The sequence below is a fragment of the Gnatocerus cornutus genome, chromosome 4 (assembly GCF_029298725.1).
Source record: "Gnatocerus cornutus isolate USDA-ARS CGAHR chromosome 4, icGnaCorn1.1, whole genome shotgun sequence".
Lineage (NCBI taxonomy): Eukaryota > Metazoa > Arthropoda > Insecta > Coleoptera > Tenebrionidae > Gnatocerus > Gnatocerus cornutus.
In genome coordinates, this window is record NC_142236.1 from 20,172,516 (window position 1) to 20,277,025 (window position 104,510).

The following is a 104,510-nucleotide window of genomic DNA, read 5'->3' on the forward strand; positions in this document are numbered from 1 at the left end:
TTCAAAATTTTGAACTTTATATCTGATGAATTAGGATTTTAAATTGTTTTAGAATAGTTTTAGGTGATAAATATTTGTCTTTATCTTTATTTTTTAAGGGGATCTCGAACAAACTTGAATATAAGGCAAATTCAATTTTTCCAAACACGATTACTCGAAAACTATTTGAGTAAATTGCTTTCTGTTTTTTGCATATTAATCTGTTCAACGTGCATTATGTTAAATGCTATATACAATTTTTGTAAAGTGAATATTTAATGACTTTTTGATTAATTAAATACGAAAACTTGGCTGAAAGCGAAATAATTTTTAGCATTCCACATGCGTAAACTTTTCAAAATTCACACATACGTATTTTGAGAACAACCAGACAGTAATATAACGTCTTGTTGTCAAAATTATGACTTTGGGGTGGTGAAAAGACTGAAAAAATTTTCGTAATTTAAAGGTTTTAAAAGATAGATCAATCACTGAAGCAACAGAATATAATTATTATATATAATTTAATTAATTATAATTATGTTCACTATTTTTTGTTACATTCACAAAAATCTTGGACAAAATTCGAAGATCCCAGTGCATCCATTAATTCTTCAATTTTTGCAATTACACAAATCCCACCTTTTCGGGAAAAATTTAATTTATTTATGAAGATAAACATTAAATAATAATAATGAGATATTGTAATTATTAAGTTTCACGGGTGTAATTTGTAAAATATCGGACTCTACTATCAAAGTATTTAAGATTTACTGGCCATGGGCAATAATAATTTGGCCATCAATGCAGTCAAAACTATTAGCTATTGTCCTGACCACAAGATGATGGTAATAATAATCTAAACCACTCGGGCTGGGGTTTTAAAGGGCCCCACAAACCTCGTTCTTGAACGACGTTTCTGAACGACGGTTTCGACGGTTGGAACGAAACGGTCGGAAAAACCGAGGTCTGTGGGCAAAAACCGTCGTGTTGAACCGACAGTTTTACCTACAGACCTCGGTTTTTCCGACCGTTTCGTTCCAACCGTCGAAACCATCGTTCAAAACCTTCGTGCAAGATCGAGGTTTGAGGGGCCCTTTAGAGCGGTCGCTACCCAGCCTGCTCTTCAGATTTTGGTTTTGGCAGTGAGCTGTCACAAAAATGACCAGGCCAGAGCTTGGGTCTAATAACCGCCATAAAACAATCAGCTTAACATAATAAATTTTTCAAAGCAAATTGTAGAATCTAGAGATGCACTTTCTTATTTGTTTCTTTACCATTTAAAAATACCGGAATTTTTTATAAAGTAAGGTGCGTCATATATTCGAGGTATATTATATTTATATTTATTAATGAAAGAAGTGATCAAAACCGCGACTAACTGATTGAAGTAACATGAGAGCACAAAATTGCCTAATTTATGTTTTTTAAATTTAAAAAAAAAATCAAAATTAGTTGGAAAACAAATATGCTCCTTTTGTTCAAATGCTTACGGCTTATGGTTGATTAAGTTCCACGCTTTTTTAGCACTGTCAGTTTGGTGTCGCGACGTCCAAGAAGCGAAATTTCGAGTTTTAGTGAAAACACTCGCTAACTCTTTTGTTAACATAACTGTGATAAAAAAGTCTCTGTTTTAATTTTAAATTTTATGCAAATTGTGTTTTAAATTTGAGAAAAAACGCTAGTTTTCAATATCATGACGAAACACTTGCAAACTACATTTATTCCAAATTTCACAAATCACATAGTGAGAAACTTAACTTAACTTAACTTAATCAATTAGTCACGCATTCTAAAATAATCGGAATTAACAAAAAAAAATTACTAAATATCATAGACTAATGTATCGCAAATGATTTTTAAGGTACTTTTTTTGATTACAATAAAAAATATGCCATGTGAGCATTATTTTGAAAAATGGGATTGGGTGTTTGGTTCTATATGCCTCAAAAATCGCTAAAACTTACAAACTACATTTTTAAAGCGTCGCGACGACAAAATTATTGGTGATAAAAAACAAGTTTTTGCTTCCGGTTCTGTATAACAAATGCATAGGAACGTGAAATAGGTGGTTGTTCCTAGTACAGAAATCCTTATTAATATAAGAGGTTTTTTTTAAACATTTTTCCTGTGGTCCAATTAATTGCAGTGCAAAAATAAAAATTCAGTTCTATTATTTTCCTATTGTCATTTCCAAGAAAGAGCTATTATTTCACAAACAGCTGGACCTCTTGGTTTCGTCAAACTACCTGACCCCATCATAAATTTTGTGCTTGTGAAGAAGTACTAATTTCTGTGGTTTGCCGGCAATTGCTGGTTGTAAATTACAAAATTTCAACTTCGATTTAAAATCTAAAATTTTACGCTGCAAATACTCAATTAATTATTGGAATATTTTTGAAAACTTAGGACCGTTGCATTCAGAACGACTTGCTTTACAATCCGATTGGATTCATTTTTGATACAACAACGCAAACCGAAGTTACAGTCTTCAGCCAAAGTTGATGCAGTGTAATTACCGTTCCAGAGGTGATATCAATAAAAAAAATTATGCAGTATGTAGATAACTACAAGGACAGTATATATTCTAAATTTCAGTTTTCTAGTCCAAACCGTTTTTGAGTTATGAAGGCTCCAGTTTACACTGCATTGCCCATAAGGATTTTAGGTAGCGGCCGCTCTTAAAAGTTTGTTGACCATAACTATGTTGTAAATCAACAAATCGCCACACAAATGAAAATAATTACGTAGAAATAACCTTCATTGAGTTTATTGGTTTTACACTGAGGGTCGTCTTTACCTGAGGCGAAAGAAAAAAACAGACAGCATTCCGAAATCACTAAAAATTAAAAGTTTAAACAAAACTACAGACGCCCTCATTAATAAATTGACTTTTTCTTGCGCCAATCGGTTCGTTTCGAAAATATGTAGCGTTGTTACTAAGTCAAATTTTAATAAAGTAAAATATAACTTGCTAAAATCGAAAAATAGTATATTATGAAACGAGTTTCATAATGGAGTTTCATAATGAACGTTTTGCCGCACGAACGCTTTTAAAGTAGTAAGTGCGGCAAAATGCATTATGAACAAGTATCATACGCTATTTTTTCTATTTCGCCTTATTTTAAACGAAAAAACTTGATTTCCAAATCTAGGGAATTTTAGGGTAGTTGGCATTTGCAAAATGTTCGGGAAAAAAATTCGAAGTAGCCAAATCCAATTTTAGTCAGTTTGACAAGTGTGACGTTTTGAGGTTACCGGAGCGCAAGGAAGCCAAGAGAGCGAAGATGTTGATCATGATATAATGGTTCTTTTGCATCCAAAGAGTTTTTCTCCGATGAATTATTAAGCCAAGTGTACAACAAGAAATAATAGTTTATTGATCGATTTATCATGGTTTTTTTCAAAACCAAAATCTAAATTGTCAACGTTGACGGCAGGTTGACGGTTCGTCTGCTGCAAACCTAAGAAAAATATAAGTTCCTGGAAATATTGGCACGGGATTGGTCCATTACGATACCGAAATACGCTCAAACGCGTATCGAAATATCTTCATTATGAACGCGAAATAGAAAAAAATATTTATAAAACCAAGATATAAATCTCATAGGGTAAGGTCACTACAATTTTTTGTGCTTTTTCAAACACAAAAAACCCCATCTAAATAGCTCTCTTCGTTTTCGTGTAATTTTGTACGAACTTTTACATTAAAACGCCCTATCTTCAAATTTGGATAGTTCAACCTTAAGCCTCATTTCAACGGTCCGTTCTAGAGAGAAACAAATTCGATTTACGATGGAATTTGAGTTATTGCACCATATTTTGCGGTCGGAAAATTTGCAAATCCTATTGCACCCTTGGTTTACAATCCTCTGCTCCAATTTGGGCGGACAAGCTGGTTGAAACGCCGAACCACCAGACGGACTGCTACATTTGATAATAACCAGCAGGTTTAATTACTCCAATTCTTTCAGTTTGAACACTAAATAACACATATAAATGTGGTTTAATTTTAATAAAGTAGTCGATAAATGTAGATGAACCTATCATTGTATGAAAACAGACGTGAATGAATGCAGTTAGGTACGTTTCTTATCTCTGTGAGTAGATTTAAACTTTTGAAGTATATTTGAATTATATTATAAAATATATTTTTGTGGATTTGGGCAGATTTATTACCTGAAGATTTGAATTTTTAATTTCGTTCTATGAATTGAATTTTCTGGATTTTAATGAAAGTTGAATGAAAATGCCTATTCCAAATTCTGGAACCATTTTACTTTGCTCTAATTGTGAAAAAAGAAACAATTTTTAAAGTTTATATTGAAATTTTTAAAATAAGAACGGTATGTCATTGAAGGTCCTACGGCGACCAATGAGAGACAGCGGAGAAGTTAAAGTAGTGTCACGTCTTGACGGGGTCTTTCAATCATGACACAGTTTTAGGAGTGTTTATCGTTTTATTCCTAACTTTTCCTACTAACTACATTGATAAACACTAGAATATAATAAACTCAAAAATAATTACAATATATCGGTAGGGGTTGGCATTGTCCCACTGGATCACAACTCACTCGCTACCTTAATAACCACTACTACTACTGGCTAACTACTCTTTGTACGTCGCCCATGTCACCTCGTTTCCGCAAGATTACTTTGCTAGTCCTTCGTTTTAGAGTGCTAGCTAAGCCACTTGCGAAAACCCGGTGCAACGAACAAAGGTAGTTAGTTAACCTGTTGGTCGTCGCATTTATTATTAACTGCTGATCCTTTAAAAATTGTTGTTCTGACAATTAACTTATTGCCTAAACCTTAACTATATTATCCTAACCATTTACATCTCTATCTTATGCCTAATCTCCTCTTCTGTCCCGCATTTCCCTCATGTCCGGAAACATTGACTCTTTACATCCTGCCACTAGCTTCGACTAGAAGAACAAAGCAGCACTTCCCCACACCTCGGAGTGGAACCCTTCCAACTGCACTGACGGGTCCTTCTAGGTGTGAAAACTTGTACTGCTCTGGAGTAAGGCTTCACCTTGGTTTCTCTTGGGTTATACGTTTTCCTTGACCATTTAGGAGCTCTTACTCAAAAGGATCTTGCTTAGGTTTTCAGGAAAGTTGCGTGGTTACAGGATTCTCAATAAGGGTGAGGTTAAGTAAACAGGGAAAAAGAATGGTCGATCTCGTTGTTCTCGCCGCTCCTTCGGCACCATGTATCAACTCAAGTAGCATTGACCTGAAGCTGTCCCTTTCAAATCCGCAGTTTCTTCTCGGTTCCGTTGAGGTCACTCTGCCTCCACTTCGCCTTCCGGTTCTTTGATGACACTCCTGGAAGTGTGATGTTTCTTCTAGCCTACCACTAGGACAGTCGGTCTTGTCGTGACATCTCAGACGGTCCATCGGTGATGGGGACAAACAAAAGACAACAATTACAAACTAATAGATTTAACTCATAATCCAACCTTACAAGCTAATTACAAATTACTCTGACGTTTACATGGATTATCTTACTCTAAAACTGCTGACAACAAGAATGCGACCATGATATTGTTGTTGTCTGGCCGACCTTCACTTTTCGATCAGCTGTTTCATTAAGCGCGTTACTCATATTTTTCAACCCAAATAAAATTTAAAGCTCCCCTCTTTTATTTTTTGTCAAAAAAAGTTTCCCGTTTTTCCCTCTTTTCTTTGTGCCTGTCTGCTTACCTTAATTTAATCTCTTTCTTCTTCGCTCAAATTCCTAGGTGAGTAGAATGTAATATTGGCACTCTGCCCCTTTGCTAATCCGAGTAGGGTCTCCTTCCCTATCTCCACATGGCACGTGCTCTACGTTACCCTACTGTCCTCCTCTGGCAGTCTCTGACTTACCCCAGGGAGGGTAACTGTTTTCTTCATACTTCTTCCTACAAATCTTGATTCCTTTGATTCATGCTTCCTCCTACAAATGAGTTTAATAATTGAATAACCAAAAATTTTGAAAAAATCAAAATTTAGACATCTAATTAGAAAATCTAAATTTGACCCATAGATGACGCCACTTTCAAAACTAAAATAAGGTCACTAGATCAAATTGTCTGTTTTATAAAACAGACACTTTGATCTAGTGACCTTAAACTAAAAATTTGTGGGATATTGAAATACAACGTAGTTTTCACGTAATTCTGAAATTTTTAATAACAAAAACTTTAAATTTGACTTAAAGATAGTGCCAGTTTTAAAAATCAAGCGGCACAAACTGATTTTGTTCTACAATTCTGTACTTTTTGAATTTTATTTTGAAGTCTATAATTTGTCCCCGAGATAACGTCACTTTGAAAGTCAAGAGGTGAATTTGGAACAAAAATTAAAATTTCAACATAATTTTACAAGTTTTGATTTTTAAGGTTCTAAATCTGACCCAGAGAACGCTATTTTATATTCAAAATTTTGGATATTTAAAATCTCAAATTTGATTCAGAGAAGACGCCACTTTCAAAAATCAAATTTGATCTAAATTTTTCAAAAAGTTTTTGGTAGAATTACTTATTTTAAAATTCCAAATTTGCCAGCGAGATGGCAATGCTTTTTAAATTTAAGCGGGAAATTTACAATTCTGCAAGTTATGATATCCAAAGTTTCAAATTTGACTCAGTGCGTCATTCTAGTGTTACCAACGGTACTCACTTATTTATGACGAAGATTTCGATGCAGAGTTTGTCATCAACAAGAACTAAAAAAAGAAAAACGCGGAGACGATCTTCTTCATTTTATCGTAGCTGAAATGTGTCGGACTTTGACCACGTCTTCAGTTTTCGTTAAGAAGCGTCTTCATGAGCACTACTATTAGTCTTTTTCAGGAGAACAAACTAAATTTCCATCTCCCCACACAGCAGGAGAAACGTTTCTTTGATGTACTTGATCTTTCGGAAAATCGCTCAATTTGGAGGATGACAACTCATATGCGGTAAATCTAGAATTTTTACAAAAACGGGCGTCAAGTAAAAGTACCTCAACATCAACAAGCTAATTGAGCTCAAACTCTTGACGATCAAGTTTTTGGTGGATAATTTTCGTCAAAAACTCCAGAAAAAGCGTCGGTCGTTGAAAAAAACACAACGTGCTTCAAAATGGCAAGTTTTCGGCCGAAGCGTGACGAGGGACTTGAAAATGTCGTAATGCATTCGACATTTTACTCAAAAATTACAAACGATAAAAAATTGGAATTACAAGAACAAAAAATATTTTCATTTTTATAACTCTTCCGGTTATATCGGAGGCAGTAGAGAACTTGCGCATTTTAAATTGAAACATTCTTGGATTCTATTAGTATGTACAACATATTCATAAAACCTAGTGATATTTGTCTTTCTTTAAGATGAAGTTTGGGTGTGCATTGTAAATAAAGAAGGAAACCAAAAACACCTACCGTCAGAATAATTTCAGCTTGGGCCACTATTTAAGGCTTAAATTGGCGTTGAAAAGAAAAGTAATCATAACCAATTCTACTTTGAGGAATAATGTGAGCATTTTATTGGTTATAAATTTTATTCCGGGGAATGTTCTGGTTTAAAAAGCATTATTTCTTCCTTGATTTCGTTGGGGCTATTTATGTTGTGTGGATATGTTGTGGAATGTAGAGTGTTTTCTGCGAAGATGAAAACATTGACCAATTTTCTTGGTTGGTGGTATCTCAGCCTGCCTAAAGAGATGTTACCAAGATTCCTAAAACCAATTTGTCTGTTTATGCTGCATATTTAAGATATTTTACACATACCTCGGAAGATAGTTCATCAGACCAACAACTACTAGTGTCTACTTTAAATTCAGAGTCCGTTTCTTTTAAGTATATTAATAGTGCCTCTTTGTCATAGGAATTGTCCCAGTTCTGTACGTAATCGAATATGTCTTTTTGGTCCTCATCTCTGACTGTTAAATCAGCGCCTCTGCCATACAAATACCTCACGTTTCTTAAACAACCGTTTTTACCAGCGACAAGTAGAGACGTTTGTCCGTTCTTATTGCAAGCATTGAGATCAAAATTTCGCTTTAGTAAAAAGTCTATCATCTGGAAGTTTGCATCATTTGTTTGTGATGCACTGTGTAAAACAGTGTTCCCATCATTATCATCAACTGCCAAGTCAGCGTTTAGGCGATGGAGATGTGCAACGTTCTCAAAGCATCCAACTTCACAAGCTATGTTAATTGCAGTGCGACCTTGCTTAGTGCGAGCGTCGATATTTATACCCAGTTTTAGTAAGAAATTCATTATTTGAATGTTTTCACATTTAGAAGATGCTGCGAAGTGTAACGGTGTATAGCCGCGATCATCAACGATTGTGAAGTCAGCGTTGTAGCTGTGCAGAAATTGCACATTTGCATAGCAACTATTCCAGCAAGCATAGTGTAATGCGGTCTGACCATATGTGTTGAGAGCATTAAGGTGGAGACCTTTGTCCATTAAAGATTTCGCTATTTCAAGATTTTTGTTTTCTATTTGCATTAAGTAGTGAAAAACTGTACAATTTGTGATGTCTAAAATAGTCACATCTGCATGGTTTTCTATTAAGATTTTAGTGCTTTGAAAAAAACCACTTTTGCTTGCGAAATGAAGTGCGTTGACCTTGACTCCTTTTGTTATTAATAATTTTAACATTTCTGTGTTCTCTTTCCGACTGTGCATTTCATAGTAAAATAGACTTTTCGCATTAGATAGTGCAATCTAATGTGTTGCCCATCTCATCTTGAATATTAACATCCATTCCATTTTCGATCAAAATTTTAGCGCTTTCACAAAAATCTCTTTCGATTGCGAGATGAAGGGCAGTTTTCCCTTTTTTATCTTGAGCGTTGTTGTTGACTCCTTTCGTTATCAATAATTTTAACATTTCTGTGTTCTCGTACCAACTTTGCATTAGATAGTGCACTGACGTGTTGCCCATCTCATCTTGAATAGTAACATCCATTCCATTTTCGATCAAAATTTTAGCGGTTTCACAAAAACCTCTTTCGATTGCGAGATGAAGGGCAGTTTTCCCTTTTTTATCTTGAGCGTTGTTGTTGACTCCTTTCGTTATCAATAATTTTAACACTTCTGTGTTTTCTTTCCGACTTTGCATTAGATAGTGCAATGACGTGTTGCCCATCTCATCTTGAATAGTAACATCCATTCCATTTTCGCTCAAAATTTTAGCGCTTTCACAAAAATCTCTTTCGATTGCGAGATGAAGTGAGTTTTCTTTTCTTTATTTTGAACGTTGACGTTGACTCCTTTCATTATCAATAATTTTAACACTTCTGTGTTTTCTTTCCGACTTTGCATTAGATAGTGCAATGACGTGTTGCCCATCTTATCTTGAATAGTAACATCCATTCCATTTTCGATCAAAATTTTAGCGCTTTCACAAAAATCTCTTTCGATTGCGAGATGAAGTGCAGTTTTCTTTTCTTTATTTTGAACGTTGACGTTGACTCCTTTCATTATCAATAATTTTAACACTTCTGTGTTTTCTTTCCGACTTTGCATTAGATAGTGCAATGACGTGTTGCCCATCTCATCTTGAATAGTAACATCCATTCCATTTTCGCTCAAAATTTTAGCGCTTTCACAAAAATCTCTTTCGATTGCGAGATGAAGTGCAGTTTTCTTTTCTTTATTTTGAACGTTGACGTTGACTCCTTTCATTATCAATAATTTTAACACTTCTGTGTTTTCTTTCCGACTTTGCATTAGATAGTGCAATGACGTGTTGCCCATCTTATCTTGAATAGTAACATCCATTCCATTTTCGATCAAAATTTTAGCGCTTTCACAAAAATCTCTTTCGATTGCGAGATGAAGTGCAGTTTTCTTTTCTTTATTTTGAACGTTGACGTTGACTCCTTTCATTATCAATAATTTTAACACTTCTGTGTTTTCTTTCCGACTTTGCATTAGATAGTGCAATGACGTGTTGCCCATCTCATCTTGAATAGTAACATCCATTCCATTTTCGATCAAAATTTTAGCGCTTTCACAAAAACCTCTTTTGATTGCGAGATGAAGTGCAGTTTTCCCTTCTTCATTTTGAGCGTTGACGTTGACTCCTTTCGTTATCAATAATTTTAACATTTCTGTGTTCTCTTCCTCACTTTCCATTAGATAGTGCAATGACGTGTTGCCCATCTTATCTTGAATAGTAACATCCATTCCATTTTCGACCAAAATTTTAGCGCTTTCACGAAAACCTCTTTTGATTGCGAGATGAAGTGCAGTTTTCCCTTCTTCATTTTGAGCGTTGACGTTGACTCCTTTCGTTATCAATAATTTTAACATTCCTGTGTTCTCTTCCTCACTTTCCATTAGATAGTGCAATGACGTGTTGCCCATCTTATCTTGAATAGTAACATCCATTCCATTTTCGATCAAAATTTTAGCGCTTTCACAAAAATCTCTTTCGATTGCGAGATGAAGTGCAGTTTTCCCTTCTTTATTTTGAGCGTTGACGGTGACTCCTTTCGTTATCAATAATTTTAACATTTCTGTGTTCTCCTCCCAACTTTTCATAAGATAGTGCAATAGCGTGTTGCCCACCTTATTTTTAATAGTGACATCCATTCCATTTTCGATCAAAATTTTAGCGCTTTCACAAAAATCTCTTTTGATTGCGAGATGAAGTGCAGTTTTCCCTTCTTTATTTTGAGCGTTGACGTTGACTCCTTTCGTTATCAATAATTTTAACATTTCTGTGTTCTCTTTCCGACTTTGCATTAGATAGTGCAATGACGTGTTGCCCATCTCATCTTGAATAGTAACATCCATTCCATTTTCGATCAAAATTTTAGCGCTTTCACAAAAATCTCTTTCGATTGCGAGATGAAGTGCAGTTTTCCCTTTTTTATTTTGAGCGTTGACGTTGACTCCTTTCGTTATCAATAATTTTAACATTTCTGTGTTCTCTTTCCGACTTTGCATTAGATAGTGCAATGACGTGTTGCCCATCTCATCTTGACTAGTAATATCCATTCCATTTTCGATCAAAATTTTGGCATTACTAGAACGATTTTTGAGTGCCAGATGAAGTGCAGTTTGACCTTTAGCATTTTGAGCTTTGATATCGACGCCATACTTTTGTACCATTTTCATGACTTCTTCATTAAGATTTTGATTTTTCACCAAATGATGCAGAATTGTGTTTCCACCACTGCACTCTGCTCCCTTTTGTATCAACGTGTCAAACATGTCGTAGTATCCGTAGTAAGAAGCAAAATCTAGAGGATTGTAGTCGCCATTCCCATATTTCATAAACATGTTGTTTATATTTCTGTCATTTATATTGTCTAATATGATTTCAACTGTTTCGATATTTTGTTTTCTTTCTTTGGTGCAATCATCATTTGTGCAACCTTTAATGGCCACATGCAACAAATAGATATTATCAAAAATATTAGATAACGATTCACAAGCCAATCTTGGGATTTCTTGTAACATTTTCTTAAACAAATTGGTGTAACCTAAAGCCGATACATAAATTGCAAAACTTTCAATTTTAAAGCTACGTAAATGAAAGCTTTTGGATATTTCTTTATATGTCAAAATGTCTATCTCAATGGATCTCACTATCGGATATAAACTCCCTCGATAAAGTGAATATTCCAAGCAATCAAACTGAAATAAATTGTCTCGTTGATGCACATCTTTCAATTCTTTAGCCAACACATCAACCATATTCATATAGAGACTTGTTGAACGTTCCACTTTTTCTAGTTCGTAATTGTTTGGCAAATGCGAAAAATTAGAGAAATTGCCGTAAGTGCAAGCTAAATGAAAAGCTAGTCTACCGCCTTCATCTTTGTCGTCACACTTTGTGGGGGCGAGTTTTTCAATTTCGTCTAGATTTTGATAAATAACAGCCAAATGCAGAGGATTATTTTCAGCCATCATCATGTCGAAAATCTTCCTTAAGTTATCGTATCTTGGTGTGAAAAACGAGTTTTTTAAAAGTACGACTTTCTCTCTGTTCTTCCTTAACCAAGTACACGCGAAATATTCGGCAAAAGTTTGATGCTGAAATATTACCACATCTCCAAAGAAAAATTTTCTTCTTCTTAAATATTCAGTTAAGTCGTGTTGAATAACATTTTTAACAATTCCGATTTTATCTCCTTGTTCTTTGATCGTACTTAAAAAATCTTTGGTTTTGGTTACGTCTATTTGTAGAGTCTTAAAATTGTCATAATCCAAACATGATACCAATGCTGGAATTTCGTACTGCTCCAAATCATGTTCAATATTCATCCCGAGTTGACTTTTAAGACTCCTGTCAATACCAAGTTTCTCATGTTTTATTTGGCTTTTGCTCTCGAAAAATAACTTATACATCTTCGTCAATACAAACATGCTTTGTCCTTCAACTTCAAACGCATTCGTGTTATGCAGAAATATTTCACTAAGAATGTGCAGCTGCAATGGAATTCCAAGCAACTGACGACTGTTGTTGACGTCCACACTTTTGAAAACGGCGCTGATGATCTTTTCTATTTGCTCTTTTTTGTATCGTTTCTGCAGTCTTTTTTCTAAATACTGTTCCTGCTGTTCTTCACTTAGTTCTTGAATTTCTAAGGGTTCGACTTTTAAAGTGTGACTCAGTTTATCGCGTAAGTATTCTCGCGATGAGATCCAGATGTTTAGACCTTCCTTGTGCATATGTTGTACGCATTTTAGAACAAGATCGACATGTTTACTGTCGACTTCATCTAAACCATCCAGGAATATGTGAACTTTGTTTTGCTTGATTAAAACTTGTCGAATTTGTTTGGTGAAGACGTCTTCTGACTGACCAAACATCAAAATTTCGTTTGAAATGCGGTCTAACTGATCATCTAATTTGATCTCTTCGTATTTTGCAAAAAGTCGATTGCAGTTAATTAAACTGACATAAAACGCCCATGAATCAGACGGACAATTGTTGTTTAAAACATTCATCATTCTCGATTTGCCCATTCCAGGTGCCGCACAGAATACATTCAATTTGTTGGCAAGATTATAAAAAATGTTTTCTTCCCGCACAATCTTTTTCGTTCGAGGGAAGTGAACACTTCTAGAAACGTGATATTCTGGAAGTTCTTCGTGTTTCTGCCCTATAAGGCAACACTTCTCCTGAGACATTTCAAACAGTTCCTTTGTTTTTATATGTTGAGCCATCTCTTGATCGATGTTGACGAGTTGCTGGAGAGACAGTTCGGATCTTCCTTGGAGCGAAATCATAAAATTCTCCATGATCTGAAGGCAAACATTTTCAGGGATCGATTTTCTAGTCAAGTCCTCTAAACTTTCGAAAATGTCCCATTCCTTAAAATCAGCTTTGGTCACATTTCCAATTAGAAGAATTTTCTTCCCATGCAATTGTGGTTTGAGAAACTTTAACACGGACTGGACAATTTTTTCGTTTTCTTCGTTCACTTCAACCACAAGTGGTGCCTTTTCGAGAAGCCATGACACTCTCGATGGTGTAGACGCATCTTTTTTCGACAAGGCAAACTTTTTCGTGCACTTAGTAAACTCATCATTTTTCTCTACGTGCCATGGAAGTTTAATAAATTTATTTTCAACGATAGTAAGTTCAAAGTGCATGATAGCCTTCTTAAGGTTTTCCGTCTTGTCGTTGGCATTTTCAGACGAAAGTTGTTGGATGTAAGGTGAAAATGCTAGTTCACTTAGTTTTGCAACAAAATCTCGTTTGGTCAAAACGTAATTTTGAGTCCACCATTCGTGTAGAAAGTGACTTAATTCGGCGTACAACTCGCGGATAACAAGACCATTCAATATTTCTTTCAACTTAGTTTCAGCTGTTTTTAAATTAAACTGTTGTGACAAAACATAAAACCGAAATTGTGTGTTCTTCATTTCTAGAACTGTGTTCTCTGATTGTTTTGACGTGTTTATTAAAATATTTTCGTCCTCTAGTTTGCAGGGTCGAACTTCAATTCCGCCTGACAAAGCGCCACTTTCTACATCCACTTTGTTGTTGGTATAAAGAATGAAGACATCTTCTTTATCTTTAACACGAATTTGAGAAATAGAATCCAGGTATTTTTGAGCTTGAAAATCTTTTTTTGTCTCAAAATGTTTCTTTTTCAAAACTTGAACATTGTCTTTATGTTTTAATTGAAGAAGAAATCTACGTTTTTCTTTATTTTTAAAGAAAATTTTCATTTCTAAATCATCAAAATCTCCGCATTCCTCGTTGTTTGAAGTCATCTCAAAGTCTTCGACGTCACTGTTGGTACTTAATTTTAGAGCGTAAAACCCACACATTAGTTTCTCGAACTCCTTCCCGGAATCGATTGTTCCAGTTCGCTTTTTAAACGTTTGAAACTAAAAGAAACACCTAAAGTTGTATTTATTTTGCTCAAATTTTTGGTTTGAAATATTATCAAAATATTACTGCACTAAAACTTACATTTTCTGTAACGGGAGCAGTATTCGTTTTTCCTGGGGCAACGTGCGTCTGCGGTGACTTTCGAATTTTGACAGTTTTGACGATCTAAAAACAAAAAATAGTTATTTAAAAAACAAGTTTCATAAAAAAAGCAATTAATAGTCGAGATGTTTTAACGCTCGGGGTTTAATATACGGTTAAAAACTTTAGAAGTCGTGTTTTATATATCTCTATGGGTCAAACCCAAGTCTACAGTATGTCCCCGGATTGAGTTCACAAGAGGAAAAAAAACGTTATTTTTCATTTTACATAAAAATGACAAAGGAATAATATTTTTTGCTTAATTTAAAATAAATAAATCTTTCATTAAAACTTTAATATTATCAAGCTGTGTTCTTAAAATCGAAAAAAAAACAAAAAATAACGAAGAACTTTTTTATTTTAATTTAGCAAAAAATGTCAAAGGAATGAAATTTGTTCCTTAACTCAAACCAATTTCTACTATTTGATTGACCCATTACCTGTTTTAGCACCTAGTTCAATTCTAACTCGTAATTCCTTCGACTGTTTCGAATTTTCTCAATTATTGTTAAGGATTCAATTGCATTTTTTTCTATTTTTTTAATACTTTCACATTATTAGGTAAATTATACTTTAATATTTAACGCACTATTTGATTTTGTGAAGCCACAGCCTGCTATTATTTGAATACGATTGCAAAATTTAATAAATAAAAACTAGGTGGCCCTCGAAAATCGGTAAATCTCGCTTTTTCGTGGATCTAGCTTTTCCGTGACTTTTCCGTGTTTCATAGTATAACAAATAAGAAATCAAAGGCCACGGAAAAGCGAGGTCGACGAAAAAGCGAGATTTACCGATTTCCGAGGGCCACCTAGTCGAAATAATGAAAAGATGTTTTAAAATCGTATATGGGCGTTTGACGAATTTATTTTCTAGGCTTCGAAATTGGTTTAAGGTCAGAAAACTTAATATAACATGACCATCTCATGTTTCGATCAAATGTTTCTTAAAAACGGGCTTTACATTTCGAACTAATTAAACGGGTTTCATATTTTTTGTACTATTTCTTGTTGTAAATGCTACGAACCACCTACGTACAGTTCCAGAAAACTGTAGCAGACTTTTCATTGAACGCATGATTTTCGCTTGCGAATTAATAAAAATGGGACTGCGTTTCTTGACGGAATGACTACAGCGGCGATGGGCACTTGCATTCGAATGGATGTGATGTGGTCAGTTGTATTTACTATGGGCGTTTATGACAGGAAGAAACCTTTTCCCTAAACGGATTATCTTAAGCTGAGTGCAAGTGACCAGCAGCCGCTTTCATCAAAGTTCAAACATTGCTTGTTTCTATTATAAAGCTTATCGTAAAATAGTCATAAAATACTTTGCCGAAAAAGAAATTCACATTCTTAATTCTTTGTTGTTTTATTGTCGCTTTTTTTTTTAATTTATTAGGCAGGCTTCGAAATTGTTTTATGGCCAAGTGTTTGGACGTATCTGTTTTTTTGCTAAACTGCAATAAAACGAAAAACGACCATCAGGGTGTTCGGTGCATATGTTACCTAAAAACAAAGATTTCGCATTCTTCATTCGTCGAGAATTTATTATTGTTCTCTTCAAGATCACATTTGTTTATTTTACATTCAAAATGAAAATAATTTTAAATCAGAAAAAAGATTTAAGAAGAAGATATGTTTTTTTTGTAATTTCTCCCCATACCAAAATCACACGCTTGCAATAAAATTTCTATCGGTAACTATTTGGAGAAATATCAGAATATGCAAAAAATGTATGAAAAATCGGATTTTCTCAACGAAGAAATAAAGTACCAACGAAAAAATTTACAAAAAAAAATGTGTTTGCACGTTCTATTCTTTGATTATATTTGAAGTAATTAACTCTTCGTCACCCGGACTGGGCGGTCACATTACTCGAGGTCCTCACGAAAAGAGGTAAAAAATAGTTCGAAATAAGGACCTAAAGAACTCATTTAGCACACTCAAAGCAAATACTTGTATCCGAAACATGCGTGAAAAATCGTATTTTCTTGTAAATTGAGAGTACGGTTCCGTAATTAATTTATGTCAGATGTTTTCTTCACAGCTAGGACTGATTTTAATTAATTATATTCGTACGTTTTGGGGTATTCAAGGGTTCTGATTTTTTTTGTTAAACTACTATAAAACGACCATCATGATGTCCGGTCCCATTCTTCAGAGATTTTGCATTCTTCATTTCTTCTAAATGTATTGTTCTCTTCGAATTCATATTTATTTATCAGTTCATGCGTAGCTTTTCCTTATCACCGCTTGAACAGTTGTCGGCTTAATTGGAGTACTCACTACACAATAGTAGTACTAAACTACCGAATAGCAGATTTTGGTAGTGATGACAAACATCGGTAAAGTTTGCCACCCTGTTTGATGGTCATTTTTTCCTGGTGAGAAAGGGTGTGAAGTGATATCGGTACTTGTCGGTCATAAACAGCAAAAACTAACTCATGTGCTGTAATGGTTTACTACTCCTTTTGTGTAATAAATACCCTAATTAAGTCATACACACTTACATTTTTAGTCTCTTGTAATATCTATTTACTGCTTAGAACGATTAAAAGTCGGCCGAGTCGTAAATGGTACTTATGTTTTGGGGTATTTATGATCAACGGTTCGGTTTTTTTTTTGTTACACTACAATAAAACGACCATCAGGACGTCCTGTCGCATTCTTTCGATAAAATCGTGTAAATCTGTTTTTTGATATTTAGTCGGAATTGACACTTTAAAAAAAACCTGTTACATAATATTGAAAGTGTACCAATATTGCGTACTAAACATTAAAAATAAACGCCGAACAGTCTTCATTCCTTGTGAATTTATTATTCTCTTCAAGTTGTTTATAAGTTCATTAATTATACAATGAAGAATATTTTATTTATATCATCAGAACAGAATAAGTTAAGATTTATTTTGTAGACATGTTTTTTGTAACTTCCAAAGTGCGCTTACGCACCTCCTACTCAACCACACCAGTTTACTTGGGAGGGTTGCTATTATTGTAAAGGGGTCGGTTCACAACCGGAGAAAGAAACCAAGAACCTGTATCAGTAGTCCAATAAACGGTAGAAAGAATTTCCGAATCAGCGCATTATTTCAACGCACGACGCTAACTACGTGGCCACGTGCACCAGTCGCGTAGCCCAAACATCACACGCTTGCAATAAAAAATCCATCGGTAACTGTTTCGAGAAATATTCCACTGTGCGAAAAATGAATGAAAAATGATACGCTACGGTTTCGAGAGATAATAAAGTACGACTTTGTTGCAAAAGGTCAAAATTTAGAAAAATAAAATTCATTACAGGTTCGGTTCTTTGATTATGCTTTAAGTAATAAAGTCTTCGTCACCCGGAAGAGACGGTTCAGTTTGTTTACATCCACTTCAGATCCCAAGAAAAGAGGAAAAAAATATTGGTCTTAACACTCGGGCAATATTTGAAGCTCCGCTGTCAAGTTACAGTTACAGCAGGTACCAAATAGTGATTTTATGGCTTACTCACTACACAAAAGCATTAAACCGGTAAATTAGCAGATTCGGTAAAATTCACCAGTCGTTTCTCTGCTGGTCGTTTTTTTTCGAGTGAGGATGGGTGTGGAGCGTGGAGATCTGCCTTGACTTTCGATAAAATCGCGCCAAACTATTTTCTGATAGTCAAAATTTCAAAAAAAGCCCGTCAGGTACTTGCTATCTATGCAAATTTTTTATACAGAATGTCAACAAATGTTTGTTCATCAAATGATGATCTGTGATAAACAATGAATTCGCGCTTGTACGCATACATACCAAGAAGACACCTTGACGGTCAAAGAGATACTCTATTAAAAATAAGCCGAACTCTATTAATAAATCAATCTCCGCTAATGTTTTCTTCGTTTCTCGGACCGATTTAAATAAGTGCCGAAAAAAAAGCAGCTACCGTACTTGTTATGTATACAAAAAATCAGACCCTTTTCTGAAATGGTGAGAGATCTTTATGACACTCTCGACATAATGGTTATGGTTTTGTCCCCGAGACAACCGGCGTACGGCGATATTTAAAAATTGATTTCGTGAAAACCAAACGGCCGAAGAGGACGAAATCCCGCCACTTTGTTATTTTAGAAACTCGTCGGCAAAAGGAGCGAGAATGGTACGGTTCGGTCGTGAAAACTGGCAAATTTTTGACGTTTGGAAAAAATAGTAGCTTTTATCAGACGGCAAAAAAGTGGTACTTTTTGTCGAGCAATTAAAATGTAGTAGCAAGGCGAAGCGTAGCGTATGCAAAATTGCGAACAGCAAAGTCACTTTCCGGAGAAATAACAAATACTACTTTTTGGCCTGTTATTTGATATTGAAAGTGAATCAATACAATTAAAAAAATAAGCCTAATAGTCTATAAACCCATGAAAAAAATTCAGTGCAATCTCCGATTATGTTTTCGTCGTCGCTGGGATCGATTTCAAGTGGCAAAAAAAATCACTACCGTAAATGTAAACCCGCTTCTCAGTCAAGAACCTTGTTTACATCTCAATCCCCCAAGAATTTTTCACTATGTCGACGAACATTTCTCTGTTTCAAAGCATTTTGAAACGTCTAGCACGTCAGCAAAGCCGGACGAACGAAAACGACTTTCAAAAGTCTCTTCTCACGCCAAAACCTAAAGTCCGAAAAGGACGAAACCTACCCTAAACCTTTTTCGGGAAACTGTACTTTTGGAAAAGCTCGATGAAAAGACGGAGAAAAAATCGGTCTAGGAGAAATCTGTTCCCAAAGTATTATCGGTAACCTCGTTTTATTAGAGGCGTTCCGCCTGTACACGTTTTATATATATAGTAATAATGAAAAAATTAATTTTAAGAGTACAAACTAATAAATTTGAAATTTTAATTGCAGATTTATCTGTTTTGAAATAAGCAAAAAATGTTATTCCTTTGTCATTTTTTTGTAAAATGGAAAATAAACTTGTTTTCCCTGTTGTGTTCCCTCAATCCGGGGACATACTGTATCTTTATGTGGTTTTCAGTAGTAGATACAAAAAAAAATCGTTCATCAATAAAAGTCGTTGAAATCGTGCAGTAATGAACGGTCGACGAAAATGGTAATAAACTAGCTTACATTTTTGGCATACTGTGTGTCGTTATGTGAGGCTGAAGTCGACGGCTGCGGTGATGGCTCATTTGGTTGCGTTGCTTGCGTTGTGGTTTCATTTTTGTCCTGCAATATTTATTAAAAATAAGTTATGTTTCTATTTTAAAAATAATAGTTGTAACTGAGACAACACTGTAGAGCCAACTTACTACTTTTTTAGATTTTGGGGTGATCGACTGGTTTTTTAATCGTGGAAGGTTTGACAGTTCTTCAAATTGTTTATTTCGTTCTTTCACTGTGCTAACTTTAACATTGTTGTTCTCCATTATTGCCAACTTAGGATGCTGTAAATAATTATAAAATTACAAAAATAATGTTTATATTTAGGTAAATTTAGTCTTCTAGTTTAAATTTGTTATGTTAAAATCGGAAATTTGTTTTTGAAATTTTGAAATAGCACACTTTAAGGGGATATCCAACAAAATGTAACGTTAAATTCTGCTTCAGAACTTTGCGTAAAGGAAAAATTATATGAAACATTTTAAACATACAAACATCAAATGTAGCATCTCCCTTCAACCCTCATTATTTGTAGACAGCACTCTTTTAGTGAGTAGCCATGGTCAGTCCGCTTAAAAAACTACGAAAATAAAACCAAAAATAAAATAGTAACGAGCGGCAAAGCCGCGAGTTTTATAATGGATGAGTGCCTAAATGGCCTTATGAACAAGGTTTTTATATTATTTTTTCTAATTTATTTTTGTAACAGAGCTATTTTCGTTATTTTCGCTATTTTCACTATTTTCGCTATTTTCACATTCGTTTTCAGTGCTAGAGTATCCATTTCGATACGGAATGTTAGAATAGCTTTGTTTCCATAGCAACTTGGGAATATTTAAAATACAAATTAGGAAATAGTATATTAAAACACCGAGTTTCATAAGGCAATTTTTTAGGCACGAATCCAAGTTTTATAATGGATGAGTGCCTAAATGGCCTTATGAACGAGGTTTTTATATTATTTTTCCTAATTTGTTCTTGTAACAGAGCTATTTTCGCTATTTTCACATTCGTTTTCAGTGCTAGAATATCCATTTCGATACGGAATGTTAGAATAGCTTTGTTTCCATAGCAACTTGGGAATATTTAAGATACAAATTAGGAAAACTACTTTTTAAAACCCCGAGTGGTTTAGATTATTATCATCTGTGTTGAACTGACGGTTTTTATCCACAGACCTCGGTTTTTCTGACCGTTCGTTCTAACCCTCGAAACCGTCGTTCAAAACCGTCGTGCAAGAACGAGGTTTGTGGGGCCCTTTAAACATTAATTTCACCCTTCAGAGAGGGTTGACTGTAAAAAATTACAATTACGTGTATTGTATGTTCCCCTCTCAAATAAAATTGACCTGTCTCAGCTAAAATTGACCTGTCTCAGCTTTCGTTGAAAATCTACGGGTAAGTACTTCAAAACGCCTCTGTTTTGTTTTCGTTGGCCCACCCTGTATAAACATTATACAAATACGGACAGAATTTCGAAAAAAATAGCGGTGAAATCAAATGTTATAATTATGTTCGGTCTGTATCTTATTTATTTCAAGAATGAAAACTGTATGTGTGCCTTGATTAAGTATTCTGCATAGTAAAATTTTTAAGACGATATGCCACTTTTAAGAATTAAAGGCTAGGTCTGAACTTACAGGTAGATTTGGGTTATAATTTTTTCACTTCCAAAGGCTATATAATAACTGTTTATGTAGTCTTACATGGATATTAAAAGAAATTTACATTTTCAACATTATCTTGTGATTTGTACACGGCATCCGCAATACCCAAAATTTATAACTCGAAATCAACTATTTCCGTACCTTAAAAAAATAGCGAAACAAGTATACATAATATACATATACAGTATGTCCCCGGATTGAGTTCACATGAGGAAAAAAAAGTTTATTTTTCATTTTACAAAAAAATGACACAGGAATAACATTTTTTGCTTATTTCAAAACAGGTAAATCTGCAATTAAAATTTCAAAATTATTAGTTTGTACTCTTAAAATTAATTTTTTCATTATTTTTATTTATAAAATTTTGTAATCGTATTCAAATAATAGCAGGCTGTGGATTCACAAAATCAAATAATGCGTTAAAGATTAAAGAAAAATTTTCCTAATAATGTGTAAGTATTAAAAAATTGGAAAAAAATGCAATTGCATCCTTAACAATAATTGAGAAAATTCGAAACAGTCGAAAAAATTACGAATTAGAATTGAACTATGTGCTAAAACAGGTAATGGGTCAATCAAATAGTAGAAATTGGTTTGAGTTAAGAAACAAATTTCATTCCTTTGACATTTTTTGCTAAATTAAAATAAAAAAGTTTTTCGTTATTTTTTGTTTTTTTTTCGATTTCCCGAACACAGCTTGATAATATTAAGGGTTTAATTAAAGATTTATTTATTTTAAATTAAGCAAAAAATATTATTCCTTTGTCATTTTTCTGTAAAATGAAAAATAACGTTTTTTTCCCTCTTGTGAACTCAATCCGGGGACATACTGTATATAAAGTTTTTGAGGTAAAGATAGTGTTCGGCACCTTGTTTAAATCACAAAACACCAACTTTCAAAAAAAGTACTCTAAATTAATTTTAATTTGTCGCGCAGTGTAATTAAGAAAATGTGTTTTGATTTTGATCGCTTAAGTGCATTTGTATTGCGTTGTCTAAATCTACTTTTTAACTTAGGTATACATATTCGTATTTCTTTTTGTTACTTGTCCGTCAAATTATATTATAATCGTTTGAAATGTCACTTTACTTTTGGTGAAAAATGGAACAAGACAGGTTTTGTGCCCCAACATTTTCTTCATTTTCATTTTTGACGTAGTTTTTTGCGTTTATTTCACATATGGTTAACACAAGAGTAAAACTGATCACATCAGTTTGTAGCGCTCCGTTTCCTCTTCATGTACAAAAAAAAAACTAATTTTATAGCTTCATAATTAATAGCGATTTTTGCCCGGGACACTAGTGTTAGCAGACCCTGTATAGAAATATTAAAAAATGATGACCAAGAATCTTTTAAAACTGAAATTAGTTCACATTTTCTTTCAACTTATTTATTTGATTTATGTTCAGAAGTAACAAAATACCTACTTGTTTGGTTATTCTTGATAAAAAATACAATTTTTTACTGAAATGGCAATTGTATTGAGCAAACGAGCGAACGCGAATCCAAACTGGCTCTGTGACGTTACCATAATTTGGACTTCTTTTATTCCCAAACTAGACACTTTAGATTAGGTTCGTCGCGGACTATTTTGTAGAGAATTTTGTAGTCTATAAGAATGTCTTAGGTGTTTTCCTGCATTTCTAGCCATATTTGCTACGCAAGCAAAACAAAGATACCTAGCAACGTTTAAAGTCTTTAGTTAAAAACATGTTTTTCAAAAGAATTTTTATTACGGTTTTTTTTTATTAAAAATTACTAGTCATTAATTTTGGTATTTTCATAATAGTCAATATAATAACATAACAATATCATAACATTTCAATCATTTAAGGGGTGTTGTCGAGCGCGTGGCTATGCGACAATGCTATAATGTAACTCCACTAATAATAGTAATAATAAGTTTGTTTGGCCCAATCATGCAAATAGACATTGATCAATATTAGCCGACTACAGAAGGGAAATATCGATCAAGCAATAGTTTCTTTTTTCGTTTTTTACACTTTTATATTATCAAAATTCAGAAGATTTGTTGGTGCTATTATGTTGTGAAAAGAATAAAGTTTACGGTTTAATCAAAATTTTGTTAAATTTTTTAAAAGTATTCTTTTTGTTTTATATTATCTGATCGATATGCGACCCCTTCTGCTAAACCAACTCACATTTTTGACGGAGTGTGTGTCGTTATTTGCGGCTGAAGTCGACGGCTGCGCTGATGGCTCATTCAGACTTTGTGGGGAAGTCGTTAGTTGTGTTATGGTTTCTTTTGTGTTCTGTTAAATTTTTCAAAATTAGTTATGTTTCTATTATAAAAGTAATAGTTGTAACTAAGACAACACTGCAAGACCAACTTACCACAATTTCAGGTTTTGAGGAGGTGCTCGACTGGTTTTGGGATTTTAAGAACTTAACTTCTTCTTGTAATTGTCTAATTTGCTCTTTCAGTTTGTTAACTTCATCTGTGTTGTTCTCCATAATTGCCAATTTAACAGTGCTAAAAATACAATAAAAATAATGTTAGTAATAGTAGGTAATAGCTATTTACAAATAGCTAAAATTACATTTTTAAGACGTCGCGACGCCAAAACTATCAGTAAGAAAAAACAGATTTTTGTTTCAACTTCTAGAGCTTTGTCAATTATTTAAGCGTGTGCAAATTTTTAAAATTTTATCTTTAAAAATTGAAGACGATTTTGGTGGTGGACGCAAGTGTTGCCGGACCCTGTATAAAAAAAATTGTAAACTGTTGTGAACAACTTTACCCCCGCTTTGAACAGCTTTTGAAATTTTGGAAGAAAAAACTTGTTAAAATTTCTTCAAAGAAATTAAATGGATCAATTCTTGGTGTTGTTGACAAATTATCAAAGTTACAATTTATTCCCCAAACACCAAATTTGACAAAAAATGCTGACGCGCGTTTCGATAGCAATGCTATCATCATCAGAGCGATGATTAAACTGATGATGATAGCATTGCTATCGAAACGCGCGTGAGCATTTTTTGTAAAATTTTGGTGTTTGGGGAATAAATTGTAATTTTGATAAAATTTGTTAAAATTTGCTAATGTATAGATTATTTAGCGACTTTTGTAAGATTTCACGTATATTTTGTGCTGACTGCTTGAATTCCAACCGCTAAATTTGCGTAAAAACTCAGTATAAATATTATTCTGTCAAGTCAATTTTAAAACAATAATTTGTGTCACTTGAAGTGTACGCAAAACTTTTGGAAGTAACACTTGTGATCACCTTTAAAATCGTCTTTAATTTAACAGATAATATTTTGAAAATTTGCACCAACTTCGAACTTTGCACTGCAATTTTAATGAAGGCACGAATTTATTTCAAGTAATAGTTATTTGTGTATCAAGTCAGTAAAATGATTTTTTATTGAACGAATTTGAATTGTGAACCGAGAGAGCATAGCGAGCGAAGTAAGTAACCGACGAATTCAATAAAGACATTTTACTGAAGTGGTGCATACAAAATTTTATCGCCAACTGTAAAAATAATAATTTTAAAAAATTAAGATATTATAACGTGTTGCATTTTATTATGAGAGTTACTTTTACCATGGAATAATTGGACCACATTGACGAAGAAGAATACGCCAGTAAAACGTTTTCACTTTATTTTGTGGTTTCATGTTTTCAAATCTACCCAACTTAATGTCAGCACATCAACAGAAGAAGTCTGGATAAAAGTTTTCTGTGATAATCGTGAGTTAATAATTGGTTGTGCCTATTTTCCTCCTGGCTGCGATATCTTAAAATATTCTAGTCATCTTAACTGTTTGGAAAGAATCTGTGATAAAAATTCTAACTGTGATATTGTTGTGGCGAATCGGGCCCTTATGGCGCCGATTTGGGTTGCGGGCGGTAAGGCCCTCGATGTTGGTAAAAGTTTTTCGCTGCCACCAGCACACCTTTAGGCGTGTGCAACCTTGAGGATGGAGGTCTTCGGACGCGGAGTACGAATTAATACAGAAATTGAATCATCAGCATCAGCAACAGCTGCATCCGTTCTGGATAGACACTAACGCTGCGCTTCTCGCCGGTGATTAAAACATATCTGTTGTTCGAAGAAGGCGAGACGCTCTGATCGCAATATTTGCGATAATGGGTTTATCACATTACACATTTATTTGTCCCCAAGTTAATCGTCATACAATGGAGTAATTGAAAATTAAAAACTGTTGCTTGCTTGTCATATTTCATACGAAACATCTGATTAATGGTCATCTCTATCATTTCAACTGTGGCACAAATTATAGTAAATGCCCACTACTTATTGACGTTGTAATGATCTGTAACCCAATTCCGCCAAAATTCAAATGAACCGCCAAACTCGAGAACCGCGAACTTTAAAATAAATAAAATGGCCGAAAGTCGTGATCGTCTGAAACGGCTAGGACCTACGTTGTGTTGTGAAGGCGGATGTTCATTGGATACAAAGCAGTGCATCGTCTTTTGGGAAGAGCGTACCAACACAAGGAAATAAAAATACACCAGACCAAATGAGGTTTAACTTGTTTTATTCAGACTTTAGAAGTTTGAATGGTTTTGATTGAAATTTTACAGTTACGTGTTCATTCTTAACATTTCAAGACATACAAGCAGTTGAACAGATGATTTGATCATGTTACAAAATTCTTAATAATTTTTAATGTCAAAGGAAAGGTCACTTTACAAAGAAACATTTCGGTACAGAAAATGCAATAAACAAATTAACGGAAAGTGAATTACATCAAAAGAACTACAAAAATCTCCCATTCTCTCTGTTGTGAGTGTGATCAAACTACAAAAATTATTGAAAACAAAATAACAATGAAAAACAACACACAATTTACCAAGTAGACATGTACCAACAATTTATCAATGCACATTAATAAAAGATGATTATTTTCAAAGGCGACACACAGAAACAGGACGAGATTAGATTTTCGGAAGACCCGAAAACAATCTTTCCTATTCCGCAAGCATAGTACAGGCGGTGTCTTATCGAGAGTACTAACAAATTATGGCCAGATTAAGAGTAACCAACATCTCACCCGCGGAAGACCCGCTAGTTAGGTGAACCCTGACTACCCCGCGAGTCCCACGTAACAAGCTTCCAGCACTGGAGGGTTTTCGAAAGTCAAAAATCAAAGTTTAATTTTGAATTGATCACACTCTAAAAAAAAAACATACTAGCATTAACGCGAGAGGCTGTTTGTTATGTTGAGTCTTTTGTGACGAAGAAAATCTAGAAAGGAGAATTGGGTTCGGACAAGTACACAGCAGCCATGGTATAATGAAATCTAAGGTATGATATTGCGCATCTACGGAGTGGGGAGTGACGTCACTCGGAGAGTAGACTGAGTTGTTAGGTCACATGTAAGGCACGAATTTGTCTTATTGGAATCTGTATTTATCCTGTTTCCAGCTTTTAACGTTTTTCAAATTTTCTGCATTATATCTTTAAGTTAATTTGTTAATAAAATAACATTAATAAATTAATACTAAAATGCGTTGTTCTATATTTAGTTGCAATAGTGGCAGTGTGACGAGATAATTGTGGGTGATTTCGTGTTGTCGGTCTGATTCTTTTAATGTACAAAATGCCAGAATATGTCCAAAACATTTCTGTGCAGAGGACTATGAAAAAAAACTTAAAATACGAACTGTTAAATTATTTACCAAAGGGAAGAAAATTAAAAGACGAAGCTGTTCTTTATTTACAGCACAGGGAAGAAAGAGCGTGCAAAAAAGATCAAGCCAAATTTGTGAAAAACATAATTGAAGCGGAGTACGTCGGTAACTCATCGCTAATAATTTTCTTACATTACTTTAATTTCTTTTCATTTATGCAAAATATGAGGCCCTTATTTGTCGTAATTAATCAAACAATTCTTCTATGGTTGTATTCTTTATTGTTTTTTCTGTTTACTTTAATCAAATTTTTATAGGGAACTTAAGATCGACCATAACACGACCGTAACGTTTGTTAACAATGTGCCTTTAACTTCAAAATTAACACTTTTACTTAATAAGGAAAATCTTTTTTTTTTAGAAATCATTTTTGTGTTTGCATGTTTTGGCGTGTTGTCAAATAATCAGATAAACTTTACTTTTTATTTCGATAGCGTGAACACAGACTTCGAAAATGACTTGACAGCAAACGTAGATTTACTTAAAAGCGAAAATGACAAACTTAAGAAAATATTTTAGAATTAAAAAACTAAATTCAGTTTTAAAAGAAAGAAGAGATAAGATAAAAAGGAAAAAGACATTTGTGAAAATTATTAATTAATTTTGAATTAAGTTTGTTTTGTAGCTTCTGATTCATTTTTTCTCTGACTTGATAAAACTTTTTTCAAATTTAATTTATTGATTTTTTATAATCTTTGAAATGAGGGTAAAGAAGTACAGCATGGCTTACCAATTTCTGCAGATTAAAAGGAGTATGACATGTTATGTTGACAATTTTAATTTGAAAATTTTTTCGCATTATGCTTTCGAGGAGATGCAAAAAATACCATAATTAATCCAAAACCAAAATATTTTTTTTCTACATACTGAAAAAAATCACACCCCTGATTAGTTCTTTTGAATGATTTTGATTCTGACGAATGCTTAATAAAGTATTACATACCTCATTTCAACAAAATATTCACAAGCGACAATTACTTGTTTAAACTGCCTTTATTCAGCCTTACAATGAAAAACGAATTTTGAATTGTTCTTTAATTAAATCGATGTTGCGTTAAACATTGTTTTTAATAATATTATTTAATCACACGAATATAACGCTTTTATTCCTGCTTTTAAGCACCGTACAATGGCAATTCTTCCAACTGCTACTCTCCGAGTGACGTCACTGCGCGAGCTGGACGCGTTCGGGTTGCCTGAGTATCATATCTTAGAAATCTTTATATCATGCAGAGCAGCTAAGAAAACAAGGGACATACATAAAATACATAAACATATAAATTTTCAGTTTCAGTTTCAATAAAATACAATGGCAGAGAAAGTCGTGGACTTTAGGAAAAATGTACTCGTTTTTGCTCACGAATGACACAGAGCGATTCAAAAAGACATTCCCAGTTAATTTGATGTATTTCACAATTTCTTTAAAATCCTATTCTATTTTTAATTCTTCGAACTCAACAGTATAATAAATTCCTTGAACAGAATCGAATAAAATTCAAGTTCCCAACACCATCGAGTTTCCACGAATCTAAACGTGTCTTATCGGACGGCGGGCGAACACTGATTGCATCCAGACGCTTACGTCACCGGAAAAACGCGTTACTTTAGAATTGTACAGAAAATAGCTACGTTACATGATTCCGGAGTGACTTCCTTATTAAGACAACAAATGACAAAAATTATTACATACCAAAAGGTGACAACACACAAGCGCTTCTACAAGGGGCCCTAAAATAACACTACACTCCCGTTAAAATTAATGGCACAGCACCTTGGTAGTCCCGAAGTCGTACCCAGAATGACTCGCCTCGGGCGTCTCACGCCTCCACCGCTGTGGCGGCGGTGAACTCCCAAGTCCACCAACTTCTTAACGCAAAAATTCCTGCGGTCGTTGTGGCGCGAAGAGTTTGAAATTTAAATTTGAAGTGGGACACTACAAGACAAATTAATCAAATTCCTCTTTCGTCACCTTTGTTTTCTTCCACGAAAAATTGGAAAACACTTTTAATTATCTCCTTCGCGTCGTTGCTTAGAAATTTGTGGCGTCTTTTTTCTTGAAAATTTCTTGTAGCATCTTCTTCTACCGACACATGTGCTGCGTTGGCGTTGTCTTCCTCACAGCTAACTGTTTCGACGTCGATGTCACTATTTTCTACTTGATCCTCGACTGGACGCCACATTTTTTTGAATATCACACAAAATCACTTTGCTAATCAGAAGCCAGTTGATATTCTCACGTTTAGAGTAAGACTAACTTAATGTGCAAAAAAAAGTAGGGAATGTTTTCTGTTTTCAAAAACAGAATCTTATTGGTTCCAATATTTGACTAATTACCTAAATCCTGAAAATGTACGGTCCGGGAATTACGCTTGGATTATAGCTAGGTATGACATTTAAGGGAGGGTTTCTAAAAAATTAGTCAGCACTAATTGTAAAGTAAATTAAAAACTTTTCATTATAGTCTAAATGTTTTTTTATGGAAACTTCATCAAAAAGCAACACACATTGCCTCTCTTTTGCACTCATTGATTTTATTTTTAATTTAAATGTTGTCAAAAATTTTGAGCCGAACCCCGGTTTTAAACCGATAATATTTATCCATCTTCGAATTGTTGAAAGCCCAGGCAAAACAAAGTTCAAACTATTTCTCAAAAATTTGTAACAGCTAAGCGATTTAAAAAATATACTTATCGCTAAACGTCAGTAGTGATACAAAGCCGGTTCTAGATCGGAAGTCGTAATCTCGAGCGCCCGTCCGGTGATGTATTGTCATCTACCAATCAGGCGCACAGATGGTGTCGGCGGCTCTTCCGGCGTATTGCTGGTCATCTGCCAATCAGGTGGCGGGTGATTTAAAAATTTGACAGATGGCGGTGGGAATTTGACAGCTGGTGGCGGAAAATTGAAATGTGTAGCCGGTTGGAGGCGCCGCGAGCCGATAAACAGTTCAATTTGCGCGTGCGCGGCTAAACGGCGGGAAATTTAAAAATTTGACAGATGGCGGTGGAAATTTGACAGCTGGCGGCGGGAAATTTGAATTGACAGATGGCTGTAAATTTGACATTTGATCGTTCAAGATGGCGTCTTTAATTGTGACAGCTGGTAGAGGATCAAGATGGCGGTGACGGTTTGGGTGACAATCATAGAGGGCGCTAGAGAGAGAAAAAATTTCAAAAAAATTTGAGTGCGGTTCTCGGAAAAAATTGCAATTTCTCGGAAAAAAATATTATAATTTCTCGGAAAAAACATGTAAAATAGTTCGTTATTTGGGTGTGGTCATTTGGTCTGATTTCCGCGTTTCTCGGAATAACCGCAAACATTGATAACAGACCAAACTAGATGTTTTCAAACAAGACAAAAATTTAAAATAGTTCGCAGGGTATAAGCAAGGTGTTTGAGATTTTCAGTCGCTGCTTGTATTTTTTATGAGACTTTTGGTGGGTCGTATGTACGATTTTCTGTAGCGGGATATTTAAAAATGGTGGAGTGCACGCCATCTATCCATCGTGGTGTGGTAGAAATCTGTATTATCGATTAAAAAATTTTCTGGAAATATGTAAAAAGTGTATGGGCAATGACACTATTATAGCGATCGAGTACCTATACAGGGTCCGGCAACACTTGTGTCCACCCCCAAAATCATCTTTAATTTTAAAGTTACAATTTTGAAAATTTGCATACACTCATAGTTGACAAAGCTCTAGAAACTGACGCAAAAATTTGTTTTTTAACCCGATTTGGTTGGCGTCGCGACGCCTAAGAAGTATCATTTTTAGCGATTTTTGAGTTTTATCGGAAATATTTGCGAATAAAATTTTTTTTTCAACATAACTGTGATACAAATATCTGAGTTTTTATTTTAAATCTAATGCAAATTGTGTTTAAAATTTGCGGAAAAAACGCTGTTTTATCAAGTTAGTTTTCAAAATTATGACGGCGCAGTGGCAAACTACGTTTACACCAAAATTTCACAAGCCACTTCATTCACTCTTATAAAGGTTAATTTTGATTAACACGGGCATGTTGCACTTTATGGACACCAGAAATCCTTAATTAACATCGACAAACCGACAATTTCACAAAGTAAGACTTTTGTTACAATCTAAAGCGAGCCAAAGGATAGATGTCATTTGTGACACAAGATGCTGACAGATGGGTGTAAACGTAGTTCACAACTTTGACGTAATGAAATTGGAAACTAACTTGATAAAACAGCATTTTTTTCTCAAATTTTGAAGACAATTTGCATTGAATCTAAAATAACAACTGAGATATTTTTAACATATTTATATCAAAAAAAAATAAATTAAGGGTCGATATCACAAACACTCACAATTAACTAAAAATTACATTTTTAAGGCGTCGCGACGCCAAAACTATCAGTGGTAAAAAACAAATTTTTGCGACAGTTTCTAGAGCTTTGTCAACTATGAGTGTATGCAAATTTTCAAAATTGTAATTTTAAAATTAAAGACGATTTTGGGGGTGGACACAAGTGTTGCCGGACCCTGTATAATAATAAATTAATGAAAAAAAAAATTCTGCAGGTCGTCTAATGTATGCAGGAATCTGCAAATCGATCAACATTAGTAGATGTCATATTTTTAGCGCAAATTTTGAATTCGATAAGAGGTGTGTGAGTGGGTGGTGCGTGCAAATATAAATCCAATTGAACTTCCGTAATTTACAAGTATTCAAAATGAATACGCAAACAAGAGAAGAAGTCAAATCAATTATTAGAAACCGATGGCCAAATCTTAAATTTGTAAGTTTATGATCTTTATATAATATATTTATGTTTTATTTTAACCTATCTTTATCAGTTTGTCTTGGTGTCTCTTGAAAAACTCCCTGAAGATGCTGAAATTCTCAATATATCAGGGTGTGAACTAGGCAGTGTAGGTTGTATAAACAATACATGGGGCCTACATATTTACCATAAGGTGAGTTCCTTTTTTCATATATTTTCAATTCAAGGAATTTATTTTTGAATATCTTCACAGTATCCTGAGACAATTCGAAGGCGTGGAAGACCACGGAAAAGGAAGCCTTCTTTTCAATTTATTGTAAGATCGATATAAAATTTATAGATGACACTTTTCTCGATGTTGGTGTTGATGGTGATGTTGTTGTTGTTGTTGTTGTTGTTGATGATGATGTTATCATTATTTTTTTGAAGAAAATCGGAAAACGAACAATACGCATCATTCTCAATGTTACTTATTGAAATTTTGATTGCATCTTCACAACAAAATTGATCCATTTTCAGAAACACTCTTCGACACTTTATTCATTCTATACGTAGAAACACTGACTGATTTTTGTCTTAATATGATCTTTCATATAGTTTCCTCTTTCGACAATGCTCTATCTTTTTTTCGCATACGTAATAAGACTGATCCAAAATTTATGATGAAAATAGTGTGACAGCTCATATATTTGAGAGTTGCAACCTTTGAAATAAGATCAAGATTTTTTTGTACCAAAATTTTTATTCAAATACATATTGTATAATATTTATTGTTATCAAAAATGGTAAAAATAATAATCTTTATATGAAAACTGATAGTAAAAAAGAGGGAGAAATGTTATATAAATGATCTTCCATAAATCAAATTAAATCAAATTATTTGTGTGTGTGTTGCTATGAACAATAACAGTAGTGATACTAGCAGTAGTAGCAATAACGGTAGCAGCAGCAGTAATCGTTGTAGTGAAGTGATTAGACAGAAAAAGTTATTACAAGAAATTTTGTATTTTGAAGAAACCAAAATTTATCTACTGGATAAAATTAAATTTCAATTGATTAATTTATCTTCGATTGATTTATTTCAAATTTACAACCAGTTACCAGCAATTTTTAAAGAAGATTCCGATATCAAAAATCATTTACCCTGTTTGGAACATTACTATTGTGACAACGACTACAACGAGAACGTCGATGTAATTGACGGACCACCACCCTCTTTAGAAAATTGCCCCAGGTGTATTGACAACAAACGAAACCATCATCATCATCATCATCATCATCATCAACAACAACATCATAAAACACAATAAGAAGATGATGAATGTATATGTATTATTTGTTGTATTAATTAACAACATTCTACATGTACAACGTACTTCGGATATAATTGAATGTTATATCTCCATTAGTGATAATTTTAACGATACATGGCCTGATAATTGGATGATGATGAAAAATATGGGGCGAGATTTTCAACTTTCAATTTTTCAAAATCGATCTTATTTCGATTCTGATTGGATTAAATTATCAAATTCGTTATTTATTCCACCAACACAATTATCACAGTCAGCGGAAGTACCAATAACTACGTCTTCAATTTCAATAATAAAACCATCAGAACCGTCAATGAATTTTTCATCTGTATGGAATAATGTTGTAAATAATATTTTTAGTGAGTTTGATGAAAAAGTAAAATTAGCAAAATGCAAACATTACAATGATTTCTTGTTAGTTATATCGATTATTGAAATGTCTCTAATCGTACTACTTTCAGGCTTACTTACATTTACATACAATAAATTAAATAGAAATCAAATTGTACAATATGAATTGTAGTAATACATAGGTGCCTACAGCTTCTGTTGTAATGATAAATATGTTTGTACTATGTAATTATATATACATATGTATTTGATTTCAATATAGATATATAAAGACGTAACTACGATTTTTTTCTTAGTTAAACACTTCATCTTTACGAATAAATAATGATGAAGACGACTTTGTTATTAGTTTTGTGGTTATAAAATGTTTGTGGAAAAAATAAGATCTGCTTTATTTGAATTTCAAGAATTCTACAGCTTAAATTCGACTGGAGAGATTGATAACGAAACATTAAAATTTATCGAACGTCCTCGTTGTGGTATACCGGATACCTTATCGGATTTTAATGTAAAGAAAGATAAAATATGGCATCACATGAACCTCACGTGGCGTGCATATATGAGAGATGAAAAAATTAAAAAAATTATTCGTGAAGCATTTCAAATTTGGGAACAAAATACCAATTTTAAGTTTATCGAAGAGAATTTCAGCACATTTCCAAATATTTTTATTACATTCGCCAACGGTGTGCATTCTTATTTCATACATCGAAGACCCTGCTCTAGTAAATTAGATGGAGAAGGAGGAGTTTTAGCACAAGCTGATTATCCTAATCATTCAAATGTATCGGAAGTGCATATTGATTCAGCGGAAAGATGGAATTTTTACGATAACCCAAACGAAAATGATTTAGATTTTTTGTCTGTTATTCTTCACGAAATCGGACATACATTAGGATTACAACATTCATATATAAATTCATCTATTATGTATGCTTATTATCAACATGGTAAAAAATCTTTAGATACTGATGATATACGAGCAATTGAAAATTTATATGGAACATATTTGCCTACTACCAAAAGCATTAACCAGAAGAATGAAAATACTTTTCCAACAACTGCTACAACAACAACCACAACTACTACTACTACAGCTACCACTAGTATCAGCTCATCTTCATCGAGTTCAGCACAAAATGAAACATATCCGGATTTGTGTAAATTAAATAAAAAAATCAGTACGTTTTTAATTGTAAAAAACCATTTTTATATTTTTTACAAAAAATGGGTATGGTTAATCGAGATTGGAAAAAAATCATATACGAAACCAATGTTAATTACTGATTGGTTGAAATTTCTTCCATTGGATTTTAAGGAAATTTCTGTAATATTTCAATTGCCTTCAAATAATGAAGAAAAAGTAATGATTATTGTAAAAAATCAAATTTATATCGTAAAATTACCTCAATTAACATTATCAAGTAAAAATAATAACCCGATAAATGTAGAAAAAATGTTTAACATTTCATCAATAATTCGTTCAGCATTAATGACTTATTCTGGTGATGTGATATTATTTCTGGATCATAATAAATTTGTAAACATTAATCCGTGTTCTAATAAAATAAATAGTGTCGGCTTGATATCGGAACGATTTCCAGGCGTTCCTGCACATAAATTATTAGGTGCAATACGATGTGTTAACGGAAAAATGTACTTTTTTAATAAAATGAATTTCTTTGAGTTCGATGAATTTTTAAATGCGGTCACACGATCCGCTATCAAAGATTTGTCGATATTCGGAATAAATTGCCCCAATGAAAACATTTTGATTCAAATTAAGAATTTACTATCTCGGCTTGTAACATTCGAAAATAAAGAAGAAGAAGGAGAAGAAATAGAAGATGATAATGAGTAAATTAAAAATTTTAATTATACTTTATTATATTTTTTATAAGTTTTATAAATAAAATGCTAATAAAACTACCGTTTTTTATCAAATTAGTTTAAAGGATTTTGTAAAAATACGAAGTTGTGGTAAAAGTGGTTTCCGTGTTTTATAAAAAACATTCTGTTAGTGGTAATGTTTCCGTCTTATCTGTAGAAAATATTACATCACCAACTCGATCAGTGTTAACGGTTTTTAATAATATGAACTAGGTGGCCCTCGGAAATCGGTAAATCTCGCTTTTTCCATGGACCTCGCTTTTCCGTAGCCTTTGATTTCTTATTTGTCATACTATGAAACAAAGATAGTCACGGAAAAGCTAAATCCACAAAAAAATCGAGATTCATCGATTACCGGGGGCATCTAATTAACTCTCATTTAACATTTAACAAACCAATATAACTTCGTTGTTTATTAACACTTACTAAATCTTGAGCAGGCTCTCTCGCTTCGATAGTTGAGAGGTCCGAGTTTTTCGCTTTGGGCGCTTCTCCTCCGAACGGGAAAGATCGAGGCGTTTTTTGGCTCGATTTTCGGATAGAAGACCCATTCCCCCAACTAATGCACGAGGTTTCGAGTCTTTGAGCGCTTCGGGGGCCGTTTTCTCGATTTTTAAAAAACCTTTTGTCTTTCGACGTTTGACATTTCAACTTCATGTTGGTGGCGCTACTGTCATATGTTTACGTTTTCACCGGTTTTCTGCTTGAAGGTGTTGTTATGTCATGTGCAACTGGTTTTGGGTATTCTCGACACTTTTCACGATCCGCCGCGCCTTTGGACACTTTGCTCGCGCACATTTTCGCTCTCCAAAGGGCACGATTTGCAAAAACTAAAAAACCGTTTTTTTCGTCCGACGATTGACATTGACATTTCGATGCAGGTCGTTGGTGGCGCTGGTGGCGTGCTTCGACCAATGAGCTTCCGCCACGTTCACTGGATCGAAAACCCATCGCATTAAAGAAAAAATTCGAACCAGTAACAGTTGGCATTGCTCAAATTTTATGTTTTATGTGCTGCCTATGCAATTTAAACTCGAAACGACGTTTTTGTGAGGTTAAAACACCTAACCGTGTAGATTCAAATAGTAGAAAAACTTGAAGATCTTTAAATATCACAACAAAATGAGAATTTGAACAGCCTTCATTGAAGTGAAGCAGACAGGTATTGAGAAGAGAAGGGCAAATGGAAATGGACGAATGAAACGAAAGGCAACAAACATGAAAATCCACGTTTTTGAGGTTAAGAGCCCCCTTTGCAGCAGAACAGACAGATGCGATTCCCCGATTGGCACCGATGAAACGACCAACTCACGCTCTAAGGTTGGCAACACTGAGTGTATTTCACGTGCTGCCCAAGCAAATCGAACTTGAAATGTCATTTTTTGTGATGTTATGAGGTTGCGTTTTTTTCTTTGCCATTAATTAGGCCATTATCTAATCCTTAACGATCTTTTCGCATCAAAATTTCCTTCCATTGTTTGCAATTCTGGGATTGGTGGAGGTACCGCAGATTGTGACGACCAAACGAAAAAGATCATCGGGTGGTTGATGAAAGAGCCTTGAAAGACAACGGAACAATCGTTGTAACAATCTGTTCTGAGTGAGGTATTTTCTTTCACATTATTTATGCTGTCATTCTGAAGTCAAACTTTTTTTCCATCAGTAACACCGCACTGCGTGGTTTCAATGACGAACATTTTTGAAGATATTTTATGCGTCACAAACTCTTATGGAAGGTAACAGAAAAACATGGAGATCTTTAAACATCAGCAACATAATGGGAGTTTGAACAACTTTAGGAATCACAACCTCTTTTGGAAAGTTGCAGAGAAACGTAGAGATCGTTTGTGTTGTAATGATCTGTTTTGAGGTATTTTCGTTTACATTGTCAAGGCTGTCATTCTGAAGTCAATCTTTCGGAAACTCCTCGCTGTGCGGTTTGATTGAAGAACTTTTGGATAATGCTTTATGATTCACAATCCTCTTCGGAAAGCAGAGAAACATGGAGATCTTTAGATATCAGCAACATAATGGGAGTTTGAACAACTTTTTGGAATAAGACTTAAACTTCACCACCCCTTTTGGAAAGTTGCAGAGAAGCACAGAGATCTCCTGTGTTGTGGTGCCCTTTTTGAGGTATTTTCTTTTGCATTATCAACGCTGTCATTCTGAAGTCAAATTTTCTTCTCTTCAGCAACACTTCCCTGTGGGTTTTTTTATTCAAGAACAAGATTAGGAAAGATTTTTGTGGAAAGCATCGATAGAGGTTTAATTGTGAATAACAAAACTTTCTACCGATCTTTGCTCTCGCTTTTGTTGCAATACTTTGAAGAACAGCACGATGGGACATCATCGCAATCGATCAGCATCGGTCATTGCAATTCTGGGACTGGTAGAGGCTTCGCAAATTGTGACGAACAAACGAAGATGATTGGGCGGGCTATAAAAGGACCTTAAAAAAGACAATGGAACAACACTTGCAATTGCAAGTGAACGATTTGTTTCATAAGTGGGACAATTTACTTCAGTTTTTGTGGAAAACATCATCAATGACGTGAAGTTGTGTCTTCTGTGTTGTAATATTCTGCTCTGAGGTATTTTCTTTTACAATATCGATGCTATCATTCTGAAGTCAAACTTTTTTTTATCAGGAACACCTCACTGTGTGGTTTAATTGACGGACAACATTTTGGAAGATGTTTGGAGCCACAATCTCTTATGGAATATAACAGAGAAACATGGAGATCTTCAGACATCAGCAACATAATGAGAGTTTGAACAACTTTTTGGAATAGGATTTTTGGTGTTCAACTTCATGATATTATAGAATGAAAAAGAAAACAATTTGTGCAGATTGTGACCAAACAAAGGTTGATGAACATTTTCTTTTAGAGGTTGGCCAATTCTTTTCAATTTGTGTGGAAAGCATGTTTTTACCTACCACATATTCTTTTGGAAGATACTTTATCCTTTCAATCTATTTTGGGAACTAACAGAAGCTAGGAGATTTTTTATTAACATCAGCAACGTAATGGGCGTTAATTTTGGCCAAAAAATTTCGAAAAAAAGGAACAATGTTGTCGATCTAAAGACAAAAAACCTACTAGATAGACCGCGCTGCGTGGTTTCATTGAAGAACCGCCTTTTTAAACATGCTTTATCCTTCACAATATTTATTGGAAAATGAACTGTCAACAAGAACCTACATCCTCTTACCTACATATGGATCAGTACGGTGACAAAGTAACAGAAGGGAAGACAGGCAAAGAAAATGAAGAGCCCAAATAAAGGGAGCGGAATTAAGACCGCCCAACAATGTATGTAATAAATGAAAAGTAAAAAACCAATAAAAAAAATCTAAAATATATTGCACTGCATTGAACACTTGATGAAACTAAAGGCAAGGACAGAATGGATGATAGAAAGATTGAATTTGACCGACGAAAAAGGAGAAGAGGAAGAGGGAGCGTAGTTTGCGACGAAAGATTCTACGGCGAGGTAATTGTTGAACAGGACGTTTAACGAAAACTCTAAAAAGCGAAGCAAAGGAAGACTACTCAAACAAAATCTTCATTTTGCGAAGCGTAATTATTTTTATCAGTTTCAAATATCGAAGAATACAAAAAATTAAGTTATCCTAGAACTTTCTTTGCTAAATGTTAAATGGCCAAATACAATTAACTAGGTGGACCCCGGAAATCTGTGGATCTTTTTTGTAGACCTAGCTTTTCCGTGGCCTTCTTTGTTTTATAGTATAACAAATAACCAATCACAAATTAATATCCAACGCCACGGAAAAGCGAGGTCTACGAAAAAGCGAGATCCACAGATTTCCGAGGTCCACCTAGTGTTCTTTAATTTTTGAAACTCTCATCGATATCATTGCGTTTGGCAATGTTTTTTAACTTTATATTAAAAATAAATAAATACTTAGAAGTACTAAAAATAAATAAATTAAAAACCAACGGGCTTCGCTATAAAAAATGAACAGGAAAATGGGTAAATCATACAGGCTGCATTTACTGCGATTGTAGTTAACTCTCATTTAACAATTAGCAAAGAAATATCACTCCGTTGTTTATGTCTTTCGATTTTTGAAACTGATAGAAATAATTGCGATTGGAATTTTTTTCTATTACATAAAAATAAATAATAAAATGTACCAAGAAAAATAATTTAAAAACCAACGGGCTTCGCTGTTTAAGAAATTGAACCGGAAAATGCATAAATCATAGAGGATTTATTTCGATTAAATACTTAATATTATGTTAAAGTTGTACAATGTAACCGTTTTTCTGTCAATCAAATGTTAGCAATTCTCAAATTAGTTGCCAGATTAACTTACATTCAATTAAATTATTGTCTAAACCGGCTCTTTATGTATCAGAACAGCAAATTGCGTCTTGCAAGTTTAATTTTGGTTGCCACCATTATTCCAGTTAATTCCAGAAATAAAAACTCAAAAAAGTTAAACGTTTTTATTTAGCACGTCCAACTTTGTTGTTGTAGGTCGGGAATAGATTAAAATTTAGAAAAACAATATTGTTTACACGTTCCGTTTTTCGATTATGTTTTAAGTAATAAAGTCTTTGTCACCCGGATGGAGCGGTCCAATCATTTGTTTTACAACCACTTCAGATCCCAAGATCAGAAGTAAAAAATGCTGGTCACAATCGGGCAACATTTGAAGCTTCGCTTCAAGTTTTACAATTGCAGGCACCAATTAATGATTGTACGGCCTAATTGGAGTATTCACAGAAGTAGTGATACAAAAGGACTAAGAAGCAGTGAATTAACAGATTCTTAAATTTTGTTTTTGATGACAGACATCTGCAAAATTTACCACCCCAGTATCGCTGTCTGATGGACGTTTTGTTTTGGTGAAGAGGGGTGTGGAGTGATGTCGGTACGTATGTAATAAATAACAAATCAAGTACTGTGATAGATTACTCTCCTTTTGTGTAGTGAGTACCGAATTAAGCCACACACACACACACTTGCATTTTTAGCCTCTCTAATATCTACTGCTTTCGAACGATTAAAAATAAAATTAGTCTATTTTACAAAAAAAAATATATTCAAGCAGACTCAGTTCAATTGACACATTTCTATTGTTACGATGGAGCCTGATCTGATCATATAAAGTGCTTTGTCTGTATAAGCACAAAAATTTAACTTTTACCGTGACAATTGGAATAAACAATCTGTCAGATTTTTAACGTTTAAAAAAATCTATTTTGTGAAAGACGTAGTTGACAGCTGAAAAATGTATTATTCTCTTCAAGTTGTTTATTATACAATGAAGAATATTTTATTTATATCATCAGAACAGAATAAGTTAAGATTTACTTGTAGACATGTTTTTTGTAACTTCTCCTCGTAACAAAATCACACGCTTGCAATAAAATTTCCATCGGTAACTGTTTCGAGAAATATCCCACTGTGCGAAAAATGATACGCTACGGTTTCGAGAGATAATAAAGTACAACTTTGTTGCAGAAGGTCAAAATTTAGAAAAATAAAATTCATTACAGGTTCGGTTCTATGATTATGCTTTAAGTAATAAAGTCTGCGTCGCCCGGAAGGGGCGGTCCAGTTTGTTTACCACTTCAGATCCCAAGAAAAGAGGTAAAAAATATTGGTCATAACACTCGGGCAATATTTGAAGCTCCGCTGTCAAGTTGCAGTTACAGCAGGTACCAAATAGTGATTTTATGGCTTACTCACTACACAAAAGCATTAAACCGGTAATGTAGCAGATTCGGTAAAATTCACCAGCCGCTTGTCTGATGGTCGTTTTTTTCGGGTGAGGATGGGTGTGGAGATCTGCCTTGACTTTCGATAAAATCGCGCCATATTATTTTTTGATAGTCAAAATTTCAAAAAAAGCGCGTCAGGTACTTGCTATCTATGCAAATTTTTTATACAGAATGTCAACAAATGTTTGTTCATCAAATGATGATCTGTGATAAACAATGAATTCGCGCTTGTACGCATACGTATTGTACCGAGAAGACACCTTGACGGTCAAAGAGATCCTCTATTAAAAATAAGCCCAACTTGATTAATAAATCAATCGCCGCTAATGTTTTCTTCGTTGCTTGGACCGATTTAAATACGTGCCGAAAAAAAAGCAGCTACCGTACTTGTTATGTATACAAAAAATCAGACCCTTTTCTGAAACGATGACAGAACTTTATGACACTCTCGACATAATGGTTATGGTTTTGTCCCCGCGACAACCGGCGTACGGCGATATTTAAAAATTGATTTCGCGAAAACCAAACGGCCGAAGAGGGCGAAAACCCACCACTTTGTTAGTTTGGAAACTCGTCGGCAAAAGGGCAAAAGAAGCGAGAATGGTACGGTTCGGTCGTGAAAACTGTCAAATTTTTGACGTTTGAAAAAAATAGTAGCTTTTATCAGACGGCAAAAAAGTGGTACTTTTTGTCGAGCAATTAAAATGTAGTAGCAAGGCGAAGCGTAGCGCATGCAAAATTGCGAACAGCAAAGCCACTTTTCGGAGAAATAACAAATACTACTTTTTGGCCTGTTATTTGATATCGAAAGTGAATCAATGCAATTAAAAAAATAAGCCTAATAGTCTATAAACCGATGAAAAAAAATTCAGTGCAATCTCCGATTATGTTTTTGTCGTCGCTGGGATCGATTTCAAGTGGCAAAAAAATCACTACCGTAAATGTAAACCCGCTTCTCAGTCAAGAACCTTGTTTACATCTCAATCCCCCAAGAATTTTTCACTATGTCGACGAACATTTCTCTGTTTCAAAGCATTTTGAAACGTCTAGCACGTCAGCAAAACCGGACGAACGAAAACGACTTTCAAAAGTCTCTTCTCACGCCAAAACCAAAAGTCCGAAAAAGACGAAACCTCCCCTAAACCTTTTTCGGGAAACTGTACTTTTGGAAAAGCTCGATGAAAAGACGGAGAAAAAATCGGTGTAGGAGAAATTTGTTCCCAAAGTATTATCGGTAATCTCGTTTTATTAGAGGGGTTCCGCCTCTACACGTTTTATATATATAGTAATTTAATTGTGTTCACCCGATCGAATATTAAAGATTTGTCGATATTCGAAATAAATTGTTCTAATGAAAAACAATTTGATTTAAATTATCCCAATTTGTCAGAATGATGAGTAAATCAGATTTTAACTTTATTACTGATTAATGAAATATTAAGGAAAACTACAGCTTTTTATCAAATTAGTTCATTGGTTAGGTTTTCCGTTCAATTACGTAATTTATGGTAATCGTGGTTTCCCAGATTTATTAAAAAACGTTCCCTCAGTGGTAAAGTTCCGTGTTTTATATTCTTATATTTCCAGTCGAATCAATTGCAATAAGTCGTGCTGTCGTTTGCTAATCAATCAATCAATTACAGTAAAAATGAGTGGTTCAGCTCCAAAATCGTTGCAAAACTTAACGTTTATACAAATAATAAAATCTTTTCCATTTGGAAATAGCATTGTTAATTTATACAATATTTTACCGACAATTTTATGGTACGATTTTCTCAAATTTTATTGGACTGAAAGACTTGAGAATGATATTATAATCTCCGTTGAAAATGCTGAAAGTGGTACCGAATTTGCTAATTGTCAATGTGAAAATTGTCTTAATCAAAATTATACGTGGGGTGAAAGAGTGAAGTGTGAAAACTTTATGAAACTACTGATATACCAAAACCCTTATTATAATGAATACGGACTACATATTCGAAATATTCAAAGATACAAGTACATTTGCATAAATTTCGATTTTTATGATGTTACGTTTTTTAAATGTGTGGACCACATAATTTCATTAAACGTTACATCTTATTCAGATTTTAGTATTAAACTAAAAAAAGTTGTTTTACATTATGTCATAAAATCTACTAAATTGTACCAATACGTAGGTGATTCTGGGTCTTGGTGTGGATGGTGCATCAACAAACCATTATTTTCAATACAGTCATTTAAAAGGTGTTGTATTAAATTACATTCGAAAAAATATACATTAGCAAGTACTGTACATATTTCATCGTCTTCTTCCTCTTCTTCGGTGGTTTCTACCGATGATGAAATATTTTAATTTTAGAACCAATCAAATTTACGCTTTTGCTTATCATTTTTGTGTGACGTAATAAATTATTTCATACAAGGAGATCTATTATTCATTTCAGTTTCAGACACTTCATTCTAGTTTTACTGTCCGCGTGCATTACTTAAATCATTAAAATGAATTCCAATCATCATAATACTCTTCAGCCATTAAATGACACCGCTTCATGCACATTGCCCAATCGTGTTCGGGCAAATGAAGACTTAGTAGTTGATCATTCGTATAAAATTATTAATATAAAGTGTATTAAAACAAAATTTGGAAATTCGGTTGTTTGTTCTGTTGATGGAAAAGGTGATCTCTTTTTACCCAAACGTTTGGCGCAAAACTTTTTGGATAATTCCGAGCTTCGAAATTATTTGTTGAGCGGTAAAGGATCAAGTATCATCTTCAGAGGGCAGAAAGACGTTGGTAAGGCAGAAAAGGCCAACGTTTTTGAATTTGAGAAACATGAATAAATCAACGAAACTATCATCATCGTCGTCGTCATCGTCATCATCAGCATCTTCATCAACATCATCTACTAGCATGGATGAACAAATCAAGAACATAGAAAACATGTTGAACAATATTTCTTTGGATTCGAAAGAAAATGTGACCGAAATCAATGAAGAAATTGCAAAGTCAACAAAAGAATGTAAAAACCTATTGTTGAGTTCATCAAAATCTGTCTGGGAAAAACGCAAAAATCAAACAAAATTTATTCAACTCCAATGTTTAAAACATTTACTAGACGAAAAACTACAAGCATTTTCCCATCATCATCATCAACCTCAAGGAAGTGGACTGCAGCAGCACCAGCACCAGCAATCAACATCATCATCAACATCAGCTCCACTACGAAGGTTATCTCTAATCAAAGTAAGTAGTCTTTATTTTAACTAAATTTTGGTATTAATTTCTCCTTTACAGCCATTATTGGCGTTCAAATCGCGCGTTGAGACCTACATTCTCTACAACCATAACCATGTGGAACTTTTCGAGTTGTTGGTTGATTCGATGAATATGATTAAAGATTTGTTACATAAAAAAATTAAACAATTGGGTGCTCTCAAATTTAATTTGGAATTATGTAGCAAATATGTGTTAAGGCTGGCGGATGATGATAAAGTCAACGGAGAAAATAAATACTTTACTACTGAAAATAAAATATTTTTGAAAACAACAACGAATGAGAAACTACACGATATTTTGACGCTTTTATTTCGAAATCTCATTGCCCAAGTAAGTACTTACATGTCTTATTATTATTAGTATTAATTTAATTTTTCATTCATTTGAATCGTCTGGAAGTGGATGGCAACTTGATTCAATTTTATTTCTAACAGCAGGATCAAATTCATTCATGCCACAGTCGAGGAAGTTGAAGCACAAAACTAGAGGTAATAATATCAATGTCTTGATTTTAACACTAACATCTATATTAACATCATTTACCGCATACAGATTAATTTAACACAATTTATTCGTTAGATTCGAATTTAAATTCAAATTATGAAATGTAGGTATTGTGAAAAATCGTATTCTGAACAGGCTATTTATTGCTTTATTGTTTATTTCAGCTTTAAAAATGGGTACGACAGAATACATTTAATTCAAATACATCACTTTGCACTTTTAAAATTAATAAAAGCTTTATCACCTTTTGACAATAAACGATTTATTAGTTTGAATAAAATTAATTCACTTTCGTGGGGATCATTATTCAATTTATTCTAATCATCACATTGATGATCATTCTTATGAAATATTGATAATATTTTTCTCACAGATCACTGCAACGATGAGGACGACGACGACGATGACTATAATAAGAAAAAATATAAGCTCCTTACCAAAAAACGCCAAACACGCTTTTCATATATGTAATTAGTTAAGTAATTCTTTATTGCTTATATTGCACGCCCTTTATTTTGAATAATAAATAAAACTTTATACTTTTATTTAATTTTATTTGTATATAATATATTTACAAAGCAATAAATTGAAAAGAAGGCTTCCTTTTCCGTGGTCTTCCACGCCTTCGAATTGTCTCAGGATACTGTGAAGATATTCAAAAATAAATTCCTTGAATTGAAAATATATGAAAAAAGGAACTCACCTTATGGTAAATATGTAGGCCCCATGTATTGTTTATACAACCTACACTGCCTAGTTCACACCCTGATATATTGATAAATATAAATATAAAGATCATAAACTTATAAATTTAAGATTAGGCCATCGGTTTCTAATAATTGATTTGACTTCTTCTCTTGTTTGCGTATTCATTTTGAATACTTGTAAATTACGGAAGTTCAATTGGATTTATATTTGCACGCACCACCCACTCACACACCTCTTATCGAATTCAAAATTTGCGCTAAAAATATGACATCTACTAATGTTGATCGATTTGCAGATTCCTGCATACATTAGACGACCTGCAGAATTTTTTTTTTCATTAATTTATTATTATATAGGTACTCGATCGCTATAATAGTGTCATTGCCCATACACTTTTTACATATTTCCAGAAAATTTTTTAATCGATAATACAGATTTCTACCACACCACGATGGATAGATGGCGTGCACTCCACCATTTTTAAATATCCCGCTACAGAAAATCGTACATACGACCCACCAAAAGTCTCATAAAAAATACAAGCAGCGACTGAAAATCTCAAACACCTTGCTTATACCCTGCGAACTATTTTAAATTTTTGTCTTGTTTGAAAACATCTAGTTTGGTCTGTTATCAATGTTTGCGGTTATTCCGAGAAACGCGGAAATCAGACCAAATAACCACACCCAAATAACGAACTATTTTACATGTTTTTTCCGAGAAATTATAATATTTTTTTCCGAGAAATTGCAATTTTTTCCGAGAACCGCACTCAAATTTTTTTGAAATTTTTGCTCTCTCTAGCGCCCTCTATGATTGTCACCCAAACCGTCACCGCCATCTTGATCCTCTACCAGCTGTCACAATTAAAGACGCCATCTTGAACGATCAAATGTCAAATTTACAGCCATCTGTCAATTCAAATTTCCCGCCGCCAGCTGTCAAATTTCCACCGCCATCTGTCAAATTTTTAAATTTCCCGCCGTTTAGCCGCGCACGCGCAAATTGAACTGTTTATCGGCTCGCGGCGCCTCCAACCGGCTACACATTTCAATTTCCCGCCACCAGCTGTCAAATTCCCACCGCCATCTGTCAAATTTTTAAATCACCCGCCACCTGATTGGCAGATGACCAGCAATACGCCGGAAGAGCCACCGACACCATCTGTGCGCCTGATTGGTAGATGACCAGCAATACACCACCGGACGGGCGCTCGAGATTACGACTTCCGCTGCAGAACCGGCTTTGTATCACTACTGTTTTAATTAAAGATTTATTTATCTTAAATTAAGCAAAAAATATTATTCCTTTGTCATTTTTCTGTAAAATAAAAAATAACGTTTTTTTTCTTCTTGTGAACTCAATCCGGGGACATACTGTATAAGATAGGGTTTTTCTAATTATTAATTCTATTGATTTGGGTGAACATGTCATTACTCATCCCCTCAACAGTTGCTCGTGTCAGAAAATTATACTCCTAATAATTACCGAATGAATTGAACTGTCTTGTCGTTTTTCGCAATATTTAAAGTTATTTTGTTCCCGTAAGAAGATTCAAATAAAAATTTTAAACAGAAGTTCCAATTTACAGTGACTTAAAGTTTGACGTTCTTATCAGGTGGTCTGGTGTTATTTTGAACACTCTGTATAAGCCATTTTGTTGCTACACTGTTGTGTGCTTCAACAACTTTTTATATAAATTAAAAAACAATCGTAGATAAAATGTTGTAAGATACACGTTTAAAATGCTTTAAAAGCTTAAATTTGAAATAACTATTAATTTTCGAATTAAAAATGTACTTTCTGTCATTACACAGTTTCAACAGGAATAATTTCTTTATTTATAATTGAGCCACTCCTCCTCTCCATTCTCCACACCTTCTTCCTCTTCCTCCTTCTCGTTCTTTTCTTTCTCCTCGTCCTCTACCTCCTCTTTCCCCTCTTCCTTCTTCACCTCTTTCTCCGTCTTTTTTATCTCCTCCCCCTCTTCCTACTCTTCTCCCTCCCCTTTCTCCTCCTCTTACTCCTCCCCTTCCTCCTCCTTCCCCTCCTCCTCTCCCTTCGCCACCCCTTCTTCCTCCTCCTCCTTCTCGTCCTTTTCTTTCTCCTCGTCCTCCACCTCCTCCTTCCCCTCTTCCTTCTTCACCTCCTCCTCTTCCTTCTCCCCCTCCTCCTCTCCCTTCTCCACCCCTTCCTCCTTCTCCTCCTTCTCGTCCTTTTCTTCCTCTTTGTCCTCCATCTCCTATTTCCCCTCTTCCTTCTTCACCTCTTTCTCCGTCTTTTCTACCTCCTACCCCTCTTCCTCCTCTTCCCCCTCTTCGCAATTCTCCTTCAACTCTTTCTTCGTCTTCTCAATTGTCTCTAGGATAATACATTTTGTCTTCTGTTCTGGTTTTTTTCAAATTACAAAATATCTGCCAACAACACACAATAGTAACAAAAAAAAGTAAAAGTAAGCGCATAAAATGGCATTCTATGACTTAACTGAATAAATTTCTTTGTTAAATGACAATGTAACAAATTCGGTCTTTACCAGTTTCAATAAAGTATTATTTTTTGAGGTGGCATTTATGTCATGTTAGCGTTAATTGATAGTAACAGCAACTCAAAAAACAGTGCTTAAAGAAGTCTATTAACGTATCATTAATTTTTACCATTATTTTACTCAACAAAAACTCACTAATTCTAATAAAACCCACAAAATGAATTCAGCAACGTTATCATTGCTTCAAGTAATGAATAAATCGTCAAAGCGACACAGTATATACAAACTTTTATCGGATAGATATACAATCATGTGTCGAACAAATAGATAACGATTTCATGTGAATATACTGTTTTTGTGGTCACACGGGTTCAAAAAAAAATGTTTTGCAGTATTTTTTTTTATTCATTAGCTCAGACAACCCAACACATCTGAATTTTTTCAGAATTTTTGAACTACGTTAACAGGGTTAGACCCAACAATAGGCGGCCGGTTTCGAGAGATTTATTTTCAAAGTCCACTCTTGGGGTTGAAACGAAGTTTAGAGAAAAAATACGAAATTTTAGTTGGTAAAAGCCAATACAACGTTCAATACAGTTTAAGCAACCTAGCACACCTGAATTTTTTCAGAATTTTCGAACGTTTTTATAGAGGTAAACTTGACACTTATTAAGCGGCGGCGACTTCCAGGATGCAATTTTACGAAACCCCCTATCCCGAATAAATTGTAAATTTTGAACAAAAAATACGAGATTTTCAGATTAGATGCTTTTTGCTGACATCGAAAACATGTGGTAATTACATGTTTGTTTTCCTAAAAATACAAGCCCTCACTCCATTGCACCCCCTTAATAAAGCGCAAAAATTATGACATTTTTTTTTCTAGTTTCGTTTGATCTCCAGTGTCCGTGAATTTTCTCAAATTTTTTTAACTAGTTTATCTTGTCCATATCAGGTCCTTATCCATAATTTTGACAGTTTCGTTAAATTGTAATGAATTTATTGTCCCATAATCCCCCTAAAAACGCCAAATTTGACAGAAGCTTTGGAGCTCTTGGGAAATAAAAAAAAATAAAAAGCCCAATTTTTTGTTGTTTTCAACCCCCAACCCCTAACATGCCACCCTTATATTTTGGAATTTGGGTTTGATTTTTTTTTGCGGTATATTGAGGCCATGGGAAACATGTGTGCAAATTTTCAACATTATGGAACAACTCTTTCTACCCTAGACTCGAGAGCCCATAGCTAACCATTACATTACAAAGAAAACGTGGACAAAATTAATGTATCCTGTTAAAGAAACCTAGCAACATTAATATTATTTGTGTTTGAGTTTTTCGGTTAGGCGTGAGTTCTGGGACACCTGTATAGATGCCAATAATCTAAATGGATGGGCTTTATCTCAGTGATTAGCAGAAAAAGTCTTTGAATGGTTGACTTGTGATAAAATTAAAAATGTTGACGGTATATTGTTATCAGATAGTGCTACGGATTAATGTTTTAGAAAATGATTTAGCATTCCCTGTAGATCTGGCTATTCATAACAAATTCAGTGACTTGCCTTTGGCTCCGGAAAATAGAATACCTCTAGCCTGAAAAGTAGAAAAAGTGCTTTGTAATTTCTTGTGAGTTCTGGGACACCTGTACAGGGTCCGGCAACACTTGTGTCCACCCCCAAAATCGTCTTTAATTTTAAAGAGAAAATTTTGAAAATTTGCATACGCTCACAGTTGACAAAGCTCTAGAAGCTGACGCAAAAATTTGTTTTTTATCGCTGATATTTTTGGCGTCGCGACGCCTTAAAAATGTAATTATTAGGTAATTGAAAGGGTTTGTGATATCAACCCCTAATTTAATTTTTTTTCAATATAACTATGTTAAAAATATCTCACTTGTTATTTTAGATTCAATGCAAATTGTCTTCAAAATTTGAGACAAAAATGCTGTTTTATCAAGTTAGATTCCAATTTCATTACGTCAAAATTGGGAACTACGTTTACACCCATCTGTCAACATCTTGTGTCACAAATGACATCTATCGTTTGGTTCGCTTTAGATTGTTACAAAAGTCTTACTTGGTGAAATTGTCGCTTTGTCGATGTTAATTAACGATTTCTGGTGTCCATAAAGTGCAACATGCCCGTGTTAATCAAAATTAACATTTATAAGAGTGAATGAAGTGAAATTTTGGTGTAAACGTAGTTTGCCGCTGCGCTGTCATAATTTTGAAAAATAACTTGATAAAACAGCGTTTTTTCGCAAACTTTAAACACAATTTGCATTAGATTTTAAATAAAATCTGATATTTGTATCATAGTTATTCTGAAAAAAAAAATTGAATTCGCGAATATTTCCGCAAAAACTCAAAAATCGCTAAAAATTATACTTTTAGGCGTTGCGACGCCAACCAAACCGTGATAAAAAAACAAATTTTTGCGTCAACTTCTAGAGCTTTGTCAACTATGAGCATTATGCAAATTTCTAAAATTTTATCTTAAAAATTAAAGACGATTTTAGGGGTCGACACAAGTGTTGCCGGACCCTGTAGAAATTTAATGTTGCAACATTGTAAAGCTTTTAATACTAGTTGCTTAGAAACGAAAAGTGCCGAATGTAAAATTTTATTAGAAAAGGTTCATTCAGCAGCATTGCCTAGTTTTTCCTTTGCATATTGTAGAATGGAAAAAAATTAGATTAATTTTGCTTTGATTTCTGAGATGGTTTAACTGAAAAGCACATGGTACTTCCACTCATGGGTGTTTTTTTTCATCACCCTGTATGTATTTTGAATATGCTTAATTATAAATACGATATGTTTAATAAACCTGTCAAAAGACTTCCATTTTTTATCTTTTTTAACTATTTTTTTAATGAGATACCAGTGATACCAATGCAGTCGTCAGCGCGTCAAAAAGACAAAATCTCAAATCTATTCAATGATGCATTGCAATAAATAATCAGTAGTGTAGTTATATCTCGAGTGCATCTCAAATACGCGTGCACTCGTAAAAATATTCAATTGCACGAAAAAAGTTAAAACCAAAAAATTACTTATTTTGAATGAATTTCGAACAGAATGGCCAAATTACTGCAAGAAAAGTTTCATAAGAGATTTGGGATAACTTTCGACCCATTGAACGATAATTAATTATAACTCTTAGTGTTAAAATACTAATTTAAAACAAAACGTCAAAAATATTCACTAAAAGCACTTGTGCAAATCCTCGAATAATCACATAATAAAGGGACCCTAATTAATTGAAACTGCAACACAAAATACACATTTTATAGGCATCGCTTTGTAAATTTTATTTTTACAAAACCTGCAAATTTGTCGTTCTTTTGATTATTTGAGTCACACTATATTTTCAACTCTTGATAATTTGAGCTTTTTGCCAGATCCTTTGAGTGTCAAATTATCGAGTGTCTACTGTATTATAAATTAGAAATGGAAAACAATCGTAGTTAAAATGTTGTAAAACACACGTTTAAGAAGTTTCTTTATGATATTTGTGGCATTTAAAACTTTTTAAAATTATACTTTTCAATAACAATTAATGTACCTATACTTTATTGTACACTTTATTGCACTTCAAATCGTCAATATAGTTTGTGATTTAGCCACTTGTGCACTTTTAAAATTACTCCAACAATTAATTACTTATCGATGACTCTAATTTCTGACGAAACAAATGACATTAAACTCTTATATTTTATGACACAGTTTCATTATTTATAATTAGTTTGAATCTCTGAGTTACAAGAAATTTTATAAAACATCTTTTATTTGAAATAGCTCTATTTTACAAAAGTTAGGAATTTTCATTTTCAGATTACTTACCAATTTTATTTCAAGAAGATAGAATTTAGATCCACACACTTATATTAAAATTAATTAATTACAAACTTCGAACTTTTCACTGCAACTTTAGTAAACGTACACCTTTTAAATGAAAATAATTTCGTCTTAAATATGATCTTAAACCAGTACTAATCCTAAATAAAAGCGACTATTTAGCACTAATCCCAATAAAACTTTATCTTAATCTCACAAAAGTTTTAAATCTTTTGTATCTTTAAAAATACAGTATTGATGGATTTGTTTATATTGTGTAATCCTTCAAATTTTTAATATAGAAACAAATAAATTTTACGTTGACATGGATTAGTACACTTTTCCAAAAAAAAAAATAAAAAATAGTCAATTTTTGGCACTGTAATTATTTCAAAAATACTAGCTTCTCAAATTACTCTAAATTTTGATGAAAAAAAAGACATTTAACTCTTATCCATATGACAAAGTCTATTTTTTATGATTGATTGAGTCTATAAAAGTCACTATTTAGCAATAATTCTAATAAAACTTTATCTTATTATCCATAAGTCTGTGGGTATTTCCAGCTGCCGCGATTAGTTTACCTCCGGAGGACGGCTAATTAATCCTCAAAAAGGTAACAAACCAATTACGCGCAACTAAGGGATTAAAAATTTAGCTACCTGTTGAAGAGGAAAAGAAGCCCTAAAAAATGATGTGATCAGTTTTACTCTTGTGTTAACCATATGTGAAATAAACGCAAAAACTACGTTTTTCAAAAATCAAAATGGGGAAAATGGTGGAAAACTCAACCTGTCTTGTTCCATTTTTCCTCAGATGGATGAAAATGATACTAAAATTTGATTTAAAATATCTGGTATCGAGATATTAAATAATTCTTAAAATCATTTTAACTCTTTAGACAAGTTTACGACATTTGATTCTTTACCGCAAACTAATCCCTACTATTTATGATGGGCAATATTTTGACCCACAATGAGATGGATCTTCTATCGGACGGACCGACTGTTTTTTATCAGGTCCCTGGTAATCTCCTAGGTACTTAGGGGTCAGTTTGCGACTTGGAAATAATAATAATAGATGGAAATAACTTTTATTCACAATCAGTCAACAATTGTTCATTTTCTAACTTTTCGTAAGGTGGAAAGTGAGCTGTTACTATGGTAATTCACTTCCCAACTCGCTGGGAAGTGACCATTTCCCGACCTCCAAATGCCAGATATCTAGATTTTTATAAATGAAGCAGGCCGCATTACTGAATTTGACATTTCTATCTTGTCATTTGGCGTCGAAGTTGATTTCAAAAAGTGTGTGAAATGGATGCTGAAGCTTCTAAACCGTTTAAAACTAGTACATTTTCCGGTGAATTTTACAAAAAATAAGAGGAATGTGAACATTTTAAGAGGAGAAACAACCGTGTCTCGTCTGACTGCAGGAGTTTTAACTTTTCAAGTGAACAACGTAAACAAGGTCTGACACTGTATGTTGCAGGTTATGATCACTCTTCGTTCACATTCAACATTAAGGGGATATCAAACAAATTTCAGTATAGGGCAAATTCAATGTATTTTTCCAAACACGATTACTCGAAAACTATTTGAGTAAATTGCTTTCTGTTTTTTGCATATGAATCTGTTCAACGTGCACTATGTTGAATGCTATATATAATTTTTGTAAAATGATTCTTTAATGACTTTTTGATTAATTAAATACGTAAACTTGGCTGAAAGCAAAATAATTTTTAGCATTCCACATGCGTAGACTAATTTTACATAATGTCGACTAAACAGATTTTTTTTAAAGTTAATAGTTTTTGAGAAATCGTGTTTCGAAAATTTCATATTCGAAACATGTTATCCTTGTCTAGCAGTAGCATCTCTTTTCTCTGTACCAGAGAGGTCTGGTAGGTAGAAATGCGGGTACCATAAATCAATTTTGTAGCCGAAGGGATAGTTTACAACTGAAGCTTTTCCATAAACACACAAAATCTTAAATTTTCCTGAAACAAGATTTTTCTCTTTTATTCAAACTGAACGTAGCTTTGAAGATAATCATTTCAAAATTTTGAACTTTATATCTGATGAATTAGGATTTTAAATTGTTTTAGAATAGTTTTAGGTGATAAATATTTGTCTTTATCTTTATTTTTTAAGGGAATCTCGAACAAATTTGAATATAAGGCAAATTCAATGTATTTTTCCAAACACGATTACTCGAAAACTAGTTGAGTAAATTGCTTTTTGTTTTTTGCATATGAATCTGTTCAAAGTGCATTATGTTAAACGCTATATACAATTTTTGTAAAGTGAATATTTAATGACTTTTTGATTAATTAAATACGAAAACTTGGCTGAAAGCGAAATAATTTTTAGCATTCCACATGCGTAAACTTTTCAAAATTCACACATACGTATTTTGAGAACAACCAGACAGTAGTATAACGTCTTGTTGTCAAAATTATGACTTTGGGGTGGTGAAAAGACTGAAAAAATTTTCGTAATTTAAAGGTTTTAAAAGATAAATCAATCACTAAAGCAACAGAATATAATTATTATATATAATTTAATTATTTATAATTATGTTCACTATTTTTTGTTATATTCACAAAAATCTTGGACAAAATTCGAAGATCCCAGTGCATCCATTAATTCTTCAATTTTTGCAATTACACAAATCCCACCTTTTCGGGAAAAATTTAATTTATTTATGAAGATAAACATTAAATAATAATAATGAGATATTGTAATTATTAAGTTTCACGGGTGTAATTTGTAAAATATTGGACTCTACTATCAAAGTATTTAAGATTTACTGGCCATGGGCAATTATAGTTTGGCCATCAATGCAGTCAAAACTATTAGCTATTGTCCTGACCACAAGATGATGGGAATAATAATCTAAACCACTCGAGCTGGGGTTTTAAGAAGTAGTTTTTATTTATGGTTTTATTACCGTAGTAAGCAGACTGACCGTGGGTTATTCATTAAAAGAGTGCCGTCTACAAATAATGAGGGTTGAAGAGAGATGCTGCATTTAACGTTTGGATGTTTAAAATGTTTCATATAATTCTTCCTTTACGCAGAATTTTGAAGCAGAATTTACCGTTACAGTTTGTTAGATATCCCCTTAAGCCTCATTTCCACGGTCCGTTCTAGAAAGAAACAAATTCGATTTACGATGGACTTTGAGTTATTGCACCATATTTTGCGGTCGGAAAATTTGCAAATCCTATTGCACCCTTGGTTTACAACCCTCTGCTCCAATTTGGGCGGACAAGCTGGTTGAAACGCCGAACCACCAGACGGACTGCTACATTTGATAATAACCAGCAGGTTTAATTACTCCAATTCTTTCAGTTTGAACACTAAATAACACATATAAATGTGGTTTAATTTTAATAAAGTAGTCGATAAATGTAGATGAACCTATCATTGTATGAAAACAGACGTGAATGAATGCAGTTAGGTACGTTTCTTATCTCTGTGAGTAGATTTAAACTTTTGAAGTATATTTGAATTATATTATAAAATATATTTTTGTGGATTTGGGCAGATTTATTACCTGAAGATTTGAATTTTTAATTTCGTTCTATGAATTGAATTTTCTGGATTTTAATGAAAGTTGAATGAAAATGCCTATTCCAAATTCTGGAACCATTTTACTTTGCTCTAATTGTGAAAAAAGAAACAATTTTTAAAGTTTATATTGAAATTTTTAAAATAAGAACGGTATGTCATTGAAGGTCCTACGGCGACCAATGAGAGACAGCGGAGAAGTTAAAGTAGTGTCACGTCTTGACGGGGTCTTTCAATCATGACACAGTTTTAGGAGTGTTTATCGTTTTATTCCTAACTTTTCCTACTAACTACATTGATAAACACTAGAATATAATAAACTCAAAAATAATTACAATATATCGGTAGGGGTTGGCATTGTCCCACTGGATCACAACTCACTCGCTACCTTAATAACCACTACTACTACTGGCTAACTACTCTTTGTACGTCGCCCATGTCACCTCGTTTCCGCAAGATTACTTTGCTAGTCCTTCGTTTTAGAGTGCTAGCTAAGCCACTTGCGAAAACCTGGTGCAACGTACAAAGGTAGTTAACCTGTTGGTCGTCGCATTTATTATTAACTGCTGATCCTTTAAAAATTGTTGTTCTGACAATTAACTTATTGCCTAAACCTTAACTATATTATCCTAACCATTTACATCTCTATCTTATGCCTAATCTCCTCTTCTGTGCCGCATTTCCCTCATGTCCGGAAACGTTGACTCTTTACATCCTGCCACTAGCTTCGACTAGAAGAACAAAGCAGAATTTCCCCACACCTCGGAGTGGGAACCCTTCCAACTGCACTGACGGGTCCTTCTAGGTGTGTAAACTTGTACTGCTTTGGAGTGAGGCTTTACCTTGGTTTCTCTTGGGTTATACGTTTTCCTTGACCATTTAGGAGCTCTTACTCAAAAGGATCTTGCTTAGGTTTTCAGGAAAGTTGCGTGGTTACAGGATTCTCAATAAGGGTGAGGTTAAGTAAACAGGGAAAAAGAATGGTCGATCTCGTTGTTCTCGCCGCTCCTTCGGCACCATGTATCAACTCAAGTAGCATTGACCTGAAGCTGTCCCTTTCAAATCCGCAGTTTCTTCTCGGTTCCGTTGAGGTCACTCTGCCTCCACTTCGCCTTCCGGTTCTTTGATGACACTCCTGGAAGTGTGATGTTTCTTCTAGCCTACCACTAGGACAGTCGGTCTTGTCGTGACATCTCAGAGGGTCCATCGGTGATGGGGACAAACAAAAGACAACAATTACAAACTAATAGATTTAACTCATAATCCAACCTTACAAGCTAATTACAAATTAGTCTGACGTTTACATGGATTATCTTACTCTAAAACTGCTGACAACAAGAATGCGACCATGATATTGTTGTTGTCTGGCCGACCTTCACTTTTCGATCAGCTGTTTCATTAAGCGCGTTACCCATATTTTTCAACCCGAATAAAATTTAAAGCTCCCCTCTTTTATTTTTGTCAAAAAAGTTTCCCGTTTTTTCTCCTTTTTTGTGCCTGTCTACTTACCTTAATTTAATCTCTTACTTTTTCGCTCAAATTCCTAGGTGGGTAGAGTGTAATACTGGCACTCTGCCCCTTTGCCAATCTAAGTAGGGTTTTCTTCCCTATCTCCACATGGCACGTGCTCTGCGTTACCCTACTGTCTTCCTCTGGCAGTCTCCGGGACGTATCCTTCCGGGGAGGGTAACTGTCTTCTTCATACATCTTTTTACAAATCTTGATTCCTTTGATTCATGCTTTCTCCTACAAATGAGTTTAGTAATTTAATAATCAAAAATTTTGAAAAAAATCAAAATTTAGACATCTAATTAGAAAATCTAAATTTGTAATGTCGTGTATCTGGCTTTTAATGATACACTTGCTTAAAAGTTGTATTACTTTATTGAATTTTGTGTTTATCCGAAGACGAGAACTGTCTCCTTCGGATGTTGAAATTGGAATGCATGCTTATACTTAAGCGGCCTGGAAATGGTAACAGTCTCGATTGTGGAATATTAAAAAACAACGTAGTTTTCGCGTAATTCTGAAATTTTTAATAACAAAAACTTTAAATTTGACTTAAAGATATTGCCAGTTTTAAAAATCAAGCGGCAAAAACTGATTTTGTCCTACAATTCTGTACTTTTTGAATTTTATTTTGAAGTCTAAAATTTGCCACCGAAATAACGTCACTTTGAAAGTCAAGAGGTAAATTTAGAACAAAAATTAAAATTTCGACGGCACTCACTTATTTATGACGAAGATTTCGATGCAGAGTTTGTCAATCATCAACAAGAACTAAAAAAAGAAAAACGCGAAGACGTCTTCAGTTTTCGTTAAGAAGCGTTTTTATTAGTCTTTTTCAGGAGAACAAACTAAATTTCCATCTCCCCACACATCAGGAGAAACGTTTCTTTGATCTACTTGATCTTTCGGAAAACCTGTCAATTTGCAGGATGACAACTCATATGCGGTAAATCCAGGATTTTCACAAAAACGGGCGTCAAGTAAAAGTACCTCAACATCAACAAGCTAATTGAGCTCAAACTCTTGACGATCAAGTTTTTGGTGGATATCTTCCGTCAAAAACGCCATAAAAATGGGTCGGTCGTTGAAAAAAAACACAACGTGCTTCAAAATGGCAAGTTTTTGGTCGAAGCGTTAAGAGGGACTTGAAAATGTCGTAATGCATTCGACATTTTACTCAAAAATTACAAACGATAAAAAATTGAAATTTCAAGAACAAATGAAAAAATAAAACGAATCGAATAAAAATATTTTTATTTTTATGACACTTCCGGTTATGTCGGAGGCAGTAGAGAACTTGCGCATTTTAAATGAAACATTCTTGGATACTATTAATATGTACAACATATTTATAAAGCCTGGTGATATTTGTCTTTCTTTAAGATGAAGTTTGAGTGTGCATTGTAAATAAAGAAGGGAACCAAAAACACCTACCGTCAGAATAATTTCAGCTTAGGCCAATATTTAAGGCTTAAAATGACGTTGAAAATAAAAGTAATCATAATTATTGAGGAATAATTTGAGCATTTTATTGGTTATAAGGTCTATTCCAGGGGACGTTCTGGTTTAAAAAGCATTATTTCTTCCTTGATTTCGTTGAGGCTATTTATGTTGTGGAATGTATAGTGTTTTCTGCGGGGATGAAAACATTGACCAATTTTCCTGGTTGGTGGTACTTCAGCTTGCCTGAAGAAATGTTATCCAAATTCCTAAAACCAATTTGTCTATTTATGCTGGTTATTTAAGATATTTTACACATACCTCGGAAGATAGTTCATCAGACCAACAACTACTACTACTGTCAGACCAACAACTAATAATGTCTACTTTAAATCCAGACTCCGTTCCTTTTAAGTATCTTAATAGTCCCTCCTTGTCATAGGAATTGTTCCAGTTCTGTACGTAATCGAATATGTCTTTTTGGTTCTTATCTCTGACTGTTAAATCTGCGCCTTTGCCATACAAATACTTCACGTTTCTTAAACAACCGTTTTTACCAGCAACAAGTATAGACGTTTGTCCGTTCTTATTGCAAGCATTGAGATCAAGACTCCGCTGTAGTAAAAAGTTTATTATCTGAAAGTTTGCATCATTTGTTTGTGATGCACTGTGTAAAAGAGTGTTCCCATCATTATCATCAATTGCCAAGTCAGCGTTTAGACTATGGAGATGTGCAACGTTCTCAAAGCATCCAACTTCACAAGCTATGTTAATTGCAGTGCGACCTTGCTTAGTGCGAGCGTCGATGTTTATACCCAGTTTTAGTAAGAAATCCATTATTTGAATGTTTTCATGTTCAGAAGATGCTGCAAAGTGTAACGGTGTAAATCCGCGGTCATCAACGATTGTAAAGTCAGCGTTGCGGCTGTGCAGAAATTTCACATTTCTAAAGCAACGATACCAGCAAGCATAGTGTAATGCGGTCTGACCATATTTGTTGAGAGCATTTAGGTGGAGACCTTTGATCATTAAAGATTTCGCTACTTCAAGATTTTTGTTTTCTATTTGCATTAAGTAGTGGAAAACTGTACAATTTGTGATGTCTAAAATTGTCACATCTGCATGGTTTTCTATTAAGATTTTAGCGCTTTCAAGAAAACCACTTTGACTTGCGAGATGAAGTGCAGTTTTCCCTTCTTTATTTTGGGCGTTGACGTTGACTCCTTTCGTAATCAATAATTTTAACATTCCTGTGTTCTCGTACCGACTTTGCATTAGATAGTGCAATGACGTGTTGCCCATCTCATCTTGAATAGTAACATTCATTCCATTTTCGATCAAAATTTTAGCGCTTTCACAAAAACCTCTTTTGCTTGCGAGATGAAGTGCGGTTTTCCCTTCTTTATTCTGAGCGTCGACGTTGACTCCTTTCGTTATCAATAATTTTAACATTTCTGTGTTCTCTTCCTCACTTTGCATTAGATAGTGCAATGACGTGTTGCCCATCTCATCTTGAATAGTAACATCCATTCCATTTTCGATCAAAATTTTAGCGCTTTCACATAAATCTCTTTTGATTGCGAGATGAAGTGCAGTTTTCCCATCTTTATTTTGAGCGTTCACGTTGACTCCTTTCGATAGCAATAATTTAAACATTTCTGTATTCTTTTCTTTACTTTGCAGTTGATAGTAAAATAGACTTTTCTCAGTTTGCATTAGATAGTGCAATAGCGTGTTGCCCATCTCATTTTTAATAGTAACATCCATTCCATTTTCGATCAAAATTTTAGCGCTTTCACAAAAATTTCTTTCGATTGCGAGATGAAGTGCAGTTTTTCCTTCTTTATTTTGAGCGTTGACGTTGACTCCTTTCGTAATCAATAATTTTAACATTTCTGTGTTCTCGTACCGACTTTGCATTAGATAGTGCAATGACGTGTTGCCCATCTCATCTTGAATAGTTACATCCATTCCATTTTCTATCACAATTTTAACGCTTTCACATAAATCTCTTTCGATTGCGAGATGAAGTGCAGTTTTCCCTTCTTTATTTTGAGCGTTGACGCTGACTCCATTCGTTATCAATAATTTTAACATTCCTGTGTTCTCGTACCCACTTTCCATTAGATAGTGCAATGACGTGTTGCCCATCTCATCTTGAATAGTAACATCCATTCCATTTTCGATCAAAATTTTAGCGCTTTCACATAAACCTCTTTTGATTGCGAGATGAAGTGCAGTTTTCCCTTTTTCATTTTGAGCGTTCACGTTGACTTCTTTCGATAGCAATAATTTAAACATTTCTGTATTCTTTTCTTTACTTTGCATTTGATAGTAAAATAGACTTTTCTCAGTTTGCATTAGATAGTGCAATAGCGTGTTGCCCATCTCATTTTTAATAGTAACATCCATTCCATTTTCGATCAAAATTTTAGCGCTTTCACAAAAATCTCTTTCGATTGCAAGATGAAGTGCAGTTTTCCCTTCTTTATTTTGAGCGTTGACGTTGACTCCATTCGTTATCAATAATTTTAACATTTCTGTGTTGTCTTCCTTACTTTGCATTTGATGGTAAAATAGACTTTTCTCAGTTTGCATTAGATAGTGCAAAAGCGTGTTGCCCATCTCATCTTGAATATTAACATCCATTCCATTTTCGATCAAAATTTTAGCGCTTTTACAAAAATCTCTTTCGATTGCGAGATGAAGTGTGGTTTTCCCTTCTTTATTTTGAGCGTTGACGTTGACTCCTTTCGTTATCAATAATTTTAACATTCCTGTGTTCCCGTACCGACTTTGCATTAGATAGTGCAATGGCGTGTTGCCCATCTCATCTTGAATAGTAACATCCATTCCATTTTCGATCAAAATTTCAGCGTTTTCACAAAAATCTCTTTCGATTGCGAGATGAAGTGCAGTTTTCCCTTCTTTATTTTGATTGTTGACGTTGACGTTGACTCCTTTCGTTATCAATAATTTTAACATTTCTGCGTTCTCTTTCTCACTTTGCATTAGATAGTGCAATGTCGTGTTGCCCATCTCATCTTGAATAGTAATATCCATTCCATTTTTGATCAGAATTTTAGCGCTTTTCCAAATTTTTTTTTCAATTGCGAGATGAAGTGCAGTTTTCCCTTTTTTATTTTGAGCGTTGACGTTGACTCCTTTCGTAATCAATAATTTTAACATTTCTGTGTTCTCTTCCTTACTTTCCATTAGATAGTGCAATGACGTGTTGCCCATCTCATCTTGAATATTAACATCCATTCCATTTTCGATCAAAATTTTAGCGCTTTTACAAAAATCTCTTTCGATTGCGAGATGAAGTGTGGTTTTCCCTTCTTTATTTTGAGCGTTGACGTTGACTCCTTTCGTTATCAATAATTTTAACATTCCTGTGTTCCCGTACCGACTTTGCATTAGATAGTGCAATGGCGTGTTGCCCATCTCATCTTGAATAGTAACATCCATTCCATTTTTGATCAAAATTTTAGCGCTTTTCCAAATTTTTTTTTCAATTGCGAGATGAAGTGCAGTTTTCCCTTTTTTATTTTGAGCGTTGACGTTGACTCCTTTCGTTATCAATAATTTTAACATTTCTGTGTTCTCTTCCTTACTTTCCATTAGATAGTGCAATGACGTGTTGCCCATCTCATCTTGAATAGTAACATCCATTCCATTTTCGATCAAAATTTGGGCATTACTAGAACGATTTTCGAGTGTCAGATGAAGTGCAGTTTGACCTTTAGCATTTTGAGCTTTGATGTCGACGTCATATTTTTGTACCATTTGTATCACTTCTTCATTAAGATTTTGCGTTTTCCCCAAATGATGCAGAATTGTGTTTCCACCACTACACTCTGCTCCCTTTTGTATCAACGTGTCAAACATGTCGTAGCATCCGTGGTAAGAAGCAAAATCTAGAGGATTGTACTCGACATTGTCATATTTCATAAACATGTTGTTTATATTTCTGTCTTTTATATTGTCTAATATGATTTCAACTATTTCGATATTTTGTTTTCTCTCTTTGGTGCAATCATCACTTGTGCAACCTTTAATGGCCATGTGTAACAAATAGAAATTATGATGATTATTAGATAACAGTTCACAAGCCAATTTTGGGTTTTCTTGTAACATTTGCTTAAACAAATTGATGTAACCTAACGCCGATACATAAACTGCGAAACTTGTAACATTAACGCCATGTAAACGAATGTTTTTGGTTATTTCTTCAAATTTCAAAACGTCCATCTCGACAAGTCTTTCCATCGGATATAAACTCTCTCGATAAAGTGAATATTTCAAACAATTAAACTGAAATAAATTGTCTCGTTGATGCGCATCTTTCAATTCTTTAGACAACATATCAACCATATTCATATAAAGACTTGTTGCACGTTCCACTTCGTATAGTTCGAAACGGTCTGGCAAATTGAAAAAATTAAAGAAATTGCCGTAAGTGCAAGCTAAATGAAAAGCTAGTCTACCGCCTTCGTCTTTCTCGTCACACTTTGTGGGGGCGAGTTTTTCAATTTCGTCTAGATTTTGATAAATAACAGCCAAATGCAGAGGATTATTTTCAGCCATCATCATGTCGAAGATCTTCCTCAAGTTGTCGTATCTTGGTGTGAAAAACACGTCTTTTAAAAGTACTACTTTCTCTCTGTTCTTCTTTAACCAAGTACACGCGAAATATTCGGCAAAAGTTTGATGCTGAAATATTACCACATCTTCAAAGTTTCTTTCACGTAAATATTCACTTAAGTCGTGTTGATTAACATTGCTTACAATTCCGATTTTATCTCCTTGTTCTTTGATCGTACTTAAAAAATCTTTGGTTTTGGTTACGTCTATTTTTAGTTTCTCCAAATCGTAATAATCCAAACATGATACCAATGCTGGGATTTCGTACTGTTCCAAATCATGTTCAAAATTCATCCCGAGCTGACTTTTAAGACTCTTGTCAATACCAAGTTTCTCATGTTTTATTTGGCTTTTGCCCTCGAAAAATAACTTATACATCTTCGTCAATACAAACATGCTTTGTCCTTCAACTTCAAACGCATTCGTGTTATGCAGGAATATTTCGCTGAGAATGTGCAGCTGTAGTGGAATTCCAAGCAACTGGCGACTGTTGTTGACGTCCACACTTTTGAAAACGGCGCTGATGATCTTTTCTATTTGCTCTTTTTCGTATCGTTTCTGCAGTCTTTCGTGTAAATACTGTTCCTGCTGTTCTTCACTTAGTTCTTGAATTTCTAAGGGTTCGACTTTTAGAGTGTGACTCAGTTTTTCGCGTAAGTTTTCTCGCGATGAGATCCAGACGTTCAGACGTTTCTTACGCATATGTTGAGCGCATTTTAGAACAAGATCGACATGTTTACTGTCGACTTCGTCTAAACCGTCCAGGAATATGTAGACTTTGTTTTGCTTGATTAAAACTTGTCGAATTTGTTTGATGAAGACGTCTTCCGACTGACCAAACATCAAAATTTCGTTTGAAATGCGGTCTAACTGATGATCTAATTTGGTCCCTTCGTATTTTGCAAAAAGTGGATTGCAGTTAATTAAACTGACATAAAACGCCCATGAATCAGACGGACAATTGTTGTTTAAAACATTCATCATTCTCGATTTGCCCATTCCAGGCGCCGCACAGAAAACATTCAATTTGTTGTCAAGATTATCAAAAATGTTTTCTTCCTGCACAATCTTTTTCGTTCTAGGAAAGTGAACACTTCTAGAAACGTGATATTCTGGAAGTTCTTCGTGTTTCTGCCCTATAAGATAACACTTCTCCTGAGACATTTCAAACAGTTCCTTTGTTTTTATATGTTGAGCCATCTCTTGATCGATGTTGACGAATTCCTGGAGGGAGAGTTCGGATCTTCCTTGGAGCGAAATCATAAAATTCTCCATGATCTGAACGCGAACATTTTCAGGTATCGATTTTCTAGTCAAGTCCTCTAAACTTTCGAAAATGTCCCATTCCTTAAAATCAGCTTTGGTCACATTTCCAATTAGAAGAATTTTCTTCCCATGCAATTGTGGTTGGAGAAGGTTTAACACGGACTGAACCATTTTTTCGTTTTTTTTGTTCACTTTAACCACAAGTGGTGCCTTTTCGAGAAGCCATGACACCTTCGATGATGTGGACGCATCTTTTTTCGACAAGGCAAACTTTTTCGTGCACTTAGTAAACTCGTCATTTTTCTCTACGTGCCATGGGAGTTTAATACATTTATTTTCAACGATAGTAAGCTCAAAGTTCATTATTGCCTTCTTAAGGTTTTCCGTCTTGTCGTTGGCATTTTCAGGCGAAAGTTGTTGGATGTAGGGCGAAAATGCTAGTTCACTTAGTTTCGCAACAAAATCTCGTTTGGTCAAAACGTAATTTTGAGTCCACCATTCGTGTAGAAAGTGATTTAACTCGGCGTACAACTCACGGAAAACAAGACCATTTAATTTTTCTTTAAGCTCAGTTTCAGCGGTTTTTAAATCAAACTGTTGCGACAAAAGGTAAAATTGAAAATCTGCTTTTTTCAATTTCAAAACTGTGTTTTCTAATCGTTTCGAGGTATTCAATAAAATATTTTCGTCATCTAATTTGCACGGTCGAACTTCAATTCCTCCAGATAAAACTGTGTCGCTTTTTACATCCACTGCATTGTTGGTATAAAGAATGAAAACATCGCCATCTTCTTTATCAGTAATCTTAGAAATAGAATCCAAGTATTTTTTAGCTTGAAAATCTTTTTTTGTCTCGAAATGTTTCTTTTCCAAAACTTGTGTCTTGTCTTTATGTTTCAGTTGTAGTAAAAATCTTCGTTTCAACCCATTTTTAAAAATAACTTTCATTTCAATATCATCAAAATTTCCGCAGTTCACTTTGTTTGAAGTCATCTCAAAGTTTTCCACGTCACTGTTGGTACTTAATTTTAGAGCGTAAAACCCACACATTAGTTTCTCAAACTCTCTCCCGGAATCGACAGTTCCAATTTGCTTTTCGAATTGTGGAAACTAAAAGAAACACCAAAAAGTTGTGTTTATTTTGGTAGAATTTTTGGTTGAAATATTTTCAAAATGTAAACATTTTTGGAAATGGTTTTTCATGTTTCTACTGCACTAAAACTTACATTTTCTGTAGCGCGTGTACACTTCTTTGTTGCTGGGAATACATGTTCCTCCGGTGAAGCACGATTTTTAGATGTCATGTGAATTTCAGAAGTTTGGACGACCTGATAATAATGAAAAATGAGTTAATTAACAAACAAGTTGGTTAATTAGGACGATTAATAGTCGAGATGTTATAAAGCACGAACATATTGAGAACATGTGATTTTCAGTAGTATACAGTATGTCCACGGATTAGGTTCACAAAAAAAGGGAAAAAAAGTTTATTTTCTATTTTACAAAAAAATTATTAGTTTGTACTTATTTTTTTCATATTTTTATTTATTAAATTTTGTAATCGTATTTAAATAATAGCAGGCTGTGGATTCACAATATCAAATAGTGCGTTAAAGAAAACTAACCCAATAATGTGTAGGTATTAAAAAATTGCATAAGAAATGCAGTTGCATCCTTAACAATAATTGAGGAAATTCGAAACAGTCTTATAGAATTACGAGTTAGAATTAAACTATGTGCTGAAACAGGTAATGAGTCAATCAAATAGTAGAAATTGGTTTGAGTTAAGATAAAATTTTACTTCTTTGACATTTTTTGCAAAATTAAAAATAAAAAAGTTCTTCGTAATTTTTTGTTTTTTTTTCGATTTTAACAACAGAGCTTGATAATATTAAGTTTTAATTAATGATTTATTTATTTAAATTAAGCAAAAAATATTATTCCATTGTCATTTTTTTGTAAAATAAAAAATAAAGTTTTTTTCTTCTTGTGAACTCAATCAGGGGACATACTGTACATGGTAAACCCGAATAAAGTGCAAAGATTTTAACCCCAATATCAGACAACGCAGTTTGAGATAATGACCAAATTTAGCGTTCCAAAACATTACCGTTTCCAAAAAAAAGATTCAAATTTTCTGTAAAAATTAGGGTGCGCCACTGAAGGGCAGTTTTCAAGTTCACTTTCAATTCAGGTCATCGAAAATATGGGAATAAAAACGCTAATAAATCAGAAGCAAATATGCCTTTATCGGAGTTCCCCTCAGTTTAGCAATAATCGTGGTAGAAAAATTTTGCACTGCCAAATTGTTCAAACTACTTTGAGTCAGATTTTTTATTCTTTACTAGTAGTTTTTTCAAAAGTGTTATGATGACCTTAAATTTATAAAAAGTGATTTGTTTACGGGTAAAATTGAATTTACGCGTGATGATGATATTCTGGATTGTCCAATTAAGAGAATTTGCTAATTTTTTGTAATAACTTCAGGTAACTTTTTCATTAATTCGTTTCTAATTAAAATTGTAGATTGGTCCATAAAGCGAGTCGAAATATGTCACCTTAAGAACCAATCGAATTAAATATTGGCCTTTTTGAAGGCTCCATTTACTTCAAACAAATTCATTTTTTGCCATATTCAATTTTTGAAATGTGTCGTGCCATTAAAATCTGTGATTAAGTGAAGGTAAGCGTAAATGTTTTTTATTCAAACGATTTTTGCAGTTGATGGAAAACAGTGCTTAAATTCAGTTCCATAACGGGTAATGCGGGCGAGGTTTTGCCCTATTCGAAATTCGATTTTTTTGGAGAATTATTATCTACAGCTGTGTCTGATATTGTGGTTAAAATCTTTGCATTTTATTTGGGTTCACTCTGCGTATACATAAAGAATCGCTCAATACTAAAAATTATTTCAAATCGTGCAGTAATAATCTCATTAATAAACGGTTGACGGAAATAGTAGTAGGGAAACGCAGTCGAATACCGATCAGCGGCTAATATCGATCATCTTAATTTTACACAAACTAAACATGGTATAGGAGATATAGTAGGTGTTGTCGTCTCTTAAAGCAGATGCAAATTACCACCTGCAATAGTACGCAGTTTCATTACAACATTGAGTAAACCTGGTCAATTCATGAGCGTTTCTTTAAAAAGTCCATCCTTTGAAGACTTTTATCCGACACGACATGGTTAATCAACCAATCATGCAAACAGACATTGATCAATATTAGCCGACTATAGGAGGGAAATATCGATCAAGCAATAGTTTCTTTTTTTTTATTTTACACTTTTATATTACTAAAATACAGAAGATTTGTTGCTGCTATTATGTTGGGAAAAGAATAAAGTTCACGTTTTATTAAAAATTTTGTTGAATTTTTAAAAGTATTGTTTTTGTTTTATATTATCTGATCGATATTCGACCTCCTTCTGCTAAACCAACTCACATTTTTGACGGAGTGTGTGTCCTTTGCAGCTGAAGTCGACGGCTGCGCTGATGGCTCATTGATGAGACTTTGTTGGAAAGGCGTTAGTTGTGTTATGGTTTCTTTTGTGTTCTGTTAAATTTTTCAAAATTAGTTATGTTTTTATTATAAAAGTAATAGTTGTAACTGAGACAACACTGCAAAACCAACTTACCACAATTTCAGGTTTTAAGGTGGTGCTCGACTGCTTTTGGGATTCTAAGAACTTGACTTGTTTTTGTAATTGTCTAATTTGCTCTTTCAGTTTGTTAACTTCATCTGTGTTGTTCTCCATAATTGCCAACTTAACAGTGCTAAAAATACAATAAAAATAATGTTAGTAATAGTAGGTAATAGCTATTTACAAATGGCTAAAATTACATTTTTAAGACGTCGCGACGCCAAAACTATCAGTAAGAAAAAACAAATTTTTGTTTCAACTTTTAGAGCTTTGTCAATTATTTAAGCGTGTGCAAATGTTCAAAATTTTATCTTTAAAAATTGAAGACGATTTTGGTGGTGGACGCAAGTGTTGCCGGACTCTGTATAAAAAAAATTGTAAACTGTTGTGAACAACTTTACCCCCGCTTTGAACAGCGTTTGAAATTTTGGAAGGAAAAGCTTGTTAAAATTTGCTAATGTATTGATTATTTAGCGACTTTTGTAAGATTTTACGTATATTTTGTGCTGACTGCTTGAATTCCAACCGCTAAATTTGCGTAAAAACTCAGTATAAATATTATTCGGTCAAGTCAATTTTAAAACAATAGTTTGTGTCACTTGAAGTGTACGCAAAACTTTTGGAAGTAACACTTGTGATCACCTTTAAAATCGTCTTTAATTTAGCAGATAATATTTTGAAAATTTGCACCAACTTCGAACTTTGCACTGCAATTTTAATGAAGGCACGAATTTATTTCAAGTAATAGTTATTTGCGTATCAAGTCAGTAAAATGATTTTTTATTGAACGAATTTGAATTGTCAACCGAGAGAGCATAGCGAGCGAAGTAAGTAACCGATGAATTCAATAGACATTTTACTGAAGTGGTGCATACAAAATTTTATCGCCAACCGTAAAAATAATAATCTAATAATAATGAAAAATTAAGATATTATAACGTGTTGCATTTTATTATGAGGATTGCTTCCACCATGGAATAATAGGACCACATTGGCGAAGGAGAATACTCTTCAGATAAATAGGAAAAATACGCCAGTAAAACGTTTTCACAGTATTTTGTCGTTCCATGTTTTTTAAACCATTTCATAATTAGATGTCATACTGGCGATTGTATTAATTAACTTAACTCTATACTAAAACGTGTAGAGTAACCCTCACTCTAAAGTTGAGATGTTCGAGTTCGAGCGTGTACGTACTTTCAAAATTATCTTCTCCTGAACCGTACTTTTTTCGCTCCTTTTGCCCCGCTAGAAAAATCGACGAGTTTCCAAACTAACAAACTGGCCGGTTTTCGTCCTCTTCGGCCGTTTAGTTTTCGCGAAATAAATTTTTAAAACTCGGGGTACGAGTCCTGTGTTTTCTGGAACCTCGCCGTACGTCGGTTTCGTGGGGACAAAATCATGACCATTAAGTCGAGAGACAGTCATGAACATCTCAAAAGGGTCTGATTTTTTTGTACACACAACATGTACGGTAGCGGTTTTTTTTTGTCTTGGCACTTATTTAAATCGGTCCGAGCAACGAAGAAAACATTAGCGGAGATTTGATTTATTTAATCGAGTTCGGTTTATTTTTAATACAGGATCTCTTTGACCATCAAGATGTGTTTTGGGTATGTATGCGTAACTTACACTTAAAAATCAGGAAGCGCGAATTCATTGTTTAATCACAGATCATCATTTGATGGACAAACATTTGTTGATACTCTGTATAAAAAATTTGCATAAATACCAAGTATCTAACAGGCTCTTTTTAAGGATACTTATGCAAAAGTACAACAGATAAATGAAATTGACGCGACGAATAACGAATTTTATTACGACTCCGTCGATTTGATTTTTTAATCGTTCGGCGGCAGTAGATATTATGTTATAATCACTAATAAGATTTTATGTATTTGTAATTATTTTTTTTATTCATATTACTTAAGGCGAGTGCCAAGACTCGTCGCTGGTCAGAATTCGAGCTGAGCTGTCACATCGGGAAGGTTGTCAAGCGGTACCTCTGTTTACAACACCCCTTACTGGGCTATCGTAAAGTGATTGTAAAATGATAAATGCTTATTTTGCCTCTGTCTGGTAGAAATACTTCTTCATGGGTAAAATAATATGAATCAAAGAAATTTATTTTAAAATTGTAAGTACATTAGTACGTTGTTCAAAAAATAATTTAACTAGTCAAATAATAAATAGATTAAAGTATTATTTAATATTAGAATGCCAAACAGAAATTTTCTAAAAAAAACTAAACTTATCTGTTTTATGTTTAATTTTATTTGTTTTCAAATAGATACGTATTTGGTATAAAGGTATACTCAAAAGATATAAAATACACAGTATAATAATGTGTATAATATGTACATGTTAGTAAGTATTTATAAGAAAAGTGGTATTTACATAATAGGTACTTATTTACAATATTGACAATTAACTAATACATAGGTAATACAAACTCAATGACGGCAGATCGGAATAGACAATCTTTGTTTCCTAGAGTCAATTAATTCCAGCAACATGTGATCAAAATAAAACTTAATCAATTTTGGTTCCATTTTTTTTCCAAAAAGTTGTGTCTTCATAAATATATTCATATTTCATATCACTTTCTTGTCCAAACCAAACACCCAGAATACACATTTTTTTTCGTGTTATTCTTAACTGCCCTTGGATTTGGTAATACCAATTATGATTTGAATTTACAATGTATGTTCCATTTTTTTCTAGTTACCAGAAGTCAACCTTTTTATTCTCCCAAAAAAAATTTATATTGTTCTCAAAGGAACAAGATTTAGTGGGATTTTCAGTAAAAGTTGAACCGGCCGGCGGCAAAATGAAAGAAATTGTCATCACCTAGTAAAACTCCGGTCAGTTTCTTAGATAAACTCTAATCCAATATTGCAAACATTATGTAAATTGCATCCGGTCAGGTCGCTCCATAGAGTCATACCATTCAAAACAATTTTGTTTCATTCAACATTTTTTATTCATTGATGAACTTTTAAATTCTAGTGAAATAAGAAAAAAATAAACATAAATAATAAAATATGTAATAAGAAAAATAATAATAAATTACTATTTTATTAAATTTCATTTTCTAAATTTTACGTCCAACTCCGTGAAATAGTCGAGAAATTAATTCGTGTGTCATTGAAAGACTTTAGTTGAAAACATGACTATAAATTAAATGAATTTTCATACTACATAGTTGTTTCTATAATTTCATACATCAAGCATTATGAAAGTTCGATGTGCTTGTACTTATTAGCACTTTTAATAACGCTCTTCTAATTGTAACCATTTTTTTATCCCCTGTGCGAAACAAGCAGGTAAAAATGTTAGAAGAAATCTCTTGATTTACAACTTCCAAAGCTGGTCAAGAAACCGCAAATGAGGGTACGCTTATAAATCAACCTAGTCGTAAATTATCTGCAAAGCTCAGAGCTTCGATTGAAAAATTTTTAGTTTATCTCACTCATAACTAGACCAATTTTAATGATATCGATTTAAATTTAGCGGGAAAGTGATTTTGAAAGTATTCTTTACTAATTCTAAGTTTAAAAATTCACAAAAATCGGACATATACTTCTATTCGTAAAACTACCCCTAAATTATCGAGTTTTCAAGTCCTTTAACTTTTAAATTAAATGTTTTTTCCAATGTTTGATTCTTAGTTTTAGAAGAAAATATGAATACAAGCAGTTGAGAATAAGAACGAAACTGATACATGAAAAAATAAGCGAAATATTTAGACGATACTTTACATGGGATTCTCCATAAGAAAAATGTCTTGGCACTCGCCTTAAAGTATAGTGGGTGGTAGGTTTATCTCTGATAACTAAGTTTAACCTATGCTCCTGATACTACCCTAATATAGACGTCTGCCCTTTGATCCGGGTAGATATTCTTAATTTGTATTTCTAATAGAATAATGTATTTGATCTTTGATCCGGATGCGACCCCCATTAGACATTTGGTCTTTAACCCATTTTTATCTGTTAGAACTCATATAAAACCACCACCACCCTGTTATAATTCAATTCCGTTTTTACCATCGTACGTTGCGGTTACCCTGTACACGTATTTTTGTCTAATAACAATTAGAGAGACAAAAAATGCAAGTGTGTAAGGCTCAATTGCGGGAACTCATTACACAAAAGGAGTAAACAATAAGAAAATTTAAGAATCTGCTAATTTACCGGTTTAATGCTTTTGTGTAGTTAACTATTTGGTATCTGCTGTAACTGTAACTTGACAGCGGAGCTTCAAATATTGCCCGAGTGTTATGACCAGTATTTTTTACCTCTTTTCTCGGGATCTGAAGTGGTAAACAAACTAGACCGCCCCTTTCGGGTGACGAAGACTTTATTACTTAAAGGATAATCAAAGAACCGAACGTAATGAATGAATTTCGTTATTCTAAATTTTAATCCATTCTCGACGTACTACAACAAAGTCGTACCCTATTATCTCTCGAGACAAGACGATTTTTCATTAATTTTTCGCATATTGGGATATTTCTCGAAACAGTTACCCATGGAAATTTTATTGCAAGCGTGTGATTTTGGTACAGGGGCAAGTTACAAAAAAAAACATATCTACAAATAAATCCTAACTTATTCTGTTCTGATGATATAAATAAAATATTCTTCATAATTTAATTCTTAATTCTAAATCGACATCACCCCATCTCCCTTCCCACAACTAAAAAAACGACCATCACACACCGATAGTCGCGATAAACAAATATGAACTCGAAGAAACCAATAAATTAACAAGGGATTAAGATGTTCTGATGGTCGTTTTATTGTAGTTTAACAAAAAAAGAAAAACGAACCGTTCATCATAAATACCCAAAAACGTAAGAACCATTTACGCTCGGCCGACTTTTAATCGTTCTAAAGCAGTATATAGATATTAGAGAGACTAAAAATGCAAGTGTGTATTACTTAATTAGGGTACTTATTACACAAAAGGAGTACACCATCACAACACTTGAGTTAGTTTTGTTATTTATAAGTATTTATAAGTACCGGCATCCACTCCACACCCTTTCTCACCAGAAAAAAAACGACCATCAGACAGGGATAGTCGGGTGGCACATTTTACTTGTTTTTCATTAACAACAAAATTTGCTATTCGCTAGTTTGGTACTATTGTGTAGAGTACTCCCTCCAATTAAGCCATAAAGTAATGCCAACAACTGTTCAAGCGGAGAAAAGGATTGGATAAAATAATGTTCACTACGAATGAACCGATAAATAAATATGAATTCGAAGAAAACAATAAATTCACAAGGAGTGAAGAATGCGAAATCTCTGAAGAATTGGACCGGACATACTGATGGTCGTTTTACTGTAGTTTAACAAAAAAAATCAGAACCTTGAATACCCCAAAAAGTACGTCTATACGTCAAGTACATAAAATATAGTTTTCCTCGATAAAAACAGCACTTTTTAAAATCAGTCCGAGCTGTGAAGAAAATATAATCTGACATTAATTAATTAATTAATTAATTGAACTGTTGTTGGCATGACTTTATGGCTTAATTAATTAATGAATTAATTAATTGATTACGTACTCTCAATTTACAAAAAATACGATTTTTCACGCATGTTTCGGATACAAGTATTTGCTTTGAGTGTGCTAAATGAGGTCCCTATTTCGGTAAAAAAAGAATGTTTCGAAAGGTGACTGGGGAATTCCATGAAAAATTATCAACAGCATTTTTTCTTCATAAACTGAGAATCTATTGTGATTGCATGAGTTCAGGAAAAAGCGCAAACAGCGGATCTGCTTATTAATACTCACAAATATGAATTTGACTAAAACAATAAATTAACAAGGGATTAAGAAGTCTTGATGGTCGTTTTATTGTAGTTTAACAAAAAAAACGAATTGTTCATCATAAATACCCCAACACCTAAGTACCATTTACGACTGGACCGACTTTTAATCGTTCTAAACCAGTAAATAGGTATTTGAGAGACTAAAAATGCAAGTGTGTATTACTTAATTAGGGTACTTATTACACAAAAGGAGTACACCACCATAGCACTTGAGTTCGTTTTGTTATTTATAAGTATTTATGAGTATCGACATCCACTCCACACCCTTTGTCACCAGAAAAAAAACCGACCATCAGACAGGGATAGCCGGGTGGCTCATTTTGCCGATGTTTTTCATCAATAACAAAATCTGCTATTCGGTAGTTTGGTACTATTGTGTAGTGAGTACCTACTCCAATTAAGACTTAAAGACACTGTTCAAGCAGAGATAAGGAGGAGATATATAAGGATTTGTTAAAATAATTTTCACTGTAAATGAACCGATAAATAAATATGAATTCGAAGAAAACAATAAATTCACAAGGAATGAAGAATGCGAAATGTTTCGGATACAAGTATTTGCTTTGAGTGAGCTATATGAGTTTTTTAGGTCCCTATTTCGGTAAAAAAAGAATGTTTTGAGAGGTAACTGGAGAATTTCATGAAAAATTATCAACAGCATTTTTTCTTCTTAAACTGAGAATCTATTGTGTGATTGCATGAGTTCAAGAAAAAGCGTAAATAAACCTTTTTTGCAAACAGCGGGTATGCTTATCAATGCTCGAGAATCACTAGAAAATCAGGGGCAGTTAGAGGAAATCACTAAAAATCAGGAGAAAATATTAGAACATCGGGGGCCAATCATTAGAAAATCAAAAAAAATCACTAGGAAATCAGGGAAAATTAGACGAAATCCCAAGAAAATCAGGGGAATTTGGACGAAATTACAAGAAAATCCGAGAATGTTAATCGAAAACACAAGGAAATCAAGGGAAGTTTGTCGTATGCCATTTTTGAAAAATATTAACTTCTAGGATTAATCTTCCTGAAAAATCAGTGTGTTAGTCTTAGGAAATCACTATGAATCAGAGGAATTCATTACGAAATCAGGGAAGCTTTGACGAAATACAAAAAAACAAAGAAAGTCAGACGAAATCGATGGAAAATTATTAGAACATCAGGGGCATTCAATAGGAAACCAGGGATTGTCAGACGAAATCACAAGGAAATCAGGGAAGTTAGGCGAAATCAAAAGGAAATCAGGGGAAATTAGCGAGAAAATAAAAGGCAGTTAAGTGTGTGCCATTTTTGACAAGTCACCTTATCAATAAGAAATCACCAGACACACAATATGGGAAAATCATTAAGATATCAATAGAAAATCAGGAGTTAGACGCGACATCAAAAAAAAATCAGGGAAAGTTAGACGAAATCACACGGAAATCAGGGGAAGTTAGACAAAATCACAAGACAATCAGCGACAAAATCCTGGTCAATACCAATTTATAAATGAATAAACTTAAACAAACAGGTCGTTTCCAAACAATGGATCCCAAAATATAAATTACTGTAACCCATTTATAATTATTGCTCACATCTCAAAATGTTCTAAAGTTTTTTGACTCGACCATTTTTCTGTATGTCCATTTTAAATATGACAGCGAAAATCTCGAAAGTGTATATATAATAATTCTTATTATCGTGAATATAGAAATGCAATGTTTATTTGCGATTTAACGAATTTACAGGCGATTTCTGTTAAGTCATAAAATGGTTGGGACCCATGACAGGTAGCAGAGCTTCTCAAACGCAAAAGCGACCGTAAAAGATTGGACAAATTTTGTAACTTCAATCATCTCCGTTAACATCATGGCTACGTCAATATTCTATTTATTTATAATTTTTTTTATTTCTTTGATTAAATAGAAATTTAGTAAGAGAGCGAACTCTGTTATTCTTTATAATCTTTTTTGGACCAGTTTTGTAACTGCTGCTCTATTGTCGATGGTTTGTTGTTTTCCTTTTCCACCCCTGTCATCAGATGTTTTGAACAAAGATCGAGAGTCGTACCGCATCACATTCACAAAAGAAAATCGTAAATTGGGTAATTAGGAGATGATTATTACTGATTTACAACAGCCTCATTTCAACTCAGAAATCGCCTGTATTCATAGAAACTCACCAATTTATATAAATTTGCGAGATTCTGTTGTATATTTTTTTCTTGCTATGACGTGGTGCCCAAATGGGAGACTACACCGTGTGTCTTATATTTTTTCTTCTTTTATTGTATGAGTAATAGAATTTGCAATAGACTCAGAAACCACGAAAGACGAAGCCTGTCTGATTTATGAATTTTCTGCGTAGTACTGTTAAATTTTTAATAGCGAAGCGCGTTGGTTTTAGAACTTTAAAACCATTTATTCTTTTTTTGATTCTAAAATTTTCAGGAAAATCAACATTTTGCCATGCGTAATTATTTCTATCAGAGTTTCAAAAAACGAAAACCGCAAAATATGAAGTTATCTTAACACTTTCTTTGTTAAATGTTAAATGACAAAATGCAATTAACTAGGTGGCCATCGGAATTCTTTAGAACTCGGTTTTTTTGTAAACCTAATTTTTCCGAGGCCATCTTTGTCTCATAGTATATCAAATAAACAATCTCAAATTAAAATCCAACGCCACGGAAAAGCGAGGTTCACGAAAAAAGAGATCTACAGAATTCCGAGGGCCACCTAGTTTTACCATTGATTCTTGTAGTAGAATTTCTAAAGAGGTTTTTAATGATTTCTTCTGACTTTCAGAGGGGGGGGGAGGCACTCAATATCTTGTTTCATTGTTTAAATAAATTATTCGCGACAAAACGTTCACTGTTTGATCCGTGACAGTGATTGAAACAATTTCTGTTAATATCATACAGTCATGGCAATGCTGATAAATATTAGCGTTAGCTAAAGTGCTTAACAAATAAAGTGATTGTTTCCGAAAATCACTATGATAATGCATGGCTCTATTGACGGTCGGCGGTAAAAATAATATCGTTTATATATATTTTGTATAGATTTTGTATATATTTTGAAGTTTACTTTAAACTTATCTAAACTAAAAACGACTATTGTGAAATAATTTCAATATATTTTTATCTTATCATCCAAAACTCTTGAAATCCCGGTATCTACATCTTCATTATTATGAAATTACTTACATTGTGTGGATTTTTAATTTTTTAATATCGGTATATTTATACAGGGTCCGGCAACACTTGTGTCCATCCCTAAAATCGTCTTTAATTTTAAACATAAAATGTTAGAAATTTGCATAACGCTCATAGTTGACAAAGCTCTAGAAGCTGACGCAGAAATTTGTTTTTTATCACGGTTTAGTTGGCGTCGCGACGCCTAAGAAGTATAATTTTTAGCGATTTTTGAGTTTTTGCGGAAATATTCACGAATTCAATTTTTTTCAATATAACTGTGAAACAAATATCTGAGTTTTTATTTTAAATCTAATGCAAATTGTTTAAAAAAAAAAAACGCTGTTTTATCAAGTTAGTTTTCAAAATTATGACAGCGCAGCGGCAAACTACGTTTACACCAAAATTTCACAAGTCACTTTATTCTCTCTTATAAAGGGTTAATTTTGATTAACACGGGCATGTTGCATTTTATGAACATCAGAAATTGTTAATTAACATCGACAAAGCGACTATTTCACCAAGTAAGACTTTTGTTACAATCTATAGCGAACCAAAGAATAGATGTTATTTGGGACACAAGATGTTGACAGATGGGTATAAACGTAGTTCCTAATTTTGACGTAATGAAATTGGAAAGTAACTTGATTAAACAGCATTATTTTCTCAAATTTTGAAGACAGTTCGTATTGAATCTAAAATGGCAACTGAGGTATTTTTAACACATTTATATTGAAAAAAAAATAAATTAGGGGTTGATATCACAAACCCTCACAATTAACTAAAAATTACATTTTTAAGGCGTCGCGACGCCAAAACTATCAGTGATAAAAAACAAATTTTTACGTCAGCTTTTAGAGCTTTGTCATCTGTGAGCGTATGCAAATTTTCAAAATTTTATCTTTAAAATTAAAGACGATTTTGGGGGTGGACACAAGTGTTGCCGTACCCTGTATAAATTTGACGTTGACATCATGTATTATCACTTTTCCAAAGCTTGCTTATAAAGTTTTTCAAAATTTTGGTCGAAAAAAAGTGTTATTAAAGCAAAAAAAAATTTTTACACAAATTGGTCTCAAGTACATACATGTTTGTTATAATAATTATGGTACCTAAGGTGGTATAAGATAAATAATGCCCTAAGTCAAGAGCGTCGAAGCGAGGGCCTCTAGCCCAAAAGGGATAAGTCGTAACGCCCGTCGTGCCTTCAATGTACTATATCATCTTTGTTTGCAAGAAAAAAACAAATTTTTGAGTTTACGGTAGGATTTTGTAGACGAATCAATGTAGCAAATGTTATAACAACTATTAAAACAACTTACTCATGTGTGAAGTTTTGAACAGATTTTACAAAGGTTGGAAGACAAAACTCGTTAAAACTTGTCAATTTATCGAGTTTTGTGAAATTTCACGTATTTGTGCTGACTGCTCAAATTCCAACCGCTAAATTTGAGAAAAACTCAGTATGGGCATTATTCAGTCAATTATTAAGTCAATTAATCAATTGGTAAAACTGTCATGTTTCAAACTTGTTTGATTTTGCTTTTTTACTACTTGTACGAAATGAATCTTTCGCACTCTACGTTTTAATTGTAATTTAACCACTTGTGCAATATAGAATAACTCTAACAATTATTTACTTCTCTAATGATTCTAAGTTCTGACTTTTAACTCTTAATTCGAGCTTCGGAGTTACGAGAAATTTGATGAAATTTCCTTTGTTTGAGATGACTATATTTTGCAAAAGTTAGCAATTTTAGTCGTCTGATTACTTACCGATTAATTACAGGAAGGTAGAATTTAGATTAACTCACTTTATATTAAAAAAGTGTACTAATTTATTATTAACCACAAACTTCAAACTTTTCACTGACACTTTAGTAAAGACACACCTTCCAAGTGAAAATGATGAAAATGGATTTCGAACTAAATCTAAAGTTATATATAGTAAACGCGGCCATTTTGAAGTAATTGTTCCAATAAAATGTTATCAAAACCCTCGAAATTTCTGATAATATCTTCAGCCACACGTGTGAATCTTTGAATTTCTAAAATCTAAGTATGTACTTGTAAATTTTACGGTGACATCATGTATTATCAGATTATCATTTTTCCAAAGCATACAACAGCAATGTTACTATGAATTTGAATACTAGAAATTTAAATTATTAGGGGAACATAGAGTCTGAAATTTCTTTTTACATTTTTTTGGTACTCTGGGAGATCACCCAATTACCTCCTTTCAAGATGGTGCGTTCACTTTCCGGACACACTCTGTATAATATCAAAAAGTACTAATTTGTTATTGAGCACAAACTTTAAAATTTGTACTGAAATTTTAGTAATAGCATGCACTTCAAACAAAAATGATTGCAACTTGAACTTTACCTTAAATTTATCTAAAGTAAGAACGACTATTGTGAAATAATTTTAACGAAATTTTATTTTATCATCCAAAACTCTTGAAATTTCTGATGGTATCTTGAGCGACAGGTGTGATTCTTTGAATTTCCAATCTTAAGTACATACATTGACGTCATGTATCACTTTTTCAAAGCAAGCACTCAGATTTAAAATAATATTTCTGTTGTTTTAAAACATTTTGGTCAAAATCGGTGTGGTTAAGAATAATGCGTGGTTTTGGATATACTTAGATTGTTTATTTTTGTACATAGTACTGGGTGTTCCGCGAATTATTATACAGGGTCCGGCAACACTTGGGTCCACCCCCAAAATCGTCTTTAATTTTATAGTAACAATTTTGAAAATTTGCATACGCTCATAGTTGACAAAGGTCTAGAAGCTGACGCAAAAATTTGTTTTTTATCACGGTTTGGTTGGCGTCGCGACGCTTAAGAAGTATAATTTTTAGCGATTTTTGAGTTCTTGCAGAAATATTCGCGATTTCATTTTGTTTTCAACATAACTGTGATACAAATATCTGAGTTCTTATTTTAACTCTAATGCAAATAGTGTTAATTTGCGAAAAAAACGCTGTTTTATCAAGTTAGTTTTCAAAATTCTGACAGCGCAGTGGCAAACTACGTTTACACCAAAATTTCACAAGTCACTTCATTCACTCTTATAAAGGTTCATTTTGATTAACACGAGCATGTTGCACTTTATGGACACCTGAAATCGTTAATTTACATCCACAAAGTGACAATTTCTCCAATTAAGACTTTTGTTACAATCTAAAGTGAGCCAAAGGATAGATGTCATTTGTGACACAAGACGTTGACAGATGAGTGTAAACGTAGTTTCCAATTTTGACGTAATGAAATTGGAAACTAACTTGATAAAACCGCATTTTTTTTTCAAATTTTGAAGACAATTTGCATTGAATCTAAAATAACAACTGATATTTTAAACATATTTATATTGAAAAAAAATTAAATTAGGGGTTGATATCACAAACCCTCACAATTACCTAAAAATTACATTTTCAAAGCGTCGCGACGCCAAAACTATCAGTGATAAAAAACAAATTTTTGCGTCAGCTTCTAGAGCTTTGTTAACTGTGAGCGTATGCAAATTTTGAAAGTTTTATCTTTAAAATTAAAGATGATTTTGGGGGTGGACACAAGTGTTGCCGGACCCTGTATAGAGAACATAAGGATTTGAATTATATTTTTTTCCGAAAATCGTCATTGAAACAGCATTTCCTTGCGACATTAGGCGCAGGAAAATTGGATTTCCCTGACTAGTACTGTAAAAACTACAAAAATGACGCAAAATAATTAGTTATTTAAACAAGAAAAATTTATTCAAAATTTCGTAAATTAATCAGGAATGTGTACTATGAGCACGTTATTTTGATCTTCAATGTCGTCAACTAACATTCTTGATAATTCGTCGCATCGACAGGCTCCAGACACCCCAAAAATAAGCGCCACCTGAAATTACCAAATTTAATAAAACTTAAATATGTAATCATTGTAATAACTTACTTTCATTAATAAAAATTCCTTGTCGGGAGCTTCAAGCAGAAATTTATCTATCTGGTCCCGAGACAAACATTTCGATTTTTTTGGTTGGTAACCAGTCGATTTTCGTTTTAGGTAAGCAGTTACCTTACAAAACTTGCTGATATCCAAATTTTCCTTCAACAAAAGCACGGCTTTCAACATAGAGTAAGTGCTCCAGAGGCTTGAAGCCTTATAAGAACTTGATTTTTCCGCAAAATAAGCCAGAAATACGTCTTCCGTTAGCGAAGTAACATTTTTAAGCCTGCGCCAATCTTCAAAGATTTGGAACTGCTTTTCATACCGCTCCTTAGATTTCGACGGTAACAATTCTTCTGTAGCAGCAGCGGCTGCTTTGCTTAGGTCAAAAGGAACATCCTCACCAGTGTTTTCGCTTGTATTCATAATTAATTAATGAAATAAACACACAGCTCTGACGTACGCACAAAATTTTATAATTGTTTTGTTTGTAACCATCGTTTTCAACAAATTGACAAACTAGATTTTTGCGCAATTAATTAAAAAACTTGTTGGAAAATCTCGATTTTTAGCGATTTAGTGCGATTTCCGGAAAAATTTAATACAAAACTCGTCAGTAAAATGTCTTACTTGACTCGGAGCTTTAAAATACTCGGCACAAAGTGCCTCGAATTTCAACATAGCTCCTCTTCAGTAATGAGACATTTTCCTGACTTTTATGTAAATAACTATTTCCTGCTTTTTCCAACCTTCAAATTAAATTAGTTTAATGGCGGATTGTGTTCAAATGAATTCTTCTTCTGAAAACTACTTATAGAATTCTGTTATTGCTACAAAATAGATTTAAAAATTAAAATTTTAAATTTCCCGCTCAAAATTTCGAAGGTTATGTGACGATTTCTCGTTGATTTTCGCCGTTTTCTGGCTTGAATTTGCAAAGAAGAGCTCAAAATCTACAAAATCACCAATTTTTATCATGATTCAACGGCTGAATGCAAGAAAACAGCAGAAATCTGCACTAAATCATTAAAATTCTTAGAGAAATCCGCTTATTTCGATGCTAAACGACGATTTCTCGCTGATTTTCGCCATTTTCTGGCTTGAATTCGCAAAGAAGAGCTCTAAATCCACGAAACCACCAAATTTTATCAAGATTCAACAGCTGAATTGCAAGAAAACAGCGCACGAAATCATCAAAATTCTTCGAGAAATCCGCTTATTTCGATGCAAAACGACGATTTCTCGCTGATTTTTAATGTTTTCTGGCTTACATTCGCAAAGAACAGCTCAAAATCTACAAAACCACCAACTTTTATCAAGATTCAACGGCTGAATTGCAAGAACACAGCAGAAATCTGCACCAAATGATCAAAATTTTTAGAAAAATCCGCTTATTTCGATGCAAAACGATGATTTCTCGCTGATTTTTGCCGTTTTCTGGCTTGAATTCGCAAAGAAGAGCTCGAACTCTACAAAACCACCAATTTTTATCAAAATTCAACAGCTGAATTGCAAGAGAACAGCGCACAAAATCATCAAAATTCTTGGAGAAATCCGGTTAATTCGATGCAAAACGATAATTTCTCACTGATTTTCGCCGTTTTCTAGCTTGAATTCGCAAAGAAGAGCTCGAAATCTACAAAAGCACCAATTTTTATCAAGATTCAACGGCTAAATTGTAAGAAAACAGCATAAATCTGCACGAAATCATCAAAATTCTTAGAGAAATCCGCTTATTTCGATGCAAAACGACGACGAAATAAAGATCTGTCATTGTGTAACGTCGTGTGATGTCAAAACTACCATTACTAGAACTCGTTGTCCTAAACTAATTTTTTTACTACAAACACGATCCAAAGCAATTTTATGGTTTGTGTTTACTGAGAATTCCACTTTTAGAAACTGGCCATAACTCGGTTATTTGTTATTTTAGGTAAATTTTGAGCACAGATTTATAATCTGCGACCAATTCTGCGTACAATGAGCCCAAATAACGCCAATTTTCTCCTAAAAAAGCGACCTATCGACCTATCGACCGTTGAAATTTAACAGTTTTAGGGCCAGTTTCATAATCGGACCTTAAAAGCGCCTTTAACAAAAGGCACCTTTACGCTAACAGCTCCTTTAAAGCGAACCCCTGTTTCATAAACGGTGACAGATGAATTTTTAACTAAAAGCGCGTTTAGGGGAAATCACATTCTAAACTATACTAAAATAGGGAGTTTTGTGTTAATATTCGTGTAATCAGCCGGGAATTTCAAAAATTGTGTTCGAAGGTAAGTGTCAAGAATAAGTGAATAAATTTGTGGTAGGTACGTACGTGTTTGAGCATATAGTTTTGGAATAATAAATTTATGGTAAACTAGTTTAAAATGTTGGGACATTTTATGGAAGGATGAAAGATTTTAGGCCGAATGGTCAACATCTGGAGTGAAAATGCGAGGGATTTTTAGGTATTTTGGAATAGTTTTATAGACGGTCAGTCAGTATAGACGAAACGTTCAACTAAACAACAACATTTTCAATTGACTGAAAGATGAATTCGTGTGCTTTTTCCACTCCTCTGCGAAAACGTTCCACCAATTTTTCCAAAGAGGAAGAATTAATATTGTTAGAAGAAGTGGATAAATTGAAGGGGATAGTGGAATGTAAAATGTCCAATAAAGTGACAATTCAAGAAAAGGTAAATAATAATTTTACAAGTTCAAATTTTATATTTTTTGTTTGTAGTGTGAAGCTTGGAGCAGCATTGAGTTAAATTTTAACTCCAAAACAAATACTATGCGAACTTTGGATCAATTAAAAGCCAAATATGAAAATTTAAAAACCAAGGCCAGGAAAAGCGCTGCCCAAAACAAAACGTTTTATAAAAAAACGGGTGGAGGACCGTCGCAAGCAGAAAATAGTGATCCCGTGACAGAATCAGTTTTAAATATCATAAGTGCAAAAACTGTGTTTGGTTTACAAAATACTTATGATTGTGATGCAGACCAAGTAAGCATTTCTATTAAACATTATTGTTTTGAAATATGATTACTATTGTTCTATGTTCTTTTTATAGGAGATAAACATGTTGCCACTACAAAAAAAAAGCGGTCGTCAAGTCAATGAAAAAATTGTGGAACCAAACCTAGATCCTAGTAGCAGCGTCGTGCTGGATGCAGTAAGAGTATACTAATTATGCATTTATTTAAAATTTTATATTTTACGACATTTAAGGATCAAGAAATTTTAGAATTTGAGATGGGTTCCGAAGAACCGAAACCAGGAAGTTCTGCAAGTACAAAAAGAACAAACAATGTGAGTATTTAATAACAGTAGACACCAAATTTATAAACTTGTTTTAGTGGAGCAGTTATACCCCCAACAAATTAAAAGAACCTGTGTCAAAAAAATTACGACCTACCGTGCTTAATCCTGTTATCACTGCGAAGGAGGAATATTATAAAACAAAGACGGCGCTGCTAAAGTTCGAATTGGAAGATAGAAAAGAAAGGGCTGAGAGAGAAAAAGAAGAACATGAATTAAAGATTATGTTATTACGTCAACAATTGGAACAGTCAAAAAATAAACTCAATAATTAATTTGTAAACTTGTAAATAAAATATTAATTAATTCACAAATTTGCAAAATGCTGATTAATTAGTAATTGACGAGCTTGTCGTCCACTGACACCATCTCTTTCCGCTTGAGGTAGATCGTCCTCCCCCCCTATTATTTCATTATCATTTAACCATTCTTCTGGTATTTCTTCATTCATATCAATGGCAATATTGTGAAGAACTGCAGTTGCTGTTATAATATCCATAGCTTTTTCCACAGACATTCTTATTCCCATTGACAGTATAGGAAAACGTCTTTTCCAAACCCCATATTGGCGCTCGACAACATTTCTCGTCCTAATGATACTTTCATTGTAGAGACTTTCAGCCGGAGTATTTACTTCATGGAGCTTTGTCATTAAATAGTTTTTTAATGTGTAACCACTATCGCCAACCAATATATACGGACTAAATACTTTTGCTTCAAATTGTCTTTTTAATGAACAGTTGTTAAAAATTGTTTGATCATGTGTTGATCCCTGCCAACGCGCAACAATGTTCCTAATTTTTAAATTGGCATCTGCCACAGTTTGAACATTTAATGCAAAGAAATTTTTTCTGCTTCGAAATACTTCAGGATCTTCTCCTCCAGGTGACTGTATTTTAATTAACGTGCAATCAATAGCTCCAATTGCACGGGGAAATCGTGCAATTTTATAAAAGTTCAATGCCATTGCTTGCATTTCTTGCATATTGATATACATTTTTATGTATTGGGCTCGTAAGGATGCAAGTGCTTCAGAAACTTTTGTCACTATACGGCTGGCTGATGCTTTAGATACCCCCATAAAGTCCGCCATTGCAATTAAAAAACTGCCAGTAGCAAAAAAACGAAGTGTTAATAACAGCTGCATCATTGCAGATATGCTGCCCCCACTAAAAATAATTCAATTATAAATAATAAATAGATTGAAAGAGTATGTAGTTACCGGTTGCTTCTAGGCGATATTAGATGTTCAATTTGTGCTAACAAATTGAAGAATGTAGGTTTTGTTAACCGAAACCGTTCGAAAAAATCTAAATCATCATATTCCTCAACCGCATTTCTCCTTTTTTTGTATAACTTTGGTCGTCTTACGAATAAAAACACTTCATCTTCTGATGATGAACTTTCCGAAGTCGATGACAGCATATTTAAAATGTAATTTAATGTCTACTTAGCAAACAACTAGTAGATCAGAACAACTGAGAAAATAATACACAAACTTCTAGGTACATGAAGATGCGACTATTTTTTGAGGTTAGAATTGGTTTAAAGGCGCCTCTTAGAAGTTAAATGGTCGATGTCGGCCCTTTAAGTTAAAGGAGGATTTAAAGGAACGTTTAAGATTATGAAACGAAATTTTTGAGTTAAAAGTCCCTTTAAGCTAAAGGAGCTTTTAAATTAGATTATGAAACTGGCCGTTTGTCACGTTTTAGTCGTACATTTTTTAAAGAAATCAAATTTTGGACTTTCGGAAAATCTAAGAACGAATTTCAACTAAAAAATTGAGAAAAAACTAGTGACAAGAACCATTTCTATCCATTTGACGTAGTTTTCGACATATTGAGCACCGATTCTCTCAAACCTTTCTGGCGACTACCCAAAATTTCAAATTAGAATACGTCGATTACTTGTTGAAGTACGTTAAAAATTCGCTCGGTTTTGAATTCAGCGTGAAGTTCTGCGTTAAATGAGCACAAATATCTTGAGTTTGCTTCACAAAGAAACGAGACATTGATCAAAATCTGTTTTCAAGGGGTCTTTTTAGGGTGATTTTTAATAATTTTTTTTGAGACGAAAATGACGTTGAATACGTTTTTGATACCATTAATGAAATGAAAGTTAAACCAGTTACTATAATATATTTAAATACTATCAAATCATTTATTACAGAAAACTGTAAAAACTGAAAGCTATGCTACTATGTTTTTGGATCACACTGTATTACAATAATTGTCTACACTTTCATGCTACTCCTGTGAGGCTCCACAACCTCATAAACGGGCTTCTCGTCCTCCGTAACCCACAAGGACCCGCTCCTCCCCCGTCTTATAACCTCAATCAATGCCTCCCCAACAGCCTCGACTCTAAAATTAACATCTCTTTAACTACCACCTTAACACTCTTCAGTACTCACGACTGGGCTTCACGATTCAACCCTGCAATCTCCACCTCCAGAAGATCAGGAAACCACACCACCTCTTCTTTCCCTTTGGTGATGGACGTGTCAACCAGCCCCGGACAAAGCGTCAAAACGCGAACTTTGTACTTCTTGTAGAAGGCTTCGCCCCCCACAGACTTCCCGAACCCCACCAAACCGTGTTTGGAGGAGCAGTACATGGGGGCTGATTGGAGGGTCGTGAGACCGAGGATGGAAGCTGTGTTGACGACGACGCCTTCTTCACCGGATTTGTACCGGGGGAGGTATTTTTGCATGGCTAGGTACGTTCCTTCAATAGGGGCGATATGGGGGAGGGGGAGATCAACCTACACTCATTGGTCGTCACTTTTTACTCACCAAGTTGACGGCGATTGTCCGCATCCAATCAGATTCGTTCACGATTCCCGCGTTGTTGACTACGACGTCTAATTGGTTGAAAGTTTTGACTGCGGTGTCGAACGCGTCTAAAACGACCAATCAGAAGTGGGAGTTATGACGTCAGGGACTTACTTTCGAGTTCTGTTTTCACAGTGACGTCGGTTTTGATGAAAATAACTTTTTTCTTGCCAAACTCGTCTTCGAGTTCGTTGACAATTGTTCCTTCGTCGCAAATGTCTACAATGGCGACTCCCTAAAAGTGTCAAAAGTGACGCAAAAATGACAGAATTTGTTTACTTTAGCTCCGTTTTGCAGCAGTTTTTTCACCATGCCCAATCCAATTCCTCCGGCGCCTCCTGTGACCAAAATCACTTTTTCCTTCACTTCCATGTTTTCCGAACAAATTCAAACTTAAAATGATAAGAATATGAATATGAAATTATATTTAACCGCTTTTTTAATGTAGGAGACTTCCATATTATCAGAGGTCAAGTAAATCATTTGGATGAAGTCAAATGTAATTTAATGAGTCATGTCGTGACGCGTCACTTAAAATAATAAAAACATAGGTTGGTAGCACTGATATTTCTAGATTCTGATAATTCAAAAATGGCGTCGTACCAACCAAAAAAAAAGAAGTTAAATTAAAATTTTAAAAATAAATTTGTAAGTTTCTATGTGTATAAACCTTGATATCTCGCTTATTTTTGGAGCAATCTTAAACTGGTTGTGCTCATTTTACGCAGAATTTGAAGCGGAATCCAAAACTACACTATATTTTTTACAAAAATTAAAAAATAACCGAATTAGAAGCATTTAAAATTGTCGATAGTAAATTTTTGCGAAACAAATATCAACTTTCTAAGTCCTAATTCCGTCGATATTTAAATTTATGCTCATTTTACGCAGAATTTCACGTAAACCATAAAACTGTGCGATTTTTTTACAAATTTTTATAAACAACCGAAAAGCGTTTAAAGTGACAAATAGTATTTTTTTTGTTAATTCTAAATCTGTTGATATCTTCCTTTTTTACGAAGCAAACTAAAATCATATTTGCTCATTTTACGCAGAATTTTACTGAAAATCCAAAACTGGGCACCGTTTTTACGAACGTCATTAAATCATTGAATTTGAAGCGTTTAAAGTCGCGGATATTAAATTTGTTGCGGTCTAAATCCACATTAAATAAGTTTGTTGGCTTAAATTCGCAAAGAAGAGCTCGAAATCTAGAAAACTATCAATTTTTATCAAGATTCGACGGCCGAATTGCAAGACAATAGCAGAAATTTGCACGAAATCATCAAAATTCTTAAAGAAATCCGCTTATTTTAATGTTAAACTACGATTCTTCGCTGATTCTCGCCGTTGTCTGGCTTGGATTTGCAAAGGAGAGCTCGAAATCTACAAAACCACCAATTTTTATCAAAATTCAACGGCTGTATTGCAAGAAAGCAGCCGGAATCTGCAAGAAATCACCAAAAATCTTAGAAAAATCCTCTTATTTCAATGCAAAACAAAGTTCTGATGTGAATATCTCGTTTATTTTTGGAGTAAAGTAGCGTTATTACAGCTCATTTTACGCAGAAGTTTAGGCAGATTCCAAATCTGGGCTCAAAATTCAGACGCGTCAACAAATGACTGAGTTATAGCTGATTTAAGTTTCGAATTTTTCCGTTTTCAAAGTTAAATATCTCAGAAACTACTGCAGATAAAACAAACCGATTTGCGTTTTTCTTAGGGTTTTACCTTTTAAATTTGCCCTCAAAAACAAAAAATTCCACGTTTTTTTTTCACGAAAAAAGTTTCTGACTCAATGAATAAACTTAAGCCATTCGTAAACTATTTGACCTGCTGATCTAAGATTTGGCCAGTTGATAAATTTGCTCTTTCAATTGATGTAATCTCAAAAGTATTAAGCGTCGTTTTCGTCTTGAAAAAAATTTTGAAAATTACTCTAAAAAAACGTCTTCAAAACAGTTTTTAATCAATGTCTTGTTAATTTGTGAGACAAGCTTAAGTTATAGAATATAGATCACAAAAATGAAAATTTTACCAATATGTCGATTAATTTCAGCTCCATTATACATAGAATGAATTAAATGAAATTAAATGTTTAATTAATCATAATTACAAATTAACATTGCGAGGAGATTTTGTTTTGTTTAATAATAACTAATTAAGTGTCCCAAAAACTATAATTAATTAGTAAAAAACCTAACTCTACTCCTAGTTAAGCGTAAATTAAAAAGTAAATTACGATAAATTAGTTGTGACGTTTGTATGACTTCATCCAAATTAAGAATTATGTACTTAATGGATAACTAAATGAATTAGACCGCTTGATTCATTTTATTAATAATTAACTAATTAACAAATTTTTAATAAAATATTAATAAAACAACACAAATTAGTCCCTAAAAAATAAAGTACGTAATTTAATTTTACTTAATATGAAATAAATTACAATTACTAATTGACAATATAAATAAAATCTGGTGGCTTACTTTGATATGATTGTTCTGATTTCACAATTTGAAAATAATTTCTCTTTCTACATGATTAACTTTTATTTTAATTAAATTAAGCAATTTAAAATGTAGTAAATAGTGCTATTTGCTGTATGTTTAAATTTTTATTATTACTTTAGTTAAATTGTAAGGCGTATAGTTAAGACTCTAATCTTTATTTTTTACATACAGGTCTTTGTTATAGACAACAGAAAAAATGTAAAAAATCTGTGTTTTATTTTTCAAGATATAATGGATTAAAAAGTAAACATGTAATTCCAAAATTGAAGAGTACAACTTCTAAAGGGCCTAAGTGGCAAATTTATTTTAATTACAGAATTGATTTTTTTTGTAAAGTAGAGATTCTAATTTTATAGAATGCTTTTGCTATATCCATCACTACTGTCTGCATGTCTCCAAAGGTACTATCGCGGAAACAAAATTTCAAACATCAAATTGATTGATGTTTAAAAATTGTAAACTGTCCTTTGTCTTTATAACCTTAAAATTTGTAAAAGACTCAGCAAGTGTCAGAAATTTACTTTGTATGTCAGTCACAATGACAATAACTGATGACTTGATTTACATTGCCATCTCAAAAAGTGATGTTCGAAATTTTGATTCCGCGATAGTACATCCTGGAGTACTGGCAAGTAATTTTTAAAAAATGGTGGGTATGTTACTCCATTTAATATTGGCGGAAGAAAAAAATGGTTCATTTAAGAAATATCCAACAATACCTCCTCACACGTTACAAGAAAATTCTTGCTAATGTCGAGATTGAATAGTAAAGTGAGGGTTTTCATCTGGCCAACGATGGTTGTTGTGAAAATTAATGATGTGGTTTCTTGTAAAGGTTGCTTCATCCGTAAAAAGTAGAGTTCAATGAAAATTGGGACGAAGACACTGACGTATAAACTATTGACAAAACAACATTCGTGGCTGAAAGTCTGCTTCTAAAAAGGCCTGCACTCGTTGTATGTGGTATGGATACAAAGCCTGCTCTATACTGTTGCATTAGAAATCCGAAATTCAGCAGCCATTTTCCTTGTACTCGCTTCAGGATGTTCTTCGATCGCTTCTAGAACTTCGACTTGCAAAGCAAGTGTTCGAACAGTTCTCTGCACACCTCTATCAGCAACAGCATGAACAAAAGATCCTGTTTCTTGAAGTCTGCGGTGAATCGCAGAAAAAGTACTGTAATAACCGAAAAAGCCCGCCAAAAACATTAACAGGCACACAAAACATATATTTAAGAATGGCGCTAAAAGACCGCGAAATTTCAAATCCAAAGTTTGGCTGTGATCGTCACAAATGGTTAGGTTCTACGTTGTGTTTGAGAAAAACAAAATTATTAAAGAAAATTTAGAAAACGGACCTCGGTTCTTTAGTGCAACGAGCAAAAGCGACACAAACGGAAGAGTGAAATAAAACGACAAATGGGTTGGAGAGCTGTATTAGTTAGCTTTGATCTTCGATGTTATTTGCTTTGGGAAATTACTGTAGTTAGTAACTTAGAACATGGAAAATAAAAAAACTAATAATGCAACGGACCGTTAGACCTGTAGTGAGTGGTGGTGTTCACGTAATTTTTGCTTTTTGTTTTCCATGACTGTAGACGAGTTGGCATTATAGGTTTAATTTAATCCGTAAAAGATGCTGTTAAAGTTTGGCCAAGCATTTCAGAAACACCAGTAGATATCGTTGGTTTAAGTTTTGTGGAAAGCGTTTTCGATTTTGTAAAAACGAAAACAATCAGGTTTAGCGTTCGATTCTTTATGTGTTATTATCTCAGATCTAAGAAATATTCTATTTTCAGTCTTCAAGTTTTCAAATCTCAAATTTGACAACAAATATGTGAAAAATAAAGATTTATGGACCCTCGTCAAAAAGCTCACAATAGAGTTATAGCCACTTATCGACGATAAATAACTCCCAATTGATACCTATTATTGTAAACATATTTCTTGATAAGAAATTTTAAGTATTTGTAACTGTTGCAATCAATTGTAATGCGATTGTTTGATAAGTCTTTATCAAAGTGCTTTTAAAAAGTAAATATATCATATTTTTCACTTGAAACCCCGGTTTAGTAGTTTGTGAGTGATTTGACTTGTTTACAGCTGTGCTATTATTTTGAGCGATTGTTGTAACAATAAGGAAGCGTTATTAGAACTACACTTCTATGGATTCCGTGGTGACTTCATCGAGGTCCTTCTTATTATTGAAATTCAAAGAATTAACATTAATATTATTATAGGTACGTAGTCAGAATGCTTTTATACATAAAAATGTGGTTTCTTCTTTTTTATTTATTTTCTATGAATTTTATTCTCAAAAGTCAAAATTTCGTTTTTTAACATTGAAGTCTGTTCTACAATAATTACCACAAAAGCTAATAAATGTGCCAAATTTTCCTTTGGTTGCCTCAATTCTACTCTTAAATATTATTCGTGGACCCCAGCAAACAATTCTTAATATAAACTAGTGGTATATTGGTAGTTGGTAAAACTATATCCGGCTATATGTCAAACACAAGGGTGGCTATGAATTGAGTACATTTGATATACAACCAACGTGTTTCTAAAAGTTTCTAGCTATGAAATTTGCCGCTCATTACAAAGGTGGATTTAGATTTTTCATCTAACATTTGTAGTTAACCTCAATCATGTTGAAAAAAAAACTGTTTTACTTGTAGTTTGAAACCTGAAAATCAAAAACTTGGATCCAAAATTGTAACTGAAACGTCGTTGTAAGTGAAGTTTCCATTAATTTTTAACAAAGTTATAATAATTATATGAAAACAAAGCGGCAAGATAATTCATGACAGGAATTACATGGCCACCCTTGATGGTAGAAACATTTACTTGTTTTATGCTAAAAATTGCTTCAGAAAAATTTGTCGAAATAACCTTTTTATCTCGTTTAAAATTACGTGGATCGAAGGTCTAGTAATCTTATTTTTTTGAATATTTGTCGTCAAATCTAAGATTTGAAAATTTGGGGAACGAAAATTGAATGTTCCTTAATTATATTAAGAAATAATTACACATTCACGAATTTAATGATATCTTTTGGTTTTTCTTTCTATAAAATTGAGAACGCATTTTGTCCAAAAATAGATTCAACACTTAACATCTTAAAGACTATTATCTTATAATAAATTATTCAAGTGTTATTGAAAATGTCAATTTAAAGCTTTATCTATGAGAATTAAACAAAGGATCACTTGTATATTGCATGATAGATGTAGATCGGATAAGACAACAAAAGTAATATTTTAAAAATAATTAACTGATTGACGTCAATTAAATTTTAATTGACGTGGAATTATGGAGGGGTTTTTTAACTGACAGTCATTTGGATGGAATTTCCGCTATAAAACTGATTACGCAAATATATGAAAGAAAAATGAACTAATTGTAGAAAAAATCATGTATGCAATATAGGTGAAGAGTACCGACTAATATCTTAATCGAACATTGCACTATTATTGTGCAAATACACGACCGATTTACAATATATTGATGTCTAAATGTCGGAAATAATTTAAATAGAATTATTATCTTTAAACTTAGATCCGATTTCTTCTTTACAGATTTACTAAATGTTACCTCAATTAAAAGCCTTATTATGGAAGATCCTTTGGATACGCAAACGCCACTGGATCTTAACACTTTTTGAATGCGTCGTTCCCACACTCCTCTTCCTTGTAATGGCATTCGCCAGATCGAAAGTGGATGGACTGAACAAAAGCTATGTCAACGAGACTAAGTTCCATGAAGCCCATGGCACTAACGACATTTACTCACATTTGGACATCGGTTCCTTAAAACTTGTTTACGCCCCGTACAACGACTCCACTAATGGCTTAATCCAAAGAGTACAAGAAAAGTTGAACATTTCAGAAAATGGTACTTGTTTCCCCTATCACCCCCACATATTTAACCATATCACATTTTTTTAGTGGTCACGGAATTTGCTTCCAAAGAGACGCTTCTATTGGAGACGAAATTTGAAGAAGGCTCCACCATAGCTGCGGTCGTCTTCAACCATCTAGATAAAACCGGTCTTGATTATGACTTGACAATTTACGATAAGTACTTGGACTGGAACACTGATAAGCTCTACAAGACGACGTTTTCAGTCGACGAACAAAGTAAGAAGTTTAACATCTTTTAGAACTGTGGTTATAACAACTGTTTTAGAAGTTCCGAGCTATCTGGCTAAAGGCTTCGCGGCTCTTCAGATCGCCATCGACACTTCTTTCATGGAACTGCTTGGGTTCAACCCGTCCGACAATTTCACGTTCACTTTACAACAATTCCCAGATCCTCCTCATGTCGAAGACGCCAAACTCAATCAATTGTTTGTTCACTTCCTACCGGCAATAACAGTTTTCAGTTTCATTTTACTGTGTCCTTCAGTTCTGAATAGAGTCAGCGAGGAGAAAACCCCGGGAATCAAAGTATTGTACAATCAATTTTAGAAAAATCGCATTTTAATGGGGAAATTTCCAGGAAATGATGAAAATGGTGGGTGTCAAGTCTTCCCAAATTTGGTTCTCTTGGTTCGTCTACACTTTGATCACAACTCTGATATCCATTGGGGTGATAGTAGCCATCATGAAAACGCCTCTCTGGGGGGTGTCGTACTGCCTAATTGAACACTCTGATGGCTCCGTCTTATTCACCTTCTTGTTCTTGTACTGTATGGCCGGCATCACCTTTTGTTTCCTTATGGTGCACATATCCGAAGATCGTAACTATTTACTTGAAAAAAATGTTTTTATTCTAAAATTTCGTTTGTTTCAGCGTGTTTGGCAACAGTTTTCGGTGTCGTCTTCTGGCTGGTCTCTTACTTTTTACCACAGGCCATCTTCAGTTCTCTTGATTTCTGTTTGTGGCGATTCAAGGCAATCTTCGGTGTTCTACCAAATATGGCTCTGTACTACGGATACTCTTCTATATCGGTCTACGAAAAAAGAGGTAAGTTTTATACTACAAGATGTTTAAAGTCCAGCTCATTGCTATCAGTCCACTCTCCTGTGTAAATTTTCGAAAATTTTTGGGTGTAAATCAGGCTTTCAAATCTTTAGGGAGAAAACTGGGGGAAAATTGAATGAAGCGATTTTTGAGGTTAAGGTTGTCAAATTTGAGTGTATTAATAAATTGGAAAAATTGGCGAAGGGTGCGACATCTATCGTCGTTCGTCTGAAATGCCGAAACGGTGAACAACAAAAACGGCCTGTCTTTGAAAAGTTTTTTTGAACCGTTTTCGTTGTTGAATTTTGCAAATTAACAGTTTGAAATACTTTTACTTTGTGACTAGGCCCTTTCCTGCTTATGACAAAAGTCATTGGTCGTTTTGTTTAGTATTTCAATGGTCAAATGTGTCATTGTTCAAAAGTAAATCGGCAAGAAATGTTAACATAACTAAACGAATCAGGCTCACTGACGCTGTTAAATGTTGAAAGAAGTCTTGTAGTAACAATTTGTTTTCATGAGATACTGAAAATTGCCAGAAACGCACGCACTAAAAATATAAAATTGAAAAAAGCCAAATACAGCTACGTTGATGTTAGTTTATGGATTTTACTTGCAAAAAAATTGTTGGAAAACATTCAATAGCCACAGGTGTATCATTTCCGTGACTTTTATATAAATATGTAACTTTCTTTTAAAGCCAGAGCCGAATTACAGAATCAAATCGTCAAGAACTATTAATCTGAACCGGCATAAGTCCACAACAGCCTTCTTTTAAATGTCTGAAGAATGCTTGTTTTTTTAAGACAATTGTCTGCATCGTAGGGCATTTTAAATAAACAAAAATGCAAATTTTTGTTGCTTGTTAGATACTGTTGTTCACCGTTAAAACCGCCATTTTGTAGTTTAGTTGCGCCATCTATTGACACCCGAATAGCCCCCAATAACTAATTAAACATCTGTTGCTACAGGAAGTTTTTAATAGAGATTTAACAAATTTTGGCCATGTTGTGCAAGATGATTAGCTTCTACGCATGCCACAGTTGCGTCAAGGTCAAATGCTCTTACTGCCAATTGTTACAAATAAAAATTGCTAGGAGCTGCTGCCAACTTAACTTTTTAATGAGTGGACTGATACTAATGAGCTCTGGTATATAAATGTTTCTAGCATCAAGGGTGGCTAATAAATGCCAGAGAAATTTGCCGCTCATTATAAATGTGGGTTTAGGTTTTTCAACTGACATTTGTAGTCAACCTCAATCATAGACCAAAGTAAGTTTTGAGAAGAAAACTGTTCTAGTTGTGGTTTGAAACTTGAAAATCAAAATTTTGAAAACAAAACCGTAACTGAAACGTCGTTGACGTAAGTAACATTGTACATAATTTTCAAGATAGTTATATTCACTATGTAAACAAAGCGGCAAAGTAGTGCACGCCAGGAATTCCAGAGCCACCTTTGATGCTAGAAACATTTAATAAACACCTTGTATCGATAACACAAGTGAGAGTGTAAATTTTTAGAAATTGGAATCCAATGGAACAATCTGTTCGAACCAGGAAGTGGAGACGACCATGACGTAACAATGGGTCACGTCTTTATCATGCTAATTCTGGACACAATCGCGTTTATGGTTCTTGCGGTTTATCTGGACAATGTCAAGCCGGGAAAGTACGGGATTCCCAAATCGCTCCTTTATCCCTTGGAAAGTCTATTTAAGGTTTGATTTTTAATATTTTCAACCGAATTACTTTTAATATTGTTATTTTACAGGGATTAAAACAATGTTTCGTTCGTAAGAAAAACAAAGATCCTGAAGACCCTGAAAGCGGAGAAGGTTTAACTGACCGTAAAGTTAAAATTAGAATTAGCAATTTAAAGAAAATTTACTCGACTTATGTGGCTGTGGAGGACCTGGACATGGAAATATATGCTAACAACATTACGGTCCTCTTGGGTGAAAATGGTGCAGGAAAAACGACCACGATGTCAATTCTGACAGGTACTCTTAAGATGAATACTAGCTCATTTTTCTGTTAATTTTCGGAGGAGAAATTTACTTTTCCTACGACCCCATATGAAAGTGACATTTTCCACACGGTTAAATGCCTCCGAAAGTTGATGTTTTCGTACATCTATTTCCGAAAGTAAAAGTCACTAGTGTGACTAGTGTGATCCGCACAGACCTGACAAAATTGGCAGTTATTTTCAAATACAAATGTAACTCCTGAATTTTTGTCTCAAATATCTAGACGATTCACTGTAAAGTAACATGCATAATGACAAAAATGAACTGGTTAGGTCGTTTTTGACAAATCAGTTTTGACAGGTCTGTGCGGATATACTCGGCTGGCGCCTCGTGCATCTACTTTTACACTCGTGCGAAATTAGTCACTTTCCGTACTTGTTATGTAAATATCTATTTCTTACCACCAACTTTCCTCGATGTCCCAAAAAGTTGTACGAGTGGGAGAATTCAAATTTCTATTCCGAAAATTGACAGAAATATAAGCTAGTAGTCATCTTAATAGAGAAATAGAACATGGTAATTCGAATTTTATATTTTTCCTGTTCTACCAAAACTCCAAACAATCACAATTAAGTACAATAAAATCCTAACAATTTCCATTTCAATTGCGATTTCAGGGATGATCAATGCAACTTCTGGCTCTGTTATAATTGGTGATCATGACTTGAAGTCACACCGCGACGAAGCCAGGAGAAGTATAGGATTATGTCCGCAACACAACCTTCTCTTCCACGATCTCACAGTTTACGAACATTTGTACTTCTTCGCAATGGTACGTCACCCCAACAAACCACCCCAAGTCACTAATAAAAATTCAATTTTCAGCTAAAAGGACTATCAAACATCGCACAGAAAATCCAAGAAGTCTTTCAACAACTTGGAATAGCGGACACAAAAAATTCACTACCACACACTTTGTCCGAAGGCATGAAACGGAAGTTATGCCTGGCCATTGCCCTGATTGGAAACTCGGAGGTACCAACGTTTTCTTGCGTTTTTGGTGTGATAAGATTGTCGTTTTTAGATTTTGATTCTGGACGAACCTACATCAGGAATGGATCCAGAGTCTAAGCGCCAAGTTTGGAACATGTTATCTGTGTACAAACAATCAAAAACTGTTTTAATTAGTACGCACAGCATGGAAGAAGCGGAGGCGCTTGGTGACCGGATCGTTATAATGGCCAATGGAAAATTGCAATGTGAGGGAACCCCCGCGGAACTGAAAAGAAAATACGGTAAAAATTTCTTTTGAACTATTTCGGTTGTATAACACTTCTTATTGTTTCAGATACTGGTTACAACCTTTCTTTGGCGTTAAAATCAAAGAACAGGGTTTGTTCGATTCGACAACAAGTTTTGGATCACTTTCCAACTGCCAGAGTTAAACAAGAAACAAATGATTCAGTGGTGTATCATTTACCATTCGATGAAGGTGATCGATATAGTAAGCTTATCGGAGTGTTAGAAGGATATGAAGAAATCACTAATATTAACATCAACGCAACTTCTATAACTGACGTCTTTTTAAAGTAAGAAATTTCTTTATTAAGTCCTTCGTTTAGTTTAATTTATTTTTAATAGAGCTAAAGATGAAAACGATGGCATCGTCAAAGAAGCTGGTTATCGGCTTTGCCTTTTGCTCAAATCCAAACAAAAAACACATAAGATCAGACAGATTATTTCTGATGAATTTCCCGGAGTAAAAGTGTTGCGTGAATTTGACGACTCTTTGGTGTATTTCTTACCAACAGATTGCGACGCAATAGATAAAATCAAAGGTTTGGTAAATAAACTGGAAGAAAAACAAAAAGAACTAGACATAATCAGCGTCACAGTGAATATAACAACATCTAAAAACGACAACATTGACATTGAAATCCAAAATCGCTATCAACTTTGTCTTCTTCTTAAATCTAGGAGATTTATTACTGCCATTGCCAAAACAATGAAAGAATATTTTCCAAATGGTAATCAAACACAAGAAAGCAAAAATTTTGTTTTGTATTCTCTTCCTTCAAGTGAAGACATTTACAAATACAAGAAGCTGATTACCACATTTGAGAGGAAGAAGGACGACTGGGATATATTCAGTATTAACATGGGCATCACAACGCCCAAGGGAATTGTTTTAAAGTAAGACATCCTTAAATTACAATCAAAAAAGGAATCAATTTTTACTCCTTGCAGGTTCGAAGATGATTTAACCACAGGTGACATTGATTACGGTTAGTTACTTGTTTACTTCTTGTTTATATCATAATGTGTATTGTATTGTATCAAATAGATAAAATTTTGTATATAATTTCGATCTAATAACATTTTATTGTTGCAGATAATACTTCGGAAGGATCGTCACGGGCAAAATCACAAGGATTTTCCAATTTTTTCACCTTAATCAAAAAACGCTTGATTATTCTATCACGAATTTATCCCAAGTTTCTCGTATCGGTATGTCCACCCAAACTTAATCTAATCACCTTTTAATTGTTTTCGACAGATTTTCATAACAACGTCAATTTTCTTCTTGGCTATTATACTGACTATGTCCAACAGCAACATCAGTGGTTACTCAGGCCCGCCTTTGGAGTTGTCTCTTTCCGCTTATGGAAGACCAAAAGTGTATTTTGGGGTGACTTCTTCAGACACATTTACACGAAATCTGAGCAGGTTATTTGAAGAATCCGTCTCGCGTGGTGGAGGAAACGCCATGCGACAACCAAACGTTTCAACTGGTAGTACTCAATTAAAATAATCTCAATCATTATCTTACTTTGCTTTATTCTTTTTAGCTATTGTCAATGAGGGTTTAACGTACTTGGTGTTTAATAAAGAGCACATGATCACTGCGGCTGAGATCGACTTAACTGCACAAAAAGTTATCTTGAACGCTCTCTTCTCTTCGGACGCTTTGCATGGGATTCCCATTGCGATCAACTTGGCAATGAACACCATCGTTAAAACGTTCAACGAAAATATCACCATCAACATCAGGAATGCTCCTCTTACACCACAAGACTCACAAATAAATCCTTCGGAAATGTCGGTTTTGAATGTTTCGAGCATTTGGGTAACGTTTATTCCTCTTTGTAAGTATTGTGGTTGTATGGATTGAACACCTCTCATTTGATTGATTTCAGATTTGTTCTTACTCGGAAGTCTCTTCATTAAATTTCCACACCTGGAAGTTTCGACGAACTTCATTAAACTACAAACAAATGCAGGAGTTGGGACGTGGTTCTACTGGTTCACGAACTTGTTTGTTGACTACATTCTCTCTGGTTTTTTATTGGCGCTTTTAGTTGGTGTGTTGTACTCCCTCAATTGGTTGGCATTTAATTCCAACGGCTTCGGAGACAAAGATATCTGTACAAATTCCAGTAATTTCAAATCTCCTCAAACTAATTTATTAACTTTTAGGGGCTCTTGCTGCAATATTTGGAGTTTATCTAATTACCTCCTTGCCATTCACGTATCTGTTTAGCTACAACAAGAAGCTCTCCGAAGGCATCACACTCTTCTTCGTCTTTGGAATTTTCACTGGAATTGTACCCGCGTTGATCATCACTGCTATCGAGGTTTTGGAGAAAGACCACGATAAACAAATCCTCGACAACATGAGAAAAGCTTTAACAATCTTATCGCCCCAATTCGCTCTCAGCAATTTAAGCGTCAAGTTTTCTCGCAAATACGTGGAAAACTTCAATTGGAAATTCATGGAGCCGAGCACAAAAAGTCACTTATGTCGGGTGGATCGAGTTCTGAAGCCATGCTGTATAGATCCTTGGAGCGTTAGTTGCGAGAAGTATGAAAGTTACTTTGAGAACGAAACTTTTGGGGTTGGAGAGGATCTTTTGTTTATGGTGGGAACTTTTGCAATCTACTTTTTTATTTTATTGGTGAAAAATGCTCCGGATTTGATGATCACATTTAGTGATTTCCTCCAAATTAAACGTTACCTAGAGTACATTTTCTCTTCCACTAAAGAAATCGAAAAGGGGAAAAAGGTGTTCTGTGTCGAAGATTTAACTAAAACGTATGGAAAGAAATCTATTGTAAACGGATTACAGTTTGATATTCGTAAAGGGACATGTTTTGGACTACTCGGTGTAAATGGCGCCGGAAAAACCACAACTTTTCGTATGATAACAAACAGTTTGATGTCCACAAAAGGAGACATAAAGTTTCCTTCAAAAGATACCAACCAGATCGGTTATTGCCCTCAAGAAGATTCTTTGAATTTTCTACTAACTGGGAGACAATTGTTAAACGCCCTGGGAGCCATTAAAGGCCTTTCCAAGACAAAAGCTGAAAAGGAGATTAACTACTTATTACAGAGCTCTGGTAAATAGTCACTTTTTTAACAAATTCTTAAATAATTATACCGATTCTAGGTCTGATGAAACACGCGGATATACCATGTTATCAGTACAGTGGGGGCAACAAAAGAAAACTAAACACTTGTATAGCATTTTTGGCATCACCGAAACTGACTTTCCTGGATGAGCCTACCAGTGGCGTTGATCCGAGCAGTCAACGTAAATTTTGGAAAATGCTCTCGACTTTTAAAAGAAGATTTGGATCATCGTTTCTTCTGTGTTCGCATAGTATGGAGGAATGTGAAAGTCTATGTGATTGGTAAAATTCAGAACTGGTCTGAACTGGTTTTTAATATAATAAATTTTAGGGTTGCTATAATGAAAAATGGTAAATTTGAAACAGAGGGAAGTCCCGTGGCACTAAAAACAAACTACCAAGACAAAGTAGATGGTCATGTCTATTCCAAGTATAAAGTAACCGCAAATTTAGGAAAAAAAGGTTTTTCAGAAGAAGTCAAGCAATGTTTCGAAGAGTCCAATTTCAAACATACAGGAGATTACGGAGTAAGATTTTTGTGATTTTTATAGAGTCAATTTAACAATTATTTTTCAGACTACACACGTTTATGAAAGTAATCTGCCTTTGAGTAAAATATTTGCATTTTTGGAAAAAGAAAAACAAAAGGAGGAGCCACTACTGGACAATTTTCTCATCAACAGTTTATCATTTGAAGATGTTTTCTTACAAGTTACTCAACCGGAAGAAAAAAGTGATGAAAATTCTACAAATAGTTCAAAATGGTGTTGTTGCCGACGTGTGATTTGTTAAGATTCGCCCTCTTGACGCCGATCACAAGTTAGCACAGCATTTTAAAGCTTTCCAAATATCGAGCGATCAAATTAAAACTCATCGTCAGCTACTTTTACATTTTCCAAGCGAGTCTTTAATTTTAAAAAAACGTTTTTTTCTGTTTTTCAAATTTGGCAACATTTAGATTATGAGGTGGAATCTATCTTGGATAGGTTGTGATACCGTCACGACAAGAGCTTTTCCAAGACATTTTCACAACATCCTCAGTTTAGGAAGTTCAATTTAGTTGTCATAAACAAAAGATTTTTTCGATTAAAGACAAGGTTGGAGATTTCAACAGCGACTGACGGTTAGTTTTGAGTACAACGCGGAGTACTTGTCTTACCTAGTATTCTTAAAAATTGTGCAATCGTAAATTTACATTCAATTCTAATCTTATTAATATTAAAAATTTATCGTGTACATATTTTATAAATATACCCATTGTGATAAAGTTTTTTAACAATATATTATATTTTTGCAAACAATTATTTTACTTTTCTTCATTTAATTTGTTAAATTTTGTGAAGGACTATTTCAATCTTTCTTATACTATAGAAAGTCAATTGATTGTATCGAATATGACAGTAATTAACTACAATCAGCAGCGTACAAGAAAAACAATGAAGGCGCAAAAAAAAGACTAATAAAAACGCTTCTGAATTTAAGCCATGTTCAGTTGAAGCCCGAAAATTGACAAGTTGAGGTCAAAGAGAACCAAATCTTTCAATTACGTGCACAACCGTCGCGATTGGAACCAGTGGGAAATGGTAAAAGTGAAGAAAGAAGCGACGTAGATAACGAATTGTAAATTGCAAATTGTGTTGGTGAGGGAGTGGACACTTGATCATTTAATGTCGTCAAAACAGAATTTTAAAATTACATAAAAAATCATCAAAATAATGGGTTAACCAAAGAATGTTGTAAAGTATCGTCAACTTTTTGAAGCTCTTCTCGGATTTGGCCGAGGTAAAGCCGAACATTTTGCACAGTGTTAGAACGCGGTTGTGTAATACGTCCAATATGAGACTTAAGTGAAACTGACCGAAAATTTGAAGTGGTTTCACAACAAAGGAAAACTTGTTACAAAATGGAATTGATTATCTCATTAAACATATTGGTTGTAATAACCCAAAAGGCCCGCCAAAAACATTAACATCACACAAAACATATATTTAAAAATGGCGCTAAAAGACCGCGAAATTTAAAATCCAAAGTTTGGCTGTGATCGTCAAAAATGGTTAGGACCTACGTTGTGTTTGAGAAAAACAAAATTACTAAAGAAAACGGACCTCGGTTTTTTAGTGCAACGGGCAAAAGCGACACAAATGAAAGAGTGAAATAAAACAACAAATGGGTTGGAGAGCTGTATTAGTAAACGTTGATCTTTGATGTTATTTGCTTTGGAAAATTAGTGTAGTTAGTGACTTAGAATATCGAAAATGAAAAACTAGTCATGCAACGGACCGTTAGACCTGTAGTGAGTGTGTTTAGTCAAAACGTACGAAACTCGTTTACAGTCTTGAAAAACAGAAAGCAAAAATTACATGAACACCACCACTCATTACATGACTGGCTGGACTAAAAACCCAGTGGGATAAAAACCCAGCCTTCACAGTCAACTACTAAGCTACCCATAATCCTAAATCTTTTCAAAAACGATTACAAAGATTACAATGATTTGAACAAGAAAATTACAATTATGAAAGCGTAGTAACGTGTCTGTACGATTTGTTTTGGATTTGCGAGAAATTTGAATTGAATTGCAAGTTGATTGTCGTATTGTGGTTTGCCTGCCTCTTCTTCTCAGTTTTCGTCCAAATCATAGCACATTAGATTACATCTTTGGAATTTTTCGGATAATAAAATACTGTAACGTGACAATTTCGAGTTAGAAGGGAAGGCGTTAGAAAGGGTTGATTTTCGTGACCTTTTGACGCCTGTAAATTATTGGTTGCCTATTTTAGTGTAACCGCATGGCGAGTTACATTGTCCGTTACGAATTCTGTTCAATTATGTTAATAGTTACCAGTTTGTTAGGTACCAGTTCGGAGGTGACTGGAGGAATACGTTTGAGCCTCAGAATTTTAGCTGGAGGACTGCTACAAGTTCCTCGGGGTTGTCTAGGTTGCAACTCTTTAGTTTTCATCTTTGCTTCAACTTTTCTAACTTCTATTTTCTTCCTTTTCACAACCCCGTTAGCCTGCTTGGTGTTGATCGTGTCGTGGGTCGTTCTTCTTTTTGACCGCAACATCAACGGTGCTACTCTTGCTATTTTTTTTTTCTTCTTGCGATTGTTTATTTTGTTCATAGTGTGCGTTGAGGTCTACGATTGGTTGATGAATAATTTTCCAGCTGTTTACTTACCGTTGGCTTCGTTTTGCTACTCTTTACGATCACTTTCATTCTTTGTTTTGATTCAAATAACCCCAAATTTTCACCTGTCAAGGGATCACCTTCTCAATGACGAAATGTGACGTAGAGCCGAAGAAGCGATAGCAGCCATTCTGGTTCCGTGGCTCTCTTGCGTTTTAGATCTCGAGGCGTACGGTGCTCCAGAGTGTTTCGGTATTTTGGAATTTGGAGTGTGACTTAGTGGCCTTTTTGGTTTGATTGGTACATTGGTATCGGGATTGGGTCACTAAGGTTCCTGGAGGCAACCGGAATTTGTCGGGTCTCGAGATCGAGTAAATCCACCACGACGTGAACCACGTGGAAAACTTTAGGCCGCTTTCCATCGTAGTAAGTAAAGTATTCCAGTATATTCATCTTCCTAAGGGTATTTTCCACCCCAGGGCCTTCTATTTTGGTTCTAGTCTGTTCTATTCTGGGCTATTCTCAGTTTCGTTT

At 34.0% G+C, this 104,510-nt stretch overlaps 7 protein-coding genes across 9 annotated transcripts; 3 read left to right on the forward strand and 4 right to left on the reverse strand.

Moving 5' to 3' along the window:
* Positions 1-7,589: 7,589 nt before the first annotated feature.
* LOC148176633 (B-cell lymphoma 3 protein homolog) lies at positions 7,590-8,641 on the reverse strand. Its single transcript, XM_088034761.1, has 2 exons — positions 7,736-8,641; positions 7,590-7,683 (listed from the first exon to the last, which is right to left on the reverse strand). Exons 1-2 carry the CDS (start codon positions 8,639-8,641, stop codon positions 7,672-7,674), a joined length of 918 nt encoding a protein of 305 aa, XP_087890887.1. The 3' UTR covers positions 7,590-7,671.
* A 25-nt stretch (positions 8,642-8,666) lies between these two features.
* On the reverse strand, positions 8,667-28,775 carry LOC148176634 (uncharacterized). Its single transcript, XM_088035158.1, has 8 exons — positions 28,635-28,775; positions 23,611-23,749; positions 23,418-23,528; positions 19,738-19,872; positions 19,556-19,654; positions 14,400-14,483; positions 9,982-14,314; positions 8,667-8,680 (listed from the first exon to the last, which is right to left on the reverse strand). Exons 2-8 carry the CDS (start codon positions 23,728-23,730, stop codon positions 8,667-8,669), a joined length of 4,896 nt encoding a protein of 1,631 aa, XP_087891284.1. The 5' UTR covers positions 23,731-23,749; positions 28,635-28,775.
* Positions 28,776-43,097: 14,322 nt separating this feature from the next.
* Positions 43,098-45,315, forward strand: LOC148176635 (uncharacterized). 2 transcript variants are annotated; one of them, XM_088034300.1, is made up of 4 exons: positions 43,098-44,233; positions 44,285-44,596; positions 44,701-44,754; positions 45,144-45,315. In XM_088034300.1, the coding sequence occupies exons 1-3, from the start codon at positions 43,823-43,825 to the stop codon at positions 44,737-44,739; spliced, it is 762 nt and encodes a 253-aa protein (XP_087890426.1). In that variant the 5' UTR covers positions 43,098-43,822; the 3' UTR covers positions 44,740-44,754; positions 45,144-45,315. The 2 variants fall into 2 exon arrangements, 1 of the variants encoding a protein (XP_087890426.1); XR_015769962.1 differs by having other exon boundaries at positions 43,099-44,233; positions 44,666-44,754.
* Positions 45,316-55,620: 10,305 nt separating this feature from the next.
* LOC148176636 (uncharacterized) lies at positions 55,621-78,798 on the reverse strand. Of its 2 annotated transcripts, XR_015769953.1 has the most exons (7): positions 78,681-78,798; positions 67,878-68,016; positions 67,685-67,795; positions 65,462-65,563; positions 58,644-65,345; positions 58,317-58,591; positions 55,621-57,119 (listed from the first exon to the last, which is right to left on the reverse strand). XR_015769953.1 is itself a non-coding variant. In XM_088034230.1 (6 exons), the coding sequence occupies exons 2-6, from the start codon at positions 67,995-67,997 to the stop codon at positions 58,580-58,582; spliced, it is 7,047 nt and encodes a 2,348-aa protein (XP_087890356.1). In that variant the 5' UTR covers positions 67,998-68,016; positions 78,681-78,798; the 3' UTR covers positions 58,122-58,579. The 2 variants fall into 2 exon arrangements, 1 of the variants encoding a protein (XP_087890356.1); XM_088034230.1 differs by lacking the exon at positions 55,621-57,119 and having other exon boundaries at positions 58,122-58,591.
* A 4,586-nt stretch (positions 78,799-83,384) lies between these two features.
* Positions 83,385-84,432, forward strand: LOC148176637 (uncharacterized). Its single transcript, XM_088035160.1, has 5 exons — positions 83,385-83,531; positions 83,579-83,842; positions 83,910-84,011; positions 84,068-84,148; positions 84,196-84,432. Exons 1-5 carry the CDS (start codon positions 83,385-83,387, stop codon positions 84,430-84,432), a joined length of 831 nt encoding a protein of 276 aa, XP_087891286.1.
* Positions 84,433-86,376: 1,944 nt separating this feature from the next.
* On the reverse strand, positions 86,377-87,384 carry LOC148176638 (15-hydroxyprostaglandin dehydrogenase [NAD(+)]-like). The gene is made up of 5 exons (XM_088034253.1): positions 87,270-87,384; positions 87,105-87,225; positions 86,952-87,058; positions 86,571-86,920; positions 86,377-86,520 (listed from the first exon to the last, which is right to left on the reverse strand). Exons 1-5 carry the CDS (start codon positions 87,360-87,362, stop codon positions 86,391-86,393), a joined length of 801 nt encoding a protein of 266 aa, XP_087890379.1. The 5' UTR covers positions 87,363-87,384; the 3' UTR covers positions 86,377-86,390.
* A 4,188-nt stretch (positions 87,385-91,572) lies between these two features.
* Positions 91,573-102,148, forward strand: LOC148176639 (phospholipid-transporting ATPase ABCA3-like). The gene is made up of 22 exons (XM_088034231.1): positions 91,573-91,742; positions 93,081-93,396; positions 93,450-93,641; positions 93,691-93,950; positions 94,003-94,243; positions 94,297-94,470; positions 95,989-96,185; positions 96,239-96,467; positions 97,112-97,266; positions 97,320-97,469; positions 97,519-97,729; positions 97,783-98,023; positions 98,076-98,627; positions 98,682-98,719; positions 98,827-98,942; positions 98,992-99,226; positions 99,284-99,580; positions 99,632-99,859; positions 99,912-100,835; positions 100,886-101,129; positions 101,179-101,374; positions 101,424-102,148. The coding sequence occupies exons 2-22, from the start codon at positions 93,090-93,092 to the stop codon at positions 101,637-101,639; spliced, it is 5,403 nt and encodes a 1,800-aa protein (XP_087890357.1). The 5' UTR covers positions 91,573-91,742; positions 93,081-93,089; the 3' UTR covers positions 101,640-102,148.
* Positions 102,149-104,510: the final 2,362 nt, after the last annotated feature.

Excerpts from the sequence above, each read along its gene's own strand:
- LOC148176638 (XM_088034253.1), bottom strand. The coding sequence starts at position 87,362 with ATGGAAGTGAAGGAAAAAGTGATTTTGGTCACAGGAGGCGCCGGAGGA. Across the intron at positions 87,059-87,104 it reads TGTGAAAACAGAACTCGAAA|ACGCGTTCGACACCGCAGTC; the intron begins GTAAGTCCCTGA and ends TGGTCGTTTTAG. Across the intron at positions 86,921-86,951 it reads GGACAATCGCCGTCAACTTG|GTTGATCTCCCCCTCCCCCA; the intron begins GTGAGTAAAAAG and ends CAATGAGTGTAG.
- LOC148176637 (XM_088035160.1), top strand. The coding sequence starts at position 83,385 with ATGAATTCGTGTGCTTTTTCCACTCCTCTGCGAAAACGTTCCACCAAT. Across the intron at positions 83,843-83,909 it reads ATGATTGTGATGCAGACCAA|GAGATAAACATGTTGCCACT; the intron begins GTAAGCATTTCT and ends TTCTTTTTATAG. Across the intron at positions 84,012-84,067 it reads GCAGCGTCGTGCTGGATGCA|GATCAAGAAATTTTAGAATT; the intron begins GTAAGAGTATAC and ends ACGACATTTAAG.
- LOC148176636 (XM_088034230.1), bottom strand. The coding sequence starts at position 67,997 with ATGGAGAACAACACAGATGAAGTTAACAAACTGAAAGAGCAAATTAGA. Across the intron at positions 65,564-67,684 it reads ACACACACTCCGTCAAAAAT|GTCGTCCAAACTTCTGAAAT; the intron begins GTGAGTTGGTTT and ends CATTATTATCAG. Across the intron at positions 65,346-65,461 it reads GTACACGCGCTACAGAAAAT|TTTCCACAATTCGAAAAGCA; the intron begins GTAAGTTTTAGT and ends TGTTTCTTTTAG.
- LOC148176633 (XM_088034761.1), bottom strand. The coding sequence starts at position 8,641 with ATGCACAGTCGGAAAGAGAACACAGAAATGTTAAAATTATTAATAACA.
- LOC148176639 (XM_088034231.1), top strand. The coding sequence starts at position 93,090 with ATGTTACCTCAATTAAAAGCCTTATTATGGAAGATCCTTTGGATACGC. Across the intron at positions 93,951-94,002 it reads AGAAAACCCCGGGAATCAAA|GAAATGATGAAAATGGTGGG; the intron begins GTATTGTACAAT and ends GGAAATTTCCAG. Across the intron at positions 98,943-98,991 it reads ATCCCAAGTTTCTCGTATCG|ATTTTCATAACAACGTCAAT; the intron begins GTATGTCCACCC and ends TGTTTTCGACAG.
- LOC148176635 (XM_088034300.1), top strand. The coding sequence starts at position 43,823 with ATGAATAAATCAACGAAACTATCATCATCGTCGTCGTCATCGTCATCA. Across the intron at positions 44,234-44,284 it reads GAAGGTTATCTCTAATCAAA|CCATTATTGGCGTTCAAATC; the intron begins GTAAGTAGTCTT and ends TCTCCTTTACAG. Across the intron at positions 44,597-44,700 it reads TTCGAAATCTCATTGCCCAA|CAGGATCAAATTCATTCATG; the intron begins GTAAGTACTTAC and ends TATTTCTAACAG.
- LOC148176634 (XM_088035158.1), bottom strand. The coding sequence starts at position 23,730 with ATGGAGAACAACACAGATGAAGTTAACAAACTGAAAGAGCAAATTAGA. Across the intron at positions 19,655-19,737 it reads CCCCAAAATCTAAAAAAGTA|GACAAAAATGAAACCACAAC; the intron begins GTAAGTTGGCTC and ends TAAATATTGCAG. Across the intron at positions 14,484-19,555 it reads ACACACAGTATGCCAAAAAT|ATCGTCAAAACTGTCAAAAT; the intron begins GTAAGCTAGTTT and ends TTTTGTTTTTAG.